The sequence below is a fragment of the Rhinoderma darwinii genome, chromosome 2 (genome assembly GCF_050947455.1).
Source record: "Rhinoderma darwinii isolate aRhiDar2 chromosome 2, aRhiDar2.hap1, whole genome shotgun sequence".
NCBI lineage: Eukaryota > Metazoa > Chordata > Amphibia > Anura > Rhinodermatidae > Rhinoderma > Rhinoderma darwinii.
In genome coordinates this window covers 76,386,985-76,531,163 of record NC_134688.1, presented here as the reverse complement: position 1 = coordinate 76,531,163, position 144,179 = coordinate 76,386,985, and the positions used below count along the sequence as shown (strand labels likewise).

Here is a 144,179-nt window from a genome sequence, read left to right as displayed (position 1 = left end):
TCTGGGCAATAAATATTGAGTTGCGTTTCTCTGGTAAAACCTTCTGTTGCAGAATTTTTTTTATTACAAATGAATTTCGCCCAAAAAAATTAAAATGTTAAATTTCACCTCTACATTGCTTTAATTCCTGTGAAATGCCCAAAGTGTTAAGAAACTTTCTGAATGCTGTTTTGAATACTTTGAGGGGTGCAGCTTTTAAAATCGAGTGATTTATTGGTGCTTTCTAAAATATAGTGCCCTCAGAACTGAACTGGTCCTTGAAAAATAGCCTTTGGAAATTTTCTTGAAAATTTGAGAAATTGCTGCTAAAGTTCTAAGCCTTGTAACGTCCTAGAAAAATAAAAGGACGTTTCAAAAACTATGCAAAGATAAAGTAGACATATGGGAAATGTTAACTAGTAACTATTTTGTGTTGTATTACTATCTGTTTTACAAGCAGATACATTTAAATTTAGAAAAATGATAATATAATTTTTGCAAATTTTGTTACAATTTTGGTGTTTTTCACAAATAAATATTAAATTTATCGACCAAATTTTTTCACTAACATAAAGTAAAATATGTCACGAGAAAACAATCTCAGAATTTCTTGGATAGGTAAAAGCATTCCAAAGTTTTTACCACATAAAGTAACACATGTCATATTTTAAAAAATAGGCTGTGCCACAAGGCCAAAACAGGCTGCGTCCTTAAGGGGTTAACAACAAACAACTTTTGAGAAATGATTTCCTATGTTTTATATGGTTTCAAATCGAAAAGACTTTGTCCATTTTAGGTAAATAAAGTTATGCAACTTTCTAATATACTTTGTGTTTTAACTCCTCCTATCTTTTATGATCTCTGTTTGCAGTCAGTGAATGTGAACATTCACTGAGGCTGAGTACAGACCTTTTACTCCTCACATCTTATCATTTGCTACAACTGTATAAAGTCTAAGCAATCCTATGTAAACGGAAATATGAGTTTAGCTATCAGGGGATTGTCTAGGCTAGATACAACTTCAGCAAACTCTCAGCTGTGAGGTCAGTAAGGCTATATTCACACTTATAATAAAGTAGATGTGAAATTTTGCAATAATTTTTTTTAAATAAATCAATGTATTGTGTGATTTTCAGAAAGTTTACATTTTTTTTATTTAAAAAAAACACAAATACTTTTTGAGATACAGCTCCTATGTATCCTTTATACATAGAAGCTGTATCTTTCCATCCAAGCCGAATCCGTCAGGTCTGCAGGACTGACGGCGTCGGTGAACGCTGGTCCTGCATGTCTCTGACACACAGGATCCAGCTAATAATGATCACATCTAAGTTCATGAACTCAGATGTGATGGATAACAGCTAGATCCCGTGTGTCAGAGACAAGCAGGACCGAGTCGTCAGTTCTGCTGACCTGACGGAGTTGTCTTCTACGGCAAGATTAAGCAAGATTGGCAAGATTGGGTTAAGCAGAGGTCCCCCTCCTGGTCTTGATCTCCTATTTATCTTCTTATACGCAGGTGTAGGTATACTACTTTACATGTCGTTTTTACTTAGATTGTACCTTATATATATTCTCTATACTTATTTGTGTGTTCATCTGTGCAAAGCGTACCATGCCTAGTACCTGCTCATTAATATGTATTTATGCACTTTAGCCATATATAGGTTGTGTCAGACCATTTTTAAATCTGGGGGGCTACTCTGCTTTTACGTTCGGATTCCGTTTGTGTTCAAGGGTCCATGGCATTTTAGTATGTCTAAGTGTTATACGTTGTCTCCATGTGTCTAATTGACTTTAATAAAGATTATTTGTATTTTTTCAAACACCTGGTCGTGACTTGTTTCTTGTTCTGGTTTAGTTCTACGGCAAGATACAGCTTCTATGTATACAAGATACATAGAAGCTTAATCTTAAAAAGAAAAATTTTTTTTACTAAAAATTTATTTTAAACTTATTAAAAAAAACAAACATTGAGTGCAAAGTTTCACATATCCTTCAAGTTTTTTTTCTGTTCCTTTTTCCCACATCACGAAAACAGTGACAAAAAAATAAATACATTGAAATCACTGGGGCAGATGTATAAAAATGTCTTTGTGATAACAATTCTTTGTTAAAGGGCATAAAAATTTCTGGACATATTCTAAATTATTCCAAAAATAAAATGCCAAGTACCCAAAACATGACCCAAATGCGAAGATAAACGGCACACACAAAAAATGCATTGTTTATAGTGCGTTTAATATTTCAGTATTGCCTTTCAGATAGATTCTGGTTGCAGTGTTTTTTGGCACAAAGAAACACATGAAAAAATGCCAGGAAACTGCGAAAAACACAGCGGTTTTGTTTTTTTACATTTTTTTAAATGCAATGTGTTAAAGGGGTTTTCCGGAAGTAAAAAATGACATTCATTTAAATTAAACAATGAAAAATATACAACTTTACAATGCACTTACGTTTCATCAGATGGCTGTAGCGTCGTATATCCTCTTCCGTCACCGCCCCGTTAGTAAAGCAAAATCTGCACTTCCTGTGCAGACCCGTCCATTTGCTCTGCTACCTTACTTCCGGTTTCCGGCTTTCACACTGTACGGTTACGTCACAAATGACGTAACTGTACCACGTGCTTCTTTATCTGATTAGAGCATGCATGGTTGACACACTCTACCGCGCATGCTCTGTGAAATGATGTGGCTGCGTCTTCAGCGGCCGTGTACATTACAGTGCGCATGCGCAAGTTTTAAGTGTTTCACGCTACACACAGACTTCAGTGACCTAGTGACTCCCACATACGATACGTAATAAATGTTTATTCAACCTCAGTGTGGTCAGTATAAAAGGTCATATTTTACGTCTTGATTTATATTGCATGTACCGCTTATCAGCGACGGAAAATGAAGTTGCGGGAATAACGGCCGTTTCGGCCGTCTTCCCGACAGATGCAGGAGCTGTGACAGCTGCTGTCTCGTACAGCAGCTGCCGCAGCTCCTACAGCGGGGACCGATTGCTGTGTCCCCGCTGTTTAACCCCTTAAAAGCCGCGTTCAATAGAGATCGCGGCTTTTTAGGGGTTAAGTTACCATCGCCGGCCTGCTACACGATAGCGTCCGGCGATGGTTCCGGCTATGCCATAGACGTAAGCCTAGTGGGTCCTGACAACGTCAGGACCCACTATGCTTGCTGTCAGTGAGTAGCTGACAGTTCTAATACACTGCACTACGCATGTAGTGCAGTGTATTAGAATAGCGATCAGGGCCTCCTGCCCTCAATTCCCCTAGTGGGACAAAGTAATAAAGTAAAAAAAAAGGTGTAAAAATAAGAAAATAAAAGTTTAAAAAGTGAAAAAATCCCCTTTTTTTTCCCTTATCAGTCATTTATTATTAATAAAAATATATAAATAAATAAACTATACATAATTGGTATCGCCGCGTCCGTAACGGCCTGAACTACAAAATTATGTCTTTATTTATCCCGCACGGTGAACGCCGTAAAAGAAAATACTAATAAACCATACCAAAATCACAATTGTTTGGTTACTTCACCTCCCCAAAAATTTATTAAAAATAGATCAAAAAGTCGCATGTACCTAAAAATGGTACTGATCGAAACTACAGTTCGTTACGCAAAAAAGAAGTCCTCGCACGGCTTTATTGATGGAAAAATAATAAAGTTCTGGCTCTTAGAATAAGGAAACACAAAAAGTGAATGATTTTTTACAAAACGTATTTTATTGTGCAAATGCCATGACATAAAAAAAACTATAAACATATGGTATCGCCGTAAGGCCGGGTTTACACGAGCGTGTGCCTTTTGCGCAAGCAAAAAACGCGGCGTTTTGCATGCGCAAAAGGCACTTAACAGCTCCGTGTGTCAGCCCTTTATGATGCGCGGCTGCGTGGTTTTCGCGCAGCCGCCATCATTATGACACTCCGTTTGGATGTTTGTAAACAGAAAAGAACGTGGTGCTTTTCTGTTTTCATTCATCCTTTACACTGCTGTTGCGCGAATCACGCTTGTCCCACGGAATTGCTTCCGTGCGACATGCGTGGTTTTCACACACCCATTGACTTCAATGGGTGCGTGATGCACGAACAGCGCACAAATATAGGACGTCGTGCGTTTCACGGAGCGGACATACGCTGCGTGAAAATCACGCACCTGTCTGCACAGCCACATAGACTAACATAGGTCCCTGCGACGCGCGTTGCACGGACGTATAACACGCTCGTGTAAATGAGCCCTAATCGTATCGACGCATAGAATAAAGTGAATATGTCATTTATAGCGCACGGTGAACGCTGTAACAAAAATAGAATAAAAAAACAATACTAGAATTGCTGTTTTTTAGTCACCACGCCACTTAAAAATAGAATAAAAACTGATCAAAAAGCCGCATGCACCCCAAGAAAACTACAATGAATTCCTCAAGGGGTCTAGTTTCCAAAATGGGGTCACCTTTTGGGGGTTTCCACTGTTTTGGTACCACAAGACCTCTTCAAACCGTTTAACCCCTTAATGACCAGGCCATTTTGCGCGTTAATGACCTTTGGATTATTGTTTGTTTCTTCACGGTCGCATTCCAAGAGTCGTAACTTTTTTTTTTTATTCCGTCGACATAGCCGTATAAGGGCTTGTTTTTTGCGGGACGAGTTGTATTTTGTAATTACACCATTTTTAGATGCTTATAATATATTGATTAACTTTTATTAACTTTATTTTCGGAGAGTATTGAAAATAAGCAGCTATTCCAGCATTGATTTTCACGTTATAAGTTTACGCCGTTTACTATGCAGCGTAAATAACATGTTAACTTTATTCTATGGGTCGGCACGATTACGGGGATACCAAATATGTAAAGGTTTTATGTTTTCCTACGTTTGCACAATAAAAAGCCTTTTAGAAAAAAATTACTTGTTTTTGCATCGCCGCATTCCAAGAGCCGTAACTTTTTTATTTTTCCGTCGATGTGGCCGTATGTGGGCTTGATTTTTGCGGGAAAATGTGTAGTTTTCATTAGTACTATTTTGGGGTACATAGAACTTATAGATTAATTTTTATTTAATTTTTTATGGGGGGAATGGGAGAAAAGAGCGAATTTTGCCGTTGTTTTTTTGCGTTTTTTTTGGACGCCGTTCATCCGGCGGTTTAATTAATATGTTAATTTTATTGTTCAAGTTGTTACGATCGCGGGGATACCATATATGTGTATGTGTGATTTGTTTTGACACTTTTACTAAATAAAACCACTTTTTGGGCAAAAAAATTAGTTTTATTTGATTTTCACTGTAATTTTATTTATTTTTTTCACCAACTTTATTTAACTGATTGACATTTTTTTTTTAGTCCCACCAGGGGACTTCACTATGCGATCTGCTGATCGCATATATAATGCTTTGGTATACTTAGTATACCGAAGCATTATTGCCTGTCAGTGTAAAACTGACAGGCAATCTGTTAGGTCATGCCTCCGGCATCGCCTAACAGGCAGATGCTGAAGACAGACCTGGGGGTCTTTGTTAGACCCCCGCTGCCATGGAAACACGACGGCGACCCGCGATTTCTTTGCGGGGGCGCCGATGGGGGGACAGAGGGAGCTCCCTCCCTCTGTCAAACACATTAGATGCTGCTGTCACTATTGACAGCGGCATTTAATGGGTTAAACTGCCGGAATCGGAGCGCGCTTCGATTCCCGCAGTTGCAGCAGGAGCCAGGCTGTGTATAACAGCCGTGCTCCTGCCGCTGATCGCGTGGGTACAGTGACAGTACCCGCATGATTACAGGACGGATATATCCGTCCTCCTGCGCGAACTAGCTGCTGCTGAGGATGGATATATCCGTCCTTCGGCGTTAAGAGGTTAAAAACTCAGATATCCAGTGATTTCAGCTTGTGCTATCAGTAATAGAATGAGAGCACCAAAATGAAGACTGAGATTGCAGAAGTTAGTAGAGCTGGGTGTAGTAGGCGGAGCAAGTGCACTGCTGCATGCGCATTGCATGCTGGGACTAGAGCAGTGGATGCAGGGAGGAGAAACACAGGAAGAGAAGAGGAATGAACTTACTGAGCAAAACAAACCTCTCAAGGTAAACAATAGGGAGTAATGTTACTAAAACCATTTATTATCAAGAAAAAGATAGTCAGAGTGCACTAATATATTAATAGAGGAACATTGCATTGATTTAAAAAAAAAAAAGAAAGAGGATTGGAAAACCCCTTTAAGCCACCCAACAACAAGCAGTGAGGTCAGTGCATTGTCTTTTTAAATACAGCATCTTTAACTCTGATTGGCCGGGAGGCCATGCGCTCCCTGCTGCAGCTGCCAGAACAAGACTGACTAAAGCTGGCCATAGACATTAGATAAAAGTCGTTCTAAATGGCAGATTTTATATGAAAAAATTATTTACGTAAGCGATTTTTTTTACCGCATGGTAAACGATTTCAAATCAATACCCAAAAAAACAATGTAGAAATTGCTTTTTTTCCATTCCATCCCACAAAATAATTTTTGAACGTTTCTCAGTACATTATATGCAATGGTACCATTACAAATGTAACTCATGCCGCAAAAAACAAGCCCTCATACGGTTATGTCCATTTCTGTCCATTTATAACATAAACAATGACTCAGAGCCGGATCTGTTGTACAACGCATACCACCGGTGCCTAACAGACCACATTGACTTATAATGGGGTCTGTTGGGTTCTGTCAACGTTTCCATCATTTTATCTTTCCAGTTAAAGATGAATAGTGTGAATAGGCAATGGCCAGGGGTCGCTGTTTGTGGTCCTAATGCTGCTTTGTCTTCCTTTTCTTATTCTTTATTCATTTCAATATTGTATCACTTCTGGATGTGATTTGTAATGTTCTTTATTCTTAAGGGATGGTCAGATGATTTGTTTCTTACTATGTTGGCTGTAGTTTTTAAAAATGGACTTTTTTAATTTCTTCAAATAAACATATGTTTTAAATAAACTGTAATTAAACAGTTTGCTAGAAAACTGACAGATATTTAATTGTTATATTTCTGTGGAAAATGGAAAAATATACAGTAGGTCAATGCGGCTAGAAAGGGACGTACAAGATGGGAATTTTTAGGGTCTTAAAAAATTACGCCCTTGTACCAGATCTGCCTTGAAGTGATGTTTTTCCCTGCCTACACATACCACCGACATTTCATGTGATCCAATCATTAAGCCAGTGTTCATTCATGGTGGTCTGCTGGTTCTAAAGCCATACTTGTTTATTTGCTGTGTATCCCTTTGTCCAGTGGTTGTAACAAAAATGTTTTAAGCAATTTTTTCCTTCAGAGTATTTATAATAATGTCACTGGTGGTGTAGAATTTTCAGTAAATTACGGAAATTGGAAAATAAATTCTTATTGATATTACTACTAATAACAACAACAAGAACAACAATAAAATATAATATCTCACGTAGTGACCTACGTAGTTAACAGTAATATCTCTGAAAGTCAAGTTCAAAGGCACCCAAGACACTCAAATTCCTTTTTCCAAAATATTCATAGAGATCATTATAACATAAATGAAGAGATACGAGGGCATCATTTGGGATCTCCACAATTCTTTGCAGTTGATCCTTTTACTGTGTACTCTAGTTCTTTGAGTATTGAAAAAGGTGGATATCCACTTTCAACGTCAGAACTTCACGTTCAGACTTATTGGTGGTGGACAATTAGGAAGGTTGATGAATAAACTTAGATATAAAATATTCCTGTATCTTGTACCTCATTATTACTGTTAATCTGCTAATTTATCATAGTGAAAAAATTTAACTAATTTGGTATGCGCAAATAAGGGAGCATCTTTCTAGTTAATTCAATAGTGTTTTTTTTTTTTTTTAAAGGTCTCATATCTTAAAGGGTTACTCCTATATCATAAAGTGATGGCCACCTGCTGTCCACTACAACATGGCTCTGTTCAAGTAAAGCGCTGCTGCCCCTTTATTCTCCGGATTGGTGGGGGTCCCAGACATTGGCTATGACATCACTTGACGAGATAGGAAGACCACTTCCTTAATTTAGGTCATATGGAACTTAAATTCTGTGACACAATGTCTGAGAGGATTAACTCCTACTCGCATTTTCTTTTGTGCGAAGGACCTGCAGGAACTTTGGCTGCCCCTGGAGTAGTGATGCCCCATCCACTGTAAAGAATTTCTTGCACATATACCTGCTTGAGTTAATGTCTCAAGTATGCCACGTAAGGCTATGTATACATCTGCGTTGCATGCTCTGTTAGAAGCCTCAGTTGCAGATCCGTTTCAAAATGCCAGATAAAATGGCACATTTTTCTGGTAATATGACATTATAATTGAATCTTGTCGGAACCCATTAAAGGAACAGTGTCACCAAATTTTTTTTTTTTATATCAGTTTTATGTTAGGGTTTTATTAAAAACGTTTATATTTATTTGTGTGTTTGTGTGTTACTTTTTTTTATTTTTACACTTTTTCTTCCCTATGGGGGCTGCCATTTTTTTTTCCATTTCTGTGTGTGTCGATTAACGACACATACAGACATGGAATACGGCAGCTCCAGTCCCATAGGGAATGCGAACGGGGCCCGTTCCATCCACTATGGTGTACGCCGTGTGTGTGGGAACGGCGCATGCGCCGCTCCCACACAGTCCAATTTGAAATGCGCGCCATCCGGCGCCATTTTCCTGTGGACCGGAAGTCGCGGCCGGACAGTAAGATTACTACTTCCGGTCGCGGCTTCCGGACTTGTGCACATGGAGCAGCGGCAGCAGACGGAGCGGATGGACCGGAGGGAGCGGCGGCGACTGGAGCAGGTAAGTGATTTCTATGTATGTTCGTGTTTCAGTGTGTGTTTACTAGTGTATGTAAACCTTCTACACTGTGTGTTAGCTCAAAAAATGGCGACACACAGTGTAGGAGGTTTGACTGTTCAATCCCCTCGTTTCTCCCGGCACTAGCCAGGATAAAGGAGGGGGGATTCTGAGAGCTCACTAGAGCGAGGGATTTTTTTCCCAATTTTGCAGCATAAAGCAATGTGGTTGCTTTACCACATGCAATGCTGCAATTTTGGGAATTGCTCCATCTAGTGACTAGTGCTGGGAAATATTATAAATTGAATCCAATTTATAATATTTCCTGACAAGTGAAAAAAATAAAAAAAATTAGAACAATGTTTAATCACACACACACTAATTGTTTAACTAAAAAAAAAAATACATGTTTTGCTGGCAACACATTCCCTTTAAAGTCAATGGCTTCATTAGAAAACCATTGGTATTCATTATGCGACGGATCCAGAATTCCGTGTTTTCAGTTGTTCTGCTCCTATGAACAACGGAAACACAAATGCAGGTGTAAACCCAGCCTAACAAGGGTTTGTTCTGCTAGGTTTTGGGGTTGTGTAGCACCAACTCGCACTGAAAATATTTGCGTAGCTAAAGAGAAGAATTTAGTCCACTAAATATGAACATATTCAACAACTCAATGTCGGAAGAAACTGAAGTCGAGAAGATGTTAGATATTACAACCAGACAATGAACCGAAACATATCAAACTACATCATGAGACAAAAAAAGAAGGTTTTGGAATGGTCTTTACAGCCCCCAGACTACAATATTATAGAAGATCTGTAGGTAGAATTCAAATATTCATTTAGTTAAACATACAAAGATTAGTTAGCGGGCTGATAAAAATTTTAGGAACATATGATGTTACTAAATATTATAATAATTATTACATTTTATGTTACATTTTTCCCAGTTAAGTTGGACGGGTCTGAGTTGCAATACCAGATGCAGCCCACGGACTATAGTGGCGCTGTTTCTGGGAAAAAAGCAGACCCTGTTTTGTTTTTTTTAATACTGGACAACCCGTTTAGTATTTTCCCTATAGAGCTTATGTAAACTTATTTCCAACAGTCCATTTTATTTAAAATATAATAATATATAGAGTGTCTATATGTGTATGTGTGTGTGTGTATATATATATATATATATATGTGTATATATGTGTGTGTGTGTATATATATATATATATATATATACTTGTGTGTGTCTGTATCTATATATATATATATATATATATATATACATATATATATGTATATATTTATTTAAATTCTCAGATGTGCAATACCAAGGGTCACATTCTGTAGGTGTAAACAGTGACCTCAGTATGGGGCCCTAAAAGAAGCCTGTCTGTAAAACAATTCCCACACAAAAAGCTCCTGAATTTTGTCTCCGGGGACTAAATACAAGAGATTTTGTGGTAAAACAGTCTGGAAAAGCATTTTCGTCTGTAAATTGTAGATAAAATGATGGGACCAGATGTGTCTCTTGGGCCACTGACTGGTTGTGAACCTTATTTGGAAAAACATGAAAGAGCTTAAGGGAAATACATAACCAAACAGTCCAGGGGCTCATGTGCTTTGAAGATTTCTATATAAATAATCTTGCAGCTATTTTATTTTTATTGTTTGGGGACATTTCTGTGGATTTTATAATTTTCTTTCACGTAATTTAAGTAAGTTATTAATTATTTTTAAAGTGTGTCATTCAATTTATTGACTTTTACACTGTCAGTAGTTAAAACCACCATGCAGTAAGCGTTGTGTAGTTAAAGCAACCATGTACTGAAAATTATTTCGTTTATAACATTGTTGTGTTTTATATGGCTCTTCTAGCTGAACAAGAAATGTAATTGCTTGTTGGTTAAAAACCACAAAACAATAAAATATTAGATGGGCGCAATGAAGGTAGAGTTTAGAGGAAACTCTAACAATTAGTTCACATGAAATATTGGAATTTGAAGGAACACTCCAGAAAAAACGAATACACTGTGTTATGCCTAGTGCAGGAGCTGAGGGGGAGGTACATGACACATATACTCCCACTTTAGTGTTCTTTGAATCCCTCGGGCCCTACACTAATTATAACAAAATGTATTCTTTTGCCAGGAGTGTTACTTTAACTTAAGATTCTGTCTATCACAAGTGTTTCTCAATCTATACTTCAATAGAAGTGCCCCTTTGCCCCCTTATCTATGAAAGGAGCACATTTTTTTTTTACTTAGGAAAATAAATGAATCAAAAGTTATGTTCGATGTCCATAATGGTAGGAAGCCTATCAGCAGGTATCTTTCTATATTTGTATACAGGGCATAATGCCACCAGCTATTCTTTCCTCTTTATTTTGTAGGAGAATATGACTATTGCTCTCCAATGCTGGAGGATGTAGTAGGTAAGCAACTACTTTTTTTTTTTTCTTTTACTGTGGTGTAGGAGCTGTTAGAGGTAGGGATACTACAGAAGAGACAGTGTGGAGGATACATCAATACTGCCTCAGTAGAAGGTAGCAGAAGACCATGTACAAGAAAAGTCTGTGGCCCCTTCTTGCCCAACATGTGTTTTTTTAAGAGGTAGGGACACATCATATAAATCTTACTGACCTACTAACATATGGGGATTCGATTACTCGGACCCACACTAAAACCTAAAACAATGAGGCTACTGCACTAGTATATGACAGTGGTCCCTTTATATCTTATCTCTGCACAGTGGCACATCCAATTTGGCTCCACTTGAATAGGGCTGTGTTGCTGTTCTTTGCTCACTAATGGGATGGGGGCTCTTTTACTTTAGGGATCAGTGGGAGTCCCAGGTTTTAGACTACCACTGATAAGTAAGTTGTGGTATATGCAAGCCAAATGCCCAAATTATAATTGTGGGGAAAAACCCCTTTAAATTATAGAATTCTGGCTGCCTGAAGCCACAACTAGGGGGAGTTTACTGCATACAGATTTATACAGCCCATGCCGAACTCAATGAGAGCTGTGTCAATCTGAAAAATTACAGAAAATTGGCGAGGTATCAAGAAAAACATGGTGGCGATTATTAACCAGCAATATTTTTATTGAAAAATTTTCAAAATGACAAATATAATACACAATAACCACAAACACATGGTTGTACAAAAACGCAGTATAGCACATAATATACTTAGTACATAGAACTAGCATAGTGTCGTAAATTGGCAACTCAGAGTCATCCTAAGCACCCCCACATTTATACAAAGTACTAACCATGCGGAGAAATTAAATACATTAAAACATGTTGCATGTGGTCAACACACACAAAAAGGCCCTGAAAATAGGGCAAAAACATATGTACAAAAAAACAAAAATACAGAGTTTCAGGTTTAAATATATCGGTTTCGAACATGTATTACGGGGATATACAATTTTGAGAAAAAAGATGCCAATTCTTCCAGGTCTCTACATACTGCGGGTATTTGTGATATTTATATGCCATCATTTATTCGTAAGCACATGTAGTATTTAGCATATCATATATTTCCCCAACAGAGGGAAGGTTAACACTCTTCCCATACCTAGTTATCCCTAATTTAGTAGACAAAAGGATATGTGCCACAAGTGCCCTATTTTCTATAGGTATCTCATTTATTCCGAGAAAAAGAAGTGCTAAAGATGGTGATAGCGGAATGACCCTATTGCACAACCCGGAAAGCAGTTGAAAGATCGATGACCATAGAGGAGCAAGACAAGGGCAAGACCATATTATATGTATGAGAGTACCTCTGTGCCCACAACCCCTCCAGAAAAGATCAGAAGAACCCGGGTACATACGGCTCAATTTATCGGGTGTATAATACCATCTGAGGGCTGTTTTGATAGCGGCTTCATAATGAGATACACATTTAAAAGTAGAAACAAGGAATTTCAAGGAGTATGTCCATTGGGATACAGCGAATGTCTGGCCTAGGTCCCTCTCCCAAGCAAGGAGGGGGGAGGTTTTAACAAACGAGGATTTAGAGCCAATTACAGAATAAAGGGGTTTAAGGCGGACTGCGGTATCTGATGGGGCTGACCATAATTGGAATACGTCCGCATTGGCTAAAAGTACGCTCAAATCCATAGTGGGTAAGAAATGTCTAATTCGTAAGTATTTATAAAAATCTCTATGTGCAATACCATATTTATGGGTCAGTTCCGAATACGGGACTAACTTCCCGCCATCCAATAGATCCGTTAAGTATATTATGCCTCTCTCTTTCCAAGAGTCCAGTTTCATGTCTAGAAGAGCAATGTGAAATATCTCAATAGGCGTTACATGCTGTAAGGAAATTTGGGAAGATTCGCTACCAGAGTGACATTTTTTCCAGTAAAACAGAGAAGTAGACAAAAAATAGGGAAGACGGGCTGGTAAAGCTATTGTAGTCAGAGCCGCTATCAGTAAAGCCCTCAAATTTTGACCCGGAGCTAAAAAGGTCTCTATGTGTATCCAATGTTGAGACACATCCCCAATCCACCAATTCCTTAATAACTATACTTGAGTTGCGTAATAATAGTCTAAAATGTTAGGCAAACTTAAACCGCCAAACTTTTTATCTCTGTTAAGGATTGAAGAGGCAATTCTAGGTTTGCCCGGTTTCCAAATGAAGTTGTTTAACAGTTTCTGTATTTTATTAAAGAAGGAGGCTGGTAGACGAATAGGGACGGTTCTGAAGATATACAAAATTTTGGGCAGAATTAACATTTTGAAGGCTGCTATACGACCCACCCATGTGATTTCAGATTTATTATGGTGCCGATTATTAATAGCAAATTGCGCTAAAGGAAGATACGAGACCTATTCGGCCTGGTTAGCCGCAACAGAACACCTAAGATATTGTTCCAAGGTTTGATTAAAGCGCTCGGTTTGACCATTAGTCTCAGGGTGAAAAGCAGAAGAGAAAGATAACTGTACACCAAGTTTCTTACAGAAAGATCTCCAGAAGTTAGCCACAAATTGTACTCCTCTATCAGAGACAATATTTTCCGGAATACCATGCAGATGAAATAGCTTATCAATAAATAATTTAGACCGAGTTTTTGACACAGGAAGTTGAAGCAAGGGAATGAAATGACACATTTTACTGAAACGGCCCACCACAACCCAAATGTCAGTTTTCCCTTCGGAAGGAGGCAAATCGGTAATCGGTAATAAAATCCATAGACAGATGAGTCCAAGATTTCTGTGGAATAGACAACGGAAGTAATTCACCCATAGGACGAGTTTGAGGAGTCTTAGTGCGAGCGCAGACATCACAAGCAGAGACATAGGAACTCACATCACGAGACAAAGACGACCACCAGCAGAGGCGCGAGACAAATTTTTTAGTTACGAGTTATCCCTGGATGGCCACAAAAACAGAATCATGTAAATCATTGAGCAAAACGAAACCTGAACTGAGGAGGTACAAACAATTTCCCAGCATGAATGGTTTGCGGAGCGAGTTGCTGACATTCTTTAATCTCAGTTGCAAGATCATGCGATATTGCTGAAACCACTATCCACTTAGATAAAATAGGTTCAGGATGAATGTCGGGGACCTGTGAGGAACAGAAACTCTGAGATAATGCGTCGGCCCTGACATTCTTAGACCCGGGTCTGTAGGTTACAATAAAGTCAAATCTGGTAAAGAACAAGGCCCACCTAGCCTTTTTGGGATTGAGTCTTTTGGCGGATTCTAAAAAAGTCAGGTTTTTATAGTCAGTCAGTACAGTAATTTGATGTCTAGCACCATCTAGAAAGTGGCGCCACTCTTCAAAGGTCCACTTGATAGCAAGAAGCTCACGATTACCTTTATGATAATTCTTCTCAGTGGCAGAAAATTTGCTGGAAAAAAAAGCACAGGGACGCAAATTAGTCAATACAGAAGATCCTTGAGACAACACAGCCCCCACACCTATTACTGAGGTTTCAACTTGAACACAAAAGGGGCTAAAAAGGTCAGGTTGAACAATTACAGGCGCTTCCATAAAACACTGTATTCAGGTTTCAAAGGCGGAGACCGCACTAGGTTTCCAATTTACAAGGTCAGGACCCACTTTCATAAGATCCGTCAAAGGTTTGGCAATGGAGGAAAAATTATGAATACATTTTCAGTAATAATTAGCAAAACCCAAGAACCTCTGCAGAGCTTTTAGTGAAGTGGGTTGGACCCAATCAAAAATCACCTGAACCTTAGCGGAGTCCATACGTAAATCATGAGGAGACAGAACATACCCCAAGAAATTAACTTCCTCAACTCCAAAAAGAGACTTTTCAAATTCTGGGTAAAAACAATTTTCCCTCAGTACTTGAAGGACGTACCTTAAATGTTGAACATGAGAGGACTAATCGGAAGAAAACACAAGAATATCGTCCAGATACACAACCACAAAACATCCAATAACATTTCTGTAAATATCATTAACCAGGTTCTGAAAAACCGCTGGAGCATTACTTAAACTAAAAGGCATGACCAAATACTCATAATGACCATCTGGAGTAATGTTGTCTTCCCTTCATTGCCTCTGCGGATACGAAGCAAATTGTAGTTCCCGCATAAATCTAGTTTAGAGAACGTCCTGGCTCCTGAGATCTGATTAAACAGGTCCGGGATGAGTGGAAGAGGATATTGATTCTCAATGGTAATCTTATTTAATTCACGGTAGTCGAAACAGGGTCTTAAACCGCCATCTTTCTTTTCAACAAAGAAAAAAACAGCACCCACTGGAGAAGTAGATGGACGAATATGACCCTTACGTAGGTTATCTTTAATATAATCTTTCATAGCCTATCTTTCATGAGCAGAAAGATTATTAATCCGCCCCTTAGGCAGTTTAGCATCAGGGAGAAGTACAATGGGACAGTCATACGGCCTATAAGGAGGGAGAGATTCACAACCGATATCAGAAAAAGACATCCTCAAAATCTTGAATACACTCAGGCAACGATGGTGCATTGAAAGATACATTAGTATTAGACCAATAGTTTAGCATCAGGGAGAAGTACAATGGGACAGTCATACGGCCTATAAGGAGGGAGAGATTCACAACCGATATCAGAAAAAGACATCCTAAAAATCTTGAATACACTCAGGCAACGATGGTGCATTGAAAGATACATTAGTATTAGACAAAGACACGCAAGAATCATAAAATTTAGAATTCCACTTAATAAAATCTGCTTTTACTCAATCAATAACAGGATTATGTGTCTACAACCATGGAATACCCAATATTACCTCAGAAGGCAAATTTTCTAGAATAAAGAAAGAGATTAGTTCGGTATGCAAGGTACCCACTTCCAAAGTAACAGGCGGAGTAGAGAACTTGACCGACCCCTGAGAGGGAGGGGTATTATCTATAGCAGATACTTTGACTGGAGTACTTAGCTGAACAAGGGGGATAGCCAATCTTTTTGCAACCTGAAAATCCAAGAAATTAGCCACAGAACCACAATCTACAAAAGCTTGACCAAAAATACAAACATTATTAAACCATACATTAACAGGCAAAAGGATTTTTTGAGAAAATGTGGGAAAAATCTGGCTGCCCAGATGCCTGTTATGGAAATGCAAGTGGAGCCATACCTCAAGGCTGCTGGAGTCTGCCAGGAAAGAGCGTGCATGTAAACACACAACCTCAAATCCGTAAGCACTCTGATCGACAGTGTCTAAGGCTACTCTAAGGTGTTCGCCAGAGCCGACTGCAAAGTGGGATGGAATTTGCTGCTTAGAACCCAGGTTGTCTTAACAGAGTGTAGTTTTGGATAAGAGGTGCAGTGCAGGCAAACCTGAGCTGGAAACCAGACAGCCAATAGGTTAACTGAAAGTCCAGAAACGGAGTAGAGGTAATCAGACAAGCCACGGTCAAAACCAGTTGGGAGAGGATAATCAGGATCCGTAAGCAGAGGGTGAACAAGAGACAAGGTCATTATAGACGAGGTTCAAATAACAGAAGTGCAGGAGCAGTCAGGAGCTTGTTCAGAAACCAGGAGATAGGAAAATTCACAAGCAAAGACAGGTGGGAAAAGACAGGTATAAATACAACCAGAGAGCTGATTGGCAGAAGGACAGAGAAGAGAGATAGGTTGAAGGTAAAAGAAGAACCGCCCAGAAGCTAGACAGGTTGTCATAGCGACCTTAAGGGAACAGATGTTTTCCTAACAATGGCATTCCCGGGGACCGTCTAGGCTCTGAAGTTTTCCGGAGCTGGACATTCTGGACATTTTGGAACAGTTCGTGAGCATACGACCAGCAATAGAAACACAACCATCTGCATTTCTGAAAAAGTCTCCGTTCTTGAGGAGATATAGTGGAGCCCAACTGCATGGGCTCTTGTGCATCAAATGAAGGGACCTCAGCGCAGGGAAGGGGAGAGGCCATTGCTGATCTTTCATTTTTGCGCTCTCGTTGTTGTCGGTCAAGATGCACAATTAGGGTATGTTCACACGACCTATTTTCAGACGTAATTCAGGCGTTTTACGCCTCGAATTACGCCTGAAAAAATGGCTCCAATACGTCTGCAAACATCTGCCCATTGATTTGAATGGGTTTTACGATATTCTGTTCAGACGAGGTGTATTTTTACGCGTCGCTGTCAAAAGACGGCGCGTAAAAAGGCGCCCGCCTCAAAGAAGTGCATGTCACTTCTTGGGACGTAATTGGAGCCATTTTTCATTGACTCCATTGAAAAACAGCTCCAATTACGTCCGGAATGGATGCCGCAAAAAACGCGAGTACTTGCAAAAACGTCTGAAATTCTGGAGCTGTTTTTGCCTGAAAACAGCTCCGTAATTTCAGACGTATTTTGTTAAGACATGTGAACATACCCTAAGAGTCATGGTATCCTCTAAAGTCAAGGGCGGAGAGTAATTTATTAGGAGATCTTTCAAGGTTTCAGAAAGGCATCAGCGGAATTGACATCGAAGTGCTGCATCATTCCACCGTCTAAATTCTGAACAATAATCTTCGACAGGACGCCGTCCCTGCTGGAGAAATAACAGATTGGCCTCAGCCACTGCAGTGATATGTGGTTCTCCATATATTAAACCTAGGGCCTCAAAAAGGGTTTCCGCAGAAAAATGTTCGGGGGCATCAGGTCTCAATGAAAAGGCACAGTTTTGAGGATGTCCCTGAAAAAGTGACATGATGAGGCCAACTCGCTGCTACTCAGTTCCAGAAGAAAAAGGTCTTAGTCGAAAATACAACTTACAACTCTCCCGAAAATTTACTTACGATCACCAGAAAAACGATCAGGTAAGTTCACTTTAGGATTAACTGGAGTTGCGACTGGAACAACTGCTTGGACCTGCGCAATTTCATGATGGCGAACCCTTTCGGTCAGATCTTGTACCAGCTGAGTCAGGTCGTGCATTTGTTCCACCAGGGTGTGCATAGGTTCTATAGTGAAAAAATATAATTTTTAAAGGCTTGTGATTATGTTATGGAATCACTAGTTGAGCAATTCAGAGTGAAAGTTAATGGAATTTCTATGTGAGCGATTCCTCAAAGGCAGCTGGAGACTGTCTGGAACAAGCGTGCAAGTAAATCCGCTACCTCAAATCTGACACAAAGCTTGACAAACACATGCAAACAACGAGAATCACAAGCAAAGAAGACAAAACCAAACCAGATTTAAATACTCCACCCTTCAATCTGATAGGAAGAAAGTCAGGGAAGTGAGATAGGTTCTGCAACTAAAACCAGAGCCGCAGAGCCAGCGTCAGCACCCGGCAAACCAGAGCAAGTGCCGGGGGCCCACTACACTTGGGGGGGGCCCACTCGGCCGCTAGGTCCTGAGACTGCCATCGTCACGGCATCACTGTCCATATATGGACAGTGATATAAGGAGGAAAGAAGGAGTCCCAGGCAGAGCGCTAGCGGTTCTGCTCCGAGACTCCATCTCTGGGGAAGCCCCTGACATCTCTGTCTATATATGGACAGTGTTATCAGGAGCAGAGCAGGGTCCCAGGCAGTGGCATAGCTATAGGGTTCGAAACTGCCGCTGTTGCCACACAGTGCTGACCGCGCTGGTCCCGCTTCCAACTGAATCTGCATCCGCAGGACGCACATTGAGTTAGGTTCAATGCCTTGCTCCAGCATTCACTGTGCCGCGAGCGGCTCGACGCAGGCAGGCGCGATGTAGAGACGTCTGTCTGCACCGAGTCACTCACAACACAGTGCAGAGGAGGAGAAGGATCTCCTCTACCCATCGTGGGAACGGGGATAGGTAAGTAATTATGTTATTATTTTTCTATTAGGTACATACATATGGGGGCATTATACTGGGTAGGGGAGGGGGGCTCATATGGTAGCTGCTGAGGGGGCATTATACTGTATGGAGGGCATTATACTGTATGGGACAGCTAAAGGGGCATTATACTGTATGGGGGCATTATACTGTATGGGACAGCTATGGGGGCATTACACTGTATGGGGGCATTATAATGTATGGGGCAGCTATGGGGGCATTATACTGTATGCTTGGGCAAAATACTATATGGGGCATTAAACTGAATGGGGCAGCTAACAGAGAAATATACTGTATTGGGGGCATTATACTGTATGGGGCAGCTATGGGTAGCATTATACTGTATTGGGCATTATAGTGTATGGGCAGCTATTGGGGCATCAGGGCCAGCCTTAGGATAGATGGCGCCCCATCTGAAATTATCTTTAATAATATAATATATTACAACCCCTTCAAGGACACAGTATTTTGTCCTCTAATTGTGCCCACAGTATTATGCCACCTGTAGTACCTCTACACAGTATAATGTCCGCTTAGTGGCCCCCACAAAGTATAGTGCCCCTCTGTAGATTTTGCCATACAGCAACGTTGTGGACGGGGATTCCGCTGCAGGAGTTTCCCATGATGTCACTGTCCATATATGGACAGAGACATCAAGGAGTGCTCCAGGCCACACGGGGATTCCATTTCTTCAGGCAGCTACAGCTTGGGCCCCCCTACCCCTCCCCAACACCACCAGACCCCTGCACTAGTAGATAGTAGATACCTCCCTGCTCTGCTATAGTGCTACAGCGGTAGCGACGGCCACTAAGTGAAGAAGCGCCCGGGCGGAAAAGTGACTGCTGAGTCGCCGGACTCGGGCGCTTCTGAAACAAGCAGGGGAAGGGAGCCAGTGTAGCGCCCACTTCCACCTGCTGGAGTGATGCGCCCTGTGCGAAGGCACAGGTCGCACACCCCTAAGGCCGGCCCTCGGGGGTATTATACTGTATAGGGGCATTACACTGTATGTGGCAGTTATGGATGGCAATATACTGTGGGAGCAGCTATAGGGGTATTATAATGTGGGGCAGCTATGCGGGGCATTAGACGGGGGGGCAGCTATGGGGGCATTATACTATGGGGGCATTAAACTGTGTTGGGGCAGCTATGGGGAGCATTACACTGTAGTGGTCAGCTATGGGGGCATTATACTGTGTGGGGGCAGCTATGGGGTGCATAATACTGTGTGGTGGCATTATACTGTGGGACAGCTATGGGGGTCATTATACTGTGAGGGCATTTATGGGGTCTGTCGGGCAAGGCAGCTGGGCATAGGCGTGCGCAGAGGTCTGGTGGTGTTGGGGAGGGGTACTGGGGCCCAAGCTGAATTCTTGCACCAGGGCCCATGAGCCTTTAGCAATGCCCCTGGTCCCAGGCAGAGTGCTAGTAGTGCTCTGCCTACGACTATGGCTCTGTGGTTTCCCCTGACATCACTGTGCATATATATACAGTGACGTCAAGGGCTTCTCCTGAAGTGGAATCCCCAGGAGCGTCGGCAATGCTCTGGCTGGTGATTCCACTCCTAGGGGGAACGCCAAAGGTGCTAACGACAGGAAGGGGGGCTGTGTGGCACTACCAGGGAGGGGGGCTGTGTGGCACTACCTTGGAGGGGGCTGTGTGGCACTTTTTCCAGAGGGCACTTAATTTATGGGGGTACAAACTGGGGGCCTAACTTCTATATGGGGGCATAAACAGGGCCTAACGTCTATATGGGGGCACAAAGTGACGTTTTCTGCCATTTTACTGCCGCCGTGAGTTCCCCCTCAAAGGGGCCTACTAAGTCTGTGTCACCCAAGGGCCCACATAAACCTGGAGCCGGTCCTGCAGAGCCGCCCAGAAGCTAGACTAGTAGTCATGGCAATCTTAACCCCTTCCCGACATTTGACGTACATGTACGTCATGGAAAGCATTGACTTCCCGCAAAATGCCGTACATGTACGTCAAATGTTTGTCACCGGCTCAGAAACTGAGTCGGTGCCATCATCACCGGATCTCAGCTGTATCTTACAGCTGACATCCGACTGTAACGGCGGGGACCGAAATTAGCTTCGATCCCCGCCATTAACCCCTTAAGTGCAGCGCTGCACTTAATGTGTTTGCAGCTCATCGGAGCCCCAGCAATGAAATTGCCGGGGTTCCGGTGGCTGCAATGGCAACCGGAGGCCTAATACTGGCCTCCCAGTCTGCCTAGCACCGAAGCCGGTCAAGATCCGCCCGGCGGCGGAGCCTGATCGGCTTCCGTAGCTGCCGGCAAGATGGCGCCGGGTCAGGAGCTGATCCGGCGTCATCAGCGGTGGATGTCAGCTGTACTGTACAGCTGACATCCACCTGTAACGGCAGGAACCGGAGCTAGCTCCGATCCCTGCCATTAACCCCTTCGATGCAGCAATCGAAAGCGATTGCTGCATCGTAGCGGTTACTAGCAGATCGCCAGCCCTGACAGGCAATCGGGACTGGCGACTGCTGTTATGGCAACAGGAGACACAATGGTCTCCTGCTCTGCCATTACGGAAGCCTATAAGCCCCGCCGGGAGGCGAAGCCTAATCGGCTTGCTGTCAGTGAATGACTGACAGATCTAATACATTGCACTACATAGGTAGTGCAATGTATTAGAAAAAAAAAAATCTGACCGTTGGACCTTCAAGTCCCCTAGTGGGACTTGAAGAAAAGTGTAAAAAAAAGTGTAAAAAAGTGTAAAAAAAGTGCAAAAAATAAAAGTTTGAAAACAATAAAAGTTTCAAGTAATCAAATAAAACACAATCCCCCTTTTACTCTTATCAAGTCCTTTATTATTGAAAAATAATAATAAACCATATGTATTTGGTATCGCCACGACCGTAAAGACCTGAGGTATCAAAATATTGTATTATTTATTGCACGCGGTGAACAGCGTAAAAAAAACTTAAAAAACGTTACCAGAGTTTCTGTTTTTTAGTCACTTTGCCCTACAAATATTAGAATAAAAAGTGATCAAAAAGTCGCACGTATCCAAAAATGGTACCTATAAAAACTATAGCTCGTCCCGCAAAAAACAAGCCCTCATACACCTCCGTCGACAAAAAAATTAAAACGTTATGGTTCTCACAACTTTGCGACAGAAAAAAAATACATTCTTTTTACAAAAGTAATTTTATTGTGAAAAAAGTTGTAAAACATAAAAAAATGCTATAAATTAGGTATCGCCAGAATCGTACTGACCCACAGAATAAAGTTAACATGTAGTTTATAACGCATGGTGAACGCTGTATAAAAAAAACGAAAAAAGCTGTGCCAGAATTGCATTTTTTTGTTTACCTGGAATCCCAAAAAATAGGATAAAAGGTGATCAAAAAGTCACATGTGCCCCAAAATGGTACCAATAATAACTACAGCTCATCCCGCAACAAACCAGCCCTCATACCACTACGTCTATGAAAAATAAAATTAGTTATGGCTCCAATAAGTCAGGAAATAAAAAAATATGCAGTTGTGCCGAACATTTCTTCTGTTTGAAGAGGCGATTTATCAAGGACCTAAAATTAGGGAACCAGGAAGGGGAGGGCCCAAACATATCCGCTGGAAGCGACGGTGCCCGTATTATACCAGGACAACACTTCCCAGCAAAATTCCTCAAACTACAAAGGTGCAGAGTGTGGACCAAAAGGGGGATAAGAAATTACACCATTTATCAGTGCGACACTGGCCTGTGCGGAAAGGATTGCTTCACAGCGTAACACACATCTATGGATTATTAATTTTTTTTCATACCACCTGACTATGCCCCTTATATACTCCGACCCGCTTACATGTACCCCCACATTATAAAACACCAGCAATACTCAAACAAATTTAGTACCAAGCAAAATCCGCTCTCCAAAAGCCAAATGGTGCTCCCTCGGCTCTGAACCCTACAGCATCCCCAAACAGCAGTTTCCTTCAACATATATGGCATCGTCATACCCGGGAGAACCCTTTTAACAATTTTTGGGGTGTGTGTCTCCAGTGTCATAAGCTTGGCATGACATATTTGCCACTGAATGGCATATCTAGGGAAAAATATACATTTTTAATTTGCACCATCCACAGTGCATTCATTTATGGAAAAGACCTGTTGGGTGAAAATTCTCACTACACCTCTTAATAAATGCCTTGAGGGGTGCAGTTTCCATAATGGGGTCACTTCTCAGGGGTTTCTTTTTATTATTTCACATCTGAGCCTCTGCAGTTGTGAACCAATACTTTGTAAATCGCCAAATTAGGCCTCCACTCCGCATGGTACTCTTCACTCCTGAGCCCTGTCATATGTCCAGGCAAAAGATTAGGGCCACATGTAGGGTGTTTCTAAAACCGGGAAACACCGCATAATAATTAGAGGGCTGTCTTGTTATGGTGGCACAAGCCGGGCACCACATATTGGCATATCTATGGAAGAAAATCCCATTTTCACTCTGCAACATCGAGTGAACACTAATTTCTACAAAACACCTGCAGGGTTAAAATGCTTACTACACCCCTTGGTAAATGCATTGAGGGGTGTCGTTTCCAAAATGGGGTCACTTCTGGGGGGTTTCCACTGTTTTGGGCCCACAGGCGCCCAGAAACCAATCCAGCAACATCTGCACTCCAAATGGCGGTCCTTTCCTTCTGAGCCCTGCCGTTTGCCCAAACAGCAGTTTATGACCACATATGGGGTATTGCCGTACTCGGGAGAAATTGCTTTACAAATTTTGGGTTCTTTTTTTCCTTTATTTGTTGAGAAAATGAAAAAATTTGCGCTAAAGCTACGTCTTATTGAAGAAAAAGGACTGTTTTTATTTTCACTGCCTAATTCTAATAAATTCTATGAAACGTCTGTGGGGTCAAAATGCTTACTACACCCCTAGATGAATTCCTCAAGAGGTGTAGTTTCCTAAATGGAGTCCCTTTTTGGGCGTTTTCATTGTTTTGTCCCCTCAGGGGCTTTGCAAATGTGACATGGCCTCCGCAAACCATTCCTGCTAAATGTGATCTCAAAAAGCCAAATAGCGCTGTTTCCCTTCTAAGCCCTGCCGTGTGTCCAAACAGCCGTTTATTACCACATGTGGGGTATTGTTTTACTCGGGAGAAATTGCTTTACAAATTTTGTGGTGCTTTTTCTCCTTCAGTCCTTCTGGAAATGAGAAAAAATTAGCTAAACCTAGATTTTTTGGGAAAAAATGTAGATTATTATTTTCAGGGCCTACTTCCAATATTTTCTGCAAAAAAACTGTGGGGTCACATCGCTCACTATACCCCTAGATAATTTCCTCAATGGGTGTAGTCTCCAAAATGGGGTCACTTGTGGGGGGTTTCCACTGTTTTGTCCCCTCAGGGGCTTCGTAAATGTGACATGGCCTCCGCAAACCATTCCTGCTAAATGTGGACTCCAAAAGCCAAATGGCGCTCTTTCCCTTCTAAGCCCTGACGTGTGTCCAAACAACCGTTTATTACCACATGTGGGGTATTGTTTTACTCGGGAGAAATTGCTTTACAAATTTTGTGGTGCTTTTTCTCCTTCAGTCCTTCTGGAAATGAGAAAAAATTAGCTAAACCTAGATTTTTTTTGAAAAAATGTAGATTATTATTTTCAGGGCCTACTTCCAATATTTTCTGCAAAAAAACTGTGGGGTCAAATCGCTCACTATACCCCTAGATAATTTCCTCAATGGGTGTAGTCTCCAAAATGGGGTCACTTGTGGGGGGTTTCCACTGTTTTGTCCCCTCAGGGGCTTCGTAAATGTGACATGGCCTCCGCAAACCATTCCTGCTAAATGTGGACTCCAAAAGCCAAATGGCGCTCTTTCCCTTCTAAGCCCTGCCGTGTGTCCAAACAACCGTTTATTACCACATGTGGGGTATTGTTTTACTCGGGAGAAATTGCTTTACAAATTTTATGGTGCTTTTTCTCCTTCAGTCCTTGTGGAAATGAGAATAAATGAGCTAAACCTACATTTTCTTTGAAAAAATTTAGATTATCATTTTCACAGCCTACTTCCAATAATTTATGCAAAAAACCTGTGGGGTCAAAACGCTCACTATACCCCTAGATAATTTCCTCAATGGGTGTAGTTTCCGAAATGGGGTCACTTGTGGGGGGTTTCCACTGTTTTGTCCCCTCAGGGGCTTTGTAAATGTGACATCGCCTCTCAAACCATTCCTGCTAAATTTGAGCTCCAAAAGCCAAACGGCGCTCTTTCCCTTCTAAGCCCTGCCGTGTGTCCAAATATCCATTTATTACCACATGTGGGGTAGTGTTTTACTCGGGAGAAATTGCTTTACAAATTTTGCGATGCTTTTTCTCCTTTAGTCCTTGTGGAAATGAGAAAAAAAATCGCTAAACCTACATTTTCTTTGAAGAAATGTTGATTTTAATTTTCACGGCCTACTTCCAATAATTTCTGTAAAAAACCTGTGCGGTCAAAATGCTCACTACACCCCTAGATAATTTCCTTGAGGTGTCTAGTTTCCCAGATGGGGTCACTTTTGGGGGATTTTCACTGTTTTGGCACCGCAAGAGCCCTTCAAACCTGACATGGTGCCTAAAATATATTCTAACAAAAATAAGGCCCCAAAATCCACTAGGTGCTCCTTTGCTTCTGAGGCCGGTGCTTCAGTCCAGTAGCACGCTACGGCCACATGTGGGATATTTCCTAAAACTGCAGAAACTGGGCAACAAATATTGAGTTGCATTTCTCTGGTAAAACCTTCTGTGTTATAAAAAAAATTGTATTAAAAATTTATTTCTGCAAAAAAATATGAAATTTGTACATTTCACATCTACTTTGCTTTAATTCCTGTGAAATGTGTAAAGGGTTAAGACATTTTCTAAATGCTGTTTTGAATACTTTGAGGGGTGAAGTTTTTAAAATGGGGTGACTTTTTGGGGGTTTCTAATATATAAGGCCCTCAAAACCACTTCACAACTGAACTGGCCCCTGTAAAAATAGCCTTTTGAAATTTTCTTGAAAATGTGAGAAATTGCTGCTAAAGTTCTAAGCCTTGTGAGGTCATAGAAAAATAAAAGGATGTTCAAAAAACGATGCCAATCTAAAGTAGACATATGGGGGATGTTAATTAGCAACAATTTTGTGTGGTATTACCATCTGTCTTACAAGCAGATACATTTAAATTGAGAAAAATGCTAATTTTTGCAATTTTTCACTATATTTTCGTGTTTTTCACAATTAAATACTGAATGTATCGACCAAATTTTACCACTATCTTAAAGTCCAATGTGTCACGAGAAAACAATCTCAGAATCGCACGGATAGGTGAAAGCATTTCAACGTTATTACCACATAAAGTGAAACATGTCAGATTTGAAAAATGAGGCTCTGTCAGGAAGGTCAAAAGTGGCTAAAGAGGGAAGGGGTTAAAGGGACAGACGTTTCCTAACAGCATTATTTACAGATTTTAAGGTATCATAACAAATCCAGTGATTTCACACACAATTGCAAAATCATTGAGAAATCACAATTCTATATATGTAACTAGTTATACTGTATGTACAAGTAAAGGTCCTTTTACATGGGCCAATGACCGGGAAAATAAGCGTTCATATGAACGCTCGGTCCTGATTATTGTCCTGTGTAAAAAGGGCAAGGATCAGCTGATAAACGAGCAAACACTTGTTCATCGGCTGATCGTATCGTTTATGCAGCACAAAATATTATCGTTGTCGGCAGCACATCTCCCTGTGTAAACTGGGAGATGTCCTGCCCACATGATGGAAGTGCATTGGGACGAGCGATCGTAGTAACGATTCCTCATCCCAATACCTTACTGATCATGGCTCCTTGTGAAAGGAGCAAACGAGCGCCGATCAACAAGCTGTCTCGTTGATCAGCTCTTGTTTTTACGGCCGGTGTAAAAGGACCCTTAATCTATTTCATTACCTTAACATTACCTTAAAATTATTGCTTTGTTAAAGGAGTTGTCCTAGGAGATATATTAATGCCATATTTCTAGATTATGCCATCAATATCTTATCGTGGTGGTCCGACTGCTTTGACCCCCAATTATATGCTAAATGGAAGTGGAAGCATCGCTGTGCTACCTTTTCTTCTCAGGGCGCTGGTCAGCTGTATCCAGGCTACTGCATGGTCGACCATTGACTATAATGAGCTGACCATTTGGTCTCTGGAGAAAACTGAGCGGAGCCAACAGGGGACGACACTTTTCTAGTGCTAATGCCACTTTGTTCTGGCCACTGGCACGAGTTATAGAGGTGGGACCAGCATTGATCGGACATTGTTGGCATATCCGCCTTGCAATATGGCATGAATATCTTTCCTGATACAACTTTTTTAAGAAGTCTATTTGTTCACTTCCGGCCTTGCATTACAGTTTAAGTCAATCATTATCAAATGATTGTCCATGATTTTTGACTATCTGAAAGCGTATTGTAGGCAATTTAGAAACAATTGCTTCCTCGTATTTTCGTAGATGCAATTTTACACAGCAGGGTCACCTGATTAAAATAAATACATTTTATCTTTTTTTTAGCTAGGCGTTGTTTTCTTAAATGTCCATAAAGTTATCTTAATAATACTTTCATTGTGATTTTAGTGCATTTGACTTTTACCTTCAAATTGCCTTTTTTTTCGAAACAAGTAGGCTTTTATTGCACCATTTCCCCTTGAAGTGAAAATAGTCTTAAAAGGAACAGTATCTGAAAATACACTAAAATGTTATTATAATTCTCTACAAAGTAAGACTCAATCAGCCGAGCACATATCATAAGGAATTTAATAAAAAAAGATACACACATTTTGCCTCTCACATAATCATGGGACTCTGAAACTGTCTCTAGGGGATGTTCTAACATGAGAAGGAAAATTTATCGTTCAGAGCCTATGGTTTCAATTTGCTGCCACATGGTTTAAATTAGACATATATTTATTAAGGCTGTTAAATGTTCAGATTAACTAAGGGAAGAAGGTCATTCGAGTTAAGAGAAATTATGTTCAGTACTTCACGGATGTACAAGTTAATTATGCTATAAAATGCTGAGTAAATAATACAAACAAATAGCGCTCTAGAATATGAAATAATTGAAAATATTAGAATGTGCAATGGAAAAATGGATCATTGTCTGCCTCTTGGGTTTAGGATCTCAATGACTTCAGCAGACCTAAGTGTTTTTTGGTTCAATGTTGGACGTGTCTTTGAATTTCAATTAATAAGTGATTTATATGTCAAAGACTTTTTCACTTCAAAGTTAAAATTCAAGTTTGGATCAAATATGACTAATAACTGACCCTCACCAATGGGCACTGAGGGTCTTTTTGATACTTCGACTGTCCAGCATGGTTTACTTGTCAAGTTTATGGAGATATCATGAATCCAGAATCATTGCTGTATTCCTTTAATAAGCATTCATAGACACGTGGAATGGCTGTAGATATGGGAAGGGGTATATGAGGGGTCATAATAATGTTTTCATTGGATGGAAAACTAGCGTAGCTGCGCTTACTCCCCTCCCTTGCTTGTATTTCTGAAGCCCCCTGGGCCCGGCGACTATGCAGCTGCCGTTCCGCCCAGGCGCTACTTCTCTGCTCTTGCACCAGTGATGCACTGAGACACATGATATTGATATGTCATGTGACAATTCAACATGTGTTGAAAGCAAGGAAAGAAAGAACGATCAAAATAGCGCACACCCAATACAAATATACAAATAGTATGAAAAATGAAAATTTTTTTATTGATCCAAAAAATATATATATGACACACAAGTAAAAACATTTCAAAACAAATATAAACAGGGGCCCATGTGTAAATAAACAGGGCAGTACTACAGTCACAATACTTGTCTGAATGGGACAATAATGTACCAATAAATAGATAGTACTGGGTAAATATAAAGCCACTACTCCACAACATACAATTGTCACAAGAATCAGAAACCTGGGACTATCTGGTGCTCAGCATGCCAAGAATTGTAACTGTATGAAAAATAAAGCTGATAATAAGTTGCAAACAGGCACCAGAAAATGAATAGAAAAAAAAGAGTAGACGCCAAAGATAAAACAAACCGAAATATCAAGTATGCATAACCCAGATGGCAATTCAACGTGTGTGTCACAGTACAGGGCCAGGGCCAGAACAGAGAAGGACCCGAGCGAGTGGTGAGTAAAATTGACCACAGCTCGGTTCCCGTGTCTCCATGCTGCAAGGCAGCCATTACTTATACATTATTTTAACATAACACAGTGGCACAGTAGGGGGCATAAGGGGGCAAAAGAGAGGCTTTATACTGTGTGGGATGGGCATAATTATACTGTGTAATAATGGGGGCATAAGGTGACCGGGCATTATATTGTGTGTGGGGGGGCATAATTGGGCATTATTTATACTGGGGGTCACAAGGGGGCATTAAACAGTATGGGGGTCACTAAAAGGCATCTTGCTGTGTTAGAGCACTAAAGGGGGTATTAAACTTTGTGGAGGCACTAAAGGGGCATTATACTGTGTGGGGGCATTTGGGGGGCATAATACTGTGTGTGGGCACTAAAAGGGGCATTATACTGTGTGGGGGCACTTGGGGGACATTATACTGTGTGGGGGTACTTGGGGGACATTATACTGTGTGAGCACTAAAGGGGGCATTATACTGTGTGGGGACACTTGGGGGACATTATACTCTGCGTGGGTACTAAAGGAGGCATTATACTGTGTGTGGGCACTAAAAGGGGCATTATACTGCATGGGGACACTTGGATGACATTATACTGTGGGTGGGCAATAAAGGGGGCGTTATACTGTGGAGGAGGGCAATATGGGGCTTTATACTGTGTGAGGGCATTAAAGGGGACATTATACTGCGTGGTGGGCACTAAAGAGTGCTATATATTGTGTGGGGTGCACTAAAGGGGGCATTATACTGTGTGTGGGGGCATAAGGGGGTATTATACTGTGTGGGGGCAGTAAAGGTGGCATTATGCTGTGAGTGGGGCAGTTATGGGGCATTATACTGTATGGGGCAGTTATGGGGCATTATACTATATGGTGGGCACTAAAGGGGCATTATATGGTGTGTGGGGCAATATACTGTTTGGGGGCACTAAAAAGGGCATTATACTGTGTGGGTGCATTTCAAGTTTTATGGGGCATTTTTTTTCTATTATAGGGGTGGGGCACCAAAAGAAAATTTCGAACAGGGCACCATCTATCCTAAGGTTGGCCCTGATCTTGTTGGATTCTTTAGAAACAGATGCATGATTGTGGAGTTGTATGTGCACCTTTGTTATAGAAGAAAATCATTTTAGATATGTGTCTGTATAACTGCAGAGGTTTAAGTTGCAGTATGTTTCTGACTGAAATCTGTATTGCATGTTTTATTTTAAAGCTTTTTCTTACATCTCTGCTTGTGGACATGCAAGCTCAGAGCTCAATGGGCATTCCCTATGAAGCATGCTTTCTCTAACCCCCTTCCTTCTCTCAATCCTATATCGCGTCGCACACTCACATGGCTGAGCAAGTTGCAAATTTTATGAGAAAACGCAGCTCAGAAGCATCCTCAGGGAAACATAAACTGCTTTGTATCACCACTAACCACATATGGCACGGCAGTACTCAGGAATAGGTATCAAGAAACAAGCAGAAGGATGAGGGAAGTAACCCATTATTGAAGGATCAGGCTATACAACAGGGCTTGTTTGTAGAAATGGCAGAGGAAATATGGTCCAGCGCTTAGGTAGAAGTAAAATAGAAAAAATATTTTTCCAAGTTTAATTAAATTGCGTTAAAAAGTCCATTGTAGTATGGTCTCGGTGTGTGAATAGTAGGAAAGAATTGATCCTGTTAGCCTACGCGTTTCGGACGAGGCAACGTCCTTAGACTTGGCTGTAGTTCGTAACCATCGAGAAGCAGCTGCATCAAGTTGATGCACATAAGCTGTATAGAAGCTGTATACACAAAACGGGTAAGATATTTTTGAATAAAACTTTTTGCAAAGTTACTTCAAGTTTTTTTTAGGTGCATTTAGGGCTGCAACCAGAAATGTCTGGGGTCGATACAGTAGGATATTAGGGCCAAGTGCATGCAAGTTTAGGCTCTGTTCACACTGTGCTAGAGCCTTTCGCCAGTAGTATATAGTATATATCAACTTTTCCAGACATATATACTGAAAGGCTGCAACATATGCCATTATATAGTCATACAGTGACATACATCCCCAATAGCCTATTCTTACACACACACACACACACACACACATATATATATATATATATATATATATATATATATATACACATAAATAAAAAAATAAGTCTATTTCCGCAGTATGCTTTACTTTTATTACTGAATCCCTCTATGCTATTCTATACAGTAAAAAAAAAAAAAGGTATGCCGATGCATACTGTTCCAGTGTATGACAAAGGGACACTGTTTCGGCTCACGCTGGTTGAATGGGGGCCTATGGATAGGTTTGGTAAACTCTGTAGTTCATTAACACGTTGTGAACACGGCCTTACTGTAGAGGAATAAATGATTACCAGACAGCTTTGAGACTGCTTATCTCACAGCAAAACAAGGTATTGGACGTTTGAAATCCAACATGACTGAATTTTTTTTTCATTGATGGACAGATCAGGGTTCATGCACACCGGACTATAAATAATACTAATACTTTTCCTGTCTAATATATATCCACTGGCTTTGGCTTTAAACTCTGCACCAAAAACTGCATGTATGAAGGGGGCCTTAGGCTGGGTTCCCACATAGTGTAAATGCTGCGGAATTTCCGCAATGGAATTCTATGTGGAAATTCCGCAGCATTTAAAGTAGCAGCAAAGTGAATAAGATTTGAACAAATCTCATGCACACGCCTCAGAAATAAATCTGCAGTGAAAACGTTCCTTAATTGACCTGCGGTGCAGAATTTAAATCTGCAGCATGTCAATTTATGCTGCGGATTCATTGCCCTTCTGTTGCGGGTTTTTCACATCAAATTCAATGGGTATGTAAACCCCGCAATAAATAGCCAAGTGTTGAAACTTTTGCAACAAAAACGCTGCGATTCCGCCACAACTATCACAAATAAGAAAAAAAATAAAAGCCTTTTTTCACGTAAAATTAATAAAAAAGTTTATACTTGCCATTGTCACAGCGAAGCTTTTGTTTGTTGTTCGTCCAGGCCAGCCTCCTGGGATGACGTTTTATCCCATGTGCATGCTGGAGCCAATCACAGCAAAGTCACATGGAGTGGTTACATGGAGCGTCATCCCAGGCCAAACTGAACGGACAACAGAGGAATTACAACGGCCTGGGGAAATCCTGTGTTCAAATCAGCGTTGTCTTTCCGTTGAGAGGTTCAGTCAGCTGCACTATTGATTCTGTCAAAACAACGGAATCCTTTCACAACGTTGACAAACGGAAACCATTAGCAAATTTTCCGTCACAATTGAGATCAATGTTGATGCAAACGGAAGCTATGGTTTCCGTTTGCCATTCCGTTGAGGAGTCACCCCGAAGGAAAGCTCTGACAAAACCCCTCACCGGAAAGCAACGCTGATGTAAATAGGCCCTAAGTTTCGACTTTTTTTCAAGCGCTGGTTTCCACAGCTGAGATTCCGCCCCAATACACTGCACCACAATTTGGTACAGTCCTTTGGATGGAATTTGCTGCAGGTTCTAGGTCGGATACGCTGCCTACTTTTACGCAGCATATCCGGCCTATGGGAACCCTTCCTTAGGGTATGTGCACACAGGGTAGATTCTTTGTTGAAACGTCAGCCGCTGAAATTGGTTTTATACATGTGAATAAGGGTCCTTCTGCATTATGCATGAAATTTTTACAAACCCAATTCAGCTGAATGGAACAGATTTCATTCGCAGAATCAGTCACTTCCGGATTTGTAAATGCAGTTTTAGATGTGTGCTTTTTTTGTTTTGTTTTTTAAACAAATCATGAAGTGGATAATAAATGTAGGAATAGTATAAAGGACTTAAAGGGGTTGCCCATGCAGGGGGTGGTTTTTAACACTGATTTCCTATCCACAGTATAGATAATCACTATATGATATACTCTCACCCAGCACCGATCAGCTGTTCCGGCAGCCTCTGGGCACCAGAAGTTCTGCAGTGGTCGGTTCTGGAAGCAGGTAGCTCCAGTCACTGTATAGCGGCCGTTCTGGGTTACTGCACCTCTGCTGCCAGTGGCGGATTAAGTGTACCATGGGCCCTGCTGTTGACACAACATGGGCCCCCTCCTTCTCCTTTACATGCAATGCAACCCCCCAACCCCCTTTTCCCTTCCGAGACGCCTAAACAATGCTTTTCTTCTTTGAACTTTTATTAAAACTTTAAAAAAAACAATCCTATTAATATTTTTCAAATGTAAAACCGTAGTATATGAACTTAGATGTAATCAATAACCGCTCGATCCTGCGTGTCATAGTCAACCTTGACCCGCTGTCACTGAACCCATCAGTCCCGCTGACCGGACGGATACAGGTTTTAGTGCTAAATACAGCTGCTCTGTATACAGGATACAAAGCGGCTGTACCTCAAAGAGTAGTTTTTAAAAGGTGTACATAGCCTTTAACAAATCAAATAAAAAATGTTAGTGAACTGCGCTATTGATTCCACCCCAAAAAAATGGAAACCTTACGGAACAGAGACAAATGGAAACCATGTGCAAAGGAAACATTACCATTGAAATCAATGATAATGCAAACAGTAGCTATGGTTCTCGTCTGCCTTTCCGTTGATGGGTTCCTCCAACTGAAAGGTTTGACGGAACCCATCAACGGAACCCCGACGCAGATGTGAACAGGCCTTTACTGTATCAATAATACAGTCAATTCAGAAGGCGGTGTGCAGAGAACTGCATCACTGATTTGTAGAGCGTCCAGGAGTGTTACAAGCCCCAAAGCATATGTCCCCCCTCTGACACAAAAAATTATATATGCATACATACATATACATTTATTAAATCATACCACTATACCAGATGAAATATTACCTGCATACTGTTACTGAACACAACTCAATATTATAAGACAAATATTACCAATAATAACACAATATAAGGTCCACATAAAACCGCCACACCATAACCACACAGTGACTGAATATTACCCACATACTGTAACTGAATAATACCACCTCAACATAACCACATAGTGACTGAATAATACCCCCATACTGTTACTGAATAAAAACCACTATACAAAGACCAATACTACCACCATATAGTGACCATATATAGGTAGATGCCAGTTATACACAGTAGCTCTACAGACAATATAAGTGATTTAAGCATATTTATATTTATATTTAGTGATTCGGTCACTTTCCCATTTTTTCTCCATCCCAGACCACTGTGATGACTTATTCCAGCCACGACTCGTCTCTGCAGAATTTGACACACAGACATGTTGGTTTCTCGCTTTTCCAGCACCCTCCACACTTATACCACATCCCCTAAACAAACTCATAATCGACAGTGCCCCAGATGGTAATAATGATTCCTCAGTGCTCGACACAATAAAAGTGCCCCATCCGTAACCATGCCCTCTTTGTGCCACCAAAGTAATAATGACGCTTTTGTGCCACCTGTAGATAGCGCCACACACAGCCCTCCTGCAGATAGCGCCCCACAGCCCTCCTGCAGATAGCGCCACAGTTCATCCTTCCTTGTATATAGTGCCACACAGCCCCCCTTTTATATAGTGCCACACAGCCCCTTTGTATAAAGTGCCACACAGCCCCGCCTAGTATATAGTGCCACAAAGCCCTCCCGTGTATATAGTGCCACCCAGCGCTCCCCTTGTCTATAGTGCTACACAGCGCTCCCCCTATTTGTATATAGTGCTATACAGCGCTCCCACCTTGTATATAGTGCTAGACGGTGCTCCCCTCACTTGTATATAATTCTACACAGCCCTCCTCTGCTTTTATATAGTGCTACACAGCAATCACCCCTTGTATATAGTGCCACACAGCGCTCCCCCTTGTATATAGGGCTACACAGCGCTCCCCCCTCTGTATTTTGCTACACAGCCCCCCAAAAAACAAATAATATTGTACTTACCTTGCCCCGTTCCCGCGACGAATGGAACGCTGCACATGCACCGGTCGGGACGCATGCGCAGACCAGCGTGATGCAGTGACGTCATCATGCCAGCCTGTGCAGGGAGCCTTCCCAGCTCCTTATAGGCTAACGCGGCCTGCAACCTATAGTATTCTTTTGTATCTGCGTCCTACAAGTGATTGTGGCTGTCACTAGCACCGGGCCCCCTCCGGTGCTAGCGATGCCACCGGACATGAGGGAGACTGTGCGGTTATGTGCGGTTCGGGCGGCCATGGGCCCCCTGGAAGCCTTGGGACGCCTGAACCTCCCTAATGATGATCCGCCACTGTCTGCTCCTATTCAAGTGAATAGGAGCAGGCCTGCAGTAACCCAGCACGGCCGCTATACAGTGTAGACTGTTTTACGCAGCATATCCGACCCATGGGAACCCAGCCTAAGCCTATTAGGTTGCTCAGTGGCCAGTGTACAAACTACAATGTTCCAGGTTTTTGTTTTTTATATTGATAGTCGCACACAGGGAATTCTAAAAAAATTTTAAAATAAAATGTTAATATCTTGTAATGTATTCCTCTTTACTTTCAAAGAATATGACGGGTGAGAAAGGTATAAATTTAGGATTTGGTTCTCCTAGCGAAAAGCAAATGCTGGTGGGCATGGGACATACATGAGCCCTAGATCTTGAGAAATTTTGGTTGAGTATCAGAAAGGATATTAGTGGATTGTTAGTTGGTCATGAAAATCTCCAGTCTGATTAGAAACTTATTAGAGTATGGAATACAATATTTTCTTCAAGACACAAACTATTGTTTGTTTAGCTGCTAGAAAGATAAGTGTAAGTTTTCAAGGTTGTACTTGAAGAAGATCGGAAGATTTGAGATGAAGTAAATCTACCCATGGATCTCTACTGAGAGAAGGGGGAAATATAGTCTGGGCCCGGCCATACACACAAGACCAAAATCGTAGTACACTGGGACATGTTCTCCACACATGTAGTATGTCGCAATTGGAGGTGCATCCCTTAAAGCAACTATTCGTGCTGGGGCGTAATGAATGCTTCTTAAATGCTTAATATCTGAATACTGATCAGTACGGGGTAAAATTAACACATACATTGTTAGCAACTTTGTATATGGAAAATAGTCCAACACTCCATACAATAAAATTACAAATATCACATGGATTATCTCTCAAAAATCGCCTTTTTGGGTCTGTTTTACCCATTTATCCTCCATTAATTACCACAAAGTGTCCCTGTCCTTTAACTTTGGAATCCAGAAAGCTGATGTTATTCAAAACATTAGTGTGACTGAAAATGGTCAGTGACTTATAAATCAATTGCAAAGTGTCTTTTGAGATGGAACAAGCAAACTATTCTAATGTATTCATTTAGAACAATGTTGCCTTAGTTCAATGTGCAATACAAGAAAACAGCGTGATGTGAATAGCCCTTAGTGATAGTTTGTGGATGCCAATGTACAGCTCACAGTAGATGCAGTGTCCTGGAGATATGCACACAGACTCAATCAATTTGATGAACTAAGCCGTCATTGACATGCTACATACAGCTATCTGTCCGTTAATGAAACAATTGGAAACACAGAAAAGCTGTAGTAAATATTTTAATTAAACGACAGATGAAATGGAATGTAAATTGTCTGGGTATATGCCTAACTGAATAGAGACTCCTTTGAATCATCTATTTGTCTGCGGAATCTATATGGTAGATGGTAATGTGCAAATATTATGAACGACTTTTATAGACTTTATCATTGGACTGGAATCATTATAATAATGTCCAGATACTTGTAATATGAAAACAGTACTGGTACACTGCTCCAAAAAATTGTGTAACCATGCATACATGAAGATATAAGATTCTGTTGTTTTACCAGACAACTTCATGGTTATATTCAGTATTTTACATTAGATATATTTCAGTTTTGTCAACCAAAATTCTTTTATTCTAATGCTTGTTTTTATGTTAACATTAATCTCTTGAATAAAAGTATACATTCAGTTTTGTATGGATATGGGTAGTTTCATAGAGGATAGGGGCTCATAGCAAAAATAAAAATGTGGCCCCTTTCAAGTTCTGCTTGACACCACAACAGCCCTAGCAAACAGCAACAAGAGGTCCTCTTGCCCCTATTACAATTTCATGAATAGAGTAAATTTTCCACTTGTTTGCTAACATTGAAGCGCCAGTGAAGACCACATCTGTTGAAATGAGGACAAAATCAACCTGAAATGGTCCCATCTTTCCAGGCACCCCATAGAAGCCATATGGTCCGCAGAGCCATAAATTCCAAACCCCTCGACACCACTGCAAAACAGGGCCCCAACCTACCATGTGCCATTTATAATACTGGTGTCTTCCTATATGTGGCAAAGGGACTGTTGGCCTCCTCAGGCACCAAAGCTCAGGTGTGGCTGCTACCTCAGCACCCCCTATAGTTACTCCCTTGATGGTCTGCCTGTATGGTACACCCTAGGAGATGGGTCAACCTCCTACATTATGATGTAACACTGGTCCTGTAATGTTATACACTCAAACAGGGAAGCGTTGCGGGTAGTTTGGATTTTGGAGAAAATTGCCATGGGTTATGAATTAATAATAGTTTACCCTCAAGCTGCCCCCTAAATTATGTTTAACTGGGCTCCAGGTAGTTGAAGATCTAAGGAGAGATATGGGATACTCAAAATATCTACGTTTTTCAAATCTTTTTAAAATAAAAATAGTGAAAACAGTTGCTGCACACAGGAATTGAAGGTAACTCCCGGCTGCCCCCTTCCCAGCCTTCCTGAGAAGACAAACATCCCTGAACAAATAATTATTTTTTTTATTTAGGAGAAGGTGCAATTCAATTCTTTATTTTATGCCATTTTACTGCCCTAGAAATATAGATTTTAGAATTTTACAACTATTACTGGATTCAAATAGTAATAGCAATTTCAATAGCAATTTCAATCACATTATTTTCGGCTATGTCCACACCATGTTCAGTGTGTATGTTTGGTCGAGAACATTTCCTGGTGCATCTTAGAAAAGCAAAGATATAGCCAATTTTTTCCTAAAAAACAATACAAAAACGACAATACTTTTTTTTCTCCTCTAAATAAAAGGTACACAGATAAATCATTTGAATTTGAATCTTTTGTATGTGACAGTCAAACACCCACATTATCATGATGAAGAATGTTAATTCTTCAAACAACAGCTTGACTTGCTTCCACATATAGAAATGCACAGTAATATTGACGCACAGAACACTTTCTGTATATCCACAGTACTAAAATAGATGAGTGTGGGTGTGGATATTGAATGCTAAAGCCTTCATCCAGATAAAATAGTGCTGTACATAGGAGACTTTAATTATAGTTTTATTTTATTTATAGCCTATATTTTATAGTTTACTTTAATATCTAGTTCTACTACTTGTAAATACACACATTCCACACATCTATCTAGGCATATATTGCCAAACTGATATCCCCATCATGTCATACATTTGCATTCCCAAAAACATGTGTGTCTGACATAGGGAAAATAGTTTTTGAGCACCATTGGTTACGGGGAATGATGTGAACGGCATCTATTTCTGTACAGCGCTGCTGAATATGTTGGCGCTATATAATAAATATATTAATCAACATTTTAGTATTCATACTGTATCTGCATATTACACTATTCAGTGCAATCAAAACTTATATTTTGTTAATTTGGAGTCAAATATTTTTTGATCTGACACGCCATAAAAATGTAGTCAGGTAATCCTTATTCACTCTGAGACCTTATCAAGATACAACCAACAGCACCCTATTGTCCCACAACAGATGCCAAGGTAAGAAGGTGACAGAGTACGTGCCCATAATCAGGAAACCATGATTGAGCTATCATGCCCATTGTTATTGATTATTGTTATTGTAATTGATGATGCCCAGACATGATATATGTCACCTTAGAATAGTAGGCAGTAACTCCAGAAATCCCATGAATGGATTGAGGTATCCAGCATAGCCAGGAGGTGAATAAATACCCAGACTGGTTGGCACAGGAGGAGATGAAACTGGAAGGAGGCAACAGTGTAAGCAGTTATAAAGTCTAAGGGGGCATTTTTATTAAGAATTGCATTTCATACGCCAGTTTAAATAGTTAGAAAAGTTGGCATAAAATACACCACATTTATTAAGAGGCGAAAGGTTAAAAATATTGCATGGATCAGAATTACTACAGTACCATGTTTTTTTCTCCATTATATTTCTGTTATTTTAAACTCACGACTTATCATCGCCTTCATTCTAACAGAGCCGGATCCCACCTCGACCGTGTGGAATACCGATCACAGCACCACGCTTATGGGATACTTTGTTGCCCACTGGAAACTTTGTATCATACTCGGAGTTGTGAGTTTAGTGTGTCACTGATCTGCAGACATCATTGTTTGTATTGGGTTGTCGGAATATTCACATTTTTGTGCCTTGCTACATTTCTGCTGAGGTTACACTTAAAGAGGCTCTGTCACCAGATTTTCAAACCCCTATCTCGTATTGCAGCAGATCGGCGCTGCAATGTAGATTACAGTAACGTTTTTTTTTTCAAAAACGAGCATTTTTGGCCAAGTTATGACCATTTTTATATTTATGCAAATGAGCCTTTCTTAAAGTTATGTCCAAGTGGGCGTGTATTGTGTGTGTACACATGCCCGGCCTTAGCTATGTGCGACACGTGCGGTCGCACAGGGCGCCGGCCGCCATGCTGCAAGGGGGGCGCCAGTGGGTACGAGCAGAATAGAGGAGAAATGTTCCTCCCTCTGCACTGCTGCGTGAAGTGAGCGCTGATTGGAGGAGCAGCAGGTGCTTCTGTCTGCTCCACCAATCAGCACAGCCTGTACTGCAGTGTCACACACACTCAGCACCTCACGCAGCTCCTTCCTGCTGTGCTGCTGCCCCAGTGAAGACTCCTCCACGGAGCTCCAGAGTCAGGTAAGTGCAGCAGCTTTTTCTATTTATGTGCTGTGTGAGGGAGGGGGAGAGAGAGGGCTTTATGTGATGTGTAACAGGATGTTTTTTTTTTTTTTAAAGATCGATTTTGTGGGGGAGGGGAGACTAGGTTATAGGTACTTTGAGTGTATTTTTTACAGATCGATTTTGTGGGGGAGGGGAGACTAGGTTATAGGTACTTTGAGTGTATTTTTTACAGATCGATTTTGAGGGTGAGGGGACATTGCCCTAAATGCTATAGGAGTGTGGGGGATTCTTTATAAATGTATTTTGTGGGGAGGGGGACTTCTGTATAGTTTATTTTGTGGTGTAGGAGCTTATTATGAATCATGGGGGAGGGGAACTTAACGTTATGTATGGGGAGATAGCCGAGTGCAGTGTTCTGCTTTTTCCGGCTCTCCCATAGAGAATAAATAGGAGGTAAGTTGTTGTAATTTGCAAAATCGTGCGGCCATAAAGGGTATATTAATAAACCGTCCCTTTATCTGCAAAATTGTGCGGCCATGAATTAATATACCCTTTATGGCCGCACGATTTTGCAAATTACAACAACTTACCCCCTATTCATTCTCTATGGGAGTGCCGGAAAAAGCAGAACACTGCACTCGGCTATCTCCGGCGCTCCCATAGAGAATGAATGGAGCGGCAGTGCGCGTGCGAATGTAACCGGAATACATGAGGCCATTAACAGGCTGTTTGACAGCCGCACTGAACATGGTGCCGGCGTGGTTGTTAGCTGCGTTGCGACCGTGTCAGGGCCACTCCGTGTGACCTTACCCTTATGCTGGATTCACACGAGCGTGTGCCTTTTGCGCACCAAAAAACACGGCGTTTTGCCTTTGCAAAATGCATTTGACAGCTCCGTGCAGCAGCATCATATGATTCGCGGCTGTGTGATTTTCGCGCAGCCGCCATCATTATGACACTCCATTTGGATGTTTGTAAACAGAAAAGCACGTGGTGCTTTTCTGTTTTCATTCATCCTTTTGACAGCTGGTGCGTGAATCACGCTGTTCGCATTGAAGTGCTTCCGTGCGGCATGCGTGGTTTTCACGCACCCATTGACTTCAATGGGTGCGTGATGCGCAAAAAACGCTCAAAGAACGGACATGTCGTGACTTTTACGCAGCGGACTCACGCAGCATAAAAATCACACACATGTCTGCACGGCCCCATAGACTAATATAGGTTCGTGCAACGCGCATGAAAATCACGCGCGTTGCACGGACGTATATCCCGTTTGTCTAAATAAGCCCTTAGAGATAATATTTGTGGGGGAGAGCAACTTGATTATAAGGGTAGGAACACACAGGGTGGATGCGTAAAACCACACAGTGTATACGTCCTGAGAACCGCAGGGAATTTCAGCTGAAAAACGGCACCAAATTTTGGTGCAGTTTTTTGGGCGGAAAAACTGCAGAAATAAATTAAAAAAAAAGCTAATACTCCCAGCCGTAGTCCCTCTCTCTCTCTCTGAGGGTAGCCCGGCCTCCTGCGATGACGCTGTAGTCCATGTGACCGCTGCAGCCTTTGATTGGCTGCAGCTGTCACATGGGATGCATCGTCATCCCTGGAGGCCGGGCTACGCTCAGAACAGAATACGCATCGCTATGACTACGGCCGGGTGTATTACCTTTTTTTTTTCTCATTAGAGATTAACGATAAGCAAAGTTTTTATCATTGATCTTCCCCTTTGTTAACACTGACCAAATATCATTATAATTGGTCAGAAACTGGCGAATCATGATGATAATTGGCTCAACTAAATAGGCCTTTAATGGGGGTCTATTCAGGCTTAGTGCCTAGGGCAGCGTGAGCTGTAAATACGGCCCTGCTAAAGACGCAGATACTATTGAACACTATAGCAGGGCAGGGAGGTATCTCACTGCTCTGTGATCTACTAGACTGGTGGTTCCCAACATGAGGTTCCCATGAGAACCCTCCAGGGGTGCCGCGACACTCCTCTGGACAACTGCCACGGACGTTCTTTCTCTCCTCCTCCTCATAGCGCAAAGTGGATGTGAGGAGGAGGAGGAGATTTTTTTGCAGAACCCCTGTAGATGGCACCCCCCGACTAAATGGACAGAGACGTCAGGGGCTTCTCCTGGAGTGGAATCCCCGGTCACAGCGTCGGCAACGCTGTGGACAGGGATTCCGCTTCAGGAGTTAGTTGCCCGATGTCACTGTTCATATATGGACATCAAGCACTCCGTCAAGGAGCGGAATCCCCAGCCACAAGGAGCTACAGTGGCGCTATCTACAGGAAGGTAGTGCTATCTACAAGGGTGTGTGTGGCACTACCTACAAGGGGGCTGTGCGGCAAGGGGGGGATTTGTGGCACTACTTACTAGGGATGCACACTGCATCGAAACTTCGATACTGTGCATCCCCATATGGTTCGAGCCACACCGGTAAGTATAGTAATACATGATGAATGAGAGCGGGGCTGCGGCTGTGTAATACAGCCATTGCCCCGCTCCTGAGTCCTGACAAGAGCGCGCCGTGAGGATGATGCGATGCGGCCAGCGCTGCACTAATGAGCTGCCGCACTGCAAAACACCCCCATGTTCTGTCTTCGGTGTCTGCGCCGCCGCTCATTAGTGCATCGCCGGCCGCATTACCTCATGCTGACCGCGCACGCACTTTTGTCAGGAGCGGGGCAATGACTATTACACAGCCGCAGCCCCGCTCTATAACGGCGGAGATCAGAGAAACCGCTCATCTCCGCCGCTATTCTCCTGAATGCTGCGATCAAAACTGACTGCAGCATTCAGAGGAAAGTGAGGAGGGGGATGCCCCTTGGATCGCGTCACAGGAAATTCCTGTGACGCGATTGAGGGCCATACCATATATGGGCAGACAGCCCAGGGTCTATTGAAGGACCCCAGGGCTGTCTTACCATATTTCCTGTTGTTAGGGCATACTTAGGTATGTCCTAACAACTGCCTGTGTACTATCAGTACACAGGATAATGTACTGGCACATATCTGATATATGCCAGTACATTAAAGTTTAAAAATAAAGTAAAAACATAAAGTAATGTTAAATTTAAAAAAATACACATTCACCTTTTTTTTTACAATAAACCTTAACCCCTTAAGGACGCAGCCTAGTTTTGGCCTTAAGGCTCAGAGCCCATTTTTCAAATCTGACATATTTCACTTTATGTGGTAATAACGTCGGAATGCTTAAACCTACCCAAGCGATTCTGAGATTGTTTTCTCGTGACACATTGGGCTTCATGTTCGTGGTAAAATGTGGTCGATATATTCAGTGTTTATTGGTGAAAAATTGCAAAATGTAGAGAAATGTAGAGAAAATAGTTACTAGTTCACATTTCCCATATGTCTACTTTAGATTGGCATCGTTTTTGGAACATTCTTTTATTTTTCTTGGACGTTACAAGGCTTAGAACATAAACAGCAATTTCTCATATTTTTAAGAAAATTTCAAAAGCCTTTTTTTTAAGGTACCTCTTGAGTTCTGAAGTGGCTTTGTGGGGCCTATGTATTAGAAACCCTGATAAAACACCCCATTTTAAAAACTAGACCCCTCAAAGTATTCAAAACAGCAGTTATAAAGTTTTTTAACCCTTCAGGCATTTCACAGGAATTAAAGCAAAGTGGAGGTGAAATTTGCAAATTTCATTTTTCTTGCTGAATTTCAATTTTATTCATTTTTTTTTCTGTAACACAGAAGGTTTTACCAGAGAAACACTACTAAATATGTATTGTCCAGATTCTGCAGTTTTTAGAAATGTCCCACATGTGTCTCTAGTGCGCTCGTGGACTAAAACACAAGCCCTAGAAGCAAAGAAGAACCTAGTGCATTTTGAGTCCTCTTTTTTTATTAGAATATATTTTAGGCAGCATGCCAGGTTTGAAGAGGTGTTGAGGTGCCAAAACAGTAGGAATCCCCCAATAGTGACCCCATTTTGGAAACTACACCCCTCAAGGAATTCATTTAGGGTTGTTGTTACCATTTTGACCGCACAGTTTTTTCACAGCACGTATTTGAATTGGGCTCTGAAATGAAAAAAATGTCATTTTTTCCAATAAAATGTCATTTGTGATCAAAAGTTCTTATTTTCACAGGGAACAAAATACCCCATTTTGTTGCCCAATTTGTCCTTAGTGTGGCAATACCCCATTTGTGGTGATAAACTGCCGTTTGGGCCCATGGGAGGGCTCAGAAGGAAAGGAGCGCTATATGTTTGTTGGAGTCCAGATTTTGTTGGATTGGTTTTCGGGTGCCATGTCGCATTTGCAGAGCCTCAGCGGTATCAAAGCAATGGAAACCCACCAAAAGTGACCCCATTTTGGAAACTACACCCCTCAAGGAATTCATTTATGGTTGTTGTTAGCATTTTGACCACACAGTTTTTTCACAGCACCTATTTCAATTGGGCTGTGACATTAAAAAAAATGACATTTTTTCCAATAAGATGTAATTTTTTACCAAAATGTCTTATTTTCACAGGGAACAAAATACTCAATTTTGTTGCCCAATTTGTCCTGAGTGCATCAATACCCCATTTGTGGCAATAAACTGCCGTTTGGGCCCATGGGAGGCCTCAGAAGGGAAGGAGCGCTGTGTGTTCTTTGGAGTACAGATTTTGCTGGTTTGGTTTTCGGGTGCCATGTCGCATTTGCAGAGCCCCAGAGTTATCAAAGCAATGGAAACCCACCAGAAGTGACCCCATTTTGGAAACTACACCCCTCAAGGAATTCATTTATGGGTAATGTGACCATTTAGACTCCATAGTTTCTTCACAGAACTTATTTGAATTGGGCTGGGAATTCAAAAAATATATATTTTTTCCAATAATATGTCATTTTAGCTCAAAAATTCTTATTTTCACAAGAAATAAAATACTCCATTTTGTTGCCCAATTTATCCTGAGTGCGGCAATACCCCATTTGTGGTGATAAACTGCCGTTTGGGCCCATGGGAGGGCTCAGAAGGAAAGGAGCGCTGTGTGTTCTTTGGAGTACAGATTTTGCTGGATTGGTTTTCGGGTGCCATGTCGCATTTGCAGAGCCCCAGAGGTATCAAAGCAATAGAAACCAACCACAAATGACCCCATTTTGGAAACTACACCCCTCAAGGAATTCATTTATGGGTGTTGTGACCATTTTGACCCCATAGTTTTTTCACAGAACTTATTTGAATTGGGCTGGGAATGAAAACAAAATTATTTTTTTCAAATAATATGTCGTTTTGGCAGAAAAATTCTTTTTTTCACAAGAAACAAAATACCCCATTCTGTTGCGCAATTTGTTCTGAGTGCCGCAATACCCCATTTGTTGTGATAAATTGCCGTTTGGGCCCATGGGAGGGCTCAGAAGGAAAGGACCACCATTTGGCCTACTGGGGATTTTCGAGTGCGAAGTCATGTATGCAGAAGCCCCTGAGGTACCAGTACAGTTGAAACCCGCAAGAAGTGACCCCGTTTTAAAAACTACACCCTTAAGGCATTCATATAGAGGTGTAGTGAGCATTTTGACCTGAGACCTACACCCCATAAACTGTAATGTGGGTTCTCCCGGGTATGGCAATACCCTACATGTGGCTGTTATCAGCTGCCTGGACACACAGCAGGGCCCAGAGGGGAAAGACGTGGGGGGATAAGCTGTGTGGAGTGCATCAGGGTAAGTAAAATTGGGGTAAATTATAAACCAAGGGATGGATGATAAATTTTAAAACACTTTCATACAGAGCTTTGGTTATTCGGGACACGTGTCACATTGATATATTGCGTCATGCATTATCGCCCTCTTATAGCAGACTTTGCACCTCTTTTGACTTTTTCCCTTCTTGCCAGTTTGGGGAACTTCTCCTGGAAAGTGTTGCCGCCCTGGTACGATGCGTGTGGCCCCGCTTCCAGAAGTACTGGGTGCCCCCCCTTCTTGGTCCCTAAAGATTAGGTTCTTGATAATCACCTCTTGAAATTCCAGGAAAGTTCCCGTCTGGCCTGCACATCGACGTAGCACGTACGCATTGTACAAAGCCATCTGTATGATGTGCCCTTCTTATACCTCACCGCATGGCGCTGTAGGGCTTCAGGGCTTGATCTTACAAGTCCATCCCTCCCATGTACCTATTGTAGTCCAGGATGCAGTCTGGTTTGGGGGTGGCCTTTCCTTCATATATCCTAAACCTGTAGGTATACCCGGATGCACTCTCACAGCTTATACATCTTCACGCCATACCTTGCCCTCTTACACGGCAGGTACTGGCGGAATTGAACCCTCCCTTTAAAATGTACCAGGGACTCATCAATAGAAATACACTTCTCGGGGTGTATGCTGGGGAAAACCGGGCACTGGAACGGTCTAATAGGGGTCTCCGTTTATACAAACGGTCAAAACTGGGGTCATCTCGGGGTGGGAACGGCTCATTATCAGTATAATGGAAGAAGCGAAGTATTGCCTCTATTTATTTATTTTTTTAGGTTCCAGTTCAGTTCTGAAGTTGCTTTGAGGGGCCCATATATTAGAAATCCCTATGAAATACCCCATTTTAGAAACTAGACCCCTCAAAGTATTCACAACAGCATTTAGAAAGTTTATGAACCCTTTAGGTGTTTCACAAAAATTTAGAGCAAAGTAGAGGTGAAATTTAAATTTTTTTTTTGTCAGAAAATCCTCTTTATACCATTTTTTTTATAACACAAAAGGATTTATCAGAGAAACGCAAATTAATACGTATTGCCCAGATTCTGCAGTTTTGAGAAATATCCCACATGTGGCCCTCGGGCGGTAATGGACTGAAGCACCGGCCTCAGAAGCAAAGGAGCACCTAGTGGATTTTGAAGCCTCTTTTTTATTAGGCACCATGTCCGGTTTGAAGAGGTCTTGTGGTGCCAAAACATTGGGAACCCCCCAAAAGTGACCCCAATTTGGAAACTAGACCCCTTGAGGAATGCATTGTAGTTTTCTTGGGGTGCATGCGGCTTTTTGATCAGTTTTTATTCTATTTTTAGGTGGCGTGGTGACTAAAAAACAGCAATTGTACGATTGTTTTTTTTTCGTTTTTTTTTACAGCGTTCACCGTGCGCTATAAATGACATATTCACTTTATTCTGCGGGGCGATACGATTACGGCGATACCAGATGTTTATAGTTTTTTTTTATGTCTTATGGCGTTTGCACAATAAAATACGTTTTGTAAACAATCATTCACTTTTTGTGTTACCTTATTCTAAGAGCCATAACGGTTTTATTTTTCAATCAATAAAGCCGTGCGAGGACTTATTTTTTGCGTAACGAACTGTAGTTTCGATCAGTATTTTTAGGTACATGCGACTTTTTGATCTCTTTTTATTCCATTTTTTGGGAGGTGAAGTGACCAAACAATTGTGATTGTGGTACGGTTTATTATTATTTTATTTTACGGCGTTCACCGTGCGGGATAAATAATGAAATAATTTTGTAGTTCAGGCCGTTACGGACGCGGCGATACCAATTATGTATAGTTTATTTGTTTGTTTATATATTTTTATTAATAATAAAGGACTGATCAGGGAAAAGGGGGGATTTTTACTTTTATTACTTTTAAAACTTTTATTTTCTTATTTTTACACATCTTTTTTTAACTTTTTTTTTACTTTATTACTTTGTCCCACTAGGGGACATGAGGGCAGGAGGCCCTGATCGCTATTCTAATACACTGCACTACATGCGTAGTGCAGTGTATTAGAACTGTCAGCTACTCACTGACAGCAAGCATAGTGGGTCCTGACGTTGTCAGGACCCACTAGGCTTCCGTCTATGGCATAGCCGGACGCCATTGTTTGGTGTCCGGTTGCCATAGTCACCATCGCCGGCCGCTATCGCGTAGCAGGCCGGCGATGGCAGCTTAACCCCTAAAAAGCCGCGATCTCTATAGAACGCGGCTTTTAAGGGGTTAATCAGCGGGGACACAGCGATCGGTCCCCGCTGTAGGAGCTGTGACAGCTGCTGAACAAGACAGCAACTGTCACAGCTCCTGTATGTGTCGGGAGGACGGCCGAAACGGCCGTTACTCCCGAGACGTACTATTACGGCATGGAGCGCTAACGATACAGCTGCCATGACGTAATAGTACGTCAAGGAGCGGGAAGGGGTTAAAATAAGTCTCAATATATAAAATATACACATTCGGTATTGGCGCGGCCGTAATAACCTGCACAACAATTTTTTGGCGTCATTTATGATGTGTACGCTGTAAAAAAAAAAACTAAAAAAAACTTCTTTCACTTATTAATGTAAGGCACGAGGTGTGATGAATTTAACCTTCACGTGCCTCACATTAATAGTAATTAACTCCATGATGTACCTCACACATTAATGACTGAGAAACATGATGGGGTTAATTACTATTAATGTGAGGCAAATGGAGGTTAAATTCAGCATCACACCTCGCGCCTCACATCAGAAAATGGAAGAACTTTTTTTTATTACTGTTGGCAAAGTATCATTTTGGTATCGAAATTGCAATACTACACGAAGTATCGGTATTGATGTCCAAATTCAGGTGTCATGACATCCCTACTACCTACAAAGGGGCTGTGTGGCATGACCTACAGGGGGCATCTGTGAGTGGGGGGCTGATGGTCATTTTACTGTGAGTGGGGGGCTGATGGTAGTTTTACTGTGAGTGCGGGGCTGATTGTAGTTTTACTGTGAGTGGGGGGCTGATGGTCATTTTACTGTGAGTGGGGGGCTGATGGTCGTTTTACTGTGAGTGCGGGGCTGATTGTAGTTTTACTGTGAGTGGCGGGCTGCTGGTCATTTTACTGTGAGTGCTGGGCTGATGGTCGTTTTACTGTGAGTGGCGGGCTGATGGTCATTTTACTGTGAGTGGGGGGCTAATGGTCGTTTTACTGTGAGTGGGGGGCTAATGGTCGTTTTACTGTGAGTGGACGGGCTGATGGTCATTTTAGGGTATGTTCACACGGTAGCGTCCATTACGGCTGAAATTACGGAGCTGTTTTCAGGAGAAAACGGCTCCGGAATTTCAGACGTAATGGCATATGCAGGCGCTTTTCGCTGCGTCCATTACGGACGTAATTGGAGCTGTTTTTCTATGGAGTCAAGGGAAAACGGCTCCAATTACGTCTCAAGAAGTGACAGGCTTTTCTTTGACGCGGGCGCAAAAATGACCGTCGGCACAGAATATCGTAAGACCCATTCAAATGAATGGGCAGATCTTTGCCGACGCTTTTGAGCCGCATTTTCGGACGTAATTCGGCGCTAAAACGCCCGAATTACGTCCGTAAATAGTGTGTGTGAACCCAGCCTTACCGTGAGTGGGGGGCTGATGGTCATTTTACTGTGAGTGGTGGGGGGGGGGGGGCTGATGGTCTTCAAGTGGTTTCCACCTCTGACCTCCAATTGAAATTAATAGTAGGAAGAAAATAGCTTTGGCGCTCGTTTGGAGCTTTTTTTGCTGCGTCTTTTGCATTCGCTTCAACAGCTTTAAAATAAAAAACGCTAAAAAAACCCCATCAAATAACGCTGTCAATTCAAAAGCAGATTTTTTCTGCCTTCCAAAAAATGCTGTGTGAACATACCCTAAGAATGTAGTGCTTATTTTTAGCTATTTTCTGTCTTTCTCTAAACAATTTTTGGTAGGGGGACCCTGAGGATTTTTTTTTTTCCAGGGGTGGCTCAAGTCCGAAAAGGTTGGGAAACTCTGTAACAGGCTACAGAGGCGCCTGCAGCCTATGAGGCGCAGGGACAGGATCCCTGCGCAGTCGGCGTGATGACATCTCTGGATCAAGCCGGCCTACGCAAGGATCCTGTCAGGTGGAGGTGGGGGGCAGTATGGCACTGTCTACAAGGGGGAGGTGGGGGCTGTATGTCACTTTCTACAAGGGGGCGGTGGGGGGCACTGTGTACAAGAGGGAGGTGGGGCTGTATGACACTACAAGGGGCAGATGGGGGGCTGTATGGCACTACAAGGGGCAGATGGGGGCTGTATGACACTACAAGGTGCAGATGGGGGCTGTATGGCACTGTCTACAAGGAGGAGGTGGGGGATTATGGCACTGTCTACAGGGAGGCTGTACGGCACAATCTACAGGGGGAACTTTCTACTAGGGGGGCTGTGGGGGCATTATACTCTGTGGAGGACATCATACTGTGTAGGGGCACTACAGGGGGCAATAAAATGTGTGTGGCACTTAGGGGGCATAACACTGTGTGGGCACAATTAGAGGACAAAATACTGTGTCCTTGAAGGCGTAATAATATATTACATTATTAAATATTATAATTATACTGTGTGTGGGGCACTAAAGGGGCATTACACTGTGTGGGGGCACTATATAGGGCATTATACTGTGGGGAGGAATTATGCTTTTTTATGGGGCATTTTTTATAATGGCGTGGGGCGCCGAAAGATAATTTCGCACGGGGCGCCATCTACCCTAAGGCCGGCCCTGTGTGTACATCTGGGCGTTTTTACTTGTTTTACTAGCTGGGCGTTGTGAATAGACGTGTATGATGCTGACGAATCAGCATCATCCACTTCTCTTCGTTACCACCCAGCTTCTGGCAGTTCACAGACACACAGCGTGTCCTCGCGAGATCACGCTGTGACGTCACTTCCTGCCCCAGGTCCTGCATCGTGTCGGACGAGCGAGGACACATCGGCACCAGGCGACAGAGGCTACATCGACTTACCTGCAAACGCCGATGCTGCTGCAGAATCAATTGTATATTGTTCTTTATATTAAGTGGAAATAATTTTTAAGAAAGCATTTCTGATTGCAATCTATGCTTAATTATTCCTTTTGTTTATATAGTGCTGTACACAAATTGTCGCCACTCACATCATTCCCTGTCCCCAATGGGACAATCTAGTATCCTTATCCCAGACACATACACACCAGTATGTTTTTTGGGTGTGGGAGGAAACTGGAGTCCCTAGTAAACACTGGGGGTACATACAAACTCTATGCAGATGTTACCCTTGGACAGATTTAAATCCAGGACCCCAGTGCGGCAAGTCAATAGTGCTAACCACGGAGCCACCCTGCTGCCAAAAACTATGAATTGAGTTTCTAGTAATGTTACTTTTTTAAATTAAAATACAAAATAACTTCTCTTTTCGTTATAATAAATTCTTGGTGGAATTGTTCTTTTTATTGCTCATTATTACTTTTCTTTGCAAAATCTATTATTTTAATAAGCAAGTTTTTCTGCATGAAATTAAGGGAGCTATAAATAACTATGATGACTATTCTGAGAATGGTCCCTGTTAGTCACACTTTAATGTCATCATTTACATATATGGTTACATATTTAGTGAGTTTGAAAATAGGCAAATGTTCTTCTCATTCAGCCTATTGTCATGAGTTTCATACTACTCCACAATACCTCCAACTTCTTCAAATCCTCAAATAATATAATATTATCCTCTTGTGTGTAACCCTGTGTTCACACGAGCCTCATTGCTTCGGTTCATAATGGAGCCATGACAGCTTTGCTGGATTCGTTGTCAAACAGATCCTGACAAATCCTAACAGATCCTATTGATTTGTTATACAGACTGCGCTAATTCTTGCCAACAAAAATACCAGAACCCATGAGAAAGACCTGAAAATGATAGTGTGAATAGTCGCTTCATTAAATTACACAGTTTAGTATCATCTCCATATTGTAAAAGGTAATAATAATAACTATAATGAAAGTCATGAAAGGTTAGGTAAGGGAGAAGGAGGAAAAAGGGGGCAAGACTGTTATTATATTTGTGTTGAGGTCGCCTTCAATTATTAATGTTGATACGACAATTTAGGTAATTTTCCATAGCAATTAAAGGGGACATTGCATTGGAATTTCTTTCCCTACTAAATTATCGGTATCAACATTAATAATTGAAGGCGACCTCAACACAAATATAATAACAGTCTTGCCCCCTTTTTCCTCCTTCTCCCTTTCTCCCTTACCTAACCTTTCATGATTTACACTGGTGGTGCACACCTGGGCAGGAACTGATATTCCAAAAAATAACAATAGGAGGGTCTCTCCTTTCTTTTTCCTATAATGAAAGTCATACGTTGAAGTATTCTCCTTTACCTTTACTCTAACCAACCAACTTTGGAATCCTGTAATGACAGCCCTAGAATTGGGCTGTAGTAGCGCAAGCAGAGGTTGGTGTAAACCCTCCTTGTCACCAAAAAATTAGATTTGAGGCTACTTCGGGAAGCAGAGTCTAAGGGAATCCCCGGTCTTTACCCTTTCACCCCTGTTCAGGGATGTGGACTACCCCCGAAGTAGTCTATCTTGGTGACAGCTGACGTTAATAGAAGCAGAGTGGTAAACGTAGCAATTCGTCAGAGCAAGCAGCAGGCACGGATGGTCAGTAATAGGCAAAAGGTCGGTACACGAATTCAGAAAACTAGACTGCAGGGGAAACCAGGATCACAAAGCAAAACTTGGAACCAAATTGCTTTGGCAATGTGTATCAGAGGAGGCAGGGCTTTATACTGAATACCTATATAGAACCAAACCTAACGATAAACGTTATAGTAAACGTCCACACATATCAAGGAAGAACCGACAGTAATTACCTATAACTGTATGTGAGGACAAATCAAATCTCCCAAAAGGGAAAAATAATGACACCAAGTACAATAAGTAACTTGCAAAAAATATAAATTCTTTATTACAATATACATAAGAACATATTGGCCATCAGGACCTAAAAACCACAAACACTTAAAATATACAATGTGGAGAACATGAGGCTACTCAGAATGGCATATATTCAACATTCAATAATGCCAAGCAGGGTCACTCTGACAGTCATGCTATAAATGTACAGTACAAGGATAACAGACACCGCAAAATGTGTCTCCAAAAAGCATGCTGAAACAGAACAATGTAATACAGACCCTGTAAAAAATAGTATACAAGAGAAACTGGTAACCAACACTGAAATATCAGTGTAGATAGAGTGGTATAGAGACCAGGGTATCACCAAAAATCAGAGTAGGTCCCAGAAGCCATACCAACCCGTGTATTGCATATCAAGCCAAAAATGAGCTCCACAGCAAGAGCCCCGACGCGCGTTTCGCGGTAGCTTTTTCAAGGGCTTTATACTGGGTCAGGTGATGAAATTTGAAAATTGGCGCGTTAACCCTTTAACAATATATGGGACAGCACGTGTGTGCTAGGACCCAGTGGAGCACCACCAGACGCCGAATGAAGAGGCAGAGGAAGGATGCGTGGACTAGGACACCGGGGACAAGTAAATATAGTGCACGGGGGCGGATGGAGGCCATTAAAATACCCAACTTGTGAGACATTTTAGCCCCACTACCGCTCCAGTCTCTTTTAAGCAAATGTTCATAAGCCCCTTCCATTCATTGCCATGAAAAAGTATGCCCTTACTAAGCATCCATAGTTTATCAATGTCTTCTCCATATTTAAATATGCAATGTGGCCAGATAAGGCGTACCTCAGTCAGGGGCATAGCTAAAGGCTCATGGGCCCAGGTGCAAGAATTCAGCTTGGGCCCCTCTACCCTCTACCCTTCCCCAACTCCACCACCACCAGGCCCCTGCGCGTCAGCTTGGGCCCCCCTACCCTTCCTCAACAACACCACCACCAGACCCCTGCGCGCGTCTATGCCTAGCCGCCTTGCCCAACAGCCCCCATAGTATAATGCCCCCACACAGTATAATGCTCCCATAGCTGGCCCCCACAGTATAATGCCCCCATAACTGTCACATAGAGTATAATGGCCCCATAACTGCCCCATACAGTATAATGCTCCCCATATCAGCCCCTACAGTGTAATTCCCCACATAGCTGCCCCCATACAATATAGTGCCCCCATATCAGCCCCCATACAGTATAATGCCCCCATATCAGCCCCCATACAGTATAATGCCCCCATATCAGCCCCCATACAGTATAATGCCCCCATATCAGCCCCCATACAGTATAATGCCCCCATATCAGCTCCCCATACAGTGTACTTGATGGACATGTGTCTTTTTTCAACCGTACTAACTATGTAACTATGTAACTATAATACCCCCCATATCAGCTCACCATACAGTATAATGCCCCCATATAAGCTCCCCATACAGTATAATGCCCCCCATATGTGCTCCCCATACAGTATAATGACCCCATATCAGCTTCCCATACAGTATAATGCCCCCATATTAGCTCCCCATACAGTATAATGCCCCCAATATGAGCTCACCATACAGTATAATGCCCCCATTTGAGCTCCCCATACAATATAATGCCCCCCATATCAGCCCCCATACAGTATAATGCCCCCATATCAGCTCCCCATACAGTATAATGCCCCCCATATCAGCTCCCCATACAGTATAATGCCCCCATTTGAGCTCCCCATGCAGTTTAATGCCCCCAATATCAGCTCCCCATACTATAATGCCCCCATATGAGCTCCCCATACAATATAATGCTCCCAATATCAGCCCCCCATACCATATAATGCCCCCCATATGAGCTCCCCATACAGTATAATGCCCCCAATATCAGCTCCCCATACAGTATAATGCTCCCCCATATCAGCTCCCCATACAGTATAATGCCCCCCATATGAGCTCCCCATACAGTATAATGCCCCCCATATCAGCCCCCCATACAGTATAATGCCCCCCATATGAGCTCCCTATACATTATAATTCCCCCAATATCAGCTCCCCGTACAGTATAATGCCCCCATATCTGCCCCTCATACAGTATAATGCCCCCCATATGAGCTCCCCATACAGTATAATGCCCCCCATATCAGCCCCCCATACAGTATAATGCCCCCCATATGAGCTCCCTATACATTATAATTCCCCCAATATCAGCTCCCCATACAGTATAATGCCCCTATATCTGCCCCTCATACAGTATAATGCCCCCCATATGAGCTCCCCATACAGTATAATGCCCCCCATATCAGCTCCCTATACAGTATAATGCCCCCAATATCAGCTCCCCATACAGTCAGTATAATGCCCCCCATATCAGTCCCTCATACAGTATAATGCCCCCCATATGAGCTCCCCATACAGTATAATGCCCCCCATATGAGCAACCCATACAATATAATGCCCCCCATATAGTATAATGCCCCCATATGAGCTCCCCATACAGTATAATGCCCCCAATATCAGCTCCCCATACAGTATAATGCCCCCCATATCAGCCCACCATACAGTATAATTCCCCCATATAAGCTCCCCATACAGTATAATGCCCCCCATACAGTATAATGCCCCCATATCAGCCCCTTATACAGTATAATGCCTTCATACAGTGTAATACCCCCGCCATATATGCCCCTATACAGTGTAATACCCCCCACTATATCAACCCCCCATACAGTATAATACCACCTGACATATCAGCCCCCCATACAGTATAATACCCCTCGCCATATCAGCCCCCCATAAAGTATAATGCCCCCATATGTGCATAATAGAAAAAAAACATAATTATTTACCTATCCCCGTTCCCACACCGGGTGCAGGATCCTTCTCCTCCTCCGGTCTGTGCTATGAGTGACTCGGCGCAGACAGGCGCGAGTATGTCATTACATCGCGCCTACCTGCGTCGAGCCGCTCAGGGCGTAGTGAATGTTGGAGCAAGGAGCCGTCAGCTCCTTGCTCCAGCATTGAATGGAACCGGGACCTCGGTGAGTGACTCAGAGACACGCAGGACCCACACATACTGAACCCGTCAGTCTCACAGACCTGACAAATACAGGATTCAGATTCAGTGCAAGATACAGCTGCTCTATATACGGAATACAAAGCAGCTGAATGGTATCTCAAAAAGTAAAAACAATCTCTCTCTCTCTCTTTCTCTCTTTCTCTCTCTCTCTCTCTCTCTCTATATATATATATATATATATATATATATATATATATATATATATATATATATATATATATGTATATATATATATATACAGGGCCGTCCTTATGCTACAGGGTGCCCTGTGCGGAATTGCCCTTTGGTGTCCCCCACTCCATTTATCATTGTTCTGTATTGTCTGCATTTGGTGCTTTTGTTTGTGCATTTGTCACGCCTAAAAACGCGTCAAAAATGCTTGGTTTAAGCGTCCCATTGACATCAATGATATAGCGCGCCATTAGTGCCTACGACACGTTTTGTTTCAAAATGTGTCACGTAAAAAAAGAAGCATCAGATCAATTCTTTTGTACGTAAAACGCGCCGGAAATGCGCCAAAATTGCACCTAATTTCTATAGTCAATGGGAGTTCTGATTGAGCGACAAAAAAACACGCTGAAGGCGTGCAAAAAACGCGATGAATACGCATCAAAAGCGGCTGTAGTTTAAAAAGAACTTTACAAAACACTAGTGTTTTTAAGGGTATGTGCACGCACAAAATAAAAAACATCTCAAAATACGGAGCTGTTTTCAAGGGAAAACAGCTCCTGATTTTCAGACGTTTTTTATTCAAAGTCGCGTTTTTCACTGCGTTTTTAACAGACGTTTTTGGAGCTGTTTTTCTATAGAGTCTATGAAAAATGGCCCCAAAAACGGCTGAAGAAGTGACATGCACTTCTTTTTCGTGGTCGTATTATTCTGCGGCTGTTTTTCAAAACGACCGCGTAAAAAACGCCCCGTCGGAAGAGAACGCCGTTTTCCCAATGGGCAGATGTTTGGAGGTGTTCTGCTGCCGATTTTTCCGCCGTTTTTAGCACAGTGTGAACAAGGCCTATATTTTGGTAAGGCTGTTTTCACATTACGTCCTGCCTGTCCATTTATCATATGCGGCGGAAAATCTCCCGGCGAATACATTAATTGGACACAAAAAACATGCAGTATCATTTTTTTTACGGGACGCCACTACATAAAATAGCGCAGTCCCACCCGAACTGAGGCTTTTTTAACCTCCATCAGGAGTATGGGACTGTTTACCATACGATCTGGGAGCTTTCCCTCCCGGTGCATACATTACACGGATGGGCAGGATGTAATGTGAAATTACCATTAGGCCTTATTTACACTCGCGTGTTAAATGTCCGTGTGACGGCCGTTGAAACATCGGCCGTCTCACGGACCTTTGCAATTCAATCTGGCCGTTGACACAGCCGTTGTTTCAAAGGACCGTGTGAAGGGTCCGTGAGAAAATAGGACATGTCCAATTTTTTCACGCATCCCTCCATAGACTCATCTATGGGGGATACGAGACATCGCGTCCCGCAGCGCCGAGCACAGATGCACCTTGGGCGTAAAAAACTGCTGTTTTTCACGTCCGAGGTGCGCAACGCTCAAGTAAATAAGGCCTTAGGCTGAGTTCACACGGGGAGGATACGCTGCGTAAAAGAAAGCGGGGCGTATCCGCCCTGTGCGCAGCAGGGAATTTGTGGCGAAAAACCGCACCAAACTGTTTCTCGCCTGGAATGTCTGCTGCGGAAAACTGCAGCACTTAGCCAGCCTGCTTGCACGCCGGCCTCCTGGGATGACCTCTCATCCCAGGAGACCACTTCAGCAGCGGTCACATGGGGTGAAGCGTCATCCCAGGAGGCCGGCCCTCTGACATCATCCAGGCCGGCCTCCTGGGATGACGTTTCATCCATGTGACCGCCACTACAGCCTATGATTGGCTGCAGCGGAGGTCACATGAGATGTAGCGTCATCCCAGGAGCATAAAAAACAGATTCCTAGGTAAGTATAATATATTGTTTGTTTTCTAAGAGGCGTTTTTTGCGGCAGGATCGCTGAGAACCCGCCGCAAAAAATGCAACAACTGCTATTTGTTGCGGAATTTACCTCCCCATTGAATACAATGGGGAAAACCCGCAACAAATAAGGTGCGTTTACGCGAATACAATTGACATGCTGCAGAATAAACTCTGGACCGCAGGTCAGTTTTTTACGCTCAGTATTTACGAAGTGTGTGGATGAGATTTGTTTTATCTCATCCACTTTGCTGCCACTGTATTTGCTGCGGATTTTCTGCAACAAATTCCGTTTCAGAAAATCAGCAGTATTTACGCAACGTGTGAACTGGCCCTTACTCCGTTTACGCAAAGGCTATCTTTTGTATAACAGGAAAAACTATTAAAACGACTGTCCACGTGGGCAATGTTGGTACTTTGTATTACTCCTTATTTAACTCACACTGTAAAGGCCGTAAAAAAAAAAAGTTATTAGCCAAAATAGCTTTTTTTGTTCACATTAGCTAAAAAAAAATGTAATAAAAAATTATCAAAAAGTTGCATGTACAAAAATATTGTACCAAAAAAATAAGCCCTCACACCGCTTAGACAAAAATATTAAAAAAAGTTATGTCTCTCAGTATGTGGGGAAACAAGATTTTTTTTTTTAACAAATAGTTTTCTTTGTAAAAGTAGTAAAATATATAAAAAAAACTATATAAATTTAGTATCACCGTAATCTTATTGAGCCGCAGAATAAAGTTAAATTGTCGTTTTTACCGCACAATGAAAGCCGTAAAATCGAAACCCAAAAAACTATGGAGGAATCAGTTTTTTTCTAATTTCAGCTCACAAAGAATTTTTTTCAGTTTCCCAGTACATTACAGTTAGAGATGAGCGAACTTATGAAAAGTTCGGTTCGGCTAGTTCGCCGAATTTCACGAAAAAGTTCGATTCGGACCGAACTAGTTCTGACCGAACCTGTAATTTCCGTGCGCCGAGCATGGTACTGTCCAGGGTGCTGATAGAGTTAATGGGCTGCACTAACTCTTTCAGCAACCTTGACAGTACATGCTCGGCGCGCGGAAAATACAATTTTAATGTAATAAAAAAATAAAAAAAATATGTACATACTTACATTCCTCCTGTCCGGCCTCCAGCGATGACGTTTCATCCATGTCACCGCTGCAGCCAATCACAGGTTGTAGTGGCGGTCACGCACGTCAGGATGACGTCAGAAGGCCGGCCTCCACGGATGACGCTTCATCCCACGTGACCGCCCCTGCAGCCAATCACAGGCTGCAGCGGCCTCTGCAGCGGCCTCTGCAGCCAATCACACGCTCCTCTCCTGAAATACTCTGTGCTGCCTTAAACTCTGTGGACAGGTCAGGATCCTGTTTCTTTTAAATGCTGCTGGGGAACCCGCTCGATCCACTATATAAGACTGCGCTACAGTGCAGCATTTAAAAGAAACAGGATCCTGACCTGTCCAAAGAGTTTAAGGCAGCACAGAGTATTTCAGGAGATGAGCGTGCAGATTCAGTGCTGCTGTGAACTCTGCTCTTACCATTACGTAGCTCTCAGTCTGTTACCTCTCCTCCACTCCTGTCCTCAGTAACACCTTCACATGATTGGCAAGTCACCACGTAATGGTAAGAGCAGAGTTCACAGCAGCACAGAGTATTTCAGGAGATGAGCATGCGGATCTTGTACGGGGTGGTGACTTGCCAATCATGTGAAGGTGTTATTGAGGACAGGAGTGTAGGAGAGGTGACAGACTGAGAGCTACGTAATGGTAAGAGCAGAGTTCACAGCAGCACTGAATCTGCACGCTCTTCTCCTGAAATACTCTGTGCTGCTGTGAACTCTGCTCTTACCATTACGTAGCTCAGTCTGTTACCTCTCCTCCACTCCTGTCCTCAATAACACCTTCACATGATTGGCAAGTCACCACCCCGCACAAGATCCGCACGCTCATCTCCTGAAATACTCTGTGCTGCTGTGAACTCTGCTCTTACCATTACGTGGTGACTTGCCAATCATGTGAAGGTGTTATTGAGGACAGGAGTGGAGGAGAGGTAACAGACTGAGCTACGTAATGGTAAGAGCAGCGTTCACAGCAGCACAGAGTATTTCAGGAGAGGAGCGTGCAGAGTCTGTGCTGCTGTGAACTCTGCTCTTACCATTACGCAGTTCTCAGTCTGTTACCTCTCCTCCACTCCTGTCCTCAATAACACCTTCACATGATTGGCAAGTCACCACCCCGCACAAGATCCGCACGCTCATCTCCTGAAATACTATGTGCTGCTGTGAACTCTGCTCTTACCATTACGTGGTGACTTGCCAATCATGTGAAGGTGTTATTGAGGACAGGAGTGGAGGAGAGGTAACAGACTGAGAGCTACGTAATGGTAAGAGCAGAGTTCACAGCAGCACTGAATCTGCACGCTCATCTCCTGAAATACTCTGTGCTGCCTTAAACTCTGTGGACAGGTCAGGATCCTGTTTCTTTTAAATGCTGCACTGTAGCGCAGCCTTATATAGTGGATCGAGCGGGTTCCCTAACAGCATTTAAAAGAAACAGGATCCTGACCTGTCAACAGAGTTTAAGGCAGCACAGAGTATTTCAGGAGATGAGCACGGCCAGCCACGAGCAGCCGGTCGTTTTTCCGAGCCGTGCTCCCATTATAAAGTATAGGAGCACGGCCCGTAAAATAAAAAAATAGAACATGTTCTATCTTTTTAACGGCACGGGCACCTTCCCGTGAGAAAACGGGAAGGTACCCGTGGCTAACAGAAGTCTATGGGCCTGCTATTTCGGGTCGTAATTACGACCCGTAATAATGGGTGTTTTTACGGTCGTGTGCATGAGGCCCCGTAATGACGGGTGGCTACATGTGTGCACCCGTCATTACGGCAGCGTTGCTAGGCGACGTCAGTAAATAGTCACTGTCCAGGGTGCTGAAAGAGTTAACTGATCGGTAGTAACTGTTTCAGCACCCTGGACAGTGAATTCCGATCAGAATATATAGTAACCTGTAAAAAAAAAAGACGTTCATACTTACCGAGAACTTTCTGCTTCCTCCAGTCCGGTCTCCTGGCCGTTGCCTTGGTGACGCGTCCCTCTCAACATCCGGCCCGACATTCCTGGATGACGATACAGCCCATGTGACCGCTGCAGCCAATCACAGGCTGCCGCGGCCTCTGCAGCCAATCACAGGCTGCCGCGTCAGAAAAGAAGGTCGGACTGGAGGAAGAAGAGGGACTCGTCACCAAGACAACGACCGGGTACGTATGAAATGCTTTTTATTTTATTTTTAATCAGCAGCCTCTTTTCTCTATCAGTGATTGATAGAGACAAGTGGCTGCCGATTTGTGTAATATTTTTGACCGGGTTCGGCCGAACCTGGTGAAGTTCGGATTCGCTGCGAACCGAACTTTTCCCGATGTTCGGACCGAAACCGGGTTCGGTTGTCCCGGTTCGCTCATCTCAAATTACAGTATATGTTACTTTAAATGGTGCCAATAGAAACTACAACTCACACCTTGGCATTCATACCCTTTTTAGTGACGGTAGAGATGGGGCTGTCGAAGATGAGAAGTTGGGAATGAACAGCAGGTAGAAGTTGGTGAATCCCAGGAAGCATTGTATGACCCTTAAAGAGGCTCTGTCACCAGATTTTGCAACCCCTATCTGCTATTGCAGCAGATAGGCGCTGCAATGTAGATTACAGTAACGTTTTTATTTTTAAAAACGAGCATTTTTGGCCAAGTTATGACCATTTTTGTATTTATGCAAATGAGGCTTGCAAAAGTACAACTGGGCGTGTTTACAGTAAAAGTCCAACTGGGCGTGTATTATGTGCGTACATCGGGGCGTTTTTACTTCTTTTACTAGCTGGGCGTTAGGAATGGGAGTGTATGATGCTGACGAATCAGCATCATCCACTTCTGTTCGTTAATACCCAGCTTCTGGCAGTGCAGACACACAGCGTGTTCTCGAGAGATCACGCTGTGACGTCAGTCACTTCCTGCCCCAGGTCCTCCATCGTGTCGGCCACATCGGCACCAGAGGCTACAGTTGATTCTGCAGCAGCATCAGCGTTTGCAGGTAAGTAGCTACATCGACTTACCTGCAAACGCCGATGCTGCTGCAGAATCAACTGTAGCCTCTGGTGCCGATGTGTCCTCGCTCGTCCGACACGATGCAGGTCCTGGGGCAGGAAGTGAGTGACGACACAGCGTGATCTCTCGAGAACACGCTGTGTGTCTGCACTGTCAGAAGCTGGGCGTTCTGAAGAGAATTGGATGATACTTCTCGTCAGAACGCCCAGCTAGTAAAAGTAGTAAACACGCCCAGATGTAACACACATAATACACGCCCAGTTGGACTTTTACTTTAAACACGCCCAGTTGGACTTTAGCAAGCCTCATTTGCATAAATACAAAAATGGTCATAACTTGGCCAAAAATGCTCGTTTTTTTAAAATAAAAACGTTACTCTTATCTACATTGCAGCGCCGATCTGCTGCAATAGGAGATAGGGGTTGCAAAATCTGGTGACAGAGCCTCTTTAAGCTCTGGGGGCGTGGCCATTCCAGGACAGCCTTTACCTTCTCAGGGTCCATCTTGAGACCCTGATCGGAGATGATATAGCCCAGAAAGGGAAGAGACTTTTTTTCAAACACGCACCTCTCCAGCTTGGCATAAATATGATTCTCCCTTAAACGAAGTAACACCTGGTGGACATGAATCTGATGAGTTACTGGATCTGGAGAAAAAATCAAAATGTCATCGAGATACACCACAACACAGACATAGATGAGATCACGACAAATGTTATTGACAAATTCTTGAAACATCGAGGGGGCGTTACACAGGCTGAAGGGCATAACTAGGTATTCATAGTGCCCATCACATGTATTAAATGCAGTCTTCAACTCGTCACCTTGACGAATCCGGAACAGATTGAAGGCCCACGTAAGGTCCAATTTAGAAAAAAAAATTTCCCCCGAAATCAAAGGCAATGGGTACCTGTTCTTCACCGTGATCTGGTTGAGGCCTCAGTAGTCAATGCAGGGTCGGAGGGATCCATCTTTCTTCTTGATTAAGAAAAACCCAGCTCCGCCCGGGGATGAGGATTTACGAATGAAGCCCCTCTCCAGATTCTTCTTAATGTAGGCAGACATAGACTGGGCCTCGGGCAAGGAGAGGGGGTACACTCAACTGCGAGGAGGGGACAAATCAGGAACCAAGTCGATCAGACAATCATTTGCTCGATGTGGCGGCAAGGTCTCTGCTTCCTACTTATTGAAGACATCCGAGAACATAGAGTAACAAGAAGGCAACCCTGCCAATGACTGAAGCGGAGGAGACTTCAGTGGATGGATATGACCCAGACCGCAGTCGAGACACTTGGGACCCCACTGGAGAACCTCTCCAGAGTTCCAATCCAGGACTGGGGTGTGAAAACAGAGCCAAGGCAAACCCAGCAGCACGGGGTTGACGGCCTTGGGCTGGACAAACAGGGTGATGAGCTCAGAGTGAAGAGCTCCCACTTAAAGTCTCAATGGCTTGGTCACAGACAAAGGTCACAGTCAGGCAATGACAGTCCATCTACTGAGGCAACGATCAAAGGCCTTTCCAGCAGGACAGTGGGCAACTGAAGAAGAACCACAAGGTCTTGGCAGATCAAATTGGCTGCAGAGCCAGAGTCCAGGTAGGCAGAGACCGAATTGGGCCTCTCGTTAGCAATGATGGTCACGGAAATGAACAGTTTGGAGGAGAGTTCGAGATTAAATGCAGTAGCGCCCATGGTTGTCTCTCCAACCAAACCTAGGCGTTGGTTTTTTTTAGCTTCTGAGGACACAGACACACGACATGGCCAGCGAGACCGCAATATAAACAGAGTCCAGAGGTGCGCCTGCGCTGTTTCTCTTGAACGGACAATTTTAGCCGATCCACCTGCATCGGAACCTTGGGCAAAGCAGTAGAAGGCGGCAAGAGGAATTGCTGGAAGTTGGGCGCCAGTCTAGGAAGCCGTCTCTCCTGTCGAACCTCATGAGATCTCTCCCTGAGCCTTATGTCCACCGATTAACAAGCAGAATCAGGTCGTCCAAGGCAGGTGGTAGATCTCAAGCAGCAAGTTTGTCCTTGATCTCGGGCGATAGACCATGCCAGAAGGATGCTACCAAGGCCTCATTGTTCCAGGACAGTTCTCCTGCCAGGGTCCGGAACTGGATGGTGTATTCGGCTATGGAGGTGTCCTCCTGGCGAAGGTTAAAGATAGCAGTGGCTGCCGACGAGACTCGTCCTGGCTCCTCGAAAACAGTATGGAATAACCGGATGAACCCCTGGATGTCTTTTGTCTCGGGTCCCTGACGTTCCCAGATTGAGTTCGCCCATGCCAGGGCCTTGCCAGCAAGTAGAGACACGATGAAGGCGAACTTGGTTCCGTCCGACGGAAATGCTTGGGCGTGCAGGGTAAAATGGATATGGCATTGGTTCAGAAACCCCCTGCACGTATTTGCGTCTACATAGAACCGAGAAGGTAATGGCAGCGAACCGGAACTTCCAGGAGGTGTAGCAGGAGGGTCGATCAGAGGAGCTTGCATAGGAGCAGGAAGGGAAACAGCTAGCGCCCCTAGCTGTTGTGCCATGGAGTCCACTGCCACAAGAAGTTGATCCTGTCTTGCTCGGAGATCCTGCAGATCCGCCTGCATGGCTGGGGGAGGGTGACATGCCCTTGAATTGGTCAGCGGGGTCCATGGCCTGAGCGTACTGTCACGATGCGGGGTGTGGACCCACTGGGACGTACCACATAGCGGGATGACAGCTGGCCAAACAGGTATAGTACAGAGTCTATAGTCCAGAAAGAGTACTTGTGGCAACTCGGACAGTAGCAAGGCAGGCTCGGCTGGGACCAGGCAGCAGGTAGACGTCAGGCGCGGAGTAGCAGAACAGGCATGGAGTACAGCACAACACGACAACAGCTCAGCACGGCACTTGACCAGGATAGCACGGGAAACAGGATACAGGAACAGGGAACCCTTGGGAACTGGAAGACACTAGGAGATTATTTGCAAGACAAACTTTGGGTAATGAACAACGCTCAGGCAAAGAACAAGAGGGCAGAGCCTTTTTATAGTCCAGTAGCATTCTGGGCTCGATTGCAGACTTCCTGCAATTATGCGCGCACTGGCCCTTTAAGACCGTGTACGCGCGGGCGGCGCGCCCTCTGGGAGAAAATCTCGATAACAGGAAGTGAATGCCGGCGCCTCACAGGGGCTGCAGGGAACTCACGTGTCCATGGCCGCGGCCGTCAAGGGGTAAGTCAGAACGATGGACCGCGGCCATAGACGTTACATGTATTAATAAAATATACTACTCTATTCAAAATAAATCTATACCTATACCAACTAATTTTAAAACTTGACAAAACTAATATCACATGATCTCCTTAGTATACAACTCTAACAACATCTGACATTATGTTCAGCCTTCTGTAGATCTTTATATAACAGTATTTGTCCCATGAAATCCTGTAGGGAGGGAGGAACACAGACTTCTCGGTAAGTATCAGGCTTTTTTTTTTTGAGTTGTGTTTTGTGCAGCGGGATCGCTGTGGAATCACTGCTATTTGTTGCGGGATTTAGCTCCCCATTGAATTCAATGGAGAATTCCCGCAACAAATAAGCTGCTTTTACGCAAATATAATTGACATGCTGAAAATTTCCGCAGCACAGGTCAATTTCTGAGCGTTTTTTCCGCTCATTGTTTATGCAGCATGTGGATGAGATTTTTTCAAACTCATCCACTTTGCTGCTACTATATTCTACCGGGTTTTTTTCATCCGCCATTCCGGACGGAAAAAACGCAGCAAATCTGCAATGTGTGAACAACCCCGTACGTGCCAAAAAACACGTAAAAAACGCGTCAAAATACCTATACTTTAAAAAACGCTAGCTTTTTTGACACGTTTACAAGTCGTTTTTTTAGCGCCCTGTGAACAAGGCCTAAGACTTGTTTTCGACTAATAAAAATATCCCCATACCTGGTGTACAAGAAACTAAAACTTTAAGAAATATGATTTAATTTACTACTCTCAAGAGAATATATCATATATAATATATCATAGAATCAATATATGACATTGATTCTAACTAATAAAACAGTGACAGATGCTTCAGGAAAGACAAACTCCACTCATGATATTTGGAAAGTTGCTTGATTTTGCATTTAGAAAGCAAATGAACTAGAAAAACAATTCAGCACAAAGTTGTTCATAGTCTTAAAGGGAGAGAGCAGGGAAATGTGATTTAGCTATTACCTTTTCTTTCCTATGTGATGTACTCTGAAGAATACAGATCAGTTAGAAAATATTCTATGTTCTATATTAATTATAATAAATTGAACACTCCTTAAATAAATACTCTCGAGTTTTACTCTTTATTTTTATCTTTTGTAAGTAAGAAGCTACATGAACATACACATCCATAATAATAAATCTACCTGCCTAATATTGTGTACGTCCCCCTCGTGCCACCTGTGTTATTTCGCACCAAGTCATTAGCAGATCCTTCAAAGAAGCACTTTAGTAATTTTTCTTGAAAATGTGATTAAGTTCCATGTAGTGAGTTGTATTGGCTTAATGGTTGCTTTATTTTACGGTTAGCCGCTCCCTTCTGGGCCGCTGTTGTGACACCTGATCTCCATTCTGACTTCCTAAAGACTACAGCGTCTACTGTAGGGACCTGTAGTCAGTCTCTCAATGTAAATCTATGGGAGTCTCAATATATGTGACCCAACAGCAGCCCGGAAAGGAGCTTACTGTAAAATAAAGCACCCAGTAAGCTAATACACCTCACTACATTTCACTTCACATTTTCATACGCGGGAGTAATTCTTTAAGTCCTGTAAGTTTTGAGGTGGGTTCGCCATGGGTCGGACTTGTTTATCCAGCACATGCCACAGATGCTTGATCAGATCTGATGGGGATCTGATGAGATCAGGAGAATTTGGAGGCCAGGTCCACACCTTGAACTCTTTGTTATGTTCCTCAAACCCTTCCTGAACAATTTTTGCAGTGTGGCAGGGAGCTTTATCCTGCTGAAAGAGACCACTAGAGAATACCATTGTTATGAAGGGGTGTGGTAGTTGGTACGAGTCAAAGTAACATTCAGACGGATGCCAGGACCCAAGGTTTTCTGGACCTGGCAGACATGCTGCAGGCATTTGATAAACATTGTGACCCCAAAAAGAATGAGACTGTGTAGAGAAACAAGTTATTTTCAAGAAATCAGGAGGCTCGGGAGAATGTGGACAGATAAATGAGCTGAGCAACCTGTGGATTTGGGGACATTAGAGAGTCCCTCATCAGAGACAGAATATTGTGTGGCATCAGAGACTCTCGTCTCAGAGAAAGATTACTGGGTCCACATAAAAAACTTTATATCACAATGTTAAATATGTGCTTCATACAATGACAAGCAACCTAAGGAGACAACCACATGCAATTCCAAACAGGATATGCTCAAAAATAGGAACAGATCTGTTCATGTGGAGTGATAAAGAACATGTGAGAACTGTGGACTATTTTCCAACTTCCGGGAGGTGGACTATTTACAGGACACAAGGGCAAAAACAGTGATTAAAAAATGCAAGGCTAATTTTGCCAGGTATAGCATTCCTGATATTGTGTTCTCTGACAACGCTGCTCAATTTACATCTGAAGAGTTCAAAAAATTCAGTACGATATGAGAATTTGAGTTTTCACTGCTGACCCTGCTTTGCCATTACTTTGAGGATATCCTGCTAAAGCCAAAGTTTGTGGGTAAGGTTGGAGCCAAACTGAAGAGGAATCAAACAATGATTTTCTCTGTGCCACTCTGTGTCAATTTCGTTCTCACCCCATTAATATTTAGAAGATAGATTCACGCACTCCGCAGTTTGTAATGCAGTAATATTTTATTCGTAAAGTGTCAAAATTTAGTGTGTAACGTTTCGGCCTACAAATACGGCCTTGATACAAAATACACATACACATAAATATGGGACATAATAGCTGTGTATAGATGTCCCATTAATAGGTGCATAATCGATACGTCTCTGGACATTAAAGGGGTTTTGCCATGAAAGACATTTATGACATATCCAAAGGATATTCCAACAAAGTAGTAGGACAACAGCACACGTCTCCAAATCTTCAAAAAGGTTTTATTGTCAAAACATCTTACGGTAAACAGGCAACGTTTCGACCCGTAGTGAGTGAAGGGTCTTTCTCAAGGCTTGAGAAAGACTCTTCACTCACTACGGGTCGAAACATGGCCTGTTTATCGTAAGCTGTTTTGACAATAAAACCTTTTTGAAGATTTGGAGACATGTGCTGTTGTCCTACTACTTTGTTGGAATTTACATTATGCCAGAGAAGGTTTGCCTGGCTTGACAGAGTGCACCGCACCGGAAACTCGGGACATGTGCTGCTTCAAAAATGTTCTATTTTTGGCTCAATATCCACAGGATATGTCATAAATGTCAGATAGATGCAGGTACCACCTCTGGGACCCGCGCCTATCTCTAGAACGGGGCCCCCTAAATGCCGTTCTAGCTTTTTGTGATCACGCTGCCTCTTGGCCATTTAGTGATGACATACTGATGTCCTCGCGTGTGCAGGGAAGGGGCTGGAGCGTGTGCAGCGCGTGCTCCTGGCATTGAGCACTACTAATTGCTAAGGCAAATTCAAGTAAAGATGCTATGGGAATGTGCTACAAGTGTATAGGTACGCATGGAGGGAGAACCAATATAAATGAAGCAGAGATGGGAGGAGGCAAATCAAAAAAGAAAAAAGCAGAAAAGGATAAGAAGCCAAGAATGGCTAAGGTGACAGTATATACTTGATATTAAAAAAAACAAATAAATAGATAGATGGCGCTCCTCTGAGGTCATAACGTACTTTGTAACAAATGAAATCTGTGCAAGTGAATCTGAGTTGATTCTCCTGATAGTGTTGTGCAAGATCGTCGGCACAACTCAACTTTGATGCGTATCGGGTGAATTCACCATGGTATCGGCACACTGAGCAAGCCTCTGGAGCAGACCCTTGGTGTATAGTTCCGGGATTAAAGTTTCTGCCGTGGTCGGGTAATTCTCAGATGAAGAAAGTTAAAAAAATCCTCCTGGTGTCGGGCGCTCTTGTGTGGATGGTTCAGTAAGTCCACAATCGGATTTTATTAAAAACTATTTATTCAGTGGACATGCTAAAAAGTGTAAAATACAATTACTGCAACGCGTTTCAACCTCGCACCGAGATCTTCGTCAGGCATATAGAATTTGGACACAAGAATCGCACTAAATACCAATGTCTTATTGTTGACGCCGAGGTCAGATAGTAAAGGTGAGGGTTCATTGCAAAGGTGAGGGTTCATCACTTCTCAGCTTTTTTGCTAAGATCAAGTGTAGTACCTGCTCAAGCTGAGGTTAGTAATCATCCCTTTCCGGTGGAGGAGCTGCCATCGTAGAAGGATGACAGAACACCGAGGTGAGAGCAGGGAACCACAACGGTCATCGCTCTGGGGTATGCATTTGGTTTAAAGGTACCACTCGTAGGTGACCAGGCGACCGCCGGATCGAGGTCAGGAGGTCGGGTAGTTTGGAAGCCCGAGTTGCTATGTGCCCCAGGGCTGGTGACCCTGGGGTGCCCTAACTCACTGGGGGTGGGATCCCACTGAGTGAAGGCACATTTGCACGGACTCCCTTTCTCATTATTTGAGCACACACCTTTATTCTCCCGGCCTTCTGGCTGGGAGATGAGGATTTTTTTTATACCTGACGGATGTCCAGGCTGTATCACAGCGCACATCCACTTATTTAATTTTGTTTTTTCACTGTGTGTTTTGTCACAAGATTTTCGGGATGTGGTGCCCTTTTGGGACCCTCATGAGGTCTAGGGGGAAAATTTGTGGCCATCTGGTTCCGTTTTCCCCTGCAACCCGGCCTCCCTTCCTCGGAGGGGAGGTGCAACCTTGATGCTGGCTCAAAGGTGGACACTGGGGTGGCAGCCCAGGTAGAAGCCTTGGGGTGTGTTTGGGTCTCCCTAAGCTTCGGCGAGGGGGGATCATTGATCCTCGATCCTCTAGGCCTATGCTTTGAAGGGTCGTGGAATGGTTATGCAGGGCCTCTCTCTTTTAAGAGAAGGGCTGCAATAGACCGCATTCTTGTGCACTTTTTGTGTCGCACTCCCGCACATTTTATGCACTTTCGTGAGAGAAAGCACGGCTCGGGCTTTTTATAAAAGAGGTGAGGGTTAATTGTATCTGTATATACTTCTCATTGCGGGATATACCTATTTATTTCCCCTGAACTGTACTTTTAATTTAAAAAAAGCGGCGGGGAGAACGTTATGTCGTTTTTTGTAATATTTTCACTTTCTTCTGTTTATATTTTCTCTTCCTACGCCCACGTTAAACTGGCATTGAAGTTTGTGAATCCAATATGCCGCCCTCTTTTTGAGCATTTTAAACCTATTACCCCCTTTCCTAGGTTACATAGTTACATAGTTACATAGTTACATAGTTAGTACGGCTGAAAAAAGACACATGTCCATCAAGTTCAACCAAGGGAAGGGAAAAGGGAAGGAAAAATTTCTACACATAGGAGCTAATATTTTTTTGTTCTAGGAAATTATCTAACCCTTTTTTAAAGCCATCTACTGTCCCTGCTGTGACCAGCTCCTGCGGTAGGCTATTCCATAAATTCACAGTTCTCACTGTAAAGAAGCCTTGTCGCCTCTGCAGCTTGAACCTTTTTTTCTCCAGACGGAGGGAGTGCCCCCTTGTTTTTTGAGGGGGTTTTACAAGGAACAGGATTTCACCATATTTTTTGTATGTGCCATTAATATATTTATATAAGTTAATCATGTCCCCCCTTAGTCTTCTTTTTCAAGGCTAAATAGGTTTAATTCTTTCAATCTTTCCTCATAACTTAAATTCTCCATGCCCCTTATTAGCTTCGTTGCTCTTCTTTGTATTTTTTCCAACTCCAGGGCATCCTTTCTATGAACTGGAGCCCAGAACTGAACTGCATATTCTAGATGAGGCCTCACTAATGCTTTGTAAAGTGGCATTATTACATCCCTGTCCCGCGAGTCCATGCCTCTTTTAATACACGACAATATCCTGCTGGCCTTTGAAGCAGCTGATTGACACTGCATGCTGTTATTGAGTTTATGATTTACAAGTACACCCAGATCCTTCTCAACAAGTGAATCCGCCAGTGTAGCGCCCCCTAGGACATATGATGCATGCAGGTTGTTGGTACCAAGATGCATAACTTTACATTTATCTACATTAAACTTCATCTGCCAAGTGGACGCCCAAACACTTAGTTTGTTTAAATCTGCCTGTAATTCATGAACATCTTCCATAGTCTGAACTATATTACATAGCTTGGTGTCATCTGCAAAAATAGAAATAGTGCTATTAATCCCTTCCTCTATATCATTAATAAATAAGTTGAATAATAGTGGTCCCAGCACTGAACCCTGGGGTACACCACTTATAACCGGGGACCATTCAGAGAAGGAATCATTGACCACAACCCTCTGGATACGGTCCTTGAGCCAATTCTCAATCCAATTACAAACTATATTTTCTAAACCTATAGTCCTTAATTTACCCATTAGGCGTCTATGGGGGACAGTGTCAAATGCCTTTGCAAAGTCCAAAAACACTAAATCCACAGCGGCCCCTCTGTCTAGACTTCTGCTCACCTCTTCATAAAAACAGATTAGGTTAGTTTGACAACTTCTGTCCTTAGTGAAACCGTGCTGGCTGTCACTTATAATGCTATTTATTGTCACATAATCCTGTATATAGTCCCTCAATAGCCCCTCAAACATTTTCCCCACGATGGATGTTAAGCTTACTGGTCTATAATTACCCGGGGAAGACCTAGAGCCCTTTTTGAAAATAGGCACCACATTTGCCCTGCGCCAGTCCCTTGGCACTATACCAGTCACTAGAGATTCTCTGAATATTATGAAAAGGGGGACAGAAATAACTGAACTAAGCTCTTTAAGAATTCTAGGGTGTAACCCATCTGGTCCCGGAGCCTTGTGCACATTTATTTTATTTAATTTAGCTTGGACCATCTCTACATTCATCCAATTCAGTATATCAACTGATATATTAACAGCACTGGCACCGGCTACATCAGCTGCTCTTTCTTCTGTTGTATATACAGAGCTAAAGAACCCATTTAGTAACTCTGCCTTCTCTTGATCCCCTGTGATCAACTCCCCATTACCATTATCTAGGGGTCCTACATGTTCAGACCTTGGCTTTTTTGCATTTATATGCTTGAAGAATTTTTTAGGATTTGTTTTACTATCCTTGGCCACCTGCCTTTCATTTTGTATTTTTGCTAATTTTATTACATTTTTACAGATTTTATTAAGCTCTTTATATTTTACAAAGGCTACAGCTGTACCCTCAGATTTGTATTTTTTAAATGCCCTTTTTTGTCATGTATTGCCCCTTTCACAGAAGGTGTAAGCCATGTGGGGTTTAATTTGAGTCGTTTATACTTATTACCTGTAGGAATAAATTTTGCACTATAATAACTCAAAGTAGATTTGAAAATCTCCCATTTATCATTTGTTCCATTATTTGACATTAGTTCTTCCCAGTCTATATCCTGAATTGCAGCCCTCATCCTGGGGAAATTGGCTTTCTTAAAATTAAATGTTTTTGCCCTCCCAGCCTGCGTTTGTTTTTTACAATATAGGTAAAATGTAACTATATTATGATCACTGTTACCGAGGTTTTCACGAACATTGACATTCCCAACAAGATCTGCATTATTAGAAATGACCAGATCCAACAGAGCTTCACCTCTAGTCGGGTCTTCCACAAACTGGCCCATAAAATTTTCCTGCAACAGGTTGAGGAAATGTCTCCCCTTTGCAGTTGAAGCCGAACCATGACACCAATTAATATCCCGGAAATTAAAATCTCCCATTATCACTACAGTACCCGCCTGTGCAGCCCGCTCCATCTGTTTATATATCTGACCTTCCATCTCCTCAGTTATATTGGGGGGTCTATAGATTACACCAAAAGTAATTTTTTCAGTGTTTACCTCCCTTTCTAGTTCCACCCACAAGGTTTCAACCTCCTCACAGTCTTCACCCACTATTGTCTCTTTCACACTCGCCTTCATATCACTTCTCACATACAGACATACACCACCACCTTTCCTATTTGTCCTGTCTTTACGAAAAAGTGTAAAACCCTGTAGATTTACAGCCCAGTCATGTGAAGAGTCCAGCCATGTTTCAGCAACACCAACTATATCTATATTTTCTTCCAGTATCAAGGCCTCCAGCTCCCCCATTTTGCTTGCTAGACTTCTGGCATTTGTGAACATACACTTTAACTTGCCTGTCAGTTTTTCACTTTTATTATCAGAAATGTGATTTGACATTAATCGGTCCTTTTTATTTACACTGATGTTTTGTAACGAAAGGATCTCCTTATCTTGTTGTCTAGTCCTCTCCCCACATTCTGTTTCTCCCCCCACCAATATAGTCTGACCCCTCTCTAACCTGGCTACCCCTTTTTTTTCTACATTGACCTCCCTCCTCAGCCCTAGTTTAAATACTCCGCCACCCCAGCTAGAATTCTCTCCCCCAGCACAGCGGACCCCCTTCTATTGTTGAGGCACATGTTCAAGAACCTGGAACTTGAGTTGCAAAATATTTTGTTTCTGTATGTGGAAGTTATAGGGGATAGGTAATAGTGGGTTTTTGCAGCAAAAGGTGGACTTCTGCTTGCCAATGTGGGCACTAATGGTTTGGGTAGTTTCTCAAACATACGCCGTCCCACATGGGCACTTGATTAAATAGACCACATATTTGGAGTCACACGTGAAGAACTCTTGGATGGGGAATGGTTTGTCTGAATGTGGATGGTGAATTTTATCGCCTTTAAGTATGTTTGAACATTGTGCACAGTGGTGGCATGGAAATGTGCCTTTCTTGGGTGTATTAAGAAAACATTTTCGTGGCAGTTTGATTTTAGATTCCTCATCTGCTTTGAATAATCTGTCCCGGAGGTTCTTAGGTCTGCGATTACATGGCTGTATTTGTAGGCCGAAACATTACACACACAATTTTGACACTTTCTGAATAAAACATTACTGCATTACAACTAATGCTCAAGTCTAACTTTTGTAGGGGGATCAGGATAGGCAAGCTTATTATTACAATTTATCTGTAAAGGATCTGCTTGTTCCCCAGAGAAAAGAAAATTTACGGATTCAGCCAATTGGCAAATATGACAAATACTGGAAAAAGCAACTGTTGTTCAGAAACGTGGACCTAGGTCCTATGGAATTGTAACAGAGGAAGAATGAAGACTAGGGAGAAATCGGAGACATCTGAGAAAGACACAAGAACGAGATGATGCATGGCGGTTTTTTTTTTTTTTACAAAATACAGTATCTAAGACATAAATTTGGTTTTACAGTAATCGTACTGATTGTGCAGAATTAAGATAACATGTAATTTTTACCATTCCGTGACTACGCCCCTGGGTTTGATCAATGAGGGGTTAAAGTACCCAGAATTGTAAAAATTACAGATCTGTTGTGCTTCTTAAATATTTAGTTCTTTGCAAACTCAAGGTGGCACTGTTGCTTCTACAATTCAAGGAAGATTTTAGATTAATGTGAAAACTTTCCACACATAATATAATTTATAAATTCAGGATAAACCTGAATAGATATGTCTGGGTATACATTTTGCCCAATCACAGCAGTTCTCCATGTACTGCCCATCTCTCAAACATGTCATTTATATACTATATATATATATATATATATATATATATATATATATATATATATATATATATATATATATATATATAGTTATGAAGTCATCTTAACAGGGTCAATTAAGTTAATACAGAAATCATATAAAATAAATAGAATGTAAAATAAAACAATTACAAGCAAATTGCCAAGGATTGTACATTTTCCAACATGTGAAGCCATCCATCTGTGCCACAAATGATTAGCTATGACATTTTTTTTTTGGGGGGGGGGGAGGCACTATACTCCTGTTCTAGTACAGGTCCTCTAATTGCCCTGATGCCTGAGGGGCCCAAAATGCAATAGTATTAGAAATGGCACATGGTAGTTGGAGGATATCGATAAGATTTTGTATTGAGGACCAGCAACCTAACAAAGGTCCCCAGGGCCGATATCAGGAATTTCTGGGCCCCTCAATACCGGGAGGGGGGGGGTCAATCGTGCAACAAAAAGTGGCAGGGTCAGGGGTGTGAAGCAAACTGGCAAGAGCTCTGTAAAGGTGTATTGGGAGACAGTATTTGTGCATGGGCTCCGTGGGTGTGTAGTGCGAGGGAACATAAAATAAAAATCATTGCACCAAAGCTGCTGCCTGTGCAGAGTCACTCACCAAGATGCAGCTGTAGCTGCTGCTTCTGTGTCCTGCAGTCTCTACAAACTCCCACTGCCACGGCATTTCTGGATAAAGTCCCTGCCTCTTCCTCACACGCGGCACCCACATTACTTGCGACCAGACCAAATGCCTAAATTCATTCAGTCCCTGAACAGACCCCTAAATTAATTCAGACCCCTGAACAGACCCCTAAATTAATTAGGAGTTCGACCAGATCTCTAAATGTATTCAGACCCCCAACCAGACCCCTTAATTATTTCAGACCCCAACATTTGACATTTTTCAAACCCTGGACCAGACTTCTAAATTAATTCAGACCCCAGACCCCCTAAAATTATTTGGTCCCCAGACAAGATCACCTAATTCAATCAGGCTCAATACCAGCTCCCCCAAAAAAAATTCAGACCCCCTATGTACTTACCTCTCCCGAGTTCCACCTTAAGCTCTGCTGTTGCCATGCGCCGCCACAGTCCATTCCTTTCTCTAGGGTAACAGCTGCTAGAACCTTGCTCACAGATTCCTGACACTGGCCAGCGTTAGAATGTTGTGTGCGTCATAGTTGTGGCAATGGCGGCGGACGGTCCCCTTATATTAGCGACTGTGACTCTGACAACTGGGAGTTATTATATTGGGAACTTTTGTACTAAGTGATAGGACTGATGAAATGGCGATAAAACCTGATGTGTCCCGGGCTCCTTGCATACAGACATTACATGATCAGATTTATTTTACGATCTTTTTGTAGAGCTGTGCATCAGTGAATGTGACTCCAGTAACACCAATAACTCTGCCTCCAACTGACCTAAAGCCCAAGTGAAGAACATCAGAATGCCAACTAGCTAGAGGAGACCTTGTCTTCACATCAACCACCTCAGCTTAGTGAGCAGGACCTCAGTAACATCTACATGGTCGATGAGGCTACTCAGGTGAACAAACACTGAGGTGAGTGTGACAAGGGCTGTACAAGTTCAAGGAAAAAAAACTCTGATACTGAACAATAATTTACAATATTCCTCAGATTGGAGTCTTCATAAATCGCTTTGTAAATTATTTTCTTTAATCTCTTGTAATGATGTTGAGTCACATGATGTTTCGTCTCCATTTATATGCAAAGCTGAATTCAGAATACTGCTGGTATCCTGTTACCATAGAACAGTGCATTTGGGAGCTCAAAAAACAATATAAAAAGAGCTCAAAATCTGATTAAAAACTGTAAGGTATCTACAAAACTACTTATTTTTTATGACCATTGGATTCTAGGAAGTTAAAATGATCCATGATAAACTAATAGCAGTTTATTGTCTATCTAATACAATCCAATGAGGGTAATTCATGTATTTGGTGTCTGCAGTTTGGGCCCTCGAATCCTCTTGCTCCTCTGGACTTTGGCCACCTGAACAAGAAGTTCTCTTTGCCGCTACTAGAAATAAGACCAATACCATCTGGAGAAGCGTCTGTAAGTGGAGCTTGTGTCCTGTGTTTACTCGTATCTGAATTCCAGAAGTTTTTCTAGTTACTAATCATGTTTTATTATGTTTGTTAGAAGCCGAAACCACCTTTGAACAGCCAGCTGATACACGTGACTAAGGCCGATCTTGTAAGTCCTGATGTGTAATGTATTGTATTGTACATAGCGCTATAGTCCAATCACTGAGTTATATATGAATGAGCTTTTACATATAGATAATTTAAGGTTCAGTTCAATGTTGTACAGATGTAGCAGTCGCCACTTTGACTGTTGTGGTGCGCTGTTTCTATAATTTCAAGTGCCCAGATATGACATTACCACCTAAGTATTCCACACCAGCCAAAATGGTGACAGATAGTTCTCCCTCACCAGTGTCGGATTGGGTTTACTTAGGCCCACCAGAGTATATGATTCTGAGGGCCCACCCTCCATCTATATAGAACATGCACATGTCCAATTTTTATTTCATCATAGTCCTTGTTGTTATTATTGTACACACAGGACATATCATCAATAAGGTCCAATAGGTAATTTGTGAATCATCCCATAAGAAATAAACCCTAGCAGCAAGTGATTGTCTTCAAAGCACTCCAAATGGGCTTGTCTTCTGTGGACCTTTAAGGCCCATTATTGTGCTAGAGTCTGGACCCATCGGAGGATCCTCTGGTTCTCTGGTGGGCCAGTCCAACCCTGTCTCTCATGGTGGAGATAACAAGGGAGACAGTCACTACAATAGGGGAGGAGTGTACCCATAGGAAAAAACAAAACAAAATGGTGCTTCCTATGTTCTGATTCATACCACCACTATCCATCAACAGGACCTGGCACTTGCTCATCCTCCTCCTTTCCTTCCCCTGTTGAAGAGAAGAGTCACGCTCAGCTTTAACTGGGTCCCACATTTTCCGTTGGCCCCTGAAGAGCTGCATGGGCCTCTTTTTTATATTCGCTGAAGAGCATTACCCCTGGCTGGGAAATAGAGAAAAAGTTTGTTTACTACAGTATATTGTTCAACAGGGACAGAGAAAGCTCATATCAGCCTGGATCACGTTTCATCCTTTCTTGGCTTCTTCTGGGTATATTAATAACAATTTCAGATTAGAAAAACACTAGAGCTATTTCTTCATTATTGTTGATAACATTAGTAGTATAGAGCTCTGGACTATTAACCCCTTCCCTCTTTAGCCACTTTTGACCTTCCTGACCGGGCCTCATTTTTCAAATCTGACATGTGTCACTTTATGTGGTAATAACTCCGGAATGCTTTCACCTATCCAAGCGATTCTGAGATTGTTTTCTCGTGACACATTGGACTTTATGTTACTGGCAAAATTTGCTCGATATGTTCAGTATTTAATTGTGAAAAACACCAAAATTTAGCGAAAAATTGCAAAAATTAGCATTTTTCTCAATTTAAATGTATCTGCTTGTAAGACAGACAGTTATACCACCCAAAATTGTTTCTAATTAACATCACCCATATGTCTACTTTAGATTGGCATCGTTTTTTGAACATCCTTTTATTTTTCTATGACCTCACAAGGCTTAGAACTTTAGCAGCAATTTCTCACATTTTCAAGAAAATTTCAAAAGGCCATTTTTACAGGGGCCAGTTCAGTTGTGAAGTGGCTTTGAGGGCCTTATATATTAGAAACCCCCAAAAAGTCACCCCATTTTAAAAACTTCACCCCTCAAAGTATTCAAAACAGCATTTAGAAAATGTCTTAACCCTTTACACATGTCACAGGAATTAAAGCAATGTAGAGGTGAATTTTACAAATTTCATATTTTTTTGCAGAAATAAATTTTTAGTACAATTTTTTTTATAACACAGAAGGTTTTACCAGAGAAATGCAACTCAATATTTGTTGCCCAGTTTCTGCAGTTTTAGGAAATATCCCACATGTGGCCGTAGCGTGCTACTGGAATGAAGCATCGGCCTCAGAAGCAAAGGAGCACCTGGTGGATTTTGGGGCCTTATTTTTGTTAGAATAAATTTTAGGCACCATGTCAGGTTTGAAGGGCCCTTGCGGTGCCAAAACAGTCAAAATCCCCCAAAAGTGACCCCATCTGGGAAACTACACACCTCAAGGAAATTATCTAGGGGTATAGTGAGCATTTTGACCGCACAGCTTTTTTACAGAAATTATTAGAAGTAGGCCGTGAAAATTAAAATCAACATTTCTTCAAAGAAAATGTAGGTTTAGCGATTTTTTTTCTCATTTTCACAAAGACTAAAGGAGAAAAAGCACCGTAAAATTTGTAAAGCAATTTCTCCCGAGTAAAACAATACCCCACATGTGGTAATAACCGGTTGTTTGGAGACACGGCGAGGCTGAGAAGGGAAAGAGCGCTATTTGGCTTTTGGAGCTCAAGTTTAGCAGGAATGGTTTGTGGAGGCCATGTCACATTTACAAAGCCCCTGAGGGGACAAAACAGTGGAAACCCCCCACAAGTGACCCCATTTCGGAAACTACGCCCATTGAGGAAATTATCTAGGGGTATAGTGAGCGTTTTGACCCAACAGGTTTTTTGCATAAATTATTGGAAATAGGCCCTGAAAATGACAATCTAAATTTTTTCAAAGAAAATGTAGGTTTAGCTAATTTTTTCTCATTTCCACAAAGACTAAAGGAGAAAAAGCACCGTAAAATTTGTAAACCAATCTCTCCAGAGTAAAACAATGCCCCACATGTGGTAGTAAACGGTTGTTTGGAGACACGGCAGGGCTGAGAAGGGAAAGAGCGCTATTTGGCTTTTGGAGCTCAAGTTTAGCAGGAATGGTTTGCGGAGGCCAGGTCACATTTACGAAGTCCCTGAGGAGACAAAACAGTGGAAACCCCCCACAAGTGACCCCATTTTGGAGACTACACCCATTGAGGAAATTATCTAGGGGTATAGTGAGCTCTTTGACCCCACAGGTTTTTTGCAGAAATTATTGGAAGTAGGCCCTGAAAATAAAAATCAAAATTTTTTCAAAGAAAATGTAGGTTTAGCTTATTTTTACTCATTTCCACAAGGACTGAAGGAGAAAAAGCACCACAAAATTTGTAAAGCAATTTCTCCCGAGTAAAACAATGCCCCACATGTGGTAATAAACGGCTGTTTGGAGACACGGCTTGGCTTAGAAGGGAAAGAGCGCTATTTGGCTTTTGGAGATCACATTGAGCAGGAATGGTTTGCGGCGGCCATGTCACATTTGCAAAGCCCCTGAGGGGAAAAAACAATGAAAACGCCCAAAAAGTGACACCATTTAGGAAACTACACCTCTTGAGGAATTCATCTAGGGGCGTAGTGAGCATTTTGACCCCACAGATGTTTCATAGAATTTATTAGAATTGGGCAGTGAAAATAAAAACAATCCTTTTTCTTCAATAAGACGTAGCTTTAGCGCAAATTTTTTCATTTTCGCAACAAATAAAGGAAAAAAAGAACCCAACATTTGTAAAGCAATTTCTACCGAGTACGGCAATACCCCATATGTGGTCATAAACTGCTGTTTGGGCACACGGCAGGGCTCAGAAGGGAAGGACCGCCATTTGGAGTGCAGATGTTTCTGGATTGGTTTCTGGGCGCCTGTGGGCCCAAAACAGTGGAAACCCCCCAGAAGTGACCCCATTTTGGAAACTACACCCCTCAATGCTTTTACCTACGGGTGTAGTGAGCATGTTAACCCTGCAGGTGTTTTGTAGAAATTAGTGTGAACTCGATGTTGCAGAGTGAAAATGGGATTTTTTCCACAGATATGTGGACAATATGTGGTGCCCAGCTTGTGCCACCATAACGAGACAGCTCTCTAATTATTATGCTGGGTTTCCTGGTTTTAGAAACACCCTACATGTGGCCCTAATCTCTTGCCTGGACAGTCGACCAGGCTCAGGAGTGAAAGGGTACCATGTAAAATTGAGGCCTAATTTGGCGATTTACAAAGTATTGGTTCACAACTGCAGAGGCTCAGATGTGAAATAATAAAAATAAACCCCTGGGAAGTGACCCCATTATGGAAACTGCACCCCTCAAGGCATTTATTAAGGGGTGTAGTGAGCATTTTCACCCCACAGATCTTTTCCATAAATGAATGCGCTGTGGATGGTGCAAATTAAAAATTTATATTTTTCCCTAGATATGCCATTCAGTGGCAAATATGTCGTGCCCAGCTTATGCCACTGGAGACACACACCCCAAAAATTGCTAAAAGGGTTCTCCCGGGTATGACGATGCCATATATGTGGAAGGAAACTGCTGTTTGGGCACGCTGTAGGGTTCAGATGGGAGGAAATGCCATTTGGCTTTTGGAGCGTGGATTTTGCTTGGTAGTAGTTTTGTTTGGAGTCTTACTGGTGTTTCCGTTTATAATGTAGGGCATATGTAAGCCGGGCGGAGTATATAAGGGGCATAGTCAGGTGGTATAATAACGGGGTAAAAAAAAACAATAAAATAATCCATAGATGTGTGTTACGCTGTGAAGCAATCCTTTCTGCACAGGCCGGTGTCGCACTGATATATGGCGTCCTTTATTATCCCCCTTTTGGTCCACACTCCGCGCCTTTGTAGTTTGGGGAATTTTGCTAGGAAGTGTTGTCCTGGTATAATACGGGCACCGTCGCTTCCAGCGGATATGTTTGGGCCCTCCCTTTCCTGGTTCCCTAATTTTAGGTCCTTGAAAAATCGCCTCTTCAAACAGAAGAAATGTTCCCCTCGGGCACAACTGCATATTTTTTTATTTCCTGACTTATTGGAGCCATAACTAATTTTATTTTTCATAGACGTAGTGGTATGAGGGCTGGTTTGTTGCGGGACGAGCTGTAGTTATTATTGGTACCATTTTGGGGTACATGCGACTTTTTGATTACCTTTTATCCTATTTTTTGGGATGCCAGGTAAACAAAAAAACGCAATTCTGGCACAGCTTTTTTCGTTTTTTTTTTATACAGCGTTCACCATGCATTATAAACTACATGTTAACTTTATTCTGCGGGTCAGTACGATTCCGGCGATACCTAATTTATAGCACTTTTTCATGTTTTACAACTTTTTGCACAATAAAATTACTTTTGTAAAAAGAATGTATTTTTTCTGTCGCCAAGTTGTGAGAACCATAACTTTTTAATTTTTTTGTCGACGGAGTTGTATGAGGGCTTGTTTTTTGCGGGACGAGCTATAGTTTTTATAGGTACCATTTTTGGATACGTGCGACTTTTTGATCACTTTTTATTCTAATATTTGTAGGGCAAAGTGACCAAAAAACAGAAACTCTGGTAACGTTTTTTACGGTTTTTTTTACGCTGTTCACCGCGTGCAATAAATAATATAATATTTTGAAACCTCCGGTCGTTACGGTCCCAAATACATATGGTTTATTATTATTTTTCAATAATAAAGGACTTGATAAGAGTAAAAGGGGGATTGTGTTTTATTTGATTACTTGAAACTTTTACTGTTTTCAAACTTTTATTTTGTGCACTTTTTTTTACACTTTTTTATACTTTTTTTACACTTTTTCTCAAGTCCCACTAGGGGACTTGAAGTTCCAACGGTCAGATGTTTTTTTTCTAATACATTGCACTACCTATGTAGTGCAATGTATTAGATCTGTCAGTCATTCACTGACAGCAAGCCGATTAGGCTTCGCCTCCCGGCGGGGCCTAAATCGGCTTCCGTAATGGCAGAGCAGGAGACCATTGTGTCTCCTGTTGCCATAACAGCAGTCGCCAGTCCCGATTGCCTGTCAGGGCTGGCGATCTGCTAGTAACCGCTACGATGCAGCAATCGCTTTCGATTGCTGCATCGAAGGGGTTAATGGCAGGGATCGGAGCTAGCTCCGGTTCCTGCCGTTACAGGTGGATGTCAGCTGTACAGTACAGCTGACTTCCACCGCTGATGACGCCGGATCAGCTCCTGACCCGGCGCCATCTTGCCGACAGCTACGGAAGCCGATCAGGCTCCGCCGCCGGGCGGATCTTGACCGGCTTCGGTGCTAGGCAGACCGGGAGGCCAGTATTAGGCCTCCGGTTGCCATTGCAGCCACCGGAACCCCGGCAATTTCATTACTGGGGTTCCGATGAGCTGCAAACACCTTAAGTGCAGCGATCGCGTTTGAGCGCTGCACTTAAGGGGTTAATGGCGGGGATCGAAGCTAATTTCGGTCCCCGCCGTTACAGCCGGATGTCAGCTGTAAGATACAGCTGAGATCCGGTGATGATGGGACCGGCTCAGCTTCTGAGCCGGTCCCAAACATTTGGCGTACATGTACGGCAAGATGCGGGAAGTCAGTACTTTCCATGACGTACATGTACGGCAAATGTCGGGAAGGGGTTAAAGCTATAAATTTGTAGATATGTTACTCATAGAAATATCTTATACCCATAAAATACCATTTTAAAATTTAAGCAAGAGATCACAATATATAGAAGCTCCACGGTGTCCAAGATCACCATCAATAAACTTCATCAGTAATGACGGACACTGTACACCTATAATAGTGCCAGTCACAATGTACCTAGTATAGTGCCAACCACACTAACCTAGGTTAGTTCCAGAAAAAGTACCCCTAGAAGAGTGTCATCCTTTCTTACTGTGGAAACAGCCAAAACTCTCATTGTTCCTCTGATTCACTCTCGTCTTGACTACAGTAAGGGCGGGTTCACACATGGCGGATTTTCACTTAAATTCCGCTGCGGACACTCCGCAGCGTTAATCCGCAGCGGAGCCGTTTCTCCATTGACTTTCACTTTAATTTAGCAGTGTTCGTTTACACGATGCGTACAATTCCGCTGCGGAGCATAGGCTGCGGAGCGGAATGTGGTGTCCGCAGCATGCTCTGTCTGTTGCGGAGCAGTGGCGGACTGGTTGCGGACTCATGGCGGAATTTCTCCATTGACTTCAATGGAGATTCTAAGTTCCGCAATGAAGTCCGCAGCTGTCATGCACATGTTATGTGTGGTGCGGAGCGTATTGGTTTTTGAACATGACATTTCTTCATTCTGGCTGGACCTATGTATTTCTAGGTCTACAGCCAGACTGAGGAAGTCAATGGGGCTCCCGTAATGACGGGAGCGTTGCTAGGAGACGTCAGTAAATAGTCACTGTCCAGGGTGCTGAAAGAGTTAAGCGATCGGCAGTAACTGTTTCTGCACCCGGGACAGTGACTACCGATCCCAATATACATGTACCTGTAAAAAAACATATAAGTTCATACTTACCGAGAACTCCCTGTTTCTGTCTCCAGTCCGGCCTCCCAGGATGACGTTTCAGTGTAAGTGACGGCTGCAGCCAATCACAGGCCAAGCACAGGCTGCAGCGGTCACATGGACTGGCGCGTCATCCAGGGAGGTCGGGCTGGATGCCGAAGGAGGGACGCGTCATCAAGACAACGGGCGGTAAGTATGAATTTCTTTTACTTTCACTAGGGAAAGTGCTGTCCCTTCTCTCTATCCTGCACTGATAGGGAGAAGGGAAGCACTTTTCCCGCAGTCCGCAGCAGCTAGTCCGCATCAATTTTCTGCACATTTTGTGCAGATCCGCAGCCGTAATCCGCAACCCGGATTAGGTGCGGCATTGATGCGGACAGTTGCGGAGGAATTCCGCCATGTGTGGTCATGCCCTGACTCTTTACTAATCGGTCTTCCCCTCACTCAACAAACCCCTCTCCAATCGATCCTTAATGCAGCAGCCAGGCGCATCTTTCTGACCAACCGCTACACCAACGCCTCTGACCTGTGCCAGTCACTTAACAGGTTGCCCATTCCCTTTAGAATTAAATTCAAACTTATTACTCTCATCCACAAAGCTCTCCGCAGTACTGCACTTCCATATATCTCCTCCCTTATCTCGGTCTACCACCCTACCCGTGCTCTACGTTCTGCCAAGAACCGTAGATTAACATCCTCTATAATCCGAACCTCCCACTCCCGTTTTTCTCATGCTGCACCAGTCCTCTGGAATGCCCTACCCCAGGCAATCAGATTAATTCCCAACATCCACAGTTTTAAACGTGCCCTGAAAACACATCTTTTTAGACATTCCCCAATCTGACTCCACCCTTACAATCGTGCCTGCCACTGTACCCCTGTATAAAATTGCAATCACAGTGCCTCTAAAATAGGGACAGTCACAGTGTCCCTAGAATATTGCCAGCCACAATACCCCTAGAATAATGCCAGCCACAGTACCCCTAGAATAGTGCTTGCCAAGGACATTAGACATTCATTAAGGAGGTTTATAAGGAACTTACTTATTTTCTATTTTGTTTGTTGTCACTGGTATAACTTACTTTAGGTTATCTGTGCTGTGACATCTCCATTAGTAACAATGTGCTCCATAATTGACAATCCTATCCAGTGTACATCTAGTGCAATTCTCAAAAGTCCTTGAACTGTCATTTGAGGGTCATACTGTCGTGCAAGATGTGTGCACGTTGTGCATTTAGAAGCCCAGATTCTGAAGCTTGTAAGCAACTGGCAACACTGATATCCATTCGTAACATAGACAGGAGTTTGCTGCTTATTTGTGCAGACGTGGGGTAGATGGCAGGAAAATAAGGCAGTTAACTGGGTAACAGAAGGCAGGGTAGAGGGAAGAGTGGCAGGGAGGGTACTCCTGATCTGAGACACCCCAACAAGTCTGCCAAGTGGGGATATCAGTTTAGGGCTTTTACAGGTCCAGAAAGGCGCCTCATCTGACAGCCAGGGAGACGACTGCTCTCTTATAAATGATCACATAAGAACTTCTCATTAAAGTGTTAAAAATCAGGTTGTTAGTTTATAAAATAAATAAGTAAAATACAGAGGAAAAAGTTTACTAAACTGCATTATTACTGAGCTGATCAGCTTTGGTTACACCATAGAGACCATGTGGTTACTCTATACAACCATTTGCCTAATCCATACAGTGTGGTAACACCATAGAGCAATTTAGTTACACCATATAACCATTTAGTTACACCACACATTAATTTAGAACCATCATGCAATGTGAATACACCATACAAAGACATTACACCACTTAACCATTTAGTTACATCATTCAATGTGAATACACCATACAATAACATAACACCACTTAACCATATGCTAACACCATACAACCATTTTCTCGGTAAGTATTTATAAACATAAATCTTCATTTCGTTGTATGCGTCATAATAATGGCAGACTTTGCTTGCTTGTCCAGCCAGATATTCAACTCATGAGTCGTTTTCCAATAAGTATCTCAATCTAGAAGAGAAAAAGAGTGATAATAAGAAGATGAGTAAAATAAATTTCTTGGAAGGATAAGAAAATCTCCAAAACAAAATAAAAGAATCAGAATTGTAGAAGGAATATGAAGCCATCACCCACCAGCATTTCTAATCTTCTTTGCTTTGTGTTGATAGCGATCACCGGAGCCGACAGGTTTAAGCCTCTGTCTATTTGCATTCATGTATAAATATGTCCTATTTTTTCTCTTTTTTTTTTTTAACTTGTTTCCTTTCTAATGAATGTACTAGTGCATTGTGCTGTTGGTGTAGTTTGTCATAATGATCTTTCCTTGATGTCATGCACTTGGCACTACTTACTTCAATATAATATCTTAAATGCATTATGTCATCTTCTTCCCCATTAGTCGTATCATTACAACTTAACAGAAAATACTAAAGTTTCTTAAGCAGCGAGGCAGCCCGAAGGGTGTGGTGTTAGGGGATGCAGTGTCATATTTTACATGATCCATCGTCTACTTCATTCTACACCGTTTGCATGACAAACCAGATCTCTTTCAGACTTCATATATTAACTATTTCATGAACAGAATAGTGGTCGTCATTCAGATAAAGATTTGATAGTCTCAAAACATGTGGATCCGGTTAAAGGGACAGTAAACTTAAACTTAATTTATTCTACACTTACTGCGCACTTTAATAATAATAAATGCCTAATAACAGCCATTTAATATTGGCTTGGGATTGACTGCAATGTTCTTCAATGGTATTACTGAGAGAAAGCTCAGAAAAATGTCTGTTCCCATTCGTTTTTACACTTAAAAAATAATAACATAGATAGTAAGGTTCAGAAAGATATTAGTCCATGTAGTGCAACCTATTCTGTAGAGTTGATTCAGAGGAGGGCCAAACAATCCTCATGAGGAAATAGCAAGTTTTTCAAAATTTCTGTCCGACTCCAGACATCAGAATAAATTCAACGGACCCTTCTCCAGTAATCTAGTGCCCATAACTTGTAATATTATTACTTTCAAGAAAGGCATCCAAACCACTTTTAACCCTTTATCGCCCCGGAAGCATAATAATAAATTGTGGCTCGCAGTTAGTTAACATTGGCCGCTATTCTATTATGGCGCAGACACTGGAGCTACTCAGCCGCCATCTTTTGAGCTGCGCTGTAACTGCCCGTATCAGAGATAATTTACATTTTGTTTTTTTAACTTCTTAGATGCCATGATCAGTGCTGACCTAGGTGCCAGTGGCAGGGCCTAATAGGCTGAATGTAAGTTTTACACTGAAACATACACTATATGGACAATAGTATTGGGACACAACTCTTAATCTTTGAATTCAGGTGTTTTATTCAGTCCCATTGCTGCATGTGTATAAAATCCAGCACCCAGCCATGCAGTCTGTCTTTACAAACATTTGTGAAAAAATGGGTCGTTCTAACGAGATCACTGAATTCCAGCGTGGTCCTGTAATAGGATGCCACCATTGTAACAAGTCAATTCGTAAAATGTCTTCCCTCTTAGATATTCCACAATCAACTGTGAGTGATATTATTGGAAAGTAGAAGCGTTTAGGAACCACATAAACTCAACCATGAAGTGGCAGACCACGTAAAGTTACAGAGCAGGATCACCAATTGCTCTGGCGCATATTGCATAATAGTCGCCAATGCTCTGATAATTCAGTGGTTGGAAAGTCAGACGACCCTTCTGATTTTTCAATATACCATATATCGCTGCACCTGTGAAGAGATGATGCCCCACCCAGACGAACGCTGTGTCGAAAAGCGCGTTGGGGTTGGCGCCATCCTGGTTTGCAACATACAGATGGGTAAGCAGTGAGGCATTGTATACTACTTGGTGTATTTATTTCTTTACATATGTTATTTACACGCTTCCTGTTACCAATACCCCTATATACTTCTGAACTTTTTTGTGTCTATCTACTATATATTTAACACATGTTCTAATGCAACTTTGTAGCCTTCAGTACGTGGCACTTTATTTATGATGGTTACTTTGATACATACAGTGAAGGAAATAAGTATTTGATCCCTTGCTGATTTTGTAAGTTTGCCCACTGTCAAAGACATGAACAGTCTAGAATTTTTAGGCTAGGTTAATTTTACCAGTGAGAGATAGATATATTAAAAAAAAATAAAAAAAATCACATTGTCAAAATTATATATATTTATTTGCATTGTGCACAGGGAAATAAGTATTTGATCCCTTTGGCAAACAAGACTTAATACTTGGTGGCAAAACCCTTGTTGGCAAGCACAGCAGTCAGACTTTTTTAGTAGTTGATGATGAGGTTTGCACACATGTTAGATGGAATTTTGGCCCACTCCTCTTTGCAGATCATCTGTAAATCATTAAGATTTCGAGGCTGTCACTTGGCAACTCGGATCTTCAGCTCCCTCCATAAGTTTTCGATGGGATTAAGGTCTGGAGACTGGCTAGGCCACTCCATGACCTTAATGTGCTTCTTTTTGAGCCACTCCTTTGTTGCCTTGGCTGTATGTTTCGGGTAATTGTCGTGCTGGAAGACCCAGCCATGAGCCATTTTTAATGTCCTGGTGGAGGGAAGGAGGTTGTCACTCAGGATTTGACGGTACATGGCTCCATCCATTCTCCAATTGATGCGGTGAAGTAGTTCTGTGCCCTTAGCAGAGAAACACCCCCAAAACATAATGTTTCCACCTCCATGCTTGACAGTGGGGACGGTGTTCTTTGGGTCATAGGCAGCATTTCTCTTCCTCCAAAAACGGCGAGTTGGGTTAATGCCAAAGAGCTCAATTTTAGTCTCATCTGACCACAGCACCTTCTTCCAATCACTCTCAGAATCATCCAGATGTTCATTTGCAAACTTCAGACGGGCCTGTACATGTGCCTTCTTGAGCAGGGGGACCTTGCGGGCACTGCAGGATTTTAATCCATTACGGCGTAATGTGTTACCAATGGTTTTCTTGGAGACTGTGGTCCCAGCTGCCTTGAGATCATTAACAAGTTCCCCCCGTGTAGTTTTCGGCTGAGCCCTCACCTTCCTCAGGATCAAGGATACCCCACGAGGTGAGATTTTGCATGGAGCCCCAGATCGATGTCGATTGACAGTCATTTTGTATGTCTTCCATTTTCTTACTATTGCACCAACAGTTGTCTCCTTCTCACCCAGCGTCTTACTTATGGTTTTGTAGCCCATTCCAGCCTTGTGCAGGTCTATGATCTTGTCCCTGACATCCTTAGAAAGCTCTTTGGTCTTGCCCATGTTGTAGAGGTTAGAGTCAGACTGATTAATTGAGTCTGTGGAAAGGAGCCTTTTATACAGGTGACCATTTAAGACAGCTGTCTTTAATGCAGGCACCAAGTTGATTTGGAGCGTGTAACTGGTCTGGAGGAGGCTGAACTCTTAATGGTTGGTAGGGGATCAAATACTTATTTCTCTGTGCACAATGCAAATAAATATATATAATTTTGACAATGTGATTTTCTTTTTTTTTTTTTATATAATCTATCTCTCACTGGTAAAATTAACCTAGCCTAAAAATTCTAGACTGTTCATGACTTTGACAGTGGGCAAACTTACAAAATCAGCAAGGGATCAAATACTTATTTCCTCCACTGTATATTAGTTTCCTAGGACATTGTACTTGTGATGTTGCTTAATCCATTGTGGGGCTCCATTTGTAAAATGTGCTGTATATATGTTAATAGAGATTTTTTTGATATTTTTCTATACTGTGGTGCTTTATCCCATTTCTTTGCAGGTTTATACTTTATCTAGTACGCCTTGGCAGCCTCAGCCTGTCATAGCAGGTTGGGAGTTGTAGTCTAACAACAGCTAGAAAGTCACAGGTTGGAGACCACTGATATAGATTATAATAGGCAGGGTCCCTTTTTAATATTATTGTTAGTACATATTTATTTGTATTTCATTATTTATATTTTTGTATGTTTATCACAACGCTTTATCGTGTTGGCCCTATACAAAACAATATTATTATCTCAAGTTCTAATACCCTACAGAAACATTTATCTGGAGGGGCGACACCTCAAGTATCCCCAAATTTGTAGAATTTCTGAACTGTAACCCACACAACCTACAATTCACATATAACTACGACAAAACAATAATAACATTTCTCGATCTAGTTCTAGAGGGAAAGGTAGGGTCTATTATAGAAACTAAAACCTATCGAAAACCTACCACAGCCAATACAATACTTCATGCCAGAAGTAATCACTCAAAGAAAACCATGATGGCCATCCCCATAGGTGAAATGTACAGAGCAAAGAGAAACTGCAGCTCAGAAGCACAATATACGGTGGAACAGCAACAGATACACTCAAGACTAAAAAATAGAGCATACCCCAATTGGTCACTTAACCGTGCAAATGATATCACTACAAAGACTCCCAGAGTCAATCTACTCAAACAATCAACTAAAAACAAGAAACTAGATCCAAATGTACCTGTTCTAGTACTACAACAAAGTAATCAGTTCACACAAATCAAACAAATAATAAACAAGTACCTACCCATCTTGATGGAGGATGATGGACTCAGGACCATTCTACAAGGAGGTTGCAAGATAGTGGCTCGGAAAGCGCCCACATTGGGAAACACTTTGTCTCCTTCTCTCTTCACTTCAGAGGAAACCAAAACCACCTGGCTAGAAAGCAAAGGTTTCTACAAATGCGGTCAACACCCTTGTAAAACATGTACCACTGTTCACACCACCAAATCCTTCTCCAACTCAAACAATTCTGAAACCTTCAAAATACAAAACTACATTAACTGCAATACCATCTCGGTAGTCTACATAATTGAATGTACCGCGTGCAGCCTGAAATATGTAGGGTGTACCAGCAGAAAACTAAAAACGCGAATTCTGGAACATTTAAGCTATATAAGGAACCCAAACATCTGTAACATATCTAATGCAGCCAGACACTTCATAACATGTCACAACAGAACAATAAAATCACTAATATGTTACGCCATAGAAAAAGTACATTTTCCCAAGAGGGGCGGCGACTGGCAACACAAAATTCACCAAAGAGAGGCCTTTTGGATTTACAGACTGGATACTCGAGTCCCCAATGGCCTGAATTTAAAAAAGGAACTTATGTTCCACTATTAACCAATAATCACACACATCCAACAGTGATTCTCAAATATACAGCTGTTCACGTCAGACATATTTCTTATTCTATTATTATCGAAATGGAATAAAAAGACGAATGATACTGACAGAATAATTCGCCTATTCATTAACCTTCCTGATCAACTGAACAATTTCCAACTTAACATATATCGACACATTCCAGCCACATACAAGCGACTAATATGACAAATTTTTAGTAATCTTATTCCATCAATGGTCTCTTCCTGAACTATCAATAAGGTCCTCAACAGACACACACTTAGAGGCATAACAATATTATTTCCAAAATTAACAACAAGGTCATTGAATAAATAAAAAAAAACAAAAAAAACAAAAACTGAAACATTGAAAATTAAATAAACTAAAAATCACCTCCAACGTTATGATCTCCAATAGTCTCACCCTATTTTTAAACTACAAGTTGAATACAATAAAGATTTATTATTTTTGTTCTTTTTCTTTTATCCAATCTAACTTTATCATAGTCATATACCTATTTCAGGTACAAGTTTTTAGCCCACTACCCCCATGATCCCTATACCTCATATCCATCACATTGCTTGCTCCCCATCTCCTACTCCTAGTTGGCGTAATTCATTAAATCTAACTGACCATTACGATAATACATCAATCACTCAAATGAGTAAATAAAATAATAGGTATAAAATGATAAACATCAAAAAAGTATACAAATAAACAATAAATTACAAAAACAACAATCAAGTTTATTATTGTTAAGCCCTGTCTTGGTAATTATGTTCATTTCTATTACTTGATCTAGCATTACATTGCAACCTAACTATTACCTGTCTACACTTACATATAACTTAAATATAATCCTTCTACTTCTTCACCGTATTGACATTTTTGTTACATTGTTTATAAACAACATAAAAAATATATACTTACAAAGAATCTCCGTAGGACTCGGGATCTTCTTCCACGACGCACAGTAGCGGTGCTGCTTCCGGTTTGCGTTCCACGAGACACAGGTGACACTGAAACGCAAAAACAATAACAATTCACGCTAGACCGGAAGTGATATTTATCCCATAACAGATTCAACAAGGAGTCATGCAGTTCAGCGCTACCTTAATCTGTAATCTTTTCTTCTCACATTAACAAAAAATAGATCGGACTCTTATAAATTAAACTAAGACCTCCTTCCATCTGTAAATTAAAAGAGTCGTTGCAAGTTTACAAAATTAACTATGCGCCGATGTAAGTGGAACGCAGAGTATGCTAGACTTCCGGTTTGCGCTCCAGGAGATTGCAAGCACCTGGAACGCAATCAAACACACATGCAATTACATATAAATCCACCAGACAAGTCAGTCAGTTAAATCCAGCCATGATTAAGAACGCAGGAAGCGTTTGAAACGCGTAGGCTCTTTCAATTTCCCTCACATCTCTCCTAAGCACCTCAGGACATCATTCAGATTGATCCTGATTTTTAAACCATCTCTATTAAACTTGGAACAAGTTCCGTTTTATTTACAGCAACGCTGGATCCACCTCGTCCTTGTCTTCTACTGAACATATATCGCGTGCCGACGCGAGGATCCGTGCGGTGACTCAAAGTGCAAAATCCACACACAAAAGGTGAGCTGGAGGTTTCGTCTCCCCCTCTTTTTTCTACAGAAACATTTACATATGCATTTGTAAATGATATTAGCATCAGACTTTAGGGTTCATTCTTGGATAGATTGTAACAAAAGAAAGCATCAGAATACGTTATTGAAGAAATTGCAGTGTTTGCAATCATTCAACATCCTAAAATCCCCATTAAAAATAATGTATGTCTATGAAACTCCCTATGTGTACATTACAACATTACATTTAAGTGAAACAGATTGGTCTAGGCTCCGATTAATGTACTAAGAATTGATATTTCTGGAGGGCGATATTCATTTGAAAGTGTTTTAGACTATGTAAGATGCCTTTATTGCTGTATTAGACCAGACAAAATGAGTCACTTCACTTTAAAAAGCTACTTCGTTCCCACAGCATAACCAGGACTGTATTGCATGAAGTCATCTCTATTTCTGAAATAACTACTTAATTCAGATGTAAAACGTATAGCCAGCAATGCACTGCCTCTCATAAAACATGATTGCTTTTACTATGAAATATTGGCATGCTTTTTTCTATCACTAATTTATTGCTGTAAATCCCTTCGATACGGAGTAACGATTTGCTCTTAATGTATAATACATGTATTTAAGTAATGCTGTGATTGGGAAGTCTCTCTTCTTACAATGAGTTACAGTTAGAGTCACATTTTGACCTTTAAAGCGTAGAATACAAGTGTTTGTGTAGTCGGCTCTGCAGAAAGTATTGATTCCCATACTGTAGTTAGAGAAAAGCAAGTTCCTTCTTGTTGTTGATACCTTATGGTTACAACAGAAGTTTTGTTCTCAAATGAAGGGTTACTATTGTGCCAAGTGACATGCTGAAGCGTGACAGAATGGGAGCCATGCTTTACACGTCAGATACACAGAGGCACATGCATGGCTTTTATTAGACACTTAAAGGGAACCTGTCACCAGCATTTCACCTCTTAAACCAGCAATACCTGGTGGAAGTGGGGGACAAATCATTTCTATATAACCTATAATTGTCTGCTAAGTCGGCTCTGTACCTTTAGTATTCAGTTTTTTAGTGTTCCAGTGCCGTAGGCTAATGAGCATAAAAGAGTCATATCTTTGTTTGAAAAGAGTCAAATCTTCATTCCTCAAGCCTTTCCTAGTTAACCGTGTGTCTGTGTCTTCTATGGCAGCCGGGGGTCTAATAAAGACCCCCAGCTCTGCCTGGAGCGAATGCCTGCTAGATCATGCCGCAGGCATGACCTAGCAGATGCCTGTCCGTTTTAAACGGACAGGCAGTAATACACTGCAATACAAAAGTATTGCAGTGTATTATAATAGCGATCGGAGGATAGTGAAGTCCCCTAGTGGGACTAGTAAAAAAGTTTAATAAAGTTAATTAAAAAAAAAAAGTGAAACAAAAAAAATGAAAAACCCACTTTTTCCCCTTACAAAATGCTTTACTATTAAAAAAAACTACAATAAAGCAAAAAAGTTACACATATTTGGTATCGCCGCGTCCGTAACGACCCCGACTATAAAGCTGTTACATTATTTAACCCGCACTGCGAACGCCGTAAAAAATAAAATAAAAAACTATGGAAAAATTGCTGTTTTCTGTTAATCCTGACTTTAAAAAAATGTGATAAAAAGTGATCAAAAAGTCGCATCTACTCTCAAATGGTACCAATAAAAACTGCAAGTCGTCCCGCAAAAAACAAGACCTTATACAGCTATGCCGACGCAAAAATAAAAAAGTTAGAGCTCTTCGAATGTGACAATGGAAAAATGTAAAAAATGGCTTGGACATTAGGGCCCAGAATGCAAGCAGGGGGAAGGGGTTAAAGGGGTTGTTGACTTTCACATACTGGCCTCATGCACACGACAGTAAAAACGCCCGTTATTACGGGTCGTAATCACGACCCGTAATAACGGGCTCATAGACTTCTATTGGCGACGGGTGCCTTCCCGTTTTCTCACGGGAAGGTGCTCGTGCCGTTGAAAAAGATAGAACATGTCCTATTTCAGGCCGTAATAACGGCACGGACAGTCCATAGAAGTCTATGGAGCTCTCGTAATAACGGGTGGCTACATGTGTGCACCCGTCATTACGGCAGCGTTGCTAAGCGACGTCAGTAAATAGTCACTGTCCAGGGAGCTGAAAGAGTTAACTGATCGGCAGTAACTCTTTCAGCACCCTGGACAGTGACTACCGATCAGTATAAACCTGTAAAAAATAAAAATAAAAGACGTTCATACTTACCGACAACTTCCTGCTTCCTCCAGTCCGGTCTCCCGCCCGTTGCCTTGGTGACGCGTCCCTCTCGACATCCGGCCCGAAGTCCTGGATGACGGTTCAGGCCATGTGACCGCTGCAGCCAATCACAGGTCAATCACAGGCTGCAGCGGTCACATGGACTGCCGCGTCATCCAGGGATGTCGGGCTGGATGTGAAGAGAGGGACGCGTCACCAAGACAACGGCCGGTAAGTATGAATTTCTTTAACTTTTATTACAGAAAAGGCTGTCCCTTCTCTCTATCCTGCACTGATAGAGAGAAGGGGCTGCCGATTAGTGCAGTGCTATTTTGCCGCCAAAAACGTGCTCGTAAATACGGGTGGAATACGTGTGACACCGGACCCATATTTACGGGCACGGGTTCGTAAATACTGGAGCAAAACGGGTGGAATACGTGTGACACCGGACCCGTATTTACGCCAGTATTTACGGGTGGGAAAAAATACGGTCGTGTGCATAAGGCCAACAGCATTTACAGCATGTGCCGTGCCCTATTATGCATACAGAGGGAAAGCTAGTTTTTATGCTGCTATTTCAGGGACTCTCAGCAATAGGACTTCATATATACTTTTCAAGGTTTTACTTTTATATTATGCTATTTTTTGCTGTTGCCTTCTAAACTTTGATGCCTTAGGGCCTGTTCACATCACCGTTCGCTTTCCGTTCCAGGGTTCCGTCGGAGGTTTCCGTCGGGTGAACCCCGCAACGGAAAGTGAAATTGAAACCACAGCTTCCGTTTTAGTCACCATTGATATCAATGGTGACGGAAACATCGCTAATCGTTTCCGTTCGTCACCATTCCGACAGGTTTCCGGTTTTCCGACGTGGTGACTGAAATGGAAGCTGTAGTTTCACTTTCACTTTCCGTTGCGGGGTTCACCCGAAGGAAACCTCCAACGGAACCCCGGAACGGAAAGCGAACAGTGATGTGAACAGGCCCTTATAGATCATTTCTGAGGTTTTTTTTTGTCATTTATCACAGGATAGGTGATACATTTCTGATCGCTGGGGAACCAACTAATGGGACTCCCAGTGATCAAAAAAAACATGGGTCCCCAAGTCCCCTCTGTGAATGGAGCAGTGGTCACGCATGCGCACTAACGCTCCATTTACACAGGAGACTAGGGGACCCGCATTCTCGTGATTTCTGGGGATCCCATTGGTCAAACCCCAAGTGATCAGAAATGTATAATCTATCCTGTGGCTAGGTGATAAATGTTTTTTATGGAAAAAACATAGACTTCTACTGCCTCCTACTTCATACTGTACCTCGATTTCATATGTATACTATATTATGGAGCTATTTTCCCCTAAAAGCATTGCTTGAAGGAGAGAATAACTCCATAACAGAGTACTGACAGACAGCTTGTTGATTGGTTCCTGTTTACTCCTTTCACAAAGAGCAATGATCGGTTATGTATAAGGATGAGCGATCGTTACTACATTTCCATACATTTCCATTATGTCAGCAGCACAACTTCCTGTATTACACAGGGAGATGTGCTGCTGACTAGCGACCATTTTATTGGCCGCGTAAACTAGTGAATCTGCCGATGAACGAGCGTTTGCTCGTTCATTGCCAGATCGTTGCCCTGTTTACACAGGGCAATGATCGGGATGAGTGTTCGCATGAACGCTCGTTTGTTCGATCATTGGCCCGTGTAAAAGGGTCTTAAGACTGGAAAACCCAAGCATGTGTTTAGTTCGTATGTATACTAAATCCAGCTCTGTCGGCTTGATCAGGGCCGGCATCAGCACCCGGCAAACCTGGGCAAGTGCCTCCGCTCACTGCTCTTGTAGGGGCTCACTCTTGTAGGGGCTCACATGGCCGCCCACCGGCTTAAATGAACTGTAGCCGTCCGTGGTGCGTGGCGGCAGATTGCAGAGGAGCAGAGCGGAGGCCCCGCCTCTTGCATCCATAACAACCTAGCGTTGCGGCACAGATGACGTATTCATGTCACGCTGACGCGATTACGTCATCTGTGCGACTGCGCCGCATCGCTATGTTATTGTGGATGCGAGCGGCGCCAAGTCAAGTACCAGTGAGAAGACAGTGACGGGAGTCGGGACCGTGTTGGGTGAGTTTGTTTTAATTATTTTTATTGGAGCAAGTCGCTTGACTTTTACATGGGAGAACAACAACGGACTAAGTTCTTTATGGGGGCATGTATGTATGTATGTATGTATGTATGTATGCATGTCCATGTATGATACTGTCTGATAGGCCCTGTATCGAAGCCTACCTTGTGTTAGGCTTAGATACATGGTCTAGCAGACAGTATCACACATTTACCCTGTATCTAAGCCTACCACATGTGTTACTCAGTTTTTTTGTGTGTTTGTGTTTTTTTAGTTTCGGTCGTTGGACTACGTCGGATTCGAGGACTACTTCGATGAATTTTATTTTCAATAAAATATTTTTTCTCTGTCCTTGTATTTTCTTTTAAACTTTTATTATTACTGCTTCAGTAATGGCCACTGGCTGATTGACAGCATCCATTACTGTGGCAGGGCTTAGTGTTAGCTGGTGCAGAGGCTAACACTAACCCCCCATTATTACCCCGGTACCCCCCACCAGCAGGGGTGCCGTGAATAGCCGGGTACAACCCAGTACACGACCATCTGTAGTGACGGTCGGGCACTGGGGCAGCCGTAGGCTGGTATTATTAGCCTGGGAAAGGCCAGAAACAGTGTCCCTTCCCACCCTGGTAATGCCAGGCTGCTGCTGCTGCTGCTGTGTTGTGTCTGGCTGGCTATGAAAAATGGGGGGGACCCCACGTAATTATTTTTTTTTTTTAAATGGAAAAAATGACCCCCCCATGTTTCATAACCAGCCAGATACAACACCGCAACGGCAGGCAGCATTACCAGGGTGGGAAGGGCCACTGTTTCCTGACTTTCCCAGCCTAATAATACCAGGGGGTTAGCGACAGTCTCTGCACCAGCTAACACTAAGCCCCACCTTAGTAATGGATGTTGTCAATCAGCCAGCAGCCATTAGTAAGGTGGTAGTAATAAAGTTTAAAAAAATACAAGACATAGAAAAAATATTTTATTGAAATGAAAAAAAAAAAACACATCCCTCCTTAACCATTTTATTGAGAATAAAAAAAGCCGTCATCAAAGTAGTCCTCGAATCCGAAGTAGTTCAACATCCAAACCTGTAAAAAAAAAACAAACACACAAAAAATTTTGTAACACATAACAAAGCATAGCAATTACATACATACATACAGACACAGATTTTTTTCGGGGGTGGACGTATGTTAGTACAGGGATACTTACTGCTGGGGCCCTGTATCTAAGTAAATAATATAAAATGTTTTCATATTCACTGTCTAGTTTGTGCCTTTATACTGCGGCCACTCAAGTTGCACCGCAAATAGGCCCACTAAGGCTCTGTCGCCCAAGGGCCCCCCTAAACCTTGAGCCGGCCCTGGGCTTGATTATGTGTGTACTAGCAAATAGGAATAATTATTTTAGCTGCGATGTGTTACCATCAGCCTTATATAAATATATATATTATAGATTCTCATAAAATAATTAACTGTAGCTAATATTGATCGACAACTCCAAATTCACTAAAAAAAATTCCATTGATTTTCCTGCATAATGGTGGGTTAGGCAGGTTTTTTTTGTATTTTAATCAAAACTAAACTCTTAGCATTGACTATGACATATGAGGTAATGCAATTTCACATGCTGCCTTGTTTTTAAATTGTTAGGTCAGTTCAGTCATCAGAATCAAATTACGAGTTAATAGTGAATCTCATTCATCTCACGCGCAAGTCCAAAAATTGTCACACAAATCAGGATGATGTCATGTAATGGATGATCTGTTAGGAAAGTCACCTTCAGAATCCTTGATATAAAACTGGGAATGCATAAAAAAAAATGAAAACTACAGTCTTGTTTTCTTTTTTCTCACTTGGTGAATTTTGAGCAGGTACTATATAGTGAAAATCTGCCCCATACCTCTTAGGGTATGTTCACACGAGGGCGCCCTTAACGGCTGAAATTACGGGGATGTTTCAGCCTGAAAACATCCCCGTAATTTCAGCCGTAACGGAATGTGCAGGCGCTTGAACGCCGCGTCAATTACGGACGTAATTGGCGCTGCTATTCATTGGAGTCAATGAATAACGGCTCCAATTACGGCCAAAGAAGTGACAGGTCACTTCTTTGGCGCGGGCGTCTATTTACGCGCCGTCATTTGACAGCGGCGCGTATATTACGCCTCGTGTGAACAGACAAACGTCTGCCCATTGCTTTCAATGGGCAGATGTTTGTCAGCGCTATTGAGGCGCTATTTTCGGACGTAATTCGGGGCAAAAACGCCCGAATTACGTCCGTAATTAGTGCGTGTGAACATACCCTTCGGGTATGTGCACACGATAACTGCAATTACATCTGAAATTACAGAGCTGTTTTCAGGAGAAAACAGCTCCTGAATTTCAGACGTAATTTCATGTACTTGCGTTTTGCGGGGCGTCTTTTACGGACGTAATTTGGAGCTGTTCTTCATTGGAGTCAATGAAAAACGGCTCCAATTACGTCCCAAGAAGTGTCCTGCACTTCTTTTGACGAGGCTGTAATTTTACGCGCCGTCTTTTGACAGCGACGCGTAAAATGACAGGTCGTCGGCACAGTACATCGTAAGACCTATTGAAAGTAATGGGCAGATGTTTGCCGACGTATTGGAGCCGTTTTTTCAGACGTAATTCGAGGCGTAAAACGCCTCCATTACGTCTGAAAATAGGTCGTGTGAACCCAGCCTAAGGCTGGGTTCACACGTGGCGGAATTTCACTTGAATTCCGCTGCGGACACTCCGCAGCGTTAATCCGCAGCGGAGCCGTTTCTCCATTGACTTCCACTTCTATTTAGAAGTGTTCGTTTAGACGAGGCGTAAAATTCCGCTGCGGAGCATAGGCTGAAGAGCGGAATTTGGTGTCCGCAGCATGCTCTGTCTGTTGCGGACCAGTGGCGGACTGGTTGCGGACTCATGGCGGAATTTCTCCATTGACTTCAATGGAGATTCTAAATTCCGCAATGAAGTCCGCAGCTGTCATGCACATGTTATGTGTGCTGCGGATGCGTCTTGCTTTTTGGACATGACATTTCTTCATTCTGGCTGGACCTATGTATTTCTAGGTATGTATTTCTATGTATTTGTTTACTTTCACTAGGGAAAGTGCTGGCCCTTCTCTCTATCCTGCACTAATAGAGAGAAGGGAAGCACTTTTCCCGCAGTCCGCAGCAGCTAGTCCGCATCAATTTACTGCACATTTTGGGCAGATCCGCCGCAGAATCTGCAACGCAGATTCTGTGCGGCATTGATGCGGACAGTTGCGGAGGAAATCCGCCACGTGGGGGCATGCCCTAAATGTTGTTGTTTCTGCAGCATGTACATAGATTTCTGTAAACCATTCAAATGAGTAGGACTGTTGCAAAATATTGTGCAGCAATTCTGCTGTGTGTGAATATACCCTCATACATTAACCTGTGCCTGCACCATCACTTACTGGTGTCGGCTGTAGTGTAGAGCCGGCATTCTGCTCTAATGGGCCAAATTGGAGATAACTCCGATCCCAACCGTTTAACTCCTTAGCTAATACCTCTCAACTGTCCCATTTTTCATGGGATTTTCCTGTGAGATGACCTCAAAGGGGGCGGGCTTATGCTAATTAGCCAGACATGGGCGTTTCTGGGAGGTTTTGTGGGCGTTTCAGGGTGGATAGGGGACAGGGTGTAAAATGACCTCTGAATGTGGATTTAAGTGTTGGGAGTTATGCCTTAGATGCCATTGTCAATAGAGTATGAAGCACCTAAGGAGTTCAACAGAGGGAGGGGTCTCGCTCTATCAGCACAAGAATAAATTCCATGTCACTAATCATTCAGCAAAATCTCTTCTTTTTTTGCAAAACATTCACAGTCTCAGAAAGTGAAAATCCCCCTATAAAGTAAAAAAAAAAAGAAAAATTAATAAAAAAAAAAAAAGAAAGAACTGTTAGGGCACATTCAGACATGGCGGAACTGCTGTTGAATTTCGGTACGCTGTGTAATTTTGCAGCAGCCGTTTTTTAAATTTTAGGAAACTTAGTTCAGACGTTGCGGAAAATAACTGTGCGGAATTTAGGCTGCGGTGCAGAATTTCCCCACGCAGCATGCACATTATGTTGTGGAGAAGCAGCGGAATTTCACTGCGAGATTTCAGCCCTTGCATTGCAAAGGCTGAAATCTGCAGCAAGTCTGCTGTGATATCCAAACTGTCAGAATTACCTGTCAAATATGAAAATGTTGCTGCAAATTCGCAACGAATCTGTAGCAACATTTTCAGTGGAAAAATTCTGCCACGTCTGAATATGGCCTTAAAGAGGCCCTGTCACCAGATTATAAGTGCCCTATCTTCTACATAATCTGATTGGCGCTGTAATGTAGATAACAACAGTGGGTTTTATTTTGAAAAACGATAATTTTTGATCAAGTTCTGAACAATTTTAGACTTATGCTAATTAGTTTCTTAATGCCCAATTGGACGTTTTTTAACTTTTGACCAAGTGGGCGTTGTAAAGAGAAGTGGATGACGCTGACCAATCAGCGTCGTACACTTCTCTCCATTCATGTCCATTTGTAATCACAACACAGCGTGATCTCGCGAGATCACGCTGTGCTGTGTGAGTAAATCCCACAGAAACTTTACCGAAGTGTCGGGAGTGGGAATAGACATCGCGTCCTGGCTGGAAGCCATTTCTATTCACTCTCAAGACACTTCAGTAAAGTTAATGTGGGTATATGTGACTTCACAGCGTGACCTCGAGAGATCACGAGGTGCTGTGATTACAAATGGACATGAATGGAGAGAAGTATATGACGCTCATTGGTCACTGATTGGTCAGCGTCATACACTTCTCTTCACAACACCCACTTGGTAAAAAATTAAAAAACGCCAAGTTGGGCATTAGGAAACTAATTAGCATAAATCTAAAATTGTTCATAACTTGCTCAAAAATGATTGTTTTTCAAAATAAAAACCACTGTTGTTATCTACATTACAGCGCCAATCACATTCTGTTGGAGATAGGGCACTTATAATGTGGTGACAGAGCCTCTTTCAAGTGTAAGGGTATGTTCATACGGCTTTTTTTCAGCGTGTTTTCGGGGCCATAAATGCCCCGAAAAACATCTAAAAATACGGAGGCTGAACGCCTCCAAACATCTGCCCATTGACTTATGGGAAAACTGTGTTTCGTTCCCACGGGGCGGTTTTTATGCCCCGTAAAAAAGAAGTGCATGTAACTTCTTGAGCCATAAAAAATGCCTCAAAAATTGCTTGATGCATAAAAAACGGCTGTATATCAGGGGCTGTTTTCCCTTGAAAATAGCTCCGTATTTTACAGCCGTTTTTTGTTAAGCGTGTGAGCATACCCTCACTAAACGTTTGACAAACCTCTCACATGTCATAGTGACATGTCAGAAGTTTGGATTGGTGGGGGTCCGAGCACTGAGGCCCTCACCAATTGCTCAAACGAAGCTCTCCGGAAATCAGCGTCATACACTTCTCATTGTTCCAGAAATCAGTGTCATACACTTCTCATTGTTCCAGCTCTGTTACAGTGTGATTGTGCAGTGACAGAAGCTGGGCTGGAACAATGAGAAGTGTATGACACTGATTGGTCAGCATCATACACTCCTCTTTACAACGCACACTTGGTCAAAAGTAAAAACACGCCCAGTTGTCTATTAAGAAACTAATTAGCATGAATTTAAAATGACTCATAACTTGCTAAAAAATGATAGTTTTTCAAAATAAAAACCACTGTTATTATCTACATTACAGCGCCGATCAGATTACGTAGGAGATAGGGCACTTATAATGTGGCGACAGAGCCTCTTTAAGGTAACACAACAACGCTCAGGCAAGGATCGAGAGGGCAGAGCCCTTTTTATAGTCCAGAAGCATTCTGAGCTAATTGCAGTATTCTGCAACTGTGCGCGTACTGGCCCTTTAAGGCCGTGCACGCGCGGGCGCGCACGGCCTGCGGGAGACAGTGTCCGGACCAGGAAGTGAGTGCCGGCGTCTCCCAGGAGGCAGATGCCTCCGGGCACTCGCTCGTCCATGGCCGCGGCCGTCAGAGGGTGAGTCAGGACGACGGTCCGCGGCCATAGACGTTACAGTATCCCCCCTCTTCTTGGGGCCAGAGCGGGAGAGAAACTTCTTCATGAGAGCAGGAGCATTGATGTTCTCCTCTGGCTCCCAAGACCTCTCCTCTGGACCAAATCCTCTCCAATCCACCAAATAAAACGTTCTTCCTCATACTCTCTTGGTGTCCAAGATCTCCCTCACCTCGAATGTCCCCGACGAGCCACCAGGAGCCACTGCAGAACTAGGAGTCCTGGAGTAGCGGTTCAGGAGCACAGGCTTCAGCAAGGAGACATGGAAGGAGTTTGGGATCTTGAGGGTTTGAGGCAGCCGAAGCTTGTAAGAGACAGGATTTATCTGCAGTAGAATCTCGAAGGGTCCGAGGAACCTGAGAGCAAACTTGCAAGATGCCAACCTCAGCCAGATATTCTTGGAAGACAGCCAGACCTTGGTAACTGGAAGAAACTGGGGAGGTTCTTGTTTTCTAGTGTCTGCCTTTCTCTTCATGCGGTCGACCGCCAGAGGAATAGAAGATCGGGTCTGCTGCCATATTTGCAGAAAGTCCCTGAAAGTAGAGTCAACGGCAGGCACCTGGGACATAGTGGAAACAGGAAGAGGTATTCGTGGATGTTGGCCGTAGACAATGAAGAATGGGCTGGAGGTGGTGGACTCACTAGTATGGTTGTTATAAGACAACTAAGCCCAAGGAAGCAGCTGCACCCAGTCATCATGCTGCCTGGAGATAAAGTGCCGTAAATAGTTCTCCATAATCTGATTAACCCTCTCGACATGACAATTGGACTGGGGATGGTAGGCCGAGTAGAAGTCCAACTTTACACCGAGGAGACCGCAGAGTGCTCTCCAGAACTTTGAGGTGAACTGAACCCCTCGATCCGAGACAATATGCAGACGTAAGTTGTGCAGACGGAGGATGTGTTGAACGAAGAGGCTGGCCAGTCGGGAAGCAGAAGGCAGACCAGTCAGTGGAACAAAATGAGTCTTTTTGGAGAATCGATCCACCACCACCCAGACCACACTGCATCCAGCAGAGAGAGGCAGATCTGTGACAAAATCCATTGCAATATGTCACCAGGGTGCATCGTGCACAGTCAGTGGCAGCAGCAGACCAGCTGTTCTGTAGTGGCCAACTCTATTTGCTGCGCACACTGTGCAGGAGTAGACAAAATCCGTGACCACGTCTTTGGGCAGCGTGGGCCAACAGAACTGACGGGCAATTAGGTCTCGAGTTTTACGGGCACCCGCGTGACCTGCCAGCTTGGAACTGTGTTCCCAGCGAAGGATTCTTTCTCTGTCTACCCGACATACAAAGGTCCTTCCCGGAGGAATGTCTCTAACTTGCCGAGGGTTCACAGAGATGATGCAGGAAGGGTCAATGATATTCTGTGGGGACTCCACAGTGTCTTCTGTCTCAAACGACCTAGATAAGGCATCGGCCCTCACATTCTTGTCGGCAGGGCGGTAGTGGAGCTCAAACTGGAACCTCGCAAAGAACAGCGACCACCTGGCCTGACGAGGGTTCAGCCGTTGGGCCGTCTGGAGATAGATGAGGTTCTTGTGGTCCGTCAAGACCAGGATTGGATGAGTTGAGCCCTCTAGTAGGTGTCTCCACTCCTGAAGAGCCAGCTTAATGGCCAGTAACTCCCGATTCCCCATCGAGTAGTTGCGCTCTGCAGGAGAAAAAAGCTTAGAGTACTAGCCACATACCACAGTCTTGCCTTTGGAACCTCTCTGGAACAAAAGTGCGCCAGCACCAACAGAGGAGGCGTCCATCTCCAACGAAAATTGTAGGGACACATCAGGATGATGAATTATTGAGGCTGACGTGAAGGCCTTCTTTAAGCTCTTGAACGCGGCTTCTGCTTCTGGAGTCCACACCTTGGCATTCATGCCCTTTTTGGTGAGGGTAGAGATGGGAGCTGTCAGTGAGGAGAAGTTGGGAATGAACAGCCGGTAGAAGTTGGCGAATCCCAGGAAGCGCTGTATGGCCCTTAAGCCTTGAGGGCGTGGCCATTCGAAGACAGCCTTTACCTTTTCAGGATCCATTTTGAGGCCCTGATCGGAGATGATGTAGCCCAGGAAGGGTAGAGACTTTCTCTCGAACACGCACTTCTCCAGCTTGGCATATAGGTGATTCTCCCTTAATCGAAGCAAAACTTGGCGGACATGTCTCTGATGAGTTACTCAATCTGGGGAAAAAATCTAAATGTAATCAAGATACACCACAACACAGACATAGAGGAGAACATGGAAAATTTAATTGACGAATTCTTGAAAGACCGCGGGGGCGTTACAGAGGCCGAAGGGCATAACCAGGTATTCGTAGTGCCCATCACGTGTATTAAATGCAGTCTTCCACTCGTCACCCTGATGAATCCGGATTATATTGTAGGCCCACCGCAGGTCTAGTTTGGAAAAAAAATTCGCCCCACGTATGCAATCAAACAGTTCGGAGATTACACCGCGTTCCAAATTATTATGCAAATGTTATTTTTTGCTGATTTTTCTAAATAGTCGATGCAAATGACAGTCAGTATAATCTTCAAGCCATCAACCGTTGGAGTATAATGCAAATTTTATTGAACAAATCTCCTAATGATAACAGATTTTTTTTTAGAAGTAAAAAAACTCAAAATGCACTGTATCAAATAATTATGCACAACAGCGATCAAAATATTTTAAAGGTTGTAAAGAGTACTAAAATGGTAATTTGTTGAATTTGCAGCATCAGGAGGTCATATTTATAGAAATCCAAAGCTCTTTCAATCAAAAAAAACTTAACAGGCCAAGTTACATGTTAACATAGGACCCCTTCTTTGATATCACCTTCACAATTCTTGCATCCATTGAATTTGTGAGTATTTGGACAGTTTCTGCTTGAATATCTTTGCAGGATGCCAGAATAGCCTCCCAGAGCTTCTGTTTTGATGTGAACTGCCTCCCATCCTCATAGATATTTTGCTTGAGGATGATGCAAAGGTTTTCAATAGGGTTTAGTTCAGGGGAACATGGGGGCCACAACATGAGTTTCTCTCCTTTTATGCCCATAGCAGCCAATGAAACAGAGGTATTCTTTGCAGCATGAGATGGTGCATTGTCATGCATGAATATAATTTTGCTACGGAAGGCACGGTTCTTCTTTTTGTACCACAGAAGGAAGTGGTGAGTCATAAACTCTACGTACTTTGCAGACATTATTTTCACACCGTCAAGGACCCTAAAGGGGCCTACCAGCTCTCTCCCCATGATTCCAGCCCAAAACATGACTCCGCCACCTCCTTGCTGACGTCGCAGCCTTGTTGGGACATGGTGGCCATTCACCAACCATTCACTACTCCATCCATCTGGACCATTCAGGGTTGCACGGCACTCATCAGTAAACAACACGGTTTGAAAATGAGTCTTCATGTATTTCTGAGCCCACTGTAACCGTTTCTGCTTGTGTGCATTGTTTAGGGGTGGCCGAATAATAGCTTTATGCACACTTGCAAACCTCTGGAGGATCCTACACCTTGAGGTTCGCGGGACTCCAGAGGCACCAGCGGCTTCAAATTTGCTGCTTTGCAATGGCATTTTAGCAGCTGCTCTCCTAATCCTATTAATTTGTCTGGCAGAAACCTTCCTCACTATGCCTTTATCTGAACGAACCCGTCTGTGCTTTGAATCAGCCACAAATCTTTTTACAGTACGATGATCACGCTTAAGTTTTCTTGAAATATCCAATGTTTTCATACCTTGTCCAAGGTATTGCACTATTTCACGCTTTTCGGCAGCAGAGAGATCCTTTTTCTTTCCCATACTGCTTGAAACCTGTGGCCTGCTTAATAATGTGGAACGTCCTTCTTAAAGGGAATGTGTTGCCAGCAAAACATGTTTTTTTTTTTTTAGTTAAACAATTAGTGTGTAGGTGATTAAACATTGTTCTAATTTTATTTTATTTTTTCACGAGTCAGGAAATATTAGAAATTGGATTCAATTTATAATATTTCCCAGCACTGGTCACTAGATGGAGCACTTCCCAAAATTGCAGCATTGCATGTGGTAAAGCAACCACATTGCTTTATGCTGCAAAATTGGGAAAAAATCCCTCGCTCTAGTGAGCTCTCAGAATCCCCCCCTCCTTTATCCTGGCTAGTGCCGGGAGAAACGAGGGGTTTGAACGGTCTAACCTCCTACACTGTGTGTCGCCATTTTTTGAGCTAACACACAGTGTAGAAGGTTTACATACACTAGTAAAACACACTGAAACACGAACATACATAGAAATCACTTACCTGCTCCAGTCGCCGCTGCTCCCTCCGGTCCGTCCGCTCCGTCTGCTGCCCCTGCTCCATGTGCACAAGTCCGGAAGCCGCGACCGGAAGTAGTAATCTGAGTTCCGGTCCACAGGAAAATGGCGCCGGACGGCGCGCATTTCAAATCGGACTGTGTGGGAACGGCGCATGCGCCGTTCCCACACACATGGCGTACACCAAAGTGGATGGAACGGGCCCCGTTCGCAGTCCCTATGGGACTGGAGCTGCCGTATTCCATGCCTGTATGTGTCGTTAATCGACACATACAGAAATGGAAAAAAAAATGGCAGCCCCCATAGGGAAGAAAAAGTGTAAAAATAGAAAAAAGTAACACACAAACACACAAATAAATATAAACGTTTTTAATAAAACCCTAACATAAAACTGATATAAAAAAAAAAATGTTGGTGACACTGTTCCTTTAACCGCTTCCCGACCGCCCACTGTATATTCACGTCGGCACTTGCTGGGCTCTGTGCAGTGCCGACGTGAATTCACGGTGGGTGTTAAAAGCGCGATCCGGGTGTCTCAGAGTAGCGCTGACACCCGGATCGCGCTGTTATCACCTACCTCTGTTCCCGGAGATATGATCGGGACCTGATTAGTTCAGGTCCCGGTCATGTGATCGCAGGGAAAGTGTGTTGTAGCAACGAACTAGAAAGTTTGTTGCTATAACAAACTGGAAAGTTTGTTGCTACAACAAACTTTCCCGGGGACCGATTGCAGGTGCTGCAGTCGGTTATAAGGCAGAACCGGGGGCCATATAACAGCCCCCGGGTCTGCCATGCACAGCAGCCTATACTGCCGGATACTGGTCCTCATAAGCTTCCTGTCAGTGTAACTCTCAGCGTCACACTGACAGTTTATAATACGTTACACTACCTAGGTAGTGTAATGTATTATAGCAGCGATCAGTGCTGCCAGGCTTCAAGTAAAAAGTAAAAAATAAAGTAATAAAAAAGTTTTATAAAAGTGTAAAAACAAGTTATAAAAGTTACAAAAAAAAATAATGCTTTTTTTCCTATAATAGGTCTTTTATTATAGGAAAAAAATGAAAATGTTAAAAAAAAGTACACATATTTGGTATCACCGCGTTCGTAACGACCCAAACTATAAAACTATAATATTATTTTTCCCGCACGGTGAACACCGCAAAAAAAATAATTAAAAAACAATGTCAGAATCACTTTTTTTTGGTCATCAACCCTCCAAAAATATAGAATAAAAAGTGATCAAAAAGTCGCACGTACCCCAAAATAGTACCAATAAAAACTACAACCCGTCCCGCAAAAAACAAGCCCTTACAACGCATTTTTGACGGAAAAATATAAAATTATGGCTCTCAGAATATGGTGACACAAAAAATAAATAATTTTATCAAAGTGATTTTATTGCGCAATCGCCACAAAACATAAAAAACCTATATACATATGGTATCGCCGTAATCGTACCGACCCGCAGAATAAAGTAAAATGTCATTTATAATACAAGTGCAACACTGGCCACATATCTGCGGATTATTATTTATGTACCCCATTATTATACCCTCTTATTATGCCCTGATGTACTCTGCCCAATTTACATATACCCCCACATCATAAACTGAAATACCAGCAAAACCCCAAACAGAACAGTTACCAAGCAAAATCTGCGCTACAAAAGCCAAATGGTATTCCCTCCCTTCTGAGCCCCACAGCGTGCCCAAGCACCAGCTTACGTCCACATATATGACATTTTATATCCGGGAGAACCCGCTCAACATTGTATGAGGTATTTGTCTTCAGTGGCACAAACTGGGCACAATATATTGTGCATTAAAATGGCATATCAGTGGAAAACTTTAATTTTCACTTTGCACCATCCGCTGCGCATTAACGCCTTGGCGCACCACGACTTAATAGTATGTCGTGGTGCGAGGGGTTATATATGGAGCGGGCTCACGCGCTCCATATTCTGCAGCTGTCAGCTGTGTATTACAGCTGACACCCGGGACTAACGGACAGGAACAGCGATCGCGCTGTTACAGGAGCCTGTAAAATGACATTATACTGCAATACATTAGTATTGCAGTGTATTGTACCAGCGACCTAATGATCTCTCGTTCCAGTCCCCTAAAGGGACTTTTGGGAGGTTTCCACTGTTTTGGTACCTCAGGGGCTTTGCATATGCGACATGACACCCGAAAACCATTCCAGCTAAATTTGAGCTCCAAAAGCCAAATATTGTTCCTTCACTCCTGAGTCCTGCCGTGGGTCCAAACAGCAGTTTATTACCACATATGGCGTATTGCTGTAATCAGGACAAATTGCTTTACAAATTTTGGGGTAATTTTTCTCCTTTATTCATTGTAAAAATTAAACATTTCTATGTTTTTTCAGAAAAAAGTAGATTTTCATTTTCACGGCCTAATTCCACTAAATTCAGCAAAAAAACTGTGGGGTCAAAATGCTAACTATACCCCTAGAACAATTCCTTGAAGGGTGTAGTCTTCAAAATGGGGTCAGTTTTGGGGGGATTCCACTGTTTTGCTTACTCCAGGGCGTTGCAAACGCGACATGGCACTGAAAAACAATCCAGCAAAATCTGCGCTTCAAAATCCAAATGGTGCTCCTTCCCTTCTGAGCTCTGCCGTGGGTCCAAACAGCAGTTTAGTACCACATATGGGGCGTTGGCGTAATCGGGAGAAGTAGCTTTACAAGTTCTGGGGTGCTTTTTAATCTTTATTCCTTGCAAATATTATTTTTTTTTATATTTTTTCAGAAAAAAAGTAGATTTTCACTTTCACAGACCAACTCCAATAAATATAGCAAAATACCTGTGGGGTCAAGATGCTTACTGTACCCCTAGATAAATTCCTTGAGGTGTGTAGTTTCCAGAACCGCCTCACTTTTGGGGGATTTCCACTGTTTAGGTACCACAAGACCTCTTCAAACCTGACATGGTGCCTAAAATATATTCTAAAAAAAGGAGGCCCCAAAATCCACTAGGTGCTACTTTGCTTCTGAGGCCGATGTTTCAGTCCATTATCACACTAGAGCCACGTGTGGGATATTTCTAAAAACTGCAGAATCTGGGCAATAAATATTGAGTTGCATTTCTCGGGTAAAACCTTCTGTGTTACAGAAAAAAATGTATTACAAATGAATTTCAGCAAAAAAAATAAAATTTGTAAATTTCACCTCTACTTTGCTTTAATTCCTGTGAAGCGCCTAATGGGTTAAGAAACTTTCTGAATGCTATTTTGAATACTTTGAGGGGTGCAGTTTTTAATATGGGGTGATTTATGGGGTCTATCTAGTACATAAGCCCTCAAAGCTACTTCAGAACTGAACTGGTCCCTGTAAAAATAGCCTTTTGAAATTTTCTTGAAAATGTGAGAAATTGCTGCTAAAGTTCTAAGCCGTGTAACGTCCTAGAAAAATAAAATAATGTTCAAAAAACTATGCAAATATAAAGTAGACATATGGAATATATAAAATAGTAACTATTTTGTGTGGTATCACTATCTGTTTTAAAAGCAGATACATTTAAAATAAGAAAAATCATAATTTTTGCAAATTTTCTCTAAATTTTGGTGTTTTTCACAAATAAGCAATGAATTTATTGACCAAATCTTTCCACTAACATAAAGTACAATATGTCACGAGAAAACAGTCTCAGAATCGCTTGGATAGGCAAAAGCATTCCAGAGTTATTAACACATAAATTGACTCATGTCAGATTTGAGAAAATGGGGCTGGTCATGAAGGTCAAAATGAGCTCGGTCTTGAAAGGGTTAAGTAGTTTTCCTTTGATTGGGCACACCTGGAATACTAATTATCACAGGTGTCTGAGATTGATGACAATGATCCAAAGAGCCCTAAGGGTATGTGCACATGATGACTGGCTTTTACGTCTGAAAAGACAGACTGTTTTCAGGAGAAAACAGCTGCGTCGTTTCAGACGTAAAAGCTCCTTCTCGTATTATGCGAGGCATCTTTGAAGCTCGTAATCTTGAGCTGCTCTTCATTGAATGCAATGAAGAACGGCTCAAATTACTTTGCAAAAAAGTGTCCTGCACTTCTTTGCCGAGGCAGTCCTTTTACGCGTCATTGTTTGGCAGCTGTCAAACGACGATGTGTAAATGACAGGTCGTCGGCACAGTGCGTCAGCAAACCCATTCAAATGAATGGGCAGATGTTTGCCGACGTAATGTAGCCGTATTTTCAGACGTAAAACGAGGCATAATACGCCTCGTTTACGTCTGAAAATACGTTGTGTGAATCCAGCCTAAGACACAATACCATCAATGAGTTTAATTGAAAAACTAGTAATTAAATGTTTATGACACTTAAATCCAATGTGCATAATAATTTTGAACACGGTGTAAAGTCAATGGGATCTTGGATGACAGGCCATGCCAGAAGGAAGGTACTAACGCCTCGTTGTTCCAGGACAGCTCTCCTCCCAGGGTCTGGAACTGGATGGTGTACTCGCCCACGGAGGTGTCCTCCTGGCGAAGGTTCAGTATAGAAGTAGCTGCCCACGAAACTCGTCCAGGCTCCTCGAACACAGTGTGGAATAACCACAGGAACCCCTGGAAGTCTCGGGTTCCTGTCGTTCCCAGATACGGTTTGCCCACGCCAGGGCCTTGCCGGCAAGTAGAAAAATAATTAAGGCGATCCTGGCACCTTTTGAGGGAAATTGTAAAGGATCTGCCAGGCACAACTTCTGGTTATACGCCCATAGGTAATCAGTCTGCACCTGAGTCTATGTCTCTGAGACTGACTCCATCTTCCACCACTCAGGATGGCAGGCTTAGGAGTGGGAGAGCCTATCGCAGCCTGGCCAGACGGAGCTAGCTTCCGCCCTCTGTCTATTTATACCTGCCTTTCCTGTTCCTCCTTTGCTAGTGATTCTTCTCGTGTGGTTTCTCCCTACAGGTCCAGGCCCTGGCTCAGAGGGTCAACCAGCCTGACGCTACCATGGTAGTGCCCCTCACCTCACCTCTTGAACTCCACCTCAAGTTGCCTGACCGGTTCTCAGGGGACCGGAGGTCTTTTCTCTCCTTTCGGGAGAGTTGTAGACTCTACTTTCGCTTAAAGCCTCACTCCTCAGGTTCTGAGAGCCAGCGGGTGGGTATAATTATGTCCCGGCTCCAGGAAGGGCCCCAAGAGTGGGCCTTTTCCTTGGCTCCTGACGCCCCTGAACTTTCCTCCGTTGATCGTTTCTTTTCTGCTCTCGGACTCATATATGACGAGACTGACAGGACTGCCTTTGCCGAGAGTCAGCTGGTGACCTTACGTCAGGGTAAGAGACCTGTTGAGGAGTATTGTGCTGACTTTAGGAAGTGGTGCGTAGCGTCTCGGTGGAATGACCCTGCCTTAAGGTGCCAGTTTAGGTTGGGCCTGTCGAACGCCCTGAAAGACCTGCTAGTTAGCTATCCCTCTTCTGACTCCCTTGACCAGGTTATGGCTTTATATAAACAGAAAAGCTCCTACAGCAATGAAAAAAGAAGGGGCTAGCTGCTATACGGTAAAGCATGCTCCCCGGGTAACAATAAAGGCACTCCTATATAGACATATATACACAGAAGAAAGAGAAGGAGAATACGAGCCTATATATTAAAATGTAACTTTATTGACATAAACATATAATGTATAAAAACAGATACGCACAATGGACTAAAGGACACTGTTACAATTACAGTAGAAAAAGACACATATGATCAGACTGTGTAAAGATCATGCCATCGAGCAAGAGAGATGAGTACAGAGGTTGTACTATATAGCTCTAAATACAGCCATATGTAAGCAAGCATAGTATCAGTACTTGAACCTAACAATAAAGGGTCAAAGGCAAAACAGTGTGCAAAGGTGGACTAGTATCCTATGCATTGACTCACTAACCAGAGCTTAAAGAACAACCCAAAAAGAGGTATATAGGAAGTTCAGTGATAAAAACAAATCTCTTACCCATAGACGGCTATTGGTGCAGTCTGACAGCGTGCACTAGACCCCAACGCGCGTTTCGCACTTTGCTTCCTCAAGGGGTTTAGAGTGTCTGATACACTGCTGTCTTAAATACACATGACAGCAGCTGATGTAGGTGTTTGTTAAATGCCGAACGTGCATTGGCGCGCATCCCCCGTCGACACCGGAAGTGCGGCAGGCCCCACTTCCAGCCCCCAGCGCCGTAGCGCACACCCGGGATCCCCGACGCGTACAGGGATCCCGGGCATGCGCAGTGCGCAAAGGGGGCGCGGACCGGGCCAGACACAGATCGGTGACGTACAGAGGAGGCGCGCACCTCATTGGACATGGAACAAACGAGATCAATGAGGTAAGTATTTAAACATATGCTTACAGAATAATCCACGGATAACACTAATATGCACAATATGTCCATATATTAAAAACAAACAGTGAAAGAGATATTATGATATGAAAAAATAATAATAATTAAATAATAATAATAGTGCAGATTAATGACATAATATAAGCAAAAGTGTACGTGACAATAGGAATTCATATAGTTAAAAACTAATATAGAAATATATGATAATCGCCGAAGAAGATATATATATATCTGTGTATATAAATATATAAAACAGTGAGTATAAAATTAGTGAAAAGAGTGAAAAAATATGAGTATAAACTGATGGGACAAAACAACAAAAAGTATGTCTAATGTAGCAGTGTTCAGGCGCAAGATTAAATAAGGGGAGAAAAATAAGCTCCCAATTATAGACAGAGTGTATAAAAGAAAAATTATTAAATTACAAGCAGGGTTATCATTAAAAGTGTCCCACAAGGTGATGCAGTATATTCCTATGTGATCATAGATTAATTATACATATAATCATGAACCATACATTATATAAAGAATATACAAAACCGAAGAAAATAGTAAAAACATAATTGATAAAAAGGACAATTAGAGCACAAAAGTTATATATATATATAGATATCATATATATCCATCAGAGCATACATCTTCTTTCAATTTTCCAAGGCTATTCCATTTAAGCTTTCCATACGTTTGTTCCAATAGAGGGTGTAAATGATGAATCAAACACCTATGTACTGTAAACAAAAGACACAACGTTTAAAAAAGATAAAAACATGTGAAGGTAGGGGAGGTAGGGAATACATATTGAGGACTTTAGAGAAAAGGGGCAAAGTTTAATTGCTCATTGAGGCCATTGGGAGTCATGGATCCCAATTTAACTATCCACATACACTCCCTCTGGGCCAAGATCTTCTTCAAATCGCCCCCCCCCCTGATGCCACAATGGATGCGCTCTATTCCACGTATTTTCAAGGAATTTGGATTGCATCCATGATACTGTTTAAAGTGTCTTGGCAAAGTTTTAAGTAATGTGGGGTCGCTTATTAAGTTAGCTCTAGTGATGTCACGAACATGCTCTCTAGTGCGTATCCTCAATTGCCTAGAGGTCAGCCCCACATAAACTTTGGGACAGCCACAGAGTGCATAGTATACTACATGCGTAGTGCTACAGGAGATATAATCTCTGATCTTAAAGGTCCGTATTCCATCAACTGTTGAAAAATCACTTGCTCTGCTGATATTAGGGCAGGCACTGCAGTCACCGCATGGGTAACATCCCACTCTAGGCTCTCTTGTGCTAAAGGGATTGACATTTTTAGGTACGTAGTGGCTTTTGGTAAGTATATCTTTCAGATTCTTGCTCCTTTTCGCTGTCATCAAAGGTCTCATAGGTAAACACTGTGCTAACGATGGTTCGGATCGTAGAATAGACCAATGTGATCCAAGAATCTGTCTCATTTTGTCCCACTGGTTATTATAGGTGGTAATAAAGCGAATATTATTATCAACCGTTGAATGGGTTTTAGTCCGTAGGAGGTCACCACGTGGGGTTCTTCTGGCCCTATTGTATCCTGACGTAATCAGACGTGCGCTGTACCCCCTATCCGAAAATCTGGATTTAAGTTGGTCGGTCTGCCTTTCAAACAACCCATCAGTGGAACAGATCCGCCTCATTCGTAGGAACTGTCCAACCGGGATGGCTTTGACGGTAGGACGAGTGTGGAAGGACTCAGCATGCAGCAGTGAATTGACTGACGTGGATTTACGATAAAGACATAAAGATCAGTCTGAAGAAATCCATCTTGGTCAGCAGAAATTAATATATCCAAAAACTCTATCGAGGATTTATGTACCTTATGAGTCAGTTTGATATTAAAAGGGTTAGAATTCAACTGCCGCATGAATACCTCCAATTCACACTCGGTCCCCTGCCAAATAAACAGAATATCGTCGATATAACGAAGCCAGCACTGCACATGTTCAGCGGCCCGAGCGCCATCCCCCAGGAAAACCTGCCTCTCCCATAATCCGAGAAACAGGTTTGCATAGGATGGCGCGCAGGCCGCGCCCATGGCAGTGCCCCTGGTCTGTAAATAAAAATGGTCTTTAAACACGAAAAAATTATGTGTCAAGATATATTGTAGCAGTTCCAGGATAAAATCACACATTTCACCATCCAGGTTGCCAGTCCCCAGAAAGAAGCGGACCGCCTCCAGACCATCACAGTGCCGTATACACGTATACAGCGACTCAACGTCTGCCGTAACCAAGAACATATCAGGTTCAAGTTGTATTCCATCCAGCCTCCCCAGGACTTCCGTCGTGTCCCTGACATGGGAGGGCAATACAGTAACCAATGGTTTAAGGTAATAATCTACAAATTTGCAAATCGGGTCACACAAACCACCCATACCTGACACGATAGGACGTCCTGGGGGATCCGCTAGACACTTGTGCACCTTAGGCAACAGATAGAAAGTGGGGATCTTAGGTTCGACAGTCAAGAGTCCTTCGTACACTTTTTTTGGGATCAATCCTTTGTCCAAAGCCTTATCAAGAATTTTAACTAATTCTGTAGAGAAAGTTAATAGCGGGCTATATGTTAATTTCACATATGTCAATTTGTCACGCAACTGTTTCAAGGCCTCCTTTTCATATTTAGAGGTGGGCCAGATCACGATGTTCCCCCCTTTGTCTGCTGGCTTAATCACAATATCATCTAGTAGTTGTAATTCACTTAAAGCTTTCCTCTGTATTAAGGTCAGATTGTCAGCTCTCTTCAAAGTGGATAGTTTCTTGAACTCATCCATGACCAATCTAGTGAAGATTTCCACCTGTGGACACAGAGACAAAGGGGGGAACCTCGTAGACCTGGGTAGCACAGATGTTGGGAACGCACCCATTACCTCTGCTGTCTGTTCACGTAAGAGATCCTCGAGAGACTGCAGCGCCTGTCTCTACATCTCACTGGTAATCACAAGATTATCGGAGCTCCTATTGTGGAGTTTTTTTAAAACCAATTTACGCGAATATAAATGCAGGTCCTTTAGCGCTGTAAAGAAATCAAAAGAATTTGTGGGTGAAAAAGTCAAACCTCTGCCAAGAACCTCACATTGGGCATCAGAGAGGATGTGAGAAGATAGATTGATTACCTCCAATGTAGCAGTTGATTTCTTGTCCTGTGGGTAGTTGCGCCGATTCTTATGTTTTGCATATCTGTCGTAATACCTTCTGGGGTTCGAAGGTCCCTGGTTATTCCCACTAGCACCGTTGGTTGGTGTATCTCTCATTCTATTGCTATCTTCACCGGACATACGGGAAGACAGTGACGAGGATCTAGAGTGGGAGACGGATCTGGATCTCGAACGACCACGCCTCATACGCCACTTATAGACTTGATTTGACTGATAGTCAGATAGGTCCCTCTGAAACTTGCTGGACTTAATGGTGCAGATACTCTTCTCCCACTTGGAATATTCTTTATCTACCTCTTCTTGTATCAGGGTAAGGTTCTCGTTAGAGTAATCCTTCTTCAGGGTGCCCTGAATATCATCTATCTTCTTATCTAGCTCTATCAGAGTATTGGCATTAGATTGGACCAGAAGATCCATAAAACCCTTAGAGCATGTATCAGCCAAAGTCTCCCATTTCTGTTTAAAATCCTCATTTTCAATCTCAAAGGATGGGAACACTTGGATCCTCAATCCTCTGGGGATAAGGCTTCTAGCAATATATTTCTGAAGGAAAGCCTTATTCCACCAGATCCTTATTCTTTTGTTCAATAACAGTTTCAATTGATTGGTGAGCTCCCTACTGTCCCTCCCACCACCAACTGGAATTGGTCCAACATCCTCATTAAAAATTAGGTCCAATTGTGCCAGCCATGTTTCCTCACGGGCTCTAAAGTTCATGCTTTGCTGGGAACTGGTAGCTGTGAGGAACACAGAATACAATATTATATAAACAGAAAAGCTCCTACAGCAATGAAAAAAGAAGGGGCTAGCTTCTATACGGTAAAGCATGCTCCCCGGGTAACAATAAAGGCACTCCTATATAGACATATATACACAGAAGAAAGAGAAGGAGAATACGAGCCTATATATTAAAATGTAACTTTATTGACATAAACATATAATGTATAAAAACAGATACACACAATGGACTAAAGGACACTGTTACAATTACAGTAGAAAAAGACACATGATCAGACTGTGTAACGATCATGCCATCGAGCAAGAGAGATGAGTACAGAGGTTGTACTATATAGCTCTAAATACAGCCATATGTAAGCAAGCATAGTACCAGTACTTGAACCTAACAATAAAGGGTCAAAGGCAAAACAGTGTGCAAAGGTGGACTAGTATCCTATGCATTGACTCACTAACCAGAGCTTAAAGAACAACCCAAAAAGAGGTATATAGGAAGTTCAGTGATAAAAACAAATCTCTTACCCATAGACGGCTATTGGTGCAGTCTGACAGCGTGCACTAGACCCCAACGCGCGTTTCGCACTTTGCTTCCTCAAGGGGTTTAGAGTGTCTGATACACTGCTGTCTTAAATACACATGACAGCAGCTGATGTAGGTGTTTGACCTGATATGTTCTTGGTTACGGCAGACGTTGAGTCGCTGTATACGTGTATACGGCACTGTGATGGTCTGGAGGCGGTCCGCTTCTTTCTGGGGACTGGCAACCTGGATGGTGAAATGTGTGATTTTATCCTGGAACTGCTACAATATATCTTGACACATAATTTTTTCGTGTTTAAAGACCATTTTTATTTACAGACCAGGGGCACTGCCATGGGCGCGGCCTGCGCGCCATCCTATGCAAACCTGTTTCTCGGATTATGGGAGAGGCAGGTTTTCCTGGGGGATGGCGCTCGGGCCGCTGAACATGTGCAGTGCTGGCTTCGTTATATCGACGATATTCTGTTTATTTGGCAGGGGACCGAGTGTGAATTGGAGGTATTCATGCGGCAGTTGAATTCTAACCCTTTTAATATCAAACTGACTCATAAGGTACATAAATCCTCGATAGAGTTTTTGGATATATTAATTTCTGCTGACCAAGATGGATTTCTTCAGACTGATCTTTATCGTAAATCCACGTCAGTCAATTCACTGCTGCATGCTGAGTCCTTCCACACTCGTCCTACCGTCAAAGCCATCCCGGTTGGACAGTTCCTACGAATGAGGCGGATCTGTTCCACTGATGGGTTGTTTGAAAGGCAGTCCGACCAACTTAAATCCAGATTTTCGGATAGGGGGTACAGCGCACGTCTGATTAAGTCAGGATACAATAGGGCCAGAAGAACCCCACGTGGCGACCTCCTACGGACTAAAACCCATTCAACGGTTGATAATAATATTCGCTTTATTACCACCTATAATAACCAGTGGGACAAAATGAGACAGATTCTTGGATCACATTGGTCTATTCTACGATCCGAACTATCGTTAGCACAGTGTTTACCTATGAGACCTTTGATGACAGCGAAAAGGAGCAAGAATCTGAAAGATATACTTACCAAAAGCCACTACGTACCTAAAAATGTCAATCCCTTTAGCACAAGAGAGCCTAGAGTGGGATGTTACCCATGCGGTGACTGCAGTGCCTGCCCTAATATCAGCAGAGCAAGTGATTTTTCAACAGTTGATGGAATACGGACCTTTAAGATCAGAGATTATATCTCCTGTAGCACTACGCATGTAGTATACTATGCACTCTGTGGCTGTCCCAAAGTTTATGTGGGGCTGACCTCTAGGCAATTGAGGATACGCACTAGAGAGCATGTTCGTGACATCACTAGAGCTAACTTAATAAGCGACCCCACATTACTTAAAACTTTGCCAAGACACTTTAAACAGTATCATGGATGCAATCCAAATTCCTTGAAAATCCGTGGAATAGAGCGCATCCATTGTGGCATCAGGGGGGGCGATTTGAAGAAGATCTTGGCCCAGAGGGAGTGTATGTGGATAGTTAAATTGGGATCCATGACTCCCAATGGCCTCAATGAGCAATTAAACTTTGCCCCTTTTCTCTAAAGTCCTCAATATGTATTCCCTACCTCCCCTACCTTCACATGTTTTTATCTTTTTTTTAACGTTGTGTCTTTTGTTTACAGTACATAGGTGTTTGATTCATCATTTACACCCTCTATTGGAACAAACGTATGGAAAGCTTAAATGGAATAGCCTTGGAAAATTGAAAGAAGATGTATGCTCTGATGGATATATATGATATCTATATATATATATATATATATATATATATATAACTTTTGTGCTCTAATTGTCCTTTTTATCAATTATGTTTTTACTATTTTCTTCGGTTTTGTATATTCTTTATATAATGTATGGTTCATGATTATATGTATAATTAATCTATGATCACATAGGAATATACTGCATCACCTTGTGGGACACTTTTAATGGTAACCCTTCTTGTAATTTAATAATTTTTCTTTTATACACTCTGTCTATAATTGGGAGCTTATTTTTCTCCCCTTATTTAATCTTGCGCCTGAACACTGCTACATTAGACATACTTTTTGTTGTTTTGTCCCATCAGTTTATACTCATATTTTTTCACTCTTTTCACTAATTTTATACTCACTGTTTTATATATTTATATACACAGATATATATATATCTTCTTCGACGATTATCATATATTTCTATATTAGTTTTTAACTATATGAATTCCTATTGTCACGTACACTTTTGCTTATATTATGTCATTAATCTGCACTATTATTATTATTTAATTATTATTATTTTTTCATATCATAATATCTCTTTCACTGTTTGTTTTTAATATATGGACATATTGTGTATATTAGTGTTATCCGTGGATTATTCTGTAAGCATATGTTTAAATACTTACCTCATTGATCTCGTTTGTTCCATGTCCAATGAGGTGCGCGCCTCCTCTGTACGTCACCGATCTGTGTCTGGCCCGGTCCGCGCCCCCTTTGCGCACTGCGCATGCCCGGGATCCCTGTACGCGTCGGGGATCCCGGGTGTGCGCTACGGCGCTGGGGGCTGGAAGTGGGGCCTGCCGCACTTCCGGTGTCGACGGAGGATGCGCGCCAATGCACGTTCGGCATTTAACAAACACCTACATCAGCTGCTGTCATGTGTATTTAAGACAGCAGTGTATCAGACACTCTAAACCCCTTGAGGAAGCAAAGTGCGAAACGTGCGTTGGGGTCTAGTGCACGCTGTCAGACTGCACCAATAGCCGTCTATGGGTAAGAGATTTGTTTTTATCACTGAACTTCCTATATACCTCTTTTTGGGTTGTTCTTTAAGCTCTGGTTAGTGAGTCAATGCATAGGATACTAGTCCACCTTTGCACACTGTTTTGCCTTTGACCCTTTATTGTTAGGTTCAAGTACTGGTACTATGCTTGCTTACATATGGCTGTATTTAGAGCTATATAGTACAACCTCTGTACTCATCTCTCTTGCTCGATGGCATGATCTTTACACAGTCTGATCATATGTGTCTTTTTCTACTGTAATTGTAACAGTGTCCTTTAGTCCATTGTGTGTATCTGTTTTTATACATTATATGTTTATGTCAATAAAGTTACATTTTAATATATAGGCTCGTATTCTCCTTCTCTTTCTTCTGTGTATATATGGCTTTAGCGGTACGACTTGACCGACGTCTCAGGGAACGACAACTTGAACGTTTTTGTCTTTTCCCCTCTGACTCCCCCATGATGCCTCTCGAGGTCCCGTTGCTTCGCTCTTCCACGGAAGACTCGGAGGTACCTATGCAACTCGGGGCCTCCGTGTCCCCCCGACAACGTAGAGAGTTCCGCAGGAAGAATGGTCTCTGCTTCTATTGTGGATAGTTAAATTGGGATCCATGACTCCCAATGGCCTCAATGAGCAATTAAACTTTGCCCCTTTTCTCTAAAGTCCTCAATATGTATTCCCTACCTCCCCTACCTTCACATGTTTTTATCTTTTTTTTAACGTTGTGTCTTTTGTTTACAGTACATAGGTGTTTGATTCATCATTTACACCCTCTATTGGAACAAACGTATGGAAAGCTTAAATGGAATAGCCTTGGAAAATTGAAAGAAGATGTATGCTCTGATGGATATATATGATATCTATATATATATATATATATATATATATATATAACTTTTGTGCTCTAATTGTCCTTTTTATGAATTATGTTTTTACTATTTTCTTCGGTTTTGTATATTCTTTATATAATGTATGGTTCATGATTATATGTATAATTAATCTATGATCACATAGGAATATACTGCATCACCTTGTGGGACACTTTTAATGGTAACCCTTCTTGTAATTTAATAATTTTTCTTTTATACACTCTGTCTATAATTGGGAGCTTATTTTTCTCCCCTTATTTAATCTTGCGCCTGAACACTGCTACATTAGACATACTTTTTGTTGTTTTGTCCCATCAGTTTATACTCATATTTTTTCACTCTTTTCACTAATTTTATACTCACTGTTTTATATATTTATATACACAGATATATATATATCTTCTTCGACGATTATCATATATTTCTATATTAGTTTTTAACTATATGAATTCCTATTGTCACGTACACTTTTGCTTATATTATGTCATTAATCTGCACTATTATTATTATTTAATTATTATTATTTTTTCATATCATAATATCTCTTTCACTGTTTGTTTTTAATATATGGACATATTGTGTATATTAGTGTTATCCGTGGATTATTCTGTAAGCATATGTTTAAATACTTACCTCATTGATCTCGTTTGTTCCATGTCCAATGAGGTGCGCGCCTCCTCTGTACGTCACCGATCTGTGTCTGGCCCGGTCCGCGCCCCCTTTGCGCACTGCGCATGCCCGGGATCCCTGTACGCGTCGGGGATCCCGGGTGTGCGCTACGGCGCTGGGGGCTGGAAGTGGGGCCTGCCGCACTTCCGGTGTCGACGGAGGATGCGCGCCAATGCACGTTCGGCATTTAACAAACACCTACATCAGCTGCTGTCATGTGTATTTAAGACAGCAGTGTATCAGACACTCTAAACCCCTTGAGGAAGCAAAGTGCGAAACGTGCGTTGGGGTCTAGTGCACGCTGTCAGAATGCACCAATAGCCGTCTATGGGTAAGAGATTTGTTTTTATCACTGAACTTCCTATATACCTCTTTTTGGGTTGTTCTTTAAGCTCTGGTTAGTGAGTCAATGCATAGGATACTAGTCCACCTTTGCACACTGTTTTGCCTTTGACCCTTTATTGTTAGGTTCAAGTACTGGTACTATGCTTGCTTACATATGGCTGTATTTAGAGCTATATAGTACAACCTCTGTACTCATCTCTCTTGCTCGATGGCATGATCTTTACACAGTCTGATCATATGTGTCTTTTTCTACTGTAATTGTAACAGTGTCCTTTAGTCCATTGTGTGTATCTGTTTTTATACATTATATGTTTATGTCAATAAAGTTACATTTTAATATATAGGCTCGTATTCTCCTTCTCTTTCTTCTGTGTATATATGGCTTTAGCGGTACGACTTGACCGACGTCTCAGGGAACGACAACTTGAACGTTTTTGTCTTTTCCCCTCTGACTCCCCCATGATGCCTCTCGAGGTCCCGTTGCTTCGCTCTTCCACGGAAGACTCGGAGGTACCTATGCAACTCGGGGCCTCCGTGTCCCCCCGACAACGTAGAGAGTTCCGCAGGAAGAATGGTCTCTGCTTCTATTGTGGGGATGACAAGCATCAAGTGAACACCTGTCCTATGCGTAAGAATAAGCAGCCGGAAAACTTCCGCGCCTAAGTGATCATCGGGGAGGTCACTTGGGCGCACAGGTATTTCCCGTAAATATGAAACGTAATAAAATCTTGCTTCCCTTTCAGGTCTCTTTTGGTGGTAGGTCTGCTACCGGCAGTGCCCTCGTGGATTCAGGGTCTTCTGCTAATATCATGTCTGTGGAATTTGCTATGTCTCTAGCTATGCCTTTGATTGATTTGCCTAAACCTGTCCCTGTAGTGGGTATCGACTCCACTCCTCTTGCTAATGGTTATTTTACACAGCATACCCCTGTTTTTGAACTCCTTGTTGGCTCCATGCATTTGGAGCAGTGCTCTGTACTGTGGATGCAGGGATTATCGTCCGATTTTGTTTTAGGGCTTCCCTGGTTGCAGTTGCATAATCCCACGTTTGACTGGAATAATGGGGAGCTTACCAAATGGGGTAATGAATGCTTGACGTCATGTTTTTCTGTTAATTCTATTTCTCCCCCTGAGGAGGTGAACACGCTACCTGAGTTTGTTCAGGACTTCGCTGATGTTTTCTCTAAGGAGGCCTCCGAAGTGTGACCTCCTCATAGAGAATACGATTGCGCTATCGAATTGGTACCAGGAGCTAAGCTACCTAAGGGTAGGATATTTAATCTTTCTTGTCCCGAACGTGAAGCCATGAGAGAGTATATCCAGGAATGCCTGGCCAAGGGTTACATTCGCCCCTCTACTTCTCCGGTAGGTGCTGGCTTCTTCTTCGTAGGGAAGAAGGATGGTGGTCTTAGGCCATGCATTGACTACCGTAACTTGAATAAGGTCACTGTAAGGAACCAGTATCCCCTTCCTTTGATTCCTGATCTCTTTAATCAGGTTCAGGGGGCCCAATGGTTCTCTAAGTTTGATCTACGGGGGCCGTATAACCTTATCCGCATGAAAGAGGGGGATGAGTGGAAGACTGCGTTTAACACGCCCGAAGGTCATTTCGAATACCTCGTCATGCCCTTTGGGTTGTGTAATGCTCCTGCGGTCTTCCAGAATTTCATAAATGAGATTTTAAGAGATTTCCTGGGGTTATTTCTTGTAGTGTACCTTGATGACATACTGGTGTTTTCCAAGGACTTGTCCTCCCACATTGAGCATGTCAGGAAGGTGCTCCAGGTCCTTCGGGAAAACAAACTGTTTGCGAAAACCGAAAAATGTGTGTTTGGGGTACAGGAGATACCATTTTTGGGTCAAATCCTCACTCCTCATGAATTCCGCATGGACCCCGCCAAGGTCCAGGCTGTGGCGGAATGGGTCCAACCTGCCTCCCTGAAGGCGTTACAGTGTTTCTTGGGGTTCGCTAATTATTACAGGAGATTTATTGCTAACTTCTCGGTCATCGCTAAGCCTCTTACGGATCTCACTCGCAAAGGTGCTGATCTCCTCCACTGGCCTCCTGAGGCTGTCCAGGCTTTTGAGTTCCTTAAGAAGTGCTTTATCTCGGCCCCGGTGCTGGTTCAGCCCAACCAAATGGAGCCATTTATCGTGGAAGTTGACGCATCCGAGGTGGGAGTGGGGGCTGTCTTGTCCCAGGGTACCAGGTCCCTCACCCATCTCCGTCCCTGTGCCTACTTCTCCAGGAAGTTTTCGCCCACTGAGAGTAACTATGATATTGGCAACCGCAAACTCTTAGCCATTAAATGGGCATTTGAAGAGTGGCGCCACTTCCTGGAGGGGGCTAGGCACCAGGTAACGGTCCTTACCGACCACAAGAATCTGGTTTTCCTAGAATCTGCCCGGAGGCTAAACCCGAGACAAGCTCGATGGGCGCTATTTTTTACCAGATTCAACTTTTTGGTTACCTATAGGGCTGGGTCTAAAAATATTAAGGCCGATGCTCTGTCGCGTAGCTTCATGGCCAGCCCTCCTTCGGAGGAAGATCCTGCTTGTATTTTGCCTCCTGGTATAATCATTTCTTCTATTGATTCTGATTTAGTCTCTGAAATTGCGGCCGATCAAGGTTCAGCTCCCGGGAACCTTCCTGAGGACAAGCTGTTTGTTCCCCTGCAATTCCGGCTAAGGGTACTTAGGGAGAATCATGACTCCGCACTATCTGGTCATCCAGGCGTCCTGGGTACCAAACACCTCATTGCCAGAAACTATTGGTGGCCTGGGTTGCCTAAAGACGTTGTGAGGTTTGTGCTAGGTCCAAGACTCCCAGGTCCCGACCAGTGGGCTTACTACGTTCTTTGCCCATTCCCCAGAGACTTTGGACCCATATCTCCATGGATTTTATCACCAATTTGCCTCCATCTCAAGGCAAGTTGGTGGTGTGGGTTGTAGTAGACCGCTTCAGTAAGATGTGCCACTTTGTGCCCCTCAAGAAACTACCCAATGCTAAGACGTTAGCTACCTTGTTTGTCAAACACATCCTGCGTCTCCATGGGGCCCCTGTCAATATTGTTTCGGACAGAGGGGTACAATTTGTTTCATTGTTTTGGAGAGCCTTCTGTAAAAAGTTGGAGATTGATCTGTCCTTCTCCTCTGCCTTCCATCCTGAAACTAATGGCCAAACGGAGAGGACTAATCAATCTCTAGAACAATATTTAAGGTGTTTTGTCTCTGACTGTCAATACGTTTGGGTCTCATTCATTCCCCTCGTCTGAAAATACGTTGTGTGAATCCAGCCTAAGACACAATACCATCAATGAGTTTAATTGAAAAACTAGTAATTAAATGTTTATGACACTTAAATCCAATGTGCATAATAATTTTGAACACGGTGTAAAGTCAATGGGATCTTGGATGACAGGCCATGCCAGAAGGAAGGTACTAACGCCTCGTTGTTCCAGGACAGCTCTCCTCCCAGGGTCTGGAACTGGATGGTGTACTCGCCCACGGAGGTGTCCTCCTGGCGAAGGTTCAGTATAGAAGTAGCTGCCCACGAAACTCGTCCAGGCTCCTCGAACACAGTGTGGAATAACCACAGGAACCCCTGGAAGTCTCGGGTTCCTGTCGTTCCCAGATACGGTTTGCCCACGCCAGGGCCTTGCCGGCAAGTAGAAAAATAATTAAGGCGATCCTGGCACCTTTTGAGGGAAATTGTAAAGGATCTGCCAGGCACAACTTCTGGTTATACGCCCATAGGTAATCAGTCTGCACCTCAGTCTATGTCTCTGAGACTGACTCCATCTTCCACCACTCAGGATGGCAGGCTTAGGAGTGGGAGAGCCTATCGCAGCCTGGCCAGACGGAGCTAGCTCCCGCCCTCTGTCTATTTATACCTGCCTTTCCTGTTCCTCCTTTGCTTGTGATTCTTCTCGTGTGGTTTCCTGGCCCAGCTACAGCTTCTAACTAATTGATCCTGCTCCATACTGACCCTGACTTTCTGACTACTCTCCTGCTCTGTGTTTGGTACCTCGTTCACACCTGGTTTGACTCGGCTCGTTCACCACTCTTTTGCTCACGGTGTTGCCGTGGGCAACTGCCCCATTTCCCTTAGCTTTGTGTACCCTTGTCTGTTTGTCTCGTGCACTTACTGAGCGTAGGGACCGCCGCCCAGTTGTACCCTGTCGCCTAGGGCGGGTCGTTGCAAGTAGGCAGTGACAGAGTGGTGGGTAGATTAGGGCTCACTTGTCCGTTTCCCTACCCCCATCATTACAGAAATGCTCTTGCATGCAGGGTGAAGTGGATATGGCACTGGTTGAGAAATCAGGTGTGCTTGCGTCTCCGTAGAAATGAGGTGGTAGTGGCAGCGAGAACCAAACCTGCTGACAGGAGGTGTAGCAGGAGGTGTAGCAGGAGGATCAGTCGGAGAAGCTGGAACAGGAGCAGAGGAGGAAGCAGCTAGCGCCCCTAGCTGTAGTGCCATTGAGTTTACTGCCACAAGAAGTTGATCCTGTCGTGTTTGCAGGTCCTGCAGGTCCGCCGGCATGGCTTGGGAAGGTGACAGGCCCTTGAATTGACCAGCGGGGTCCATGGCCTGAGCATACGGTTACGGTGCGGGGTGTGGACGCACTGGGCCATACCACATAGCGGGAAAGCAGCTGGCCAAACAGGTATAATGCAATGTCTACAGTTCAGAAAAGGTACCTGAGGCATTGTAGACAGTAGCAGTGGATTCAGGCTAAGATGAAGCTCCCACAGTAGACAGCCCCCCGGCGGGGTGCGACACAATAGATGCAGTGGAGGGCACAATACGACTCCAACTCTTGAAGTCACAGAGGCACGGTAGCACAGGATACAGGGTACAGGCAGCAGGAACGAGTAACACTGGGAACTGGAAAACACTAGGAGACCATTTGCAAGGACAAACTTAAAGAGGCTCTGTCACCACATTATAAGTGTCCTATCTCCTACATAAGGAGATGGGCGCTATAATGTAGGTGACAGAAATGCTTTTTATTTAAAAAAACGATCTATTTTCACAACTTTAGGAGCGATTTTGGTTTATGCTTGATTAACGTTAATCAAGTGTCCTGATAATGAATACACATGATCATCCAGCCTGGACGTCATGTGTATTCAGAATCCTGACACTTCTGAATCTTTTCTCTGAGATTCCAGCAACGGATACGAAATCTCGCGAGATCACGGAGGTAAACGAGATTTTGTTTCCGTTGCTGAAATCTCAGAGAAAAGATTCAGAAGTGTCAGGATTCTGAATACACATGATGTCCAGGCTGGATGATCATGTGTATTCATTATCAGGACACTTGATTAACGTTAATCAAGCAGAATCGCTGTGTATGTGGCTGCAGATTATGTTCTAGTAAGAACGCGATTCTGCTGTCTAAATGAATGGAGAGGAGTGCATGATGCCGATTGGTCAGCGTCATACACTCCTCTGTACAACGCCCACTTGGTCGAAAGTAAAAATATGCCCACTTGGGCATTAAGCAACTCATTAGCATAAACCAAAATCGCTCCTAACGTTGTAAAAATAGATTGTTTTTTTAAATAAATAGCGCCCATCCCCTTATGTAGGAGATAGGGCACTTATAATGTGGTGACAGAGCCTCTTTAAGGTAAACAACAACGCTCAGGCAAGGATCGAGAGGACAGTGCCCCTTTTATGGTCCAGAAGCATTCAGGGCTAATTGCAGTATTCTGCAACTGTGCGCGTACTGCCCCTTTAAGGCCGTCACGCGCGGGCGCACGCTCCCTGTGGGAGACAGTGTCCGGATCAGGAATGAGTGCCGGCATCTCCCAGGAGGGAGATGCCACCGGGAACTCGTTCGTCCATGGCCGCGGCCGTCAGAGGGTGAGTCAGGACGACGGTCCGCGGCCATAGACGTTACAATAGGGAAATATAAAATGCACTACATACAATGCTTTTGGTTTGTGGCGTTTTTCTGCCCTTTTGGTGTGTGTTTTTTTTTATGTCAGAGGCTTCAAAATGCAACATGCTCTAGGTATGGTGTTTTCTTCTGGTGTTTTTCCCATAGACTTCTTTATAGGACTTCAAAAACACAAAAAAAAATGCATGTTACAAATGTAATGAATAGACAAAAATGGCACCAATTGTACAAAAAAGAAAAATTTTGAAAAAAGGATGAAGGGTGCCAAAATATAGTTGTAAACATCTAATATAAAGATTTTTAATAATAAAGATCATCTGTACTTCAAAGTCAGCAAGAAAGGTATTTGATGACCACATCGCTGTACCTGCTTTTTGGTGGTACCACTTATTATCAAATTGAAAAGCATTGTGACTTAGTACAAATTGTAATGATTCACAAATAAACTCTGCAAATATTGCATTTCCTTCGACACATTGTAATACCTGTTAAACTGTCTGTACAGCTGCATCTTTTGCGATAATATTTTACAGGCTCTTATCGTCAATACTAGCCAAATTGAAATTTCTTGCCAACCAAAATTATGTAAGATAGATAATAAATCTTTAGTATCCTTTAAAATAGATGGAATGCACAGCCACATCTCCAGTGGCGTAACTACCACTGTAGCAGCTATAGTGGCTGCTACGGTGCTGCTAGCAGCCGTGATGGCTGTTACAGCGGTAGCGACGCCTCATTTAATAGTATCTGCGTACTTAGCAAGCAGATACTATCAGGGTTGCCAACCTCCACTTAAGAAATTTCTGGACAACTGATCTAAAATTCATGGACAGACCAAAATTTTTACAGACACATTACAAATCGTTGCCTGTGCAGTGTACTAGGAGTGACTCACCAATCACAGCTCCGCATGTAGCTTTACTCCGCTAACTTAGGTGATGTTTTCTCTGATTAGAGTCGTTCACTTTCCCTTTTTTTCTCCATGCTGCCCAGACCACTGTGACGACTTATTCCAGCCATTACTCGTCTCTGCAGAATTTGACACACAGACATTTCCAGCATCCTCCTCACCTATATCCCATCCTCTAAACAAACTCGTAATCCAAAGTGCACCAGATGATAATAATGATCCCTCAGTGCTCGACACAATAAAAGTTCCCCCCTCGGTAACCGTGTCCCCAGAAAATAACACCACACACAGCCCCTCTTGTAGATAGCCACACAGCTCCCCATTGTAGATAGCCACACAGCCCCATTATAGATAGCGCCAGGGGCGTAACTAGGAAAGACTGGGCCCCATAGCAAACTTTTGACTGGGGCCCCCCCCTCCCCTGGGTGTCACACAACCCCCCCCCTTGTAGATAGTGCCTTTTTTACAGCCCCCCCTGTAGATCACGCCATACAGCCCCCCCCTCTGTAGAGAACGCCATACAGCCCCCCTGTAGAGAACGCCATACAGCCCCCCTGTAGATAACGGCATACAGCCCCCCCTGTAGAGAACGCCATACAGCCCCCCCTGTAGGGAACGCCATACAGCCCCCCCTGTAGGGAACGCCATACAGCCCCCCCTGTAGAGAACGCCATACAGTCCCCCCCCTGTAGGGAACGCCATACAGCTCCCCCCCTGTAGGAAACGCCATACAGCCCCCCCCTGTAGGGAACGCCATACAGCTCCCCCCTGTAGGAAACGCCATACAGCCACCCCCCCTGTAGGGAACGCCATACAGCGTTCCCCCCCCCTGTAGGGAACGCCATACAGCGTCCCCCCTCCCAAAAAAATGCGACCTACAGTGTGTCCTACAAAATACATGTATCCCCTCTCCACAGGATCTCCACAGGATAGGGGATACATGAGTGATCGCTGGCAGCGATAGGGAGAACGGGGGACTGAAAGTCTCCTGAACTTCTCCATGACAAACCTCTGACTTCCGGCGTCTGCGCAGCTCAATAAAAATGAAAGGAGCGCTGGTCACGCATGCGCACAAGCACGACCGGCGCCCCATTCATTTCTACGGAGCTGCCGACACAGACCCCGGAAGTCTGAGGTTTGTGATGGAGAACTTCAGGGGACTTTCAGTCCCCCGTTCTCCCTATCCCTGCCAGCGATCACACATGTATCCCCTGTCCTGTGGAGATCCTGTGGAGAGGGGATACATGTCCTGTGGATATCCTGTGGAGAGGGGATACATGTCCTGTGGAGATCCTGTGGAGAGGGGATACATGTCCTGTGGAGAGGGGATACATGTCCTGTGGAGAGGGGGATACATGTCCTGTGGAGAGGGGGATACATGTCCTGTGGAGAGGGGGATACATGTCCTGTGGAGAGGGGGATACATGTCCTGTGGAGAGGGGGATACATGTCCTGTGGAGAGGGGGATACATGTCCTGTGGATAACCTGTGGAGAGGGGATACATGTCCTGTGGAGAGGGGATACATGTCCTGTGGAGAGGGGATACATGTCCTGTGGAGAGAGGGGGGATACATGTCCTGTGGAGAGAGGGGGGATACATGTCCTGTGGAGAGAGGGGGGATACATGTCCTGTGGAGAGGGGGATACATGTCCTGTGGAGAGGGGGGGGATACATGTCCTGTGGAGAGGGGATACATGTCCTGTGGAGAGGGGGGGGGATACATGTCCTGTGGAGAGGGGGGGATACATGTCCTGTGGAGAGGGGGGGGATACATGTCCTGTGGAGAGAGGGGGGATACATGTCCTGTGGAGAGAGGGGGGATACATGTCCTGTGGAGAGGGGGATACATGTCCTGTGGAGAGGGGGGGGATACATGTCCTGTGGAGAGGGGGGGGATACATGTCCTGTGGAGAGGGGGGGATACATGTCCTGTGGAGAGGGGATACATGTCCTGTGGAGAGGGGGGGGATACATGTCCTGTGGAGAGGGGGGGGATACATGTCCTGTGGAGAGGGGATACATGTCCTGTGGAGAGGGGATACATGTCCTGTGGAGAGGGGGGGGGGGATACATGTCCTGTGGAGAGGGGGGGGGATACATGTCCTGTGGAGAGGGGATACATGTCCTGTGGACAGGGGATACATGTCCTGTGGAGAGGGGGATACATGTCCTGTGGAGAGGGGGATACATGTCCTGTGGAGAGGGGGATACATGTCCTGTGGATAACCTGTGGAAAGGGGATACATGTCCTGTGGATATCCTGTGGAGAGGGGATACATGTCCTGTGGAGAGGGGGGAGATACATGTGTTTTGCTCTATTTTGCGCCTTCAGCACCAGACACCGTTTAGCCATTTTTAGCACGTGTTAGTTAAATGGCTCTAACTTTTTTATTTGTTGGGCTAACTACGTGATTTTTGCGACGTTTTTTCCGTAGACAATGCAGGTTTAATTTTTTATCGTTTTTATACACACCTTTTTGCTATTTTAGAATTTTTATTCATAAAGTTTGAAAATAATAGTAAAAAAATAAGCTTTTTTACATTTCAGCTATTTTTTTTTTTTGGTAATAACAGTTTTACCCTAAAATAGACCTTTTATTTGTGATCGTCATTGTCTACCGTAAATTTTTATATATTACATGTCTATATTAGGGTAATTGGGTCAGCGCTAGCGTTACAACAATGATTGGCGGGGGGAACGGTTTTTTTGGGGTGGGTATTTTATGTGTATTTATTATTTACATTTTTTTTGCACTTTACTTTATTCTTTTTTTATTACTATGGTCTGTCCCCCAAAGGTCAAAGAAGACCTTTGGGGAACTTTATATATTTTCTTTCTTTTACACCATGTTTTTCCACTGTAACTGGAGCTGCACAGCAGCCCCAGTTACAGGGGAAATCAGCCCTCTCATAGTGACGATTGTCACTAATAGGGCTGTGCTGGGTCTAGTAAGACCCAGCAGCAGTCTGCCACTAACGGCACCCGGCGATCATGTGACCAGTCACATGATCACCGGGAGGAATAGAGACAGCGCCGCTGCTGCTGTCTCTATTCCTGTACACAGCGCGCATGCAGCGCTGTGTACAAGTGATCAGAGAAGACAGAAGCAGCGAAAGCTGCTTCTATCTTCTCCTCAGGGTCCCCGGCAGTCACTGACAGCCGGAGACCCGACATTCAGCTGCCCGATCGCGCGGGCAAGTTAAAACCCGAGCCGTAGAAAGTCTATGGCTCGGGTTTTAAGGACCCTGACAGCTGGCCGTAAAACTAACAGCCAGCGGTCGGGAACCAGTTAATAGCAGAGCGGGGAGATACCTCCCTGCTCTGCCGTAGTGTTCAGTGGCGTCCCGCTGTAGCAGTCATAGCGGCTGCTAGCGGAGCCTCCGGCCATGGTGGGGGCCCGTGCCGGCGGGCGACACGGGCCCCCTCATGCCGCGGGCCCCGTAGCAGCCGCTACTGCTGCTACGGCGGTAGTTACGCCACTGGATAGCGCCACACACAGCTCCCCCTTGTAGATAGCGCCACACACAGTTCCCCCTTATAGGTAGCCACACACAGCTCCCCCTTATAGATAGTGCCACACACAGCTCCCACTTGTAGATAGCCACACACAGCCCCCTGTAGATAGCACCACAGAGCTCCCCCTTGTAGATAGCACCACACACAGCCCCCCCTTGTAGATAGCCACACACAGCCCCCTTGTAGATAGCCACACACAGCCCCCTTGTAGATAGCCACACACAGCTCCCCCCTTGTAGATAGCCACACACAGCCCCCCTTGTAGATAGCCACACACAGCTCCCCGTTGTAGATAGCCACACACATCTCCCACTTGTAGATAGCCACACACAGCCCCCCTTGTAGATAGCCACACACATCTCCACCTTGTAGATAGCCATACACAGCCCCCCTTTGTAGATAGCCACATGCAGCGCCCCTTTGTAGATAGCCACACACAGCTCCCTCCTTGTAGATACCCACACACAGCCCCCCCTTGTAGATAGCCACACACAGCCCCCGTTGTAGATAGCCGCACACAGCTCTCCCTTGTAGATAGCCACACACAGCCCCCCCTTGTAGATAGCCACATACAGCTCCCTCTTGTTGATAGCCGCACACAGCACCCCTTGTAAATAGCCACACACAGCTGCACTCTTGTAGATAGCCACACACAGCCCCCCTTGTAGTTAGCCACACACAGCCCCCCTTGTAGATAGTAACACACAGCCCCCCTTGTAGATAGCCACACACAGACCCCCCCTTGTAGATAGCCACACACAGCCCCCACTTGTAGATAGCCACACACAGCTCCCCTTGCAGATAGCCACACACAGCCCCCCTTCCCTTGTAAGTAGCGCCACTCTTCACAGCCTCCCCCCTTCGCTTCTTCCCTTGTACTTAGTGCAAACAAAGCAGAGGGGCTGCCACTCTCCGCTCTTGCCCGAAACCACTCACCGTCAGGAGGAGGAAGTGGTCATGTGGCAAAGCGAAGTGGTGGAGGATCACGTTTGAATGGGGTCGGTGACGGTACAGGACTGGACCAGTGCAGTTACCTGACCTGAGTCACCTGACCTCATGTCAGGTAACTGGATTGGTCCACTCCCAGCACCAACCTCACTTGGCAGCGGCCGGCCTGCATATTTTCAGATTCCGCAGAATCTGAAAATATGCCTGGCCGCGGCCTACTATTCCTTTGCTCCCTGCTCTGGTTTCTCCCTGCCGTGCCATTGGCTACAAGCCGTTCAGACTGCAGCCTATCAGGCACAGGGACGGGATCCCTGTGCCGGACCAGCGTGATGAAGTCACTGGATCACGTTGGTCTACGCAAGGATCTCGTCGGTGTTGAGGAGGCTTGTGTAGAAGCTCCGTTCATCACGGCTGAGTATAAAATTTTTCTTGTTCTATTTCTTTGGGGGGTGCTATCTACAGGCGGGGCTGTATGGCACTACTCTATGGGGCGGTACGGTATGGCGCTATCTATGGGGGTGCTGTATGGCACTATCTACAGTGGAAACGCTGATGAAGGCAAGTGAGCAGGTGCTTTAAATAATAATAGCCACTCCCACTAGTCTTGAGGGGAGTGGTATGTGGTGCATGGGATGTGTAGTAAGAAATAATAAATGAATAGTGTATGTGCAAGTGTAATAATGTAAGTGAAATATAGGGGGCAGTAATGAGTAAAGTGCCTAAAAAATAAATTAATAATGGGATGCAAGTGTGTGAAACATGGAGGGATAGTGTGTAAGTCATGAGGCGCAACGTGTGTAGCCAGGTAGAAGCCTATTTGTGACGCCTTGATAATTCATAGAGCGGGCTACCCTGCTTGCTAGGCCAAACAACAACACACCATGCCCTCCCAGCATCAAAGACCCGGCTGTGTCCAAAAGAAGCGAATATAAGTAATAATGAAAAATACCTGGGGTATTAGTGATCATTTTGGCCAAAAGGACGCAAGCTCGCAATCCACGACAATAATTTCACACACTTGCATCCCATTATTCATATTTTTTTTAGGCACTTTACTCATTACTGCCCCCTATATTTCACTTACATTATTACACTTGCACATACACTATTCATTTGTTATTTCTTACTACACATCACATGCACCACATACCACTCCCCTCAAGACTAGTGGGAGTGGCTATTATTATTTAAAGCACCTGCTCACTTGCCTTCATCAGCGTTTCTGACCTGGCTGTGTCCATTTGTAAGTATGGCCTTTTTCGGTGTTTTTGTATAAATGTCCCCTTGTTTTTATCTGTTTTGTCTGTACATCAGGAGCTTTTCATTCCAGTTAGGGAGTTAGGGACTCGCAAGTCTGGGGATCCTTGTCGTGGATTGCGAGCTTGCGTCCTTTTGGCCAAAATGATCACTAATACCCCAGGTATTTTTCATTATTACTTATATTCGCTTCTTTTGGACACAGCCGGGTCTTTGATGCTGGGAGGGCATGGTGTGTTGTTGTTTGGCCTAGCAAGCAGGGTAGCCCGCTCTATGAATTATCAAGGCGTCACAAATAGGCTTCTACCTGGCTACACACGTTGCGCCTCATGACTTACACACTATCCCTCCATGTTTCACACACTTGCATCCCATTATTCATTTATTTTTTAGGCACTTTACTCATTACTGCCCCCTATATTTCACTTACATTATTACACTTGCACATACACTATTCATTTATTATTTCTTACTACACATCCCATGCAACACATACCACTCCCCTCAAGACTAGTGGGAGTGGCTATTATTATTTAAAGCACCTGCTCACTTGCCTTCATCAGCGTTTCTGACCTGGCTGTGTCCATTTGTAAGTATGGCCTTTTTCAGTGTTTTTTTACTATCTACAGTGGGGGGCTGTATGGCCCAACTACAGTGGGGGGCTGTATGGCACTTTCTACAGTGGGGGGCTGTATGGCACTATCTACAGTGGTGGTGGGCTGTATGGCACTATGTACATGGGGGTCTGTATGACACTATCTACAGGGGGGGCTGTATGGCACTATCTACAGTGGCAGAACTGTATGGCACTATCTACAGTGGGGGGGCTGTATGGCACTATCTACAGTGGTGGTGGGCTGTATGACACTCTCTACAGGGGGCTGTATGGCACTATCTACAGGGGGGCTGTATGGCACTCTCTACAGGGGGGCTGTGTGGTGCTATCTACAGGGGGCTGTATGGATGGCGTTATCTACAGGGGACTGTATGGCGTTATCTACAGGGGGGCTGTATGGCGTTATCTACAGGGTGCTGTATGGCGCTATCTACAGGGTGCTGTATGGCGCTATCTACAGTGGGCTGTATGGCGCTATCTACAGGGGGCTGTATGGAGCTATCTACGGGGGGGCTGTATGGCGCTATATACAAGAGGGGCTTCAAGGCGCTATCTACAGGGGGCTGTATGGCGCTATCTAGAAGGCAGCTGTATGGCGCTATCTACAGGGGGGCTTCATGCCACTATTTACAGGGTGGCTGTATGGCACTATCTACGGGGCCTCTATGGCGCTATCTACAGGGGGGCTGTATCACTATCTACAGGGGGGCTATATGTTGCTATCCACAGGGGAGGCAGTATTGCACTATCTACAAAGGGGAGGTGGGGGCGCTATCTACAGGGGGGCTGTATGGCGCTATGTACAGGGGGTGGGGGCACTATCTTCAAAGGGGGCTGCAAGGCACTGTCTACAAGCGGGGCACAATGTACAAGGAGGGTGTTACACTGTCTACAAGGGGGCTGCATAGCACTGTCTACATGGGGGCTGTATGGCAGAACCTACAGGGGGTACTATCTACAGGGGGGCTGTGTGTGGCACCCAGAGGAGGGGAGACCTAGACAAAAGTTTGCTATGGGACCCAATGTTTCCTAGTTATGCCCCTGCACCTCTCTATTCATTCTCAGCCTGGATGTGACAGCCGACGGCCATCTTACTAGGCTGGACGGGGTTTGGGTGACCTCCATTCTGGAGATAGATGTGAGTCCCAAAGCTAGGGCCTGCATCTATCACACATTTGTACCTTATCCCATGGATATGACATAAATGTCTAAGGTGAGAATAATCCTCTAAAGTATATTCACGTTTGGGCTATCATTTTTCAGTTACGTCCTGAGGTCCGTTTATCATTATTCTTTTATATTATATACTTCCAAAGATGCCCCAGGTATAATATAAGCCATTGGTTCCCAAAGTTTCTGAGGCTGGGGCCCATTTTTGGCCGAGACTTTTGTTTGAGATCCCCCACTACTGCCCTACTTCTTCTGACGTATGTCAACATAATTTGTAGTTAGATTCCGGTACTTAGCTTCATTAAAAAAATAAGTCCTTGCAACATCGAAAACAACGACAATTGTGCAGGCGGAGGATGGGGCGGGCTCAAGTTATCCTGCTGCTGTGCATCGCTGAGGCCCGACTATGGCTGCTGATGTTGGGTCCCAACACTGATGTGACCCGACCTGTCCATCAGTGGCCATCAGAGGCATAGTTAGGGGTTTAGCACAGGAGGATCAAACACATCTGAGTGGGCCCCTCGCACAGTATAATGCCCTATAGCTGCCCCCACACAGGATAATTCCCCTATAGATGCTCCCATACAGGATAATGGTCCTATAGTGCCTCCCCACACAGTATAATGCCCCCATAGCTGCCCATACACATTATAATGACCCCCTTAGTGCCCCCACACAGTATAATGTCACTATTGCTGCCACCACACAGTAAAATGCCCCTATAGCTGCTCCCACACAATATAATGCACCTATAGTGCCTCCCTACACAGTATAATGCCCGTAAAGCTGCCCCCCACACATTATAAAGCCCCCATAGCTGCCTCCACACAGCCCCAATAGTGCCTAATAAAAATAATAAAATACATACTCACCTATGCCTGTTCCCACGAAGGGATGAGGAGATCCTTCTGCTCCTCTTGTCTGTGCAGTATGTGACTCAGCGCAAACAGGCGCAATGACGTCACTACATCGCGCGTGACTGTGCCGAGCCGCTCATGGCATAGTGAATCCTGGAGCAAAGAGCCGACAGCTTCTTGCGCCAGCATTGAATTCAACTGTATCTGCGTCCTAAGGAAACCGGGCCATCAGTGAGTGGCTTGCAACCCCCTGGAGGTCTTCACACGACCCCGCAGGGGGTTGTGACCCACAGTTTGGGAAACACTGATATAAGGGATTCCTATACAAAGTGTTTGGAAGGACTGGTTTCATTATTTATTGCTGGGGATCATTTCTATGATGGACTGAATGTTACTTTTCAGCTGGTCATATTTCTTAGAAAAACATAAACACTATCATAAGACACCATCTTCTAATAACATCTGAAAGGACCTTTGTGATGATACTGGACAAAGAGACCTTTTAAAAAAAGACTTTTTTTTAGGAAAAAAAATAAATCCCACATTAAAAGTAAATGCTTTTCAATTAACAATTTACAGGCTACTAAAAAGAAACCCACATAGTAAAACCTTGTTACCGACGTAGTAAACCCTTGTTAATGCAACAATGTTATGAGTTACATTTACCTAGAAAATTCTGTTCTTTTGCAAATGTTCAGATAATGGTTTTGGTGAAGCCACACTAATTTAGACATTAAATCCAGTTGTTCAACGGATTCTTCTTGAAACTTGTAAAACTGAGACAAACTTACACTTTTAACCATGGTGGAAGGCCCTTCGAAAAGCCATGGATTTGCTAACCGATCCATTTAAAAAGGGGACAAAAAACACTCAAATGTGATGTGAAAGGCCCTAAGAGTGACAGTGTTTCCACTGATCATGAAAGAATAACTGGAGGGTGGAATACGATGGACTCAGGCAAGCAACAGTGGCAGGAATAGAGTAGTTAGTGCAAGCTGGATGCCACCATGCCTTCCTAACCTTATTGTGCACCAGGAATATTCTCATGTCTGCCACTTCTGGCATGTGTGCCATAGGTTTGCCACCCGTAACCTATACAGTGATTAGTGGTTTGTATTGCAGTATATAGTACTTTGCATCAACTGACCTTTGGGTTTTGTTTGACAATAATGGACAGGGGCGCAGAGAGGGGGGCAGGTGTGGCACAATAAAGAGTGAAGGTAGGGGGGCGCTGGTCTGGACAAGAAGAGCCTAAGTAATAGTATCCTCTGTCCTCAACAGCTGATCGCTACTGACAACGCTGGCACCGGACACGCAGAGCCCCTTTCTGTACTCTGTGTGTCTGGTGGCGGTCTACGGACTCCGTAATACGGACGAGTGTAGTGAATCTTACTGATGTAAAAAACAAAGTGGAAATTAAACACACACACTTAACATATAGACTGGGTTCACATGCCGCAGCAGTCGCAAGCAGCCGAGTCCCCATCCACTTATGATGGCCAAAGGTTGAATGATTCTGCAGGTAAAAATCGTGCGGCTATTGGTTACCAGGGTGGGCTGGCTTTCATCTTTATGCAACAGCCAGGCATTTACCGTCTGATGCCAAGCTTCAGATCCAGAGTAGTGGACAGCGAGCTGAATCTTTGCCCCGGGTGCAGGAAATCCTAGCTACACCTCTGAGCATGATACCATCTGCATGAAGCTAGTGAAATCTTTGCATTTTATTAATAGACAGGCAGATGTAGATCTTATATACTTTTTCTTTAGTTCAGTATTTATTGCAATTCATTACATACCCTGAATATTTAGAAAGTAATAAGTTGTGCTTATGTTTAGGTGAACAATGCTAAACTATTTTAACATTCTAATTTTCCATTGCTTATATAGCACCAATATTATCCTCAACTCAATCTAATTTCCATAGGAGGCCCATTCAGACGCAGAGAACATTCAAACCTCATGAAGATATTGCCCTTGGCTGGATTTGAACCTAGGACCCCAGTGTTGAAAGGTGACTGTCAAAGTCTGGAAACAGATTTGTAGTTCAGTGGCTTAAAGAGGCTCTGTCACCAGATTTTGCAACCCCTATCTGCTATTGCAGCAGATCGGCGCTGCAATGTAGATTACAGTAACGTTTTTATTTTTAAAAAACGAGCATTTTTGGCCAAGTTATGACCATTTTTGTATTTATGCAAATGAGGCTTGCAAAAGTACAACTGGGCGTGTTGAAAAGTAAAAGTACAACTGGGCGTGTATTATGTGCGTACATCGGGGCATTTTTACTTCTTTTACTAGCTGGGCGTTGTGTATAGAAGTATCATCCACTTCTCTTCACAACGCCCAGCTTCTGGCAGTGCAGATCTGTGACGTCACTCACAGGTCCTGCATCGTGTCGGCACCAGAGGCTACAGATGATTCTGCAGCAGCATCCACGTTTGCAGGTAAGTCGATGTAGCTACTTACCTGCAAACGCTGATGCTGCTGCAGAATCAACTGTAGCCTCTGGTACCGATGTAGCCGACACGATGCAGGACCTGTGAGTGACGTCACAGATCTGCACTGCCAGAAGCTGGGCGTTGTGAAGAGAAGTGGATGATACTTCTATACACAATGCCCAGCTAGTAAAAGTAGTAAACACGCCCCGATGTACGCACATAATACACGCCCAGTTGTACTTTTACTTTTCAACACGCCCAGTTGTACTTTAGCAAGCCTCATTTGCATAAATACAAAAATGGTCATAACTTGGCCAAAAATGCTCGTTTTTTTTAAAATAAAAACGTTACTGTAATCTAAATTGCAGCGCCGATCTGCTGCAATAGCAGATAGGGGTTGCAAAATCTGGTGACAGAGCCTCTTTAACCAATCTACCAATCTGTACGGAGGGTGATAATAGTAAGAGCAGACAAGTAACAGTCCACATTGGGTACATAGAAAATCCTGGTTTTTGAGGTCATCAGGGTCTCCCATGCAATGTTAAAAGGGGTCCCCTTCAACAACAAGAAACTTTACATCTCCACACCCATGAACGCTGAATTACCTTCATTTACCTAAACATGCAGAACGCTTTCAGGAAACAAAGAACATCTGATTTATTTTTATAAATAGACAGATGTACAATGCGCAGCCACACTATTGTTTATATTTGTTTGAAAAGTTTAATGCCATCTAGTGGTGAAATGATGAGTATCCTATTATATTCAAAACATAAATGAAGCAAAATACATAAAAAGCAAAAAAGAAAAACAAAACATATTTTATGAAAAAACCTCAACTCATCACTTTTGCTTTCCAGGTGACACTATTTGCACAGCTGGATGTATACACAAAGGTTCAGAGGGCAGAGGGCAGGAAGTTCAGCAAGTGAACTATTTCTATTCGGAGTCAGTCAAAGACAAGCTTTAAAATATTAGTTGTCACTGTAGAGAAAAGTGATGAAAAGTTCAGAAGGTCATATTTGTATGACATTCAACAAGATGTTATTGTCACTGCTGACTAGTACTTGGCCTGTCTACTAGGACTAGTATAACAATCTCAGGAGCCAAACGTGCCCGTAGGGGACTGTAATGGATGGAACTAATATTAATGTGAAAAAATGCTAATTCTGGTCTTTGTCTGTAATTAAGCAGAACAGATTGCTGTGTGAGCATGATAAAGTTTATATTCCGTAAATAGATCTCACTGTTTTAGGCAAGCTTACCATTCATCCATTTATATTTCAGCCCCAAGAGGTCAGACAGAACTATAGTTTTAGTGCTACAAGTTTTCTGCCAAATAACGAAAATCCAACCAATGTTTACGCAAATGTTTTATTCTTATTTATAGAACTTGAGTACTTGCAGGTGCATTAATACTGGATGATAAGTCTACAAAAAGGACAATTTCATTACTTGAGTCCGGCTCATTTGTCAGCAATTTCAAGCAATGTAATTTATATTGTATGCCGCTTTAAGAAATGTAAAATAAATAGCTACGATATAGATTTGGGGAAGGTGTTGTACTGGAGTAAGGCTCCATGCTCCACATCATGGCTTTTGGTTATGACTAAGGCCTTATTCACACGAGAATGTATTAAGTCCGTGCTACGCGCGTGGAAATCACGCGAGTTGCACGGACTTCTGTAAGTCAATGGGGCCGTTCTGACAGGTCGTGATTTTCACGCAGCCTATGTCCGCTGCGTAAAACTCATGACATGTCCTATACTTGCCCGTGTTTCATGCAGCACGCACCCATTGAAGTCAATGGGTGCTTGCAAATCGCCATCGCCACACGGAAGCACATACGGGTGCCGCGCGTGATTCACGCTACAGTAGTAAAAAAAATTAATGAAAACAGAAAAGCACCTCCTGCTTTTAAGTTTGTAAACATAAAAACAGAGTGTCATAATGATGCCGGCTGTGCGAAAATCACACAGCCACGCACCATATACAGATGCCACACTGAACTTTTGCGCGCGCAAAACTCAGCATTTTTTGCGAGCGCAAAACGGACACGTTCATGTGAATGAGGCCTAAGGCGTAGGAAAAGGATTTCCTGATCACACAGGACATGACTGGTTCCTGTTTTAGGCATAAAGTATACAGCTCTTGCATGGAGTTATGATGTGCTTGTGTGCATGGAGCCTAAAACTGACCACATTTATAAGGAGAAGGCTGTCTGCAACAGCTAAGCCCAATTTCCCAGCCACCACAATATAGGTAAAATAAAAAACTTTTATTCAGCTACGTATAGCCTAGACAGACCACATGAATATTAGATTAAAATTGTCAACAGCCGAGAACCGGATACATATAAGTGCTATCTGAATAAACAGACACACACAGTATAGGCATAGGAGTGTCAGTATTTCCCTATCCAGTTAGAATTATAACTTATAAAGTGTCCGGTGAACAACAGTAGGTCAGGTCAACGGCTGTGTTTAAAATATTAGCAGCCCCCCCCCGACATGTTTCGCTACTAAGTAGCGTCCTCAGGGGTCCACGGGGCTAATGGCGGCGCGGGATGAAAAGGATCCTGATATAGGTGCGTCAGATGACACATCCGAAGGTGTGTCAGGCAAAGTAGCCAATGGTGAAAGAGGAGACATAGCGACCTCTCAGCTGTCTACAGCTGACGTATAAACGGCAGGATAAGAAGGTACAATCACGGACGTGAGGCGGCGCATGCGCACTGGAGTAAAAAACGAACTCAGTGCAATCGTCCTGACCTAGATCCCGACTCAGCCAAAGAGTCGCTAGCGCATGCGCTGATGGGCAAATGACAACATAGTGCCGGAGAGGCACATTCATGTACGGCGATATTGATTATTATCACCGTCAGAGTGATGACACTAAACAAGCGTCTATCAGTGTAATCGGCCGACACTGATGACTTTTTGTCATTCATTATTAGCCCAGAATAAAGCGCGTGCGCAATATTAATAGGGCTATACTCAGAGAGAAGCACATAGAGGGAATACCTCCCATGTAAAAGTACATAGAATAGCACATTGGTTCCCAACGGGAGGAAATGTTGTGAATCCACCCGAGGTCCCTAATTTATGATAATGTCAATCATCCAACCGCCACCACAGGATCAATAAAAATATATATATGAATAATAATAAACCGCCATCCTCATATGGTCAAATCATAATTAAATAAGCGCGTCAGTTAGTCTAACCACTCAAATTACAAGTGGCTATATCTTTTGGAAGGATTCTCCACATTAATGCAAAGAATGCAATAAAGGCAGGCAGGTAGTTTTAGGGTTTTCAGTTGTTTTTAATATAAATATGCACATAGCTCCACAGTGGTCCAATAATATAGACAAGGACAACATTGAGAAGGTTCCCACAATGTCCAACTGTAGAGTCAAAGAAAAGCGCTGAAAGTAAAACCCTCGTTCAGACCTGAGGGGGACATGGTATTAAGACGATGGATCCATCTCGCTTCCTCCTGCAAGAGTTTACGATCCAAGTTGCCCGCTCTGGGGCCCATTTTGATTTGAGTAATGCCCCAAAATTTAAGCAACCTAGGGTTACCTCCATGAAATTTAATAATATGTCTCGTAAGAGTAGTATC

At 43.1% G+C, this 144,179-nt stretch overlaps 1 long non-coding RNA gene across 1 annotated transcript; it reads left to right on the top strand.

Moving 5' to 3' along the window:
- The first annotated feature begins 40,033 nt into the window (after positions 1-40,033).
- Positions 40,034-86,218, top strand: LOC142740635 (uncharacterized). The gene is made up of 5 exons (XR_012880827.1): positions 40,034-40,113; positions 76,015-76,211; positions 76,621-76,725; positions 76,813-76,866; positions 85,906-86,218. It is a non-coding gene; the product is annotated as an uncharacterized LOC142740635 (long non-coding RNA).
- The last annotated feature ends 57,961 nt before the right edge of the window (positions 86,219-144,179 follow it).